General features: G+C 48.9%; 11 protein-coding genes across 20 annotated transcripts; 3 read left to right on the forward strand and 8 right to left on the reverse strand.

Moving 5' to 3' along the window:
* Window positions 1-3150: 3150 nt before the first annotated feature.
* On the reverse strand, window positions 3151-6248 carry use1 (unconventional SNARE in the ER 1 homolog (S. cerevisiae)). 2 transcript variants are annotated; one of them, XM_023818951.2, is made up of 8 exons: window positions 5701-6248; window positions 5441-5490; window positions 5000-5078; window positions 4753-4905; window positions 4541-4556; window positions 4398-4428; window positions 4126-4285; window positions 3151-4028 (listed from the first exon to the last, which is right to left on the reverse strand). In XM_023818951.2, exons 1-8 carry the CDS (start codon window positions 5800-5802, stop codon window positions 3846-3848), a joined length of 774 nt encoding a protein of 257 aa, XP_023674719.1. In that variant the 5' UTR covers window positions 5803-6248; the 3' UTR covers window positions 3151-3845. The 2 variants fall into 2 exon arrangements, with proteins under 2 accessions (XP_023674719.1, XP_023674718.1); XM_023818950.2 differs by having other exon boundaries at window positions 4126-4288; window positions 5701-6247.
* A 2400-nt stretch (window positions 6249-8648) lies between these two features.
* On the reverse strand, window positions 8649-12454 carry LOC111847576 (hippocampus abundant transcript 1 protein-like). Its single transcript, XM_023818894.2, has 12 exons — window positions 12212-12454; window positions 11446-11541; window positions 10975-11037; window positions 10766-10893; window positions 10565-10679; window positions 10264-10482; window positions 9893-10006; window positions 9739-9810; window positions 9451-9563; window positions 9259-9356; window positions 9000-9166; window positions 8649-8915 (listed from the first exon to the last, which is right to left on the reverse strand). The coding sequence occupies exons 1-12, from the start codon at window positions 12293-12295 to the stop codon at window positions 8691-8693; spliced, it is 1494 nt and encodes a 497-aa protein (XP_023674662.1). The 5' UTR covers window positions 12296-12454; the 3' UTR covers window positions 8649-8690.
* Window positions 12455-13577: 1123 nt separating this feature from the next.
* Window positions 13578-32986, reverse strand: myo9b (myosin IXB). 5 transcript variants are annotated; one of them, XM_072704086.1, is made up of 41 exons: window positions 32650-32986; window positions 30561-31343; window positions 27837-27931; window positions 27477-27539; window positions 27288-27387; window positions 27099-27199; window positions 26754-26883; window positions 26577-26666; window positions 26294-26404; window positions 26072-26206; window positions 25772-25893; window positions 25517-25658; window positions 25116-25311; window positions 24958-25033; window positions 24640-24735; window positions 24196-24235; window positions 23933-24055; window positions 23774-23854; window positions 23371-23481; window positions 23125-23247; window positions 22906-23046; window positions 22671-22822; window positions 22060-22524; window positions 21701-21773; window positions 21364-21516; window positions 20422-20543; window positions 20078-20178; window positions 19857-19999; window positions 19646-19750; window positions 18059-18235; window positions 17874-17909; window positions 17519-17630; window positions 17342-17415; window positions 17049-17241; window positions 16819-16947; window positions 16613-16718; window positions 16107-16238; window positions 15886-16009; window positions 15474-15574; window positions 15282-15394; window positions 13578-14067 (listed from the first exon to the last, which is right to left on the reverse strand). In XM_072704086.1, the coding sequence occupies exons 2-41, from the start codon at window positions 31278-31280 to the stop codon at window positions 13817-13819; spliced, it is 5658 nt and encodes a 1885-aa protein (XP_072560187.1). In that variant the 5' UTR covers window positions 31281-31343; window positions 32650-32986; the 3' UTR covers window positions 13578-13816. The 5 variants fall into 5 exon arrangements, with proteins under 5 accessions (XP_072560187.1, XP_023674613.2, XP_072560186.1 ...); XM_023818845.2 differs by having other exon boundaries at window positions 21931-22524; XM_072704085.1 differs by lacking the exon at window positions 32650-32986 and adding an exon at window positions 32383-32622 and having other exon boundaries at window positions 21931-22524.
* Window positions 32987-45358: 12372 nt separating this feature from the next.
* On the reverse strand, window positions 45359-53873 carry LOC111847689 (ceramide synthase 1-like). The gene is made up of 7 exons (XM_072704308.1): window positions 52756-53873; window positions 49290-49449; window positions 48949-49129; window positions 48276-48437; window positions 48046-48193; window positions 47704-47828; window positions 45359-47580 (listed from the first exon to the last, which is right to left on the reverse strand). Exons 1-7 carry the CDS (start codon window positions 53008-53010, stop codon window positions 47538-47540), a joined length of 1074 nt encoding a protein of 357 aa, XP_072560409.1. The 5' UTR covers window positions 53011-53873; the 3' UTR covers window positions 45359-47537.
* Window positions 53874-53963: 90 nt separating this feature from the next.
* cope (COPI coat complex subunit epsilon) lies at window positions 53964-56964 on the reverse strand. Its single transcript, XM_023818941.2, has 10 exons — window positions 56805-56964; window positions 56505-56567; window positions 56176-56276; window positions 55862-56014; window positions 55337-55390; window positions 55051-55132; window positions 54795-54950; window positions 54584-54652; window positions 54263-54337; window positions 53964-54178 (listed from the first exon to the last, which is right to left on the reverse strand). The coding sequence occupies exons 1-10, from the start codon at window positions 56904-56906 to the stop codon at window positions 54131-54133; spliced, it is 903 nt and encodes a 300-aa protein (XP_023674709.2). The 5' UTR covers window positions 56907-56964; the 3' UTR covers window positions 53964-54130.
* A 216-nt stretch (window positions 56965-57180) lies between these two features.
* Window positions 57181-59678, reverse strand: mydgf (myeloid-derived growth factor). The gene is made up of 6 exons (XM_023818961.2): window positions 59477-59678; window positions 59019-59069; window positions 58810-58871; window positions 58236-58317; window positions 58002-58074; window positions 57181-57698 (listed from the first exon to the last, which is right to left on the reverse strand). The coding sequence occupies exons 1-6, from the start codon at window positions 59648-59650 to the stop codon at window positions 57619-57621; spliced, it is 522 nt and encodes a 173-aa protein (XP_023674729.1). The 5' UTR covers window positions 59651-59678; the 3' UTR covers window positions 57181-57618.
* A 5416-nt stretch (window positions 59679-65094) lies between these two features.
* loxl5a (lysyl oxidase-like 5a) lies at window positions 65095-68121 on the reverse strand. Its single transcript, XM_023818915.2, has 7 exons — window positions 67149-68121; window positions 66943-67051; window positions 66577-66714; window positions 66247-66403; window positions 66019-66114; window positions 65814-65929; window positions 65095-65719 (listed from the first exon to the last, which is right to left on the reverse strand). Exons 1-7 carry the CDS (start codon window positions 67969-67971, stop codon window positions 65713-65715), a joined length of 1446 nt encoding a protein of 481 aa, XP_023674683.1. The 5' UTR covers window positions 67972-68121; the 3' UTR covers window positions 65095-65712.
* Window positions 68122-69711: 1590 nt separating this feature from the next.
* On the reverse strand, window positions 69712-76684 carry LOC111847595 (caytaxin-like). The gene is made up of 13 exons (XM_023818934.2): window positions 76012-76684; window positions 74835-74960; window positions 73817-73872; window positions 73419-73655; window positions 73147-73314; window positions 72965-73067; window positions 72143-72274; window positions 71961-72047; window positions 71687-71785; window positions 71224-71259; window positions 71035-71139; window positions 70868-70914; window positions 69712-70601 (listed from the first exon to the last, which is right to left on the reverse strand). Exons 2-12 carry the CDS (start codon window positions 74882-74884, stop codon window positions 70881-70883), a joined length of 1107 nt encoding a protein of 368 aa, XP_023674702.1. The 5' UTR covers window positions 74885-74960; window positions 76012-76684; the 3' UTR covers window positions 69712-70601; window positions 70868-70880.
* Window positions 76685-77924: 1240 nt separating this feature from the next.
* On the forward strand, window positions 77925-89236 carry zfr2 (zinc finger RNA binding protein 2). Of its 2 annotated transcripts, none has more exons than XM_023818857.2 (19): window positions 77925-78055; window positions 79659-79896; window positions 80168-80288; window positions 80365-80541; window positions 80628-80977; window positions 81066-81245; window positions 81465-81705; window positions 81930-82084; window positions 82212-82331; window positions 82757-82896; window positions 82967-83099; window positions 83253-83446; window positions 83561-83729; window positions 84226-84403; window positions 86583-86671; window positions 87154-87249; window positions 87353-87464; window positions 87535-87632; window positions 87724-89236. In XM_023818857.2, exons 1-19 carry the CDS (start codon window positions 78003-78005, stop codon window positions 87925-87927), a joined length of 3048 nt encoding a protein of 1015 aa, XP_023674625.2. In that variant the 5' UTR covers window positions 77925-78002; the 3' UTR covers window positions 87928-89236. The 2 variants fall into 2 exon arrangements, with proteins under 2 accessions (XP_023674625.2, XP_023674627.2); XM_023818859.2 differs by having other exon boundaries at window positions 82970-83099.
* Window positions 89237-90820: 1584 nt separating this feature from the next.
* cplx4c (complexin 4c) lies at window positions 90821-95366 on the forward strand. 4 transcript variants are annotated; one of them, XM_023818966.2, is made up of 4 exons: window positions 90821-90858; window positions 92626-92832; window positions 94387-94474; window positions 94643-95366. In XM_023818966.2, the coding sequence occupies exons 2-4, from the start codon at window positions 92666-92668 to the stop codon at window positions 94865-94867; spliced, it is 480 nt and encodes a 159-aa protein (XP_023674734.2). In that variant the 5' UTR covers window positions 90821-90858; window positions 92626-92665; the 3' UTR covers window positions 94868-95366. The 4 variants fall into 4 exon arrangements, with proteins under 4 accessions (XP_023674734.2, XP_023674732.2, XP_023674736.2 ...); XM_023818964.2 differs by having other exon boundaries at window positions 90841-90909; XM_023818968.2 differs by lacking the exon at window positions 90821-90858 and adding an exon at window positions 90869-90909 and having other exon boundaries at window positions 92684-92832.
* Window positions 95367-98882: 3516 nt separating this feature from the next.
* Window positions 98883-104515, forward strand: LOC111847596 (retinal homeobox protein Rx1-like). Its single transcript, XM_023818935.2, has 4 exons — window positions 98883-99272; window positions 101212-101561; window positions 103325-103566; window positions 103780-104515. The coding sequence occupies exons 2-4, from the start codon at window positions 101270-101272 to the stop codon at window positions 104206-104208; spliced, it is 963 nt and encodes a 320-aa protein (XP_023674703.2). The 5' UTR covers window positions 98883-99272; window positions 101212-101269; the 3' UTR covers window positions 104209-104515.
* The last annotated feature ends 2213 nt before the right edge of the window (window positions 104516-106728 follow it).

Genomic DNA, 106728 nt, shown 5'->3' on the forward strand with positions numbered 1-106728 from the left:
CCTTGCCGCTGTGCTAAACAAACACACAGGTGAGCAAACAATGTTCGTGGGCCAGGTTTGGGAGCTGGAGGCTGGACACGCCCAGCACGGTCGGGCTTGTCGCCACGGTGAATCTGGCCGTGGTGGACGGGGGCGTTTTCACCCACAACACTAAGTGCTTAGCTTCACTTAAAATGAAAAGACAGGCATCTCTTCCCTTAGGTTAATCTGGTGGTTCAGCTTCCTTCCTAAACACCCCACATCCGGGTCACTGGCGGGGGGGGGGGGGGGGATTTCCCGAGCGACAGTATCCCCATACGTGCACAGTGAAAAACTACCGTAGACTAATGGTTGGAGTCCCCCCTTTTTCCAGGATGATAACGAAAGGAAGAGCATGCAAAAATGAAAAGTCATCCTGAGAATCCTTAGGTTACAACAGAATCTAAAACAAAAGTCCGTACAGATGTTACCGATATAATTTTCACTTTTGATTTATAGGCCTACATACATATTTTGTGTCTTGCTTTGGTAAATATCGTTATGCAGCCTGTTGACTTTTGACAAGCTGGTAAAAAACGGATGCTTCTGAAATTCTCCCTGACTCGGTGCTTTCAAATATGAGGCAAAGACTTGTAAATAAGGAGATAAAGAGAGATAGAGAGAGGGACAGAGAGGATCTGGCTGCCGTGCCACAGTGTTTTTGCACAGGGCTGATATTTTTCCTCCCGGTTGGCTGAGTGGGAATCAGACTCTGTACTCGTTGCCCTCGGCAAGGCTTCCTCCTGCCAGTCGGTAGCCATGGAAACCTGACCACATCGATGTGCCACGCCAGTCGGGCAATGGAACCGGCTTGGTATCACACCTTGTGAAGTCCATCTCACATGCCTCCTCACCTTCGTCGAGAGTGTTCCCACCTCGCACATTGCATTCTGCCCTTTCGAGTGCCTCCCGGTGAAATTTTTCCCCTGTGATTTATAATCACTTAATGCTGCAATTAAGTGTCAATTAACAAGGAGACAAACACTGAATGTGAAAGGACATAGATGTGATGAGAGCAAAGTACCTAATTACTCGTTCCAAATTACGCCAAGATGATGTAAACATGTGATTTAGAAATGCTTGATGAAAAGCATCTAATTAGCAAACACAAATAAACCCCTAACTCCAAATGTCACTGCCGTTTGTCAGTCTGGACGTTTTGTGCTTGGACAACTGTTCCTTGTCCAAATACTTTCTACGCCGACAGACGTCCTCAGTAAAGCAGTCCTCACCTGACCCCAGTTCGTGTCAAGGATGCTAATGTACCGCAAACGGATGATCTCAGCGCCAGTCTCTTACAGACACGGCCAGTCTCAGGTCTCTGGACGCCTAGATGCTATTTGGCTGAGCATCCTGATCGGTGAGACCTTCTAGCACAGTGAACTGCGCAGATCACACGCCTGCACAACAGACAGGCACCACCCCGCGCATTTCCGTGGCTTGGCGGTACCTTGGGCGCAGTCAGTCTTTATTTTTAAGCGCTTAAGGGCAACATATTGAAACCATGCTTTAGACATTATGATAGGATGTTCCATGAGAGAATTTTATTGCTCATACCCACCGTATATAAAAACATCTATATGCTTTATCACCTTTGTGGCATTTTCGGTTTCGGTTTTTATGAGGGTGACGTAAACTATTTAATATCAATACCAAATAATGCCGTAAATCTACTAATAAGGGTAAAGTATAGAATGGTTCATGGGTTAGCTCTAAAGTAATTACTTTCAGCGCAGCCTAATGAGACTTCGGCCTAATAAGGATTGTAGATGCCTCTGATTTGGAGTCCAATTAATGCTCGGTGGGTCAGTCCGAGGGGCTGCCCTAAGCCAGCACCAGAGACGGGGCTGCTGGGGCGGAAAGACAGACTTGTTTTGTTCATTTCTTCATAATGAACTCGTTTCCAGTTCCCACTATTGCTAAGGCTTGGTTGTCGACCAGAAAAAAGTTCCTGCTCACTGGTCATTGAAATGATTCCCGGTTTTTCATAAACTGCAGGCTCCCCACATAGTCATTTCAATATGTTTGCGGATTGTGTACTGCGGGAGCATCCGTTGAATCACGCCTGGATATAAGCATAGACATTGACTGTATATCAAATAGCGTTTGAAATGCAGCATCTTGTGTAGTTAACATATTGTTCTGAAAGCAAATATTTCCACAAATTTTATGTGAAATCATAGCTGTTACCTTTTTAGTATATTCTACTGCAACCAACTGTAGCCGTAAAACGGCACTAATTGTTATATGGCGCCATCTGCCGGCCTGCAGCAGAACTACTAGTTACATGTAATTTGTCCCCCAAAATAATTCAGATGTTGCTGATTTGTAAGCAGCGAAGCGGACGGCTGCTCAGTACAGTCGTTCACTTCAGCGTCATGCTGGGCTGCGAGCCAAGGGCTCCTGGCTATAGGGATCAAAATGAAGGAGCCGTCTGGACTTAACGTCAGCATCTTTTGCTTCGTAGAAGTCCCCACTACAGAGAACCTCACTTAGTCCACCGCACCAGGTACCATACTTTTGGTTCTTTACCTTTTCCGGAAATCAATGGAAAAGGTACAGAACCAAAAGTATGGTACCTGGTGCGGTACCAGTACCTAAAATACCAATACCAATCCAGCTGGGGTACTTTTTTGGTAATTCGGTAATTTGGGATGGGACTTGCAAGACTTTTTTTTTAGATTGGTTATGCAAATATTTTGCCTCTAAACACAGCACAACCGCGGTCTTGAAAATAGACACAACAAGATCAGCAGGCACGACAAGAAATTTAAAAAGCATTTAATTTAATATAGGCTACTAAGACTGCACGGTACTGGAAAATTTCAGAACATAGTGATGTGATATTGTTGTAATAAATAATGGAGTATTTATAAAGCAAAAATTAGGAATTTCACACAAACCCAACTAGGAGTAATTTGAACAGCAAAGATGAAAATAATTATGATTGACTCAGAGAACGCAGGCAGTGGTCAAAAAAACACCCTTGGTCACGTGATTAGCTCCATCCCCAACGACCCTCCGATACGTCAGCGTTAAATGTCTGTCTGCGGTCATGTCATGTTTAGTTATTGATTGCTGACACTATGGTGTACAGAAATCACAAAGGTCCAGAAAATGGCACATACAACATGGTCATGAAGTAATTTAATAAAACATGGGATACAGGGCTCCACATTGGGGAGGGGTCTCTTTGTTGTTGAAAAGGGTTTTGGGGGGATGTACATCCAAAGCATCCTTTTAGACAAACCCCTATTTCCCAACAAATACAGACAAATCTGCATATAACAAAACACAAACCGGCTTACATGTGCAACTGTAATATGCAGGACATGTGTTTGTGCAATGAGCCAGCAGACAAACATGTATGACACCTTAGAGAGAGAGACTGCCAGAATTACAGTGTTCTGTCTGCAGGCTTCTGCAGCTCTGACACAGCGGACAGATCAACCCCCCTATAATCACCCATCTCTCATTCAAATCTCCAGCTCAGTTACCATGGGTTTCAGGAACAGCGATTTAGTGTAATGATACCAGGGGGACCGAGGAAGCCATGGCAACAGGAGTAGAGAACCACCCCCCACCACGCTGGTCAATTACAGTCACTGCTGATTAAAGCAGAGCCAACTCACACTTAAATGTGGGGCAAAATGTAGTTAGAACACAGATGAACTGTGCTGAGGACCAAATTTGGCCAGGACCAAATTCAGAGCCAGCTGGGTTATTAGGAGAGATACCAAACCAGACCCAGCTAAGCAGGGGTGGGTCCCAAGTAGCTGAAAGGTACCCTGGAAGTGCGGATGACAAGGCGGGGAAGGGGGAGAGCATCATCTGAGCCTAGGGAAAAGCCTGATGAAGAGGATCATGCTGATGAAGGTGAAACAAACCAGCACCAGCATGAGCCACAGGAACCAGTTGACGGACTTTTTGGCATGCTGCTCCAGGCGCTCAGACTCCGTCTTCAGCTTCTCGAAGTTCAGGTCTGCCTGCTTCATGGACTGTGTGAGTGTCTGGAGGGACGGGGGTGGGAGGGGACAGGATTTGTAACATGAGAGCCTCTCATTTACCCAGCATGCACAGCTCCCTAAGCCCCACCCACAGACTGACCTGGTTGTCCTGCTTGATGATGCTCTGTGCTGCCAGGGTGTTGTTCTTCAGATTACGGGCCAGGCTCAGCATGTCCTCCGCCAGCTTCTCCTGCAAGTTGTGGTGGTGCTGCAGGACGGCGTCCAGCTCAGCTGCTGACTGCCGCTCGTCCAGAGGCAAACTGCTGGGGTGTTATCCACAAAACAGGGTTAGCCTGTTCTGTTCCATTAACTCCCAGGAGGTAAAGTGTGTTGCTGTCTCTGTAGGAAGCATTACAGTTTTAGTATCCTTACCTTCGATGTCTTACTTCTGTTCCAGAAATACCTGCAAATTTGTAGAGAAAAAAAAACTACTTCAAAAACTAAATCTGAAAAATAACACCACTTACCCTTTTGAAACCAGTTCCAAATGCAGTCTGAAGAAAAAAAAAGCTCACCCTTTTTTGTCGTGCCCTGGAACAAGAACAAACAGAACAAAAAAATCAACAAAATGTAAAAACACCGCAATGAAATACCTTTTGTGTGACAGCTGAAAATATCGGTGCTAATGCATCACAGCTTCAAGAATCTGTGTTGTTGCTCTGCCCAGAATGACCAACAGGTGGTGCTGTGGCCGCGTGTTTCCAATAATACCGTTTTAGACACCCACCTCACCCATCAGCTCCCCCCTCATCTCCTCGGTGCAGCGGGCCTTAGCTTGCATGTGCACGGTCTTACTGGCCGGCATCCTCTCGCTGGCTATGGTGGGGTTCCGGCCCGGCGCCAGGAACTGATTGGCCACGGCCTTTTCTGTCGGGGACGCCTGAACACAGGGCGCAGAGAAGATCCATCAAAAGTAGACTTCAGAAAAACATTAATAGCAAATTACACAAAAAAGAGGTGCGTAAGAATCTGACCAGTTTCTCAGCTTCCAGTAGCCCTTTCAGGAAGTCCACTTTCCGACTGTAGTCTGTTAGAACCTCTGTTACAGGTTTGCTGGGAGGTAGAACAGTGACAACTAATTAGGGGTTATCTTTCAGGTTAGTCTCTCATAAACCCGAATAAATCCACCGGCCCCTAACTACGTTAACTACAGGCAATGAAGTCCAACTGTTCTGACCATTATTCAGATGTGCCAACAGATAAAGAATCGCTATACGAAACCTATTACACAGAAATGCATAGCATCAGTTGTATTTATGTTCTTGTTCACTTAATAAATGCCCTTTTCTTAATAACTGCATAAACAACTTTATCTATCGACAATAATATAGGTTTTTATCGCATTTGCCCCAATAACAATTACAATTGACAAATAAACAGTGCCCACAAAAAGGCGTCTGAAGAAGCCGGCTTACCACGAACTTTTCTTTAAGGCGGCCAACATGTCTTCCAGAGCACCGACATACTGCAGGGAAACGCAGACAAAAAGAGCCGATAATGTTTAGTTACATTGGGATCAGTGATCGCTGTGATTAATGGGAGCCTCGGATACTAAGAAACATGTGAATTAATCAGCCTCCATACATCTGACGTGGCTGTCAGCTGCTGATCCATGTATTTACCATTCCATTACACTTTATCTGCACTTTAAATTGATTTAAATCTCGTTTCCAACCTTTTCCAGCCTCCATTCGGTTTCCACCCGCTTCTCCAATGCTATAGATTCACACCGAGATAGAAGTCTAATAAAATTTATTTCCAGACGGGAGGTTGCCATGTTTGAACGTGCACCGGAAGTGCATCAGTCAAAATGGACCAGAGACCGGAAGTAGGGGACGGATTTTCTAGACAGAAGTGTTTGGTCTCATAAGTCTTGGTCCGATAAGTGAGGAGTTCGCTTTGTCTCCAAATCAAGTAATAACCGTACACATAATTTTGTACAAAATTCATGTGAAGGAATAGTCTTTTCGAGGTGCGGTTATGTCGTTAAAAAGAGCATTGCCAAAATCTGGGGTCTAAAGTGGCGCGTCCCGGTAACAAGCACAAAGCGCCCCGCACCCTGCTGCACAGACGATCGGCCGGTCGGTGTTCTGTCGAGTTGAGCTACTTTGTCGAGTTAGGCTACCGTAGTGCTAATCGATAGCCCTAACTCTTACCCTAACCCCCCTAAAACCCTTACTCTAACCTTAACCCCTAAAACCTAACCCTAATCCCAAAACGGTGGAACTGCACATGCGCAGAAAGGCTCGATAGCACATCTCGATGGGTAGCTCAACTCGTCGGAACACCTGCAGTTTTCAGGCAAAGGCGGCGGGGGCTCTTTTAAATTTCTGCGTAGGTCTTCACATTCTTCTTGTAATGAGTGTTTAAATTCCAAACCTCTTGTTTTTAGTCGTAAATTAAATGCTTCTGCCTAGCAGGAGTAATTACCACTCACGTTAATGAAGACGGAAATGGGCGGCATGTTGAACAAAAATATTGGATATTACAATAGAGCAAACTATATAAGTAGGTATTTTAATTAATTTTAGAAGATATCAATATATAAACCGTTTTCTGCACCGTTTTAAATAAGCACACATACTAAAACGACTGAAAGCCCAAAAAAACATTTTCCATTTTGTTGTTTATTATAATTTTCTTGATACATAAAACAATACAGCTTAGTTTTTAAAATGTAAATCATGTCTTTTGTACACGTTGAAAATGTGGAAGGAAATGGTATAAAACGTCTAACATGAAGACAAAAATGTTTAATTTGAATGCAAAACTTAAGAAGCTCCCCCAGTGGTCTGTGGCGCTCCATCTGCACGGAGGTCTCACTCAAACACATAACCCTGACCGTGATACTAGTCATGTCCTCCTGTGTCGACTGTAAACCAGTCCGGGTCTTGGTACCCCTCACTTACACACAAGCCCTTTGTTAGGTATGTGTAATATCTTACAGTACCAAGTTTCCCATGTCACTTATTGACAGTTTATTTACCCAACCTTTGAGCTCGAAGTCACATGTCCATGTTTTTACATTGATACAACTGTATTTATCTCCCACCCTCCACCTGCTGGCAGTACAGCATCCTTATAAAGATGCCCCCCCCCCCCCCAGCAGTCAACCAAATCTGCACCCTGTTCCCCTGTGCAAAACCAGGCACACAGTGGTTTCATAGCTGAACTACTAAACTCGTAAGAAAAGATGGTGCAGATTCAAAACACTGGAAAGGAATAGCTGTTGTACCCTTAAACTTGCACATGAAACCTTTAAAATTCTATACAATGACTTTCAACCATTGAGAGTGTTGAGCTTAATCTTTAGCCCAGAGGATGGTGAAAATAAGCATTCAGTTAGTAGGAGACTTCTTTTCCTTGCAGGAAACTCAGCTGCTGATGCCAATTTTATTTCACAGCTTGTTGACAGTTTAGTCTCTTCACGCAAATGCACATCATGTGTACACACTCCGTGTCCCAGTCTGACTCATGGCCTCGTTAAGGGCCTGGTAGAGGGGCTTTCAGATGACATTACTTCCCCCAACGCACCAGCACCCAACTGTCATGTGCAATGGCCTTTAATAAATAGTGTTAGTTGTTATATGTATGGCACTCCCCAAACATCCTTTACGAAGGTGAAAGCAGACTGGAAGAAGTGACGTCCCACACATCCCTGTCTGAGAGGCGACAGACACACACACACACACACACACACACACACACACAAACATCCCTGTCTGAGAGGCGACAGACAGACACACACACACACACACAAACATCCCTGTCTGAGAGGCGACAGACACACACACACACACACAAACATCCCTGTCTGAGAGGCGACAGACACACACACACACACACACAAACATCCCTGTCTGAGAGGCGACAGACACACACACACATCCCTTTCTGAGAAGCTGTCAACACACACACGCATGCGCACACTCTGATGGGTGGCAAAATCCTGTCCCAGTACATGAAATGCTGAGACACACACAGCAAGGCAGCAGAAAGTGGAACGTAAACAGGCTGATAGGAAAAGGACCGTGGGAAGTGACAGATGTCAGTGACCTGGAGGAGCTGCCCCCATCGGCACAGGAGGGCAGACAGAAAGACAGAGGGATGAACTGAAAGGCTATGGCACAAAAATGCATTTGTACCTGACACAGCTTGTCCTGTCTTGCTGCAGGCTGGCGCCCAGTACGCAGGCGTGGGTCACCTGACCAGCGTAACTTCATGCGGCCAGCGGCCAACTCGGAGCACTTTAGCAAAATGGTACAACCGAAAGGTTAAACCTTCCATACTGACAGGGCCAGAGCCTGGGGCACATGCATCACCTGTGGATTTAGGTCCCAGGGCGGGGGGTACGTGGTCTCCACGGAACACGCCATTGGCACTTCCTGCCAGACTGGCTTAGAAGAGACACCGTCTGACCCACAGCTGCTCCGACAGGAGCGATACGGAAACGGCAAGCACCTGCCCCCCCCCCCTCGCCAGTTATGAGCTGCCGAGGTCCATCTTAGGTCAAGACCAGGAAACAGATCGGGGTCCATTTGGCCACTATAACACAGGGACACATCGAACACAGCAAGTCAGACTCCTCGGGGAAGCCTGAGTGGGGGGCTGGGGGGGGGGGGGGGGATCATTCCCCTGGGATGGGCTGGGGGGGGGTGGGCTCCACTACACATTGCTGTCCTCCAGGAGAGGCTCCTTGCCCTCACCCCCCCCGGCCTGCGGGCTGTGGGCGTGGCTGTGGGCGTGGCCCTGGGCAGTGCCACCGTGCTTCTTGTAGCCAGGGGGCCGGAGGCCGAGGCCGCTGTGCTCGGGTATGAAGAGCGCCACCAGCAGGGAGAGCAGCACAGAGCAGGCCCCAAACAGGAAAGGGGGGCCGGGAATGATGGCACTCTGCGGGGAGGAAGGGAGGGGAAGGGTGAGGGCCGCGCGCGTGTGAGCGTGTGCGTGAGCGAGGGAAGCAGGGGGCGTGGCTACCTCATCGGTGGGGTTGGCCATGTTGGGCTGCGTGTTCTTCTCCGGTGTGCCCTCTGGCTCTATCTCGCTGAGCTCCACATGGAACAGGTAGAACACAAAGCCGTAGAGCGCCGGGCCCAGGCCGTTACAAAGGCCACGGATGCCGGTGATCATGCCCTGGACCACACCTGGGGAGGGGGAGGGGGGTGCAATACCCATAAGGCGGCTTCCTGGGTAACGTACCAGAGCGGCGAAATCGGGGCCTGTGGGGGTCACTCACCCTGCTGGTCAGGGTCGGCATTGCGGGACACGATGGCACTGATGGCCGGGAAAGTGATGCTGGACATGGCGGCCACCGCCCCAGCTGCCCACATCATCCTGAGGAAGGGGGAGGAGACCATCACTGACCCGGACCAGATGAGACCAGACTGGACACAGAATGTCGGGCTGTGGCCCTGAACCCCACACTCACCAGGGCTGAGATCCAAAGCCATACCAGGCCAGCTGCAGTATCTGAAAGCCCAGGCCCAGAAGGATGGTGTTTTTGTTCCCGATGGAGCGCATTAGGACTCCCAGCACCACCGTCTGTTGGGGAGGGGTGGTGACATATAGCTCAAAAAGTGCCCCCCTCCACCAGCTGGGTTTCATTTACATTTCATTTTCATAGTGTATCATTATACAATTTCCTCTAAATTGTTACAAAACACATTCAGTGGCATCTGCTGTCCAGCAGGGCGGCGCCCTAGCCACATCAGCTGACCTGGGCCAGGATGGACAGGATTCCCACCACTGCGATGAAGGCTGCCACCGTCTCTGAGGTAAACCCTATGACCTAGTAGCAGAAGAACAGGTGTCAGCCACCTCAAAACAAGACCCAGTAAAGTCCCTGAACGTGCAGCCCAGTGGCACAGTACCTGTCTGAGATAGAGGAAGAAACTGGAGTATTGGCCAGCCTCGGGAAGGTAGGACAGGAACACCGTAATGCAGATGAGCAGGACCGTGGAGTCCTGGCCCACCTTGCGCAGGGACTGTGGAAGGGTACAGGGTGAGCCGTCAGTTTGTGTCAAGACGGGCAACTGGCAGATTACAAACTGCAGCGCCTGTCCCGTTGCAGGGCGTGTCCCATTCTGGGATATGGATCATTGCCGTAACTGGATAAACGGGTATCGGGAAAAACAAACAAAATCACCAGGCCACAGTGCAGAATTTAACACTTCCCTTAAACCCAGACAGGAAGGTGGCACACGCAGACGGCACATGGCACGGGGCCAGTGGGGGCACTCACGGCGAAGGGGTCGGCCTGCTCCCAGGAGATCGGCGCCCCCCAGGAGGCCGGCCTCATCTTCTCCGGCAGGGACTCCGGCACGGCCACCAGGATGAAGCCCACGTCCAGCAGGGCCACGCCCGTGGCCAGCACCACCACCAGCGTGTCGCCGTAAGTCGCCGACAGGTAGGCGCCGATGGCCGGGCTCGTCACCAGGCTTGCCGCAAAGGTGGCGGACACCTGGGCGGGGGGGGGGGGGGTTAAATGGGTCGGTAAAGTCCCCATTAGGCCCTGCCGTCACGGGGCGACCTGTGTGACTCACCAAGCCGTAGGCCGTGCTTCGCTCGTGCTCCTGCGTGATGTCAGCCACATAGGCGAAGATCACGGAGAAGGTGACGGCGAACACGCCTGACATGGAGATGACCGCGAAGTACCACCTGCGGGAGGGAGGGGCAAACCGTCACAGAAAGATCACAGACTCACTCCCATCTCGAGTCACTATGGAAGCCACGCCCAGACCAACCAGGGGCTGATCTTCATCAGGGGGATGGGAGCACAGGTGAAGAAGACCGTGAGCAGCAGGAAGGATTTGCGACCCCATACGTCGGAGAGCGCCCCGATCAGGGGGGCGCTCAGGAAAGACAGCAGACCCTGGGGACAGAGGGGACCGGTCAGCGGCGTCATGAGACATACAGTGACCTCCCATCATGCTCGATGTGGCTCCCCGCTCACCTTGACGCCATGAATCAGCCCGTTCATCAGGAAGGTGTGCTGTGGGAAGGTCTGGTGTAACACCTGTCAAGTAAACAGGCAGCTGTCACAGCCAATCAGGACAGCCCTTTTAACCAGATGTCAACACCGCAACTTAAGAGAGGTTACAATTACAATGAAGGGGGCGGTGTTAAAACAGCCAGCAAGGTGGGGCTCAGCCAGTTAAATTCAATGTTTGTGGTCAGCAGAGTGGTTTCAGCTTGAGCAGAGCCCCTAACCCCAAATGCTCCAGCAGGTACTGCCCCATAAAGAGATGTACAGCGTAAGGTACAACTAGCCGATCGTCTATTTCTAGCCTCTGAGAAACTTCCCACAGACCAGAATAATCTATCTATTGCTTCACAGACCAACATCAGTTCTGTTCCTTAAAAACCTCATTGTTCATGCTCTAAGTAAACCTTTAAAACATTGTGGGTTTCCTGCCCGGCCCACCGTGAGCATCGGTGTCGTAAGTAGACCCCAGGCGAAGAACTCCAGGAAGATGACCACCACGGCATGGTAGACGCTAGGCTCACCGATGCCCTGAGACTGCGGGGAGGAAGAGAGCCATGTCAGATAATCATGGAGAACCGAATCGCCCAACAGCTGGAGGTAAATCCTTCATGTAAAGGCAGTGGTTCCATACTCTTGGTTAGTTGTCACAATGTATACTCACTGGTACTAGTAATCACACGTGTATACCAACGTCACAAGGCAGTTAACGAAACATTAAATAACACCCTAAATGCAGTTTATAATATACATTTAACAACAACACCCAACACCTGTAACTGGCATCGGCGCAGTTTATTCAATTATTTATACAGTTTTCTAATTTAATCCTATAAAGCAAACCGACCGAGCAGCTGGACCGCACTGGCTAACAGCTCTCCACGGCATTAAGCGGCAGGTGCCAGGGAGGTTAGCTTTCGTGGTCAGCGTCGAGGTACGTGAGCTGCGAGCGGATAAACAAGCCCCTGTGCCCCTTTTACATGGTTATACCTCGATAATACCCCGGGGAGAGCTCGGCCGCTACTTCGGGCTGAGACCCGGGCGGTAACGACCTGGTGCCAGCGCGCCGGCGATTGACACGAGCGCCGATCCGTAAGCTGGGCATCTCCTGCAGAGCCCGAAGGGAGTGGGGTCAGGCCGCCATGTAAGCGGGCCGTCCTGCCACCGAAGTGCCCCAGAAGCTACGGAAAATAAATATTTAACTCACAGTGCCTCCATCTTTAATAATGATTTTCTTGGCGAGAAGAATACTGCGGTTCAGCCGCTTCTTCTTCTTCTTCTCCCCGGTCATCGTTAACTCGCACCCATCCTCGGCAGCCGTACAGTGACGTGCGGATGATCGACGCCGCTTACGGGTAAATATCGCACGATCCGAGGGGTTCTCACGCCTCCGCCTCACGATGGCCCATCTTCCTGAACGGCGGGCGCACCGCCCCCTGCTGCGACGCCGTGCCGCGATTGGCGGGCGCCCAGGACAGGCGGAACACACTCCGCATTCTATTGGCCACAAGGCTACGCTCATCAAGCAGGTCCTGGAATCTCATTCGTTAGAATCATCACGAGTTTCGCGTAATGGGGAGACGGACTCCGCGGCAACGGGGCGTGACCCCGCGAGTCGTTCGGTCGTGAAGTCATATGTGTTCGCTTAAGGGTGTTGCCTCCTTCCATAGGTTGATGACGTCAGCTCCGCATGAGCTTTCCCTGTGCGATATACCCCGCACTCCAGACATATGTATTGCATAGGCACGGTAAAGATGCATGCAGTATGAATATTTCTATAAAGTGGACCCCGAACAGCCCTACGGCGGCAAATGATTGTAGAAGTTTCACTTTCTCGTAATTTCCTTCACTTTCGTTTTATGCATAGAAAGTGACTATTCAATGTAAAAGCATTATCAAATCCCTGCATAACTAAAATAAACTGAATTATGTTGGACTGGCATCCTATCCTGAGTGTTTCGCATCTGTGGGGTAAGCTGTGACTAGTTACCTCCAGGGTAATGGGTGATTGCTGGATGGCAGGGTTGTTTTGACAGGTTATTTGGGTGTGAAGTACCAGTGGTTCACTGGCAGCTATTGTCCAAACACAATCACACTTACAGTAACAACCGCAAGGAAATAGAATCCAGTAAAGTGCAGAGCAAATTTTCAATACTCAGTCCAGTTTTTGTTGTTTCCGAGACCAATGACCTAAAGCAGTGTTTCTCAACCGGGTACTAGGGGACCCCTAAACGGGCTCCGTTTTTGCCCCCAGCTCCTGAGTAATACTGTGGCATGGCTGGGGGCCCCTCAGGACATGTTTGAAAAAACACTGACCGAAAATGAGGCTTCCTCATCATATCTTACAGTAATGGGAACCAAAACTCATTCAGTCCTCATATCATTCAATGAATAACTTTCATTAATTAAATTTCCAAAACTTGATGAAATTTTCTTTAAAAAGCATCCCATGGATGGAGTGAGTTTTGGAAATTTGCTCTCCAATTACAAGAGCTATCATCATGGGTGGAAAAGCTGTATTGTTCTGAAGGCACAGTAATGAGCAGGAGAGGAAAACAATGACAGGCGATTAATCCTTGCTTGGTGAAGGACTCACTCTAACTTGCTTTAATAGACATTTTTTAAAAAATAATACAACCAGAAAATATAGAAGGCTGGCTTGCTGAAATTGTAATCCTGTTTCAATTGCTCTTATTGTACATGTGACTGCAATCTTTCCATAACTAACTGCAGTAAAAGGAAACCTCCAAAGCTTTTACCCTTACTATGGTAGACTCCGCCCCCAATCTCCTCAGTGATTTGCTCCCCTGAACTACAGGTTCTCATCTATGTAGGGAATGTTGAGACCCTTCAAGGGACCTTGGACTGAATTGGATCGCTTGTGGTCCCCAGGAGCTTTGGGGACAGGGGGTTGATCTTGTGTCCTCTCCTCAGGTGTGGTCTTTTTCTGGTGCTTGGGGTCCTTCGGCTGCCTCTTGGACGCCAGAGAAGTGGAAGCCGGGTTTGTCGATGGCTCCACCTCAGACTGGCATGGTGTGGGCGTTGTTATCGGTGCTGTGGCTCCTGGCACAGAGTTCTAAACTGTAATTGGGCACCTCGATCACAGTGTCTCCCTAGCAAGCCCACCTCTGCTAGACCAATCCCTCATCACTGAAAAGACGCATGGACCCAAATTCATAGAATGAATAAACTCTCATTATGGATTAACCCTGCTATTTGCATTGGGACCCGTTTACTGGAAACAGTGCCATTACTGGGGTATATCAAATATTGGGGGCTTTAATAAAGATGAAGTATTCCTATCTTACAAACATCTTATACGACATTATGGTATGGCAAAGAACACTTTCAGAAATATTTACAGATAAGAGAACTCTACAAGTTATCAAATAAGAGGCGATTCATCCAATGTAAAAGAATGATATGGCAAAGGGAACTAGGGGGGGATAATCGCACCAGAAAAGTGGATGCAAATGATAACGTGGTAAATATGTGTGGGAAGCGAGGGGGATGTTTATACAGCACAAAATATTGCACAGGCATTATCAAACTCCACCACGGTTGTTTAGAATGAAACTGATGAATAATAATTTGTGTTGGGAATGCCAGACCGAAGTCGGAACCTTTTTACCCCCCGTGTGAGGACGCACTCGGACTTAACCATTCTGGGCAAAAATGCTAGAAGTCCTGAGCATAACAATTGCTTCCCATATTTATGCCTATTGGGAGGCAGATCACAAACACCAAAAACATCGAAAGAAAAATAGTCATTTACGAAGGTTGGCGTAATTACAGCTTCCAGGGTTATTTTGAGACACTGGAGATCAGCTTTTGCTCTGGCTGTAAGGAAATAGGCAGATGTAATGGTAGAAATAGCATCCTATGAATGTAGGATGGATTTTGGATATTGTGTGTGTGTGTGTATACATATATATACACACACACACACACACACACACACACACACATATATATATACACATACATACATACACACACACACACGAAGTGTTGAAGAGCCTGGTTAGATTTAATCCAATTTCTTTTCTTTCAATTTATTTAAATGTAGTGCTTGCTTCCGTTTCATTTTTATAAATTGTACCTATGCGCCCCTCTTTACCTATTTAACTATTATGTCTATATGTTGGACGTGGAACATGAATGCTCCTTATTATGGCTGGCAATTGCTATGCTTTTCCTGAAAAACAAAAAAATGTAATGGCAATATAAAAACAAGTATATCATGAACAACATACAATAAAAAAAGGCCTACTGACTACTGTCAGGTGCTAAAATCCACACTGATTCTTCCACAGGGGTCTCAGGATCCACGCTGTCCTGGTCCAAAGTGGGTGGTGTCAGCTCAGGCAGTGTGCAGGCTATCTCATCCCTGTGAGGGGAGTAGGGGGGTCAGAGCAGGGCCAATCAGCCTCCACAGCCATTGTGAATGGGGCAGGTACAGGTCTCACTTCTCCTGTTTGATGGACTTGATGCGCAACACCATCTTCTCCATCTCCGGGTCAGAATCGATTGAGTCTCTCCCGTGCTGCTTGTCCACTGGCGGCTTCAGCTGTGTCTCAGAAAACATGAGCGTCCTCAGTCACACGTCTCATGGCGGCCGGATCATGAGGGACATTTTGGTGGCTAACATAACCAACAGAAATGGGGACTGTCTGGCGCAAGGACCTATCTGGTCCTCTAAAACCCACACACAGTCCATGCTTTTGCTCTACCAGGAGCTGGAAGGGAGCAAACACATAGACTGTCTGTGGGTCCCCAAGGAACGGATTGGCAAACCCTCACCTAGTGGATTAGATGGATCCCATTAAATGTCCCACAACAAGCCACATTTTAACAGAGACCTCCGGCTCAGGGACTCACAGTGTTTTGCCTCCTCAGCTTCAGCTGCTTCATGGCCAGGGCTTCAGCAAACTCCAGCTGCTTCAGGTCCTTCAGCTTCTCCTTGTAGAGCCTCATCTGCTCATTGAGGAGGATCTCCAGACACCTGAGTAGGTGGTGAGAGTGGAGAAGCGGTGACATGACGGGGGCGCAATGTGGCTTACGGGCTGGTCCAGGCCTGGAGGGTAAGCGAGGCTTCTCACATGGTGGTCTTGCTCACGTCTGTCATGCTCTCAAGGGGGTTTGAGGTGTCAGGACTGCGCAGGATGCAGGGGGCGAAGATGATGGCCAGCGAGGTCGTCGACATCCGGTTGTGGGCCTCCTCCTTGGCCACCCTGAGGAGGAGAAGACCATCAGCACTTTAAAATGGAGAAGTGTAGTCCAACATTACAAGTCTGTGTGATGGGGTCCAGCGCACTGTCAGCGATACGCAGGAAGTGAGTACGGGGCTTGTGGGAGTTTTACTTACACAAAAATGTTCTGAGGCCAGAACAAAAAAATGATTGGTTAAGAGAGATAACCAATCAGATTGTATAGGAGGTGGGTCCAAGCAATTAGTAGAGGCAGGACCAACTAATCAGATGTCTTGTTGCTGGGACCCACCTCCTATAAAATCTGATTGGTTCTCTCTCTCTCTCTCTTTGTTATGCCCTCAGAACAATTTTGTGTAAGTAAAACTCCCATGAGCGAGCAAGGGCTGCCATCCCACCTGATCATGTGAAATATGAGCCTCTCTAGGGTGTTAAAGTTGGCTGGAGGGAGCCTGTCCAGCACTGTGTAAATGTCTTTCAGTCGTTCAGACATTTCTGGAAGCTCTGGGGGGGGGGTAATGGGAGAGATTGTTTCGTTAAATCCTTGGGTAAGGGTTAGGAAAACAGACCTCTCTGGCATGATTTAGAAGCAGCCAGGTCTTACCTACGGCGTGCAGGAAAGCGCTGTAGTGTGTGAACGTCATGAGGGGTTCGGGCAGCTCCCGGAGCCACTGTTTGATCAGGCCGGTGATGGTGTGGATGGGGTGCTCCTCCAGACTGACCGCCTGGGGGTCTGGAACGTGCACCCCAACGGCATCGTTACGGATACAGACATGAGCAAGTCCAGCTCCGAGAGGGCTTTCCCAGAAGGAGGACCAGTGCCGGCGGGCTCACCATTCTCCAGCTGCCGGTGCAGCTCCCTCATGCGGTTGGCGGCGCCGGACTTGCGGTAGATACCCTCCGTGTAGAGGCCGTTCAGCTCCACGTGCTCCAGCAGCATCGCCAGGATGATGGGCACCGTGTGGGTCGTGTTGGTCAGATAGCGCACATGCACGCCGAAGACATGGGAGCCGCCCGACTCTGCGTCCTGCGACATGACAACAGTCACATTGTAAGACGACGCGGCCTGATTGGTGGATGCCCCGGGACCGCCCATATATGGTGGGCGGAGCTTTGGAAAGGCTCACCTTCCTGGGGGCGTAGGTGGAACAGAACTTGATGATTCTCGACAGGCATTTCTTGTGGCACACCATTTTGCAGGCTGTGAGAAAAAGAGAAACAAATTGGAATCGAAGGGTTAGAAAGCTAAGTGGGCAGAGGAACGGGTGCAAATGGCCAGGTACTGCGCCGTGGGTGAAGCTCACAGCTGCACATGTAGGCCTTCTCCATGCCCCAGATGTAGGAGGTGCACTGGTCACATGACTGCATGATGTTCACCTGATAGGTGCTGAGCATATGGTCCATCCGGTGCTCTGTCTGCACAACAACAATAAAGTCAGGCTCTCTCAGCAGAGTCCCAGGGGCTCCTGGGGGTGTTCCACAAAATAGGATTTCTCAGTTAGCTGGATAATTTAAGCCAGAAGTCATGATAGCTTAGTTAAGAGCATTCCTATGGGACAGTCTTGACTTCTGACTTAAATCATCTGGCTAACTGAGAAATTTTGTGTTGTGGTTCTCATCTCCAGCGAGGACTGAGAGGTTTGGGTGAGAGGTACTCACCAAGAAGTTCTTGTCTCGCCTGTTCTTCTTCTCAGGCTGCAATACATGCGGATGTCAACCATGCAAGTGAAATGTCACACAGGCATGTACACACGCACACGCGCGCGCGCACGCGCACGCGCACACACACACACACACACCTGCTAGGTAACACTGCCCTGCAGATCCTGATAAGGACGGCGTACCTTTTCTGGGTCGGTCTCCTTCCTCTTCATTGCTGCTCGGACAAACCCGTCCAGCACAGACTGGAATAGGTTGACCACCATGTGTACCTCTGTCTTCTGCTTCTGGCCTGCCAAGCTTGTCACCTTGCTCTGGTAGCTTGTCATCAAGTCTTTGTAGCGACAACGAATGCAAGGATTCTGTTGGGGGGATGCAGAAATATTCCCAGCTTCATTGAGCTGCAGAGCAGAGACAGGCCCCCATCCCGTGTCCCCGTGGGCCATGTGGTGGATCCAGTTAGCCCACAGTGAGCCCACTGCAACACACCTCCACATATCACGGAATGAGGATTTGTAAATATTACAGTACCATGCAAAAGCATTAGGCAGCCAAAGAAAATGATGTTTATCTTCATGTTGATATAAAAATATGCCTGTCAAAGTGTGTCAACGCCAGTTCTGCTAAAATCACCCCAGTATTTCCAGCAATCATCCAGCACACCCATGGGTTTTTGACCACTAGCACACCTCATATAGTTAATCAATATATCATTGACTTTTTAATTAAATAAAAGTAATTACAAAAACATTTCTCTCGACTGCTACGACTTTCGCACAGTGCTGTATATGGAAGTGAAGATGTTTCTCACCCACCTTTACATATATGCTGTATATGGAAGTTTCTAAATCTGTTATCTTATTGTACTTCCCGTTACAAGAGGTCTGAGTAATTTTTGTTGCTTTTATAAAAATAGATACATGGTGGGGTGTGACAGACATGGGAGGGAGGGTCATGTGACCATACTGGGCATGCTGATTAACTCCAGCTGTCTCTCTTTCCACTAATTGGGTACAAATAACCATGTTGGCCCCAACCCCCCCCCCATGGTTTTCATTTTACCCCTCCCAGAAAGGGTTGCTTTTGATATTAAACTCTCTCCTTGTTTAGAAAGCGAGTTAAGTTCAAAGGACTAGGGGTACATTTCCCGAAAGCATAGTTGCTAACGACATTAGCAACTTGTATAATTGTAACCAGAAAACTGTACAGTCCCAACTATGCAAGTTGCTAACGGAAGCTTTTGAGAAACATACCCCAGGTCTTTAAGAGAAATGAAAGTAAGTGAAAATCACAGTAAACTAGGCATGACCCCGACTGTACCTCGCGCTGCAAAGGTCACTGGTTGTTCAGATAACTTTCTCGCACAGCTGTGCCAGCATTACTCTTACTCCGGCATGCATTATTGTCAGGTGTACAAAATATGGCTGTAAATGTGCCCATTGATTGGAAATTAAGTTTTCATTACCGTCGTATTTGCGAATGTTAGCTAGCCGAGGTAGTCGCTAAACGAAGAGAGGGTGTAGTTTGTGCCGTTAGCCCCACTCAGCCTGTCCAGTGAAAAGAAGGATCCCTTTCCCTGGCCCATGTCACACTGTTCCGTTCTGAAAGGTATTTTTAGTGTTATATAATTTTCAGTTCCCCTGGAAATTCAGATGTACAGTGCTTTGAGGGGTCTCCTTTCGTGTAAATGTTGGGAATCCTGATTGACTCTAAAAACAAGGCAATAAGAGGCTGTTCCCCGATGGTGACCCACAATGGATTGGTCTGAGTACCTGCAGGGAGTACATGCCCTTGATGTTATCCCGAAACTCCATTGTGGCCTTAATGAAGAGGACTTCCGTTAAGGACATATTCTTCCCACTTGAAAAGTCGTCCACCTACGCAAAGACAAAGATAGATGGTTGATGGGTATGACAAGGTTCATGCCACTTTTGTTCATGTTCATGCCCAATGCTGCGCAAGAAAATGGGAATCCCAAGCCACCTTAGTAGCCAGGAAGTCGTCAAGCTGCCGCAACTCATCACCGCTGGTGATCTCGCGGTCCAGACTGGCATTCCACTGCACAGACACCCTGGTGGCTCGGCTGATATGCACAGAATTCCGGTTGGCTCGTGGACGGGCGTGTTCTAAGCGAAATAAAGGATTCTTAAGCTACGACATTCCCAACTTGAAAAACCCGAGCAGCACCGCCCCTGAATCCTCACCTAGTCTGCTCGGTGGCTGGGTTGGGGTCACCTCCCCTTCATCTGACATCTGGGCTTCTTTATGCGGAAGCTTCTTTAGAATCTTCCTGAAGAACCCGGACCTGTTGAGGGAACCAGTGGAGGATGTTGCCAAACCCATAAATCTGCACTAAGGCTACAGGAGTTACACAGCTTGAACCCATAAATAGTTTAGACAGTTATTAAAAACCATGAGTGATGAAAGTCAAGAAACATCTGCTTGCAGATATTTGTTCCTCCCAAGTGCACTTGACTGAACCTGGTGAGCTGATCAGAACCAGAATCAGTGCTGAACCGGCACAATTTAACAATAAAGGGAGGTGTACTTCTCCGGGGTGGTGGGTGTCTGATGGCCCAGCGCCGTACGACTCGGACTCTCTCTGGTTCCTTGCTTCGGAGTGCTGAATTTTGACGTTTCAGTGGGTCCCTCGGGGATCTCCACAACTGGCTGAAATGAAAACGGGCGCAGGAAGTCATCCCGGCTGACATTTCTATGAATGAGCTCCATATTTTCATGTAAATCCTGGGCAATCCTTATGAAAAATACACGGCAAAAAAATATACCAGAGTACTCCAACATAGCACCAACTTCCCTTCTGGGTTATGACATTCCACATGCAGATTCCCAGCATTCCAGCCAGTCATTTGAATAACCAGACATCCTTCCCAGAAAGACCTCAAGGGAGCCAAAATGGCAGCACACATAACAATCAGATTCTGCTCACAGCACCACCACCAGAGCAACCCTCCCCCATCCACCTGCAAGAAACCTTTTGACCTTTTTTGCAGCTTGCAACTGAGAGCCATCAACAGACGGATATGAACAGTCTCAAGTCTACTCTGGGATGTACAAAGTGGTTATGAACTTCTTCCAGGGACTGGCTGGATGATGACTGTCAAGTGTCACTGCTAATTATGTAAAATAATGAGGAGTGATACAAGGGATTATTTGTTCTCTCTAAAGAGGTCAAGCTACTTCTGGAAGCCTTGGGTTAAGGGTCATGATTAAAATGAGGAGAGAAACCGGACAACCTGGTCTGCAGCTGAAAAATGACACTTTGTAGTTTGCATGCCGAGGACCTGAGATCCAGAGCAAGTCTATGATACGGCCTACAGACATTGTGCCAAAAAAGGTCAGAAACCACAAGGAACAGACTCCAGCCCTGACTCGAGGCTCCGAGATTCAAGGTGTCTGCCTCCTGGGTTTCCCTGCCGATCTCTGGGTCCATGTGCATGCAAGGCCCATGGGTACCAGCTGATACCTTCACCTGATGCTGGGTGTCAGGACTGTCCACCCGGGGGAGCAGGCCGGGGCTCATGGGGGGAAGTGGGAAGCTCCAATACTCCATGTCACCTATGTCCTCATTTTTGAGGGCACTGCGGACGTGGGCTAACCGCCGTTTGTGGTTGTGAAGCCGGACCTAGCCAGAGATTGGCACAGTGAAGACACACACGGCGCGAGAAGCCTTCCTCTACCCGAGGAAGACGAGGGTGTTACCTGGATAAGGGCCGCCGTATCCATTGCTATTGTGCTGTTTAGCTTTGGTGATGCCCCAACACAAAGCAAAAAACATTAAAAAACCCAACTGGTACTCGAACAAATACCTTTTGGATGGAGTCCGTTGCAGAGGGATTGAGGTTGGACACGTCGTCCAGGGAAACAGAGATCCGGCGGCTTCTGAAACAGCAAGAAGATGCATCAGAACACCTGCTGATCAGAAAAATGTTTTGCTGCAAGTTGAGGATGAAGGACACATGACAGAAGGAACCCGAGGAACTGCACGAGCGGAAGGTTTTAGACAGAAGCATGCAATGGCAGGTAGAAAACAGCATACAGGGAGCCCTTGTCCATGTCGAGTATTGGGTTTTGCGGCTGTAGGTCGCCGTTGTCCTGAAGTTTGCTGTCACTCCTGCGTTCTTTCCACTTCTCCGCCTTGTCTTTCAGCAGGGTGTGTTTGCTATACCTCTGCAGTGTGCCAGCAGTGTCCAGGTACAGGGAGTTGGGCCGTTCTTGCACACAGGGTGACCGCTTGATCTCCTCCTTTCTTCCTGCTTCCTCCTTTCCAGTAAGAAACGTGGAGGGTGGCTCATCCGGCTGCACACCTCCGATGCTCACCCCCGATGCTGTGCTGGTATCCTGGTTCCCTTGCTGACCCCGGTCCAGGCCTGACTGACCCCTTTTACTCTGTACGTCCTGGGTGCCAGATAATGGGATTTTCGTAATGTTCCTTCCCCCAGAAGCTGTACCTAGGTCAGCCTCCTGCTTCTGTCCCCCAGGAGAAACCTCTGACCCGCCTCTCCTCAGAAATTCTCTGGTCTCCAGCCTTTTCTCGCTTAACCTCCTCTCTGTGGAGTCCTGTTCACCCTCCCTGGACTGTAGGGCTTGTCCTTCTTCTAGATTCTTGTCCTTGCTTTGCTGATGCTGGAACCTGAGAACCACAGTTTAGTCAAACATCTCCTAGACTCTCGTAATGTCCAACCCTACAACACTAGCCACACGTTCTAAACTCACATCACGGCCTTCACGATGACAGCAGGGTGAACGGCTGTAGGCATGAGTGTAGCGCTGACCTACCTCTGTTGTCTACCCTTGGCCAGCATCTGCAAGTTCCGGAAGCTTTCCAGCTTTCGCAGGTACTGCTTCCTTTGGGTGGAACCCCTCCATAGCGCCTGGATCATGATAGCTGCCCTGTAGCGCTTCTCCTCCTGGTACCTACGCCAACAGCGCTGCAGCAGAGAGAAGTGGGTCATCGTCATTGCGTCAGGAGAAGTCTTCTCAGAGACCCCTGGCCATCGCTCTCTGTCCTTACCTGGATCGCAATAGCCGCCGCTTGTCTCTGCCTTCTCTCTTGTTGGGTGCGGAAGAAGTGCTGTACATAAATGATCTTGTCCAGAACCTTGTGGTTAAGAGCATCCTGAAGTTTCTGGCGTTCCGGCTCCTTCATGAATACCTAGAACAAAGGCGGCCTCGGTCAGGCTGAGACAGCCCCACGCAGGACCATTGCAAGTGACACGGATGGGGGCCAGACCTTGGTTCTCCCAATCTGATAGGTGCTGGGATTCAGGCCCATCTTCTGCAGCAGGTTGGCGATGTCCCTCTGCGGCGACGTCATGGTCTTCGGGAGCAGCAGCCGGAAATATCTGGCAAATTCCTTTTGCAGGGGAGCCAAAAATATCACATCAGGATAGATTGTCTTCTGTTCATTGTAACATTAAGATATTGGAGTGCGTGCCCCCCCCCCCTCCGCCGAAGCAGGCCAGCTGGCTCCGCCTACCTGGAAGGTATACTTGGCACTATATCCAGAGCGCTGGATTCGCACCGTCTCCAGCATGCCCGTGTAGCGTAGCTGCCGAAGCACCAACGTGTTGTCAAAGCACATCTCCTTCTGGAAGGACCAAGCAAGAGCTGGTGGTCAGGAGGACTCCACAAAGACATGCAGGGCACGGGCATAGCTACAGGGCTGAGCCCGTAGACCGGAAAGGATTAGCAGGTTTAACCTACAGAGGAGCCGCTGGGTATACTACAGCGAGGGATCCTAACATGGACTGCTGCACTGTTACTTCCAGGTAGATTAAACAAGTCAACTACTAAGGTCAGTCTAGCGCAAATAATTACACTGATTAAACGAGTAAAACAGTAGTAAACAGGAGCAGTGAGAACACCACTGAACCACCCACCATGCTGCCGTTGGAGCGGATGCAGCTGATGAAGAAAGGCTCGGCCTTCCCCAGTGACTCCATCAGCTTATTTAAGGAGGCCTGCAGAACAGAAGGCAGAGCTGAAGGGTTAAAAAGTCACATTGTGGGGGCAGGAGGGCATGACGGGCCCAGGGATACCTGGAACTGAGCCCCGATGCTGGGGGGCTTCTTTTTCTTGTTCTGGTGGAGGAGAGCCCAGGTGGAGCGGTCATGTAGAGTGAGGCTGACAATCATTTTCAATGAGGAGGAGGTAAGCAGGTTCTGGGGGGGGGGGGCAGAGAGGAACAGAGGGGCCGTCACACACGCACACAGAGCATTGGGTAAGCTTTGAGCAGCCTGAAGCCCTCAGACACACTCAGTACCCCCCCCCCACCCCCACCCACCCCAGGTGGCTTGGTTACCTTGGGGATGATCTGCTTATGACGAGCGGTCTTGCTGTTCCTGCGGGGAGGGGGACAGGGCGCAGTGAGGCAAAGCTGAGCAAGTGAGTTGAGGGTGTCTGTGTGTGTGTGTGTGTGTGTGTGTGTGTGTGTGTGTGTGTGTGTGTGTGTATCATGCATGCTGCTGTTTTTGCTGTTATAGTGAGGAATGGATTCCATGTGATAAGCTCTCCAGCCTGCCTGGGTCAGGGTGGCTGGACCTGGAGACTAGGGGGCTGGTGCCGTCCACACTGGTGCACATGCTATATCAGCTGCCTATCCTTGCCTATTTTAAGCATGTGGCATTACTGCAACAACCCCAGGCAGGAGTGGCTCCAGTAGCTGTGAGCATGCCGAGAGGGGTGTGGGCAGGCCTTAACTCAGTCACCGCCCCTCTCCCGCAGCACCACCCAGTGGATCACTTACTTCCTGCTCTCAAAGCTGGCGAAGATGTCTTCAAACACCTCAAGAGGGTGCTCCATCGAGCGATCGAAGGAGAACTCAACCAACGGGGTTTGGATACTGAGGAGGTAGAAAGGGAAAGTGTCATACGGTTAGCCGGCCACAGCAAGCCAAAGCTCAGACAGACGTGACATAACTTCCCGTGGAAGAAACGTAAACTGCACGTCCCTGTGCCTAAAGTTGGCTTGTGGTGTTGAGTCACCTGACCTCAGAAAAGCAGAAGCTACAGAAGGGAGTCTTCCAGGGTTCTGTTAACATGCGCTGCCCTGAATGTTTTCTCACCTGTATAACCTCTCCAGGGGGGTCATTGGAGAACGGATCTCCCCGAGCTTGGTGCGAGAGTTTCGCCGGAACAACTCTGATGGACGGCAGACACGAGAATCATTAGGGGGGTGGAAAAGGATCAGCTCAGGGCAGCTCAGCACAGGGACCCGACATACCTGCCGTCTTGGCGGCCCGACGGCGGGCAGCGTTGTTGAAGACGGCTAGACTGTAGACAGCGGCACGCAGGACCCCCCAGCGGAACACAGCGGCCGGGGAGGCGGCTATCAGCTGGCGAACGTAGGCGCGGTCGCTGCTGCGCAGGAGCGACATGATGTCTGCCCTCATGTGGTCCATGTTCTTCTCCCGGAAGTCCTGGGGAGCAGCCGGTGGGGGGGCACAAGGCAGAGGCCGAGCAGAACAGTCAACAGTCAGACAGTGGTCAAAAGCATGGTCACAAAACAGCCAGAACATGGTCAGAACACAGCTGAAGCACAGGTGCTCCACACCTTCCAAGCCCTGACAGTAACCAAGAGTAAAGAGTTTTTTCTCTAGTATCCCGCGCCCCCACCATCCCAACCTTCAGCTGGTATTTGACATTCCCGGCGAAGTGCCGAACGACAAAGGCAGGCTCCAGCACAGGCGTGGGGATGAAGTAGGGGTTGCCTTGATGCTGCTGTTTGAACTTGGCCAGCAGCGTTTTGTCAGTGGCGTGAGAGAAGCTGAAGACCAGAGAGGGCAAGATCATTATGGATCATCAGAGGCTCAAGGGTACAACAGCAGACACCCTTGCTGAGCCAGGTTCTGCAAGTGGAAGGCTGGCCCCGAGACTCACTTGCTCTCTTCGTCCAGCAGATGGAAGAGGCCAGTGGGCTTCTTGCTAATCAGATTGATGCACCCCACATTGTCAGTGTAGTCAATGTTGCTCCAGGAAATTCTCTCTGCTTGATACTCTTCCTGCAGGCATACATAGCCAATGGCCGAAACATTAAACCTTCATTACAGGGTAAAGCAAACGATCACCAGATGGAGCTCCAGGAGCGCTATCACCTCTTTGGCAGGCCAAACCAAACAATATCCATGTGATGCCCCAGGAGAACCATCACCTCCCTGACAGGCCAAACCAAAAGATCACCTGCTCCAGTTTGAAGAGGTGTTGGGTGAAGTAGTATTGAAGCTGCTCATTTGCGTAGTTTATGCAGAACTGCTCAAAACTGTTGTTCTCGAAGTCCTCAAATCCAAATATATCCAAGATTCCAACTGACAAGTGCTGCAAGAAAAAGGAAAGTATTCTCATAAAAGTGAAGTTACCATATGGACTGCAAGAAACCTGGTTTGGCCCACTGCAGCTCCTTACAGACTCTTCCAGATCCTTCTTGTTGAGTAGTGCGTGATTGATGCGTAAGACTATCCAGTCAAACAAGGCGCTGTACAAGGACTTGGCCATGGAGTCCCGGGCGGTGATGGCCTGAAAGGGGAGTGAGAACCACACCAGGCCTCAGTGCTATATCGTTAGCCACCGTTAGCCATGCCCAGTCACACTCGGTTAGCCGTAGCTAGCCACATCCGTCAGTCAAGGAACACAAGCCAGGACTCCTGGGCCTAGTGCCTAGTTCCAGGTGCAGGTGGTGGTTACGCACCTCAGCAATGCTGTAGGGCAGGATCAGTGTGTCGTTGGCCGTCACAGATTTCCTCTGGGTGAGGGCCTTCACCAGTAGGTCCTGCTTCACCTGTAGGAAGGGTACAGCAGCTCTGCTCAGCTCGACACTGTGCCCCCTTATCCCATTAAGGTAGCACGGAGGTCACCTAGCACCCACCTGGAGGAGGTTGGACAGGATCTCGAGCACTTCGGGGGGGCCTACTTCCAATCCCTCATCTCGCTCTGCTCCCTTCCGCTGGTAGGTCACATTTCCCAGGTACAGGATGGCAGAGAGCATTGCGAAGATTCTACGGTCGTAAAAACAGCCTCACATATACAGACCCATACATGTATTCTGAGTTCACATTCCAGGCTGTTTCTCCAGCTCGTCCCATGGCTCTGAGGCCAGCCACTGAGAGCCTTAAGGAAGACTGCCCTCCCCCACATTTCCCAGGAGTCTTTGACCCCTTCCCCCTGTGGACAGTGGCCACGGCGGAGCCCAAGCGAGGAGCCAGACACTCACTGCCTCTTGGTGGGGGGCAGGAACCCCACCATCTCCATTGCCTGCTGCAGCCTCCTGAACTCGTTACGGAGGTCCACCTCATCCTCCGCAAACATGCTCTCCTGCGGGGGAAACGCAGAGAGACCGTGACGCCCTGAGCTCACGCCGGGACCGGCTTGCGCTCCAGAACCTCCCTCGGGACTTGGGTACCTGCTTGAGGTAGACGTAGTCTTTGGGGTTCAGGAGTTTGAAGTTCCGCCGTTTCTCTTCAGATGCCCCGGCCAGGAGGTAGTAGAACACATGGTAGTTCCTATTGGCAGGGGTGCGGGGGGGGACTGGTTTGGTTTAAAGGCCTCACAGCCATGCTCCATACAGCCTGGCCTACTCACTGCTCCTTACCTCTCGTTCTTCTCCCTGGACACGAGTCGAGACTTCTCCAGAAGGTACTTCTGGACCACCGCCCTAGAAGAAAATTACATACAGCTATACCTGCAATTCAGGAACCCTAAGAAAAACAAAACCACTGAAAACTGACAGAAGGTGGATACACAAAACACACATCCCCACACAAATGATGAAACGTATCATTCCCATAATGCAATGCTTCCTCATCCCAGGCTCAGTGCTTGTGCAATCTGCCCAAAGATGGCGGTTCCTGTTGTGATTATAAATGCAGAGCCAAAACAGACATCTGTCTATCTCTCTATCTGCTCTGCAGCTGCTCCCCCCCCCCACCCTCCCCCACCCTGTGGCACTTACCCTCGCATTACACCGCTCTCCAGATAGTTCAGCTGAATGTACTTGCCAAAGCGGCTGGAGTTGTTGTTGTAAGCGGTCCTCGCGTTGCCGAACGCCTGTTGACGCGGTGAGGGAGAGATGCCTTGTGGTTATTCGCCATTTAACGACGGATGGAGATGGAGCCCACATTTCATTTCAGAGCTCAATCAGGACGCCATCCTGAGAGCAACGAGCACAGAGCTTCTCCTCGTTGCAGCCGGTGTGAGTTTCATCAAAAATTCTAATTACATAATTTACTGGTTTACTTTCAGGCCGGTAAAACCAAAACACCTATGAATAATATATTACCAGTACAGGGTGCAGTGTCAGGAGTGAACACACAGAATAAACGATAATCCTTAGCACTACTACTAGTGTTTCTTTGAACGCATTGCAATGGCAAGCAGCTGATCAGTGACCACTGAGCTCAAGCTTATTGGTAAGGCATCAGGACACCCCCCCCGGGGAGCCACACTGCAGCAGTGGTGTATCCAAGGGCGCCCCCAGGATGAGGCACGCAGGCACACTGAAGTTGTGACATCAGACTCAAAGATGTCATCAGGTGTCACAGCAGATAAAAAGCCCTGCCAAGGTGCTGTGGGCGGAGTGGTGGCTCTGAGTAGAGATCTGTACCAGCAACTGGAAGGTTACTGGTTCAAATCCCGTGAACGCCCAGACTAATTTTACTCCATTGGGCCCTTGAGCAAAGCCCTTAACCTACAATTCCTTCATCCTGGCTATGATGTTAATCTACATCCAGCCCTGGGAACAGGTCCTCCAATGTACAGTGAAAATTTGGAGGTGAGCAGGATTGCCACTCCACCTGCTCCATTTTGGACTAGCGTGGTGCTGAGGTATCGCCCCCCCGCATGGCCGCACTCAGGTTTTCATTCCTGAGGTGGTTTGTCGTGTGTTGGGTGTGGCAACGCACTGTAATCAGTGCACGCCCATTACCTCAAGGTGCTGCCCCACCTACCACTGCAATGACCCTCACTCACAGAGAGGAGGAAGCCCTCATTCCCAGATAAGAGGACGAGACCCTCTCTTCCAGAGTGTTATGCGGTGCACATAGTGATCCTATCTCTGTTCCTCACCCCAAAAGTGTTCCAGCTTGCACATGAAAGATGCCGGCATGCAGTCACAGGCCAAGACACGCTGGCATGCAGACATTCCCGCTTGTTGTGATAAGGCCCCCACGGCACCACGCTTCACCCATAATGCCTTGTGTACGGCTGCGTTGGTATGACTGGGCTCCCAGACCACCAGCACCCAGCTAATCATGTTCTGACATTGCACCTTTGGGTTTGGGAAAATCCTCGGGTTCCCACAGATCCTCTTCCCTGAACCTCGAGGGCCCCAGGCCCCCACATGCACATCCTGACAGTAAAATACCAGAGGACCTGCCAAACCTGCTCTATCGCTTTCCTTATTCAAGCCCAATAGGACACTGTGGGGTGGGCCCATCCTCTGTGCCAGCCAATGGGAAAGGCCGCCCGGGGCATGTGACCACACCCTGCAGCCACACATGCACACAAAAGGCAGCTCATGAACACAGCAGCACTGGAGTATAGAGGAGCGTTAAAGCAGGGGAACAGGGTACTGTGCTGGAAAATGGCAGCTGCATTTCCCCTCCTGGAGACAGGCAGTGTTTCATTTCTATGATAGACACACACTGGAGTCCCATCTGTGGCTCAAACAAGATCCTCATAACATGCCCATTATCAGGAAAAAGAGACCAGACAGGATTTTTGAGCAGACAGCCTTGTCAAAAGTAGCTACAGGCGACTACAGTTCCCATGAGCCCCAAGACACACACAAGCCCCATCCACATAGTACACTTACTATGTGGCTGTATACCTGCTTCCTATCCTCTCAAGCATCTCTGAAGTCCCCGCCCCTTGGGCCAGTCCTGTGCGGAGTATCACTTCTTTAAAAGCGAGCCTGCCTGCCATTACCACATGACCGACCCAGTGGGTGCATTGGCAGACACTATGGGGCCACACGGCGGACCCCTGCCCCTCTGCTATTCATTCTATTTAAGGCGGTTCTGCATCACACTGGCATTCCAAACAAGCCACTGCTTTGATTTCACCTTAAACAACTGGTGCAGGTCACCTGACCTGCATGCTGTTCTGACTAAGCTGCATTTTAAGTATGAAACAGAAACATTCTCCCAAGGTCCTCATGTGTGCAGAGTATGTCTGATTGTCATTTTACAGCAGACACTGGTGAGGCTCCCACCTCACAGCTGAGGCTGTAGAGATTTTGTGCAAACTCTTTCAAGTTTCCTGTTTTACTTATTCCCACCTTAGGATGGTCCCTCGCCAGTTCGGGAGCGCAGTCACAGACGGCCTGCGACGCTGCTTCCCCGAGCTCGTACGAGTCACACATCCTGCCTTTGCTTTCACTTCGGCTTTCTGTGCGAGTGACGTCAGAGCATCGCTACCATGGACGCAAATGTCATGTGACTGGCCCTACAGAGACCCGAGTGACCCCGTTCCTCCATTCCTTCCACACTGCCTCAGTCCTTCCCCTGGCTGACCCCCCCCCCCAGTCCCTGAGGTTTACCCCATTTTTTATATTACTGCTTTTATACATTTTATCACTTTTTTCTTTGTATTAACATTGTTGCTCCTTAACCTGTAGGAGGCGCTAAATCAAACAAAAAAAACAAAAAAAACAAAAAAAAAAAAACAGGAGCAGTACCTCCAGCACTGGCCCCGCCCCCAGGATGGTCTGCACCATCTGGCTGAGAGCACCCCTCTGGCTGAGCGCAGTCAAGCAGTGGATCAAGAAATTGGTGCTCTGCGTCTTGCCCGAGCCGCTCTCGCCGGAGATGAGCACACACTGGTTGTGGTGCCGCTGGAGCATGGCCCGGTAAGCCACATCGGCCACAGCGAACACGTGGGGCTCCAGCTCGCCCAGCGGTCGGCCCTCATACTCCTTCACGGACTTGGGGTTGTAGATGGGCAGGAACTTGAAAGGGTTGACAGCCACCAGCATGCTGCCAGCATAAGTGTAAATCTTCTGCTGACGGAAACGCATGCGCAACGCCGCCAGGATAGTGGTCTCTGACAGCACCGGCAGGTCGCACAGGTCGTCTACATCGTCACACTTCCAGAGCGCAAAGTAGTAGCCTTCAGCCTGCAGGTGACGCTCTTGCACCCTCTCTGGCCATAGCCGGACCCTCTCAGCTGGTGAGTCAGCGGGCTCCAGCAGCGACTCCACCCCTCCGACGTGCTGCACCTCTGCTAGCTGGTACCTTTCAGAGGGGTCAGCCCCCAGCTTCTCCAACACACGACGTACCACCACCTGCGCCGTGATCTGCCGGGAAATCCGCATAGTGCAGCAGGAGCCCCCCGCTTCCTCCAGGCTGGGGTAGACCTGGAGGAAGAAGGTCCTCTCATCCCCATTGGTGACGTTCATGGTGGCCTGCGGGTACGTCCCTCAGCATAACGTGTATCCCAGACGGGGTTCAGCACGAGCCACCTGGACAGAGAAGGGGACAGGTGAGAGAGGTCCATGCAGGGGGGACTGGAAGTCACCTACCTTGGCAAGGTGGTCTATGCCTCGGGGAGCTACAGAACAGACAAGTCTACAGAGCACACAGTCCCCTGCCCCCACGGGCAGACAGCCCCTCGCCAGAGGGATGGGAGCATCCGTGAAGCTTAACTCATGCCCATTTTAGGCATGAAGTCATCCTGCAAGCTCTCCACGTCTTAGGAAGGACGACTGCTTTCATTTGTTTCATGTCAGGCTTGGTGCCTAAACCCAGATCCCTGTGCCATTTCCAAAAGGTTGAATTGTCAGAATGATTCAGGTGACAGTATCTCTCAGGCAGAGCTGGGGGGGGGGGAAGCGTACACTACAAATGGATGGGTGATAATTTGCTTATGAAGTCAATTATTATTATATTACACATTACGACCAAATGTCAGCTGAGAATTCCACATGAGCAGTCGCTGGCTGGCTGTTCAATCCCGCCCTAAACACACACACACACACACACACACACACACACACACACACACAAAGTGTTTTCTCAAAAAGCCTCACCCAGGCAAGTCACACTACAGAAGACGAGCGCATTCCCAGTGACACGCACAGTTTCTGGTACATCATACGTGAAAGAAAGAAAGAAAGAAAGAAAGAAAGAAAATCATTTGACAGAAAAATCTGATCAATATCTGTTAGCAAATCTGAACAACTCAAACCGAACAGAAACCATATTCACACACTCCCCAACCCCAACCAGCCCAAACCAGAATTCCTCCAAACAGGAGGTGCGTGGGGAATCCAGCAACCTGCTGGGCAAGCCTCCACCTGCCCTGCTAACATGGAGGACAACACCTCCACCTGGATATCCATAGAAAACATTGAGAAAGAATCTGCGTCGGGGCACGGCCAAGAAGACGCGGCTCTCTCCTTCCATTAATCTACATACTGTCCTTACCTACATGTATTAACTCCGGAATAAGAAGCTATAAAGACCAATGCCTAATAAATAAAATATTTACGAACTGCTCACCTGCGCAGTGGTGCAATTGGTGACTAAGAAACTGCGAGACGCGACTTGATACCGCGGCGGGGAAATTGCTGCTTTCGGAATGGTTCCCAAGGGGCGGGTGGTCCCGACCCACACCCCTCAGCGGTAATCCCCCGGGAAGTGGCACTGCAGCCTGCGTATCATGCGCGGCGCAGCGCCTCCTGTCACTAACTGAACCTGCCTGAGACGCCACCGGACTTCCTGATCACGTCCCCGTCACTCAGCTTCAGCAGCTCTCCTTCTCATTACCTTGCCAGGTCTTCATGCGAAGTCGACGCGGAACAGGACTCAGCTCCGTCACCGTCCCCCGGGTTCGGGCGCCCCCTCGCCCTAGTGACACCGGCCCTGACCGCAGGCTGCGCGCCTCCGCCTGACAGCTTATTAACGTGCACTCCGCCGTTCGTGAACGTGACGAGCTCCAAAGGCACAGCAGTCAAAATGTAAATCTTTCAGTCGCTTTCAGGGCGCATCTGGATCGCCACCCGTCCTGGTCCGTCTCTAATTACTTCCTTTCTGGTTTTCTCGCCGATGGGGATGGGCAGGGTTAAGTCGCGTCGTACAGAGAAAAAGTTTCCTCTCCGAGGCGAAAGCGCCTTCAATCATAATTGGCAAATATACGTCACCTGTTTACTATTGACCAATCAGAACGGCGTGCGTGTAATATACGAAGAGAAAAGCAACACTCGATAAACTAACAATCGATTATAGGCTACTAGCGCCCCCAATAGCATGATGAGCGCATCGCGCCAGAATCGATAGCATGGAGTGGACAAACGAATTTACCTGAGACTACCGTATATCTTAGTGATGCATATATTTCCACGCTAGGCAGATGGGAGATTGATGGATACTAAATTTCCTTGTATTTTCATTTTATGTTCTTTCTAAAATTATCTAAATAACATCACCAGTAACTAATTTTCTATGCCTTTTTTCTGTCATTAGGAGTCTGACATCTCGGTATTTAAATGTTGCTTTTGCTTGCCTGCTGATTTGACTATAAGGTGATGATTTATGTAGTTATCTGTACCATTTGAGGCGTACAATGACGTGCACCATTATCTATAGAGATACGAGTATAAAATTTGCAAAAAAAAACAAAACAAAAAAAGCATGAGTTAATTACTTGCAGAAATTTTAATTATGCTACACACATTAAAAATGTCTTGTAAATAAATTATAGAACAAATGGTAAATCGGGTAATTACGACGACTACGTAAACCTTGGGGTTTTCCCGCCAGCTTAAATGAACTGCACTGAGTTGCCACAAGGGGGAGCCGCTGTTCGTGCCATTGAATAGGTAGACCTACTCAATACACCTTCAATGGGCGCTCACTGTTTAATCATCAAGCAAAATATAATTACTGTATTTAAAGTTTATTTTGAAGAGTCTGCGGTGCCACACCAATTGTGTGTGTTTGTGTATGACTGCGTACTATGATTTTGCCATATATGGTAATTTTCTACATTCTGAGTGTGCTAAGCTTCAAGTCCTTAAAGCAGTGGTTTCTGATCCTCTCTGATCTTTTTCGGTCTCTCTCTAGATGCACATGTCCTCCCCAGAAACCTGCATCATTTAAGACTGTAAATTTCAGGAACACGCTAAGCCAAACATTGCATGCTCTCCATGCATCCTGTTCACTCCTGCCATCCAATCAGCTTATCCAAATCAGGGTCATGGAAGGTCCAGAGCCTATCCCGGAGGTGCAAAGCATTGAACAACCTATGATGGGGTGCCAACCCATCACAGGACACACTCACACACCAATCACTCAAACCTATGAGCAGTTTGGCAACTCCAATTAGCCTCAGCATGTTTTTGGACTGTGGGGGGAAACTGGAGCACCCAGAGGAAACCCCACGATGACACGGGGAGAACATGCAAACTCTACACAGACGGAGCCACAGCAAGTCCTAGAGGTGTCAAGCTAGGGCCACAGGGGAGATTTTTGAAGTAGGAGGGACCAAACAGTGGGCAAAATGTCTCAACTCATAAGCTTACCCAGCCATGATTGTTGAGCCATTCGGTGTGATTTTATATACTAAACATTTTGATTGACACTGGCCAGTTAATAATAATGCGTGCATTTTAATCTACCTACCTCTAAAAGCAGACAGTGAGAGCGCGTGGGTACAGGCACGGGGATGTGTGAGGGGCCTCCTACCTGCAGCAAACACATGCTATGGGTCAAATCAGAGATCAAAGATATTTTATTGTCAATTCACATTTTATGTGCAAGACATACATGAGAACCGAAATGCCGTTTCTCGCTCACTGGTGCGCGTACCCTCCAATTACAAAATTATAGACATTCTGTACAAAAAGACAGATAACAAGGTACAGGACAAACTGACAAGGCCAGAGACATATCGACAAAGTGCAAATGGTGACAGTTTAAAAGGCAGCTGTGCAAATGGTAGCAATCATACAAGTCAAAATCAAATTAGCAGCAGAAAGGTATGAATGTAAACAGTTCTTGAGGTAGTCAGTGAATATATTACTGTCCAGGGGCAGGAGGCAGAGTGTGGAGGTAATGGACATATTTCAGCCTGGTGGATAAAGCTGTTTATGAGTCTTGTGGAGCCCAGAGGGTCCGGTACCTTCTCCCTGAAGGCAGGAGGCTGAAGTGGGAGTGTAAGGGGTGGGAGGAGTCTCCAGCAATGCTGATGGCTCTGCGGGTGAGGAGGGTATGGAAAGTGTCCGTGAGGAGGGGCAGGGAGGTGCCGATGATCTTGCTGGCTGTGTTCACTACCCGTTGCAGAGCCTTACGGCAGGAGCCAGAGCTTCCGAACCACACAGCCATACAGCCAGTGATGATGCTCTCAACAGTGCCTCTGTGAAAAGAGAGCATGATGAATGGTGGAATTTTTGCCCTTCTTAGTTTGCGGAGGAAGTAGAGGCGTGTTTGTGCCTTCATGGTCAGTGATGCGGTGTTATTGATCCAGCAGAGACCCTCAGAGATATGCACCCTCAGAAATTCGGTTGTTGTCGCCCTCTCCACAGCAACGCCGTCGATGGTCAGTGAGGCATGCTGAGGAGGTCTCCTGAAATCTATCACCATTTCTTTGGTCTTCCTCACATTGAGGAAGAGTGTTCGCCTTACACCATTGGACCAGTTGGTTCACCTCCCTTCTGTAGTTGGTTTCCTCGTTGTTGTTTATGAGGCCCACTACAGTTATGTCGTCCGCGTACTTGACGAAGTGGTTTGTGCTGTAGGTTGGCACACAGTCGTGTGTCAGTAGTGTAAAGAGTAGTGGGCTTAGCACACACCCCTGTGGAACCCCTGTGCTGAGCATCCTGGTCCTGGAGGTGTTGCTGCCGACCCATACTTTTTGTGTCCTCCCTGATAGTTAGTCCAACACCCAGTTACAGACGGATGTTTTGAGTCCCAATTGTCCAAGTTAATGAGTAAGCTGCTGGGGAATGATAGTATTGAATGCTGAACTGAAGTCGAGGAACAGCATTCGTATATATGAGTTCTTTGAGTCGAGGTGTGTGAGGGCTGGATATAAAGCATCGGGGACGACATCATCTCTGGATCTGTATGCAAACTGCATCGGGTCATGGGAGGAGGAGAGGATGGACTTGATGTTTTTCATGACCAGCTGCTCGAAGCACTTCATGATGGTGGATGTCAGTGCAACAGGCTGATAATCAACAAAGCTGGATGGGTGGGGCTTCTTCGGAATCGGTATTATTGTGGAGGCTTTGAAACATGTGGGAACAGTCGCTTGGCTGAGGGAGATGTTAAAGATGTCTGTGAGGACATCCTTGAGCTCCTCTGCATAGGCCTTTAGGACACGACCATGAATGTTATCTGGTCCAGCTGCCTTGTGTAGGTTTATTCCGTGTGTTTATTTATGTGATGGTCGACACAATTTGATTATTTCAAACATCACGGTATCCAAACCTATTTAGGGATGCTATTTATCAAAGTTTTGTTATGTTTCCCCTCAAAAGTGTTTGTGTGTGTGTGTGTGGGGGGGGGGGGGGGATGGGAGATCAGGTAACCACTGTACCACCAGATCGGCCAGCACTCCCCATTTCCCCGAGTTTCTCCTGATTTTCTAACCCTCTTCCTTCTGCCCTACTGATTTACGATTTCTCCTGAAAAACTCCCACTTGTCCACATTCAGAATCGACCCCCCCCTCCTTTCCAGTTATTGGCAGCCATTTGTTGTAAGCGCTTTACACCGGTCTGGCTGTTGTTTTGGGCTAGCTTAGGCTCCAGTTTTCCACCAGGTACATTTCAGCGTACATATATACTGACATACCTAAGAAGGTCATTGAAAAGTGCATTGTGAGGTAAGAGCCTCACAGGCTCTCCTAACTCATTTAGTTTAAAAGAGGTTTTGTTCATGGTCGCTGACCTGAGAGAGATGGCCACGCTCAGATGTGATAACCTGCACAAAATAACTATGAATCAGCCAGTGGGAATATATGTGCGCTAGTTTGTTTTCCATCCAGCAGGGGTCCTCACAGCGCACTGCATCATTTGCTTAGCAAGAAAGCAAGAAATCACAGCCCACTCCCCCACAAACAGTGTAATCGTGTTCCTGCATCAAACACAGGTTGGCTCTCCTAGCTCAATGTGTGTGGGGGGGTCATCGTGGCTCCTTTGGGACCCCCTTGGCCAGCTGTGATCCCACAGACACATGCTAGCTCTTCCAACGAGTCCAAGTGCTTCCTCTGTCCTGCTCCAGTACCAGCTGAGATCCCCCGCCTCCCCCACATATACAGCCATGACCTGGCAACCCTGAGGTTACAGAAACAGGGCAGATTCAGTCCCTTAACCTGCATGATTCCCATCAGAGTTCTAGAGGAATGTTTGCCAACCTTCTTTCTGCCACGATACACCTTCCATAAGGCAGGAGGATTCCTGATGGTCTGCAATGACGTCACGTACAGTGTGCATCAACCATGACGTGTGTATGTGTGCACAAGCAATATTTTTATTTATTTACAGAATTAACAGTTATCAAGTGTTACTATTCACATATAGGAACACACTGGTTTAAACTTAGAAAGACCAGGGTGGCTTGCTGCGTGCTGATTGGACAGTGGATGGCTGACGTCACAGACAGGAGCTCCACTCACGTTCCTGCTGAACTGAGCCAGTACTTCACAGGCACACTGATACCAGTTCAGTAGGCACACGAGGTCACAGCCCCGAGCAGCACGTCACCTCCATCCCACATGAGCATCCAGGCAAGGGATGAGGAGGCGGGAGGGTTGCAGATTCACTGAAGTACTGAACTTAGCCACTGTGAACACCATGTGTACGGGAACAGTGCTCGCCAATTAGCTAAGCTCTGTGCCTCCGGCGACCAGCAGGTGGCGCTACCCTGCAGGTAGGTGCCTGGCTTCAGAGGGAGGGACCCGTGAGGCACCTTAGACCTGGAATCAGAGGCTGGGGAGGTCAGTGATGTCAGGCACGTGGCGGTGACTGACCTTCGTTCTGCAGATCCTACCTCCCGCGTGGCTTTTAGTCACATCCGCCATTTCATCAAACCGCGGGAACTGGGACAAACCCAATTAAGAGAGCGTTTACTTCATGAAGAGCTGCGCGGTGATTAGACTAAAGCGGATCCTACGAAGCGGGAACAGAGAAACACAAAGGTTATGTGTCTTTGTGACCCCCCCCCCCACAGGCTGCGGGAGCGTCAAAGTCAGAGATCGGTCTGCTGAGACCCCAGTTCAGGCCTGACGGGGGCTGTGAGGGGCGGCGGCCAAGCGGAAATCCCTGGCAATGTGATTTTTGTTAGTCTTCGTATCAAATCACCGTGCCAGGAACCCTCCTCGCCGCAGCCAGGATGGTAGCTCCCCCCCTCTTCCAGATGTTCTCCAGCTGCGACCTCCGACGGCTCGACCCTGCAAGAGAGGAGAGAGAGAGAGAGAGAGAGAGAGAGAGACTGACTCAGACCGCTGGTGACAGGCGTTTCACACACGCTAATTACTGGCAACATGTCTGGGTCGACGCCTCCCTCCCGTGAGCCTGGCGTCCGCAGGACACCCTGACACACCCAGCTGCTCTATACAGCTTTATCTCTGCTAACAAACACATTCTCACCCGTATTCAGCAGCACAAACAGCTCCAGGCCTTAACTGTTTAAATCATTCTCCCTAAAGTAAGTCTTTTCATCCAGGTGCCTGAGTGATCATATGTGGTCACACCCACTGGGCCGGGAGGTGGGCGGAGCACCTGTGGGGGCGTGAGGTACCCCTCAGGGTTGGACTCCTGTTTCCCACGCCGGCTCATCTCCCTCCCTCGCCCCTATAGGTGCGGCTCTTCTGCTTCCAAGACAGAGTTTCTCTCCTAAACAAAGCTGGTGTTCACTTTTCACGCGGGAATGGGGGTCTGCAGAAGGGTTCCTCAGTGCTCTGGAGGCATCCATACCCCACTGATCTACTGACAGGCTTTTGGCCTCGTCCCTCAACTGTGCCATTCATCCTCCTGGACTTTGTGGCGCCCAGAACCCAGTGCCAGTGTCGTTTAGGTTTTCAGCTTCGCATCACTGTGGCCAGGAGTGACATCTACACACTCACCAAGGCCGCTTAGGTAGGACTCTGACACTACTGGATGCAAATATACAGATACATTTATACTGTTTTTGTATTTTTGCTACTCTCTACCTCACATTTTATTTATTGATTATATATTACGCTGTTGAAAGGTGCTCCTGTGTCTCACTGCCTTACACCAGAGTTTCCCAATCCAATCCTTGGGAACTGGGATATGGGAGGGAGCAAAACTGTGGTCTGTAGGTCCCTGAGGACTAGATGGGGAAACACTGTTCTACACGATGACAATAACAATTCTTGATTCTTGACTGTAGACTTAGCTACTCACTCACAAAATGGCATGAAAGTAGGGGCAGAAGTGCGAGAGCGGTAGTGGGTGCGAGGCAGTGCCCGACAGGGGGCAGGTTTATGACCCTCGGAAGCTGCCTGCCCTACCCCCCCCCCCCCCATCCCATCCCATCAGCCAAAGCAAAAACTCCCCCACACTCCAGTAATCCTTTATATCAAAGAGCCGCATCCACCAGTTAAAAAACTGGGGGCGTGAACCCAAACCCCCCCGGCCACAAGCCCCTTTCCTTATGTGGGGGGGGGCTTTTGAATTTGAGAGCCCCCATCAAGGACTGATTGCAGTAAAAACAACGGAGAAATCACTCTGCCATTAACCCACGGCTGGTACATGGTGTTCACTCACCCACTGACAAACACCCTAATCTAGTCACCTTTACGTCAAACAAAACCGTACATAAAATATATCAGCCCATATTATCTGGATTCCCAAATAGTATTTTTTGTTCTCATGTTAACTGCCTGGTATAACATTAACTTCCGAAGCATAACTCAATTACTGTTAATACAAAAAAAGTACTAGATATCACTAGAACTCCGTCCTGCGTGTCTTGTGAGGGCTCAGCGTAAAAGCGGATGAAGCAGCCCACAGTCTGTACACATCTGTTGTAAAACTTCACTTACTTGCTACCAAATCTCATTACGTCATTTTCTCCCCACCCTCGCAGAGACAAGTGGAAACAGCTGCGGGCTTTAAGATGCCGTCTCTCTGCGGAGGAGCGCGGCGCGTCCCGGGCTCCTCGCCCCGCCCGGCCGCACCAAGCTGACGAGAGCGCCACACATCTTGCTGGCAAAATGCACCGACGCCATGTACAGTATAAATCTATTTGATTTTTTTGGATTGTCCTGTCTGCGTTTCAGACACCCTCAATTAAAGCCGAACATATTTAAAAATCATATTGCTAAAAACTGAAACGAATTCATAGTTTTTGGTCTGTAAAAAAGCAGACTGCCCTGTCTCATTGTATTGGTAGGCCTATTCAAAAACAGGTGATTAACTCCCCACGAGTTTCTAATAGTTACTCATATAAACGTAATGGTCACATAACGTAGGTTAAATACGATGCACTCGGAAGTAAACTGGCAGTGCAAGCATGACACGTGGGATATTTTTAATCGCCTTAATCAAAGCGCCTCCTAGCGGTAACCCTGCCCGCAACAGTCTTGCGTGACTGCGCCTGGGTGTTCTTACAGTGCTGCAGCACAGACTGTAAAGCATTTTACTACTTAGGTCAATCGTGAACGACAAGAACGAACTAATTGCTCCCCTTCAGTAATATTTTACTTCTCGACAGCCTAGCCTAGCGTGGTTACGGCTTGGGGGGCGGGGGCAAGCTCGCAGCCCTCCGGCCATCCGGTAAGACCCACCTGCTGTCTTTCCAGTCCGGCCGCAAACGGAGGCGCTCTTGCGCAGAACCAAAGCGCACTGACGACCCCACCCTGGTTCGGTAACCCCGCTTCATGTTACGAATACACCCAATAATAATAATAATAATAATAATAATAATAATAATAATAATAATTAACCCCACCATTAAAGTCTTTTAAAAGCTATGATTATAATCAGCTGTAACCAGCGTCACATTTCAGAAGATTTATACTTGCAAGGGTAGGTGGCAGTGGGGGTCACCTGTTTTTCACCATAAAAACATCTTTAAACAACAACAGACAAGGGTGAAATTCTTCAGCTGCCCCCCTCCCTCCGGATCCTCTAGGGCATTTTTATGAGATCGTGGGTCGTAGGAGCTCCATCAGGAAAGGAGCCACCCTCCGGCATGGTGGGACATTAGAGTACCAGGTGCAGACATTGTGCCAAAACACATTAGTACTTTTTAAAAAAAATGTATCTGAGGAGCGGTGCGTGCCTGGCATGTTTTTCATATTTGCAGAAGTCCTACTATCCGCGACCGTCAGCGCTCACGCTTCTGAGGAGAAGGTGCCGGCGCAGATCCATTTGCAGCCGAACCCTCACGGGACGGGTGGATGCCCAGGAGACTTTTTAGTCCGTTTCGCCTGCTTGTAGCCACCAACCAGCCGGGCAGTAAACGGACTCTTTCTTTCATCCGCTATTTTGCGCGTTTCATCCGCAATTTGCAGAGTTGGAACATTTCAATAAATTCCGCTATGCAGTAACTATCTAAAAGTGTCAGAGAATCGAGATTGGAAATTGAAAGACGAGATATTGGATTAAAAAAACAGCGACTATAGTCCTACTTACCCGATTCTGAACTGGGACCGGAGGAGGGTTTACGAGCCAAGCCGGGGAGTTTCAAACAAGCGCCGGCGCTGCGCCCGGGTACCGCAGCCGTGCGCTCCTGGAGTTTACCTCCTCAGCAGGGCGAGTCAGCCCCGCAGTGCGCCCCGGCGATCCGTAAACAGAGGGAGAGGGGGAGGGAAGGAAAGAAAGAAAGAAAGAGAGAGGGAGGAGATGGAGGAGGGGGAGAGGAGACTTTTAGCTGGTAGTCCCAGGGGAATCACTGTCCATAGGAAGTACTGCGATTACTGGACGCGGCGCTGCTTTCTCTCTCATTTACTCTCTCTGTTTTTTTCTGTCTCATATACTCCGCTGAGACTTTTTTCAAAACAGCAATTGCATTAGCTCTCAGTCAGAGAGCAATGGCTCTAATGCATACCCCCCGCCCCCATGCACGCAACCATACAGGATATTATTTATTTACCTGCTTAAAACACTTGTATCTAAAACAGCACATGCCAGTAGGCTTATGCATTCATAAAAACGTGTCTTAATTTGTCTAAGTAAGTAATGCGTGAGTAATTGCACCGGATCCCCGAAAAGAAGTGATGTCAGTACGCACCACTGCGCCCTGCAGGTTAAATGGCACGTGTTTAACAAATTCCCCTCTGGCCCGATAGCCTCACAAGGAAAGTGACGGATCTGCCAATGCCGCACACGAAGCGGAGAGTATTGTGAAGCTGCGCGCATCTGTAGGGCGCCCATGGTTAAAAGTCTAAAAGACCCGGACTGTCTCAGAAATCCAGTCTAAATTCATCACATTATCCACCGTTTCAACGTCTCTGATGGGTTTCAATCCAAGCAAAGTGTTTGTTGGACGTTTACTTATCTTTGTCACCATGTTTTTTTTTGTTTTTTTTCGCTTGTGGCATCGCTTCGAAATTGTAGATAACATGCTGGCCATATAAGTAAATCACAGTCCCTCTTACAATAATTTAAATGTCATAATAATTGCATTATTACTCATTTGAATTGTCCACTATTCACTGTTATTTCACTATGGTTTATCCAGGATTACACTCACATGATTTGATGGATTATTTTATAAATGTATTACAAATCATCTGCATTTTCATTCATGGTCACGCTGCAACACAGAAGGAGAAATTGACACATTTTCCCAGCAGTCCCCGGGTAGGCGTCCTCTCTTGTGTGCAGGCAGTGCGTCTCTTATCCTTAATGAAGGAAATGACATTATCTCTGTTGTTGATTTGGTAACTGCGCAGGCGCCCCCCCCCCCCAACCCGATGGAGCACTGGAAGATCAAAACCAGGTCTGGTAGGAACCAGATCAGTATGGAGTGAAAATGGCCCAGTTGTCATCTCCCTGCTTCACCCCGAGCTTTCAGAGCACAATCGAATTCCTCGTGGTGTTTTCCGTTCCCCTTTGACTCTGTGGTCCAGTTTGCAGTCTGTATTTAAGTGAATATAGTCTCCTGGGGTCGGTGAGAGCACCCAGAGCCTCCAGGTCCTCAGTGACTCCTGTGGATTACATCAGTTTACGGATACTGGATACAGTTCAGCACAAGCTGTTTCTAGGGCCTCCTGAAAGGGCTGGGGTCCACGTTTGAGCAGGTGGGGGTGGTGTTGGATGAGCACCAGCTGCTCCCCATATCTTCTGCTGATGAATCCCTTGAATATCCTCACATGTTGAAGATAAAGTATGCAAGGTTCTCATTGTAGTCATACACATTCCTCCAAATATGGGGGGGGGGGGAGGCAGTGGTTGGTCTTCTGCAGTGCCCCAGGGGTTGGGGGCTCCCACCCACACTACTGGTGATGTGGCTTTTCGGTACTTCAACTTCTGACCTTGTGTTCCCCACTGCTGTCTGTGCTGTGGGACCTGGGGTTAGGGGTGGGGGATTGAACCAAACCAAATCAGAGAAGAGAAGTGGCAGACCAGTTATGGGGTCTTGCTTCTTCTGGCTGCGACATGTTGCTATGGCCGTAGATGGCAACAAAGCTTATAGGATGACCTGGATCAAACACTCAAGACCACAACACTGAGACTATGATCAAGATCGCATGACTGACACTGTATGATCCAGACTGTATGACCGAGACTGTGTAATCAAGACCATGTGAGTAACACTGTACAATCAAGAATTTATGTCAAAATACCATATGATCATGACTTTATGACCGAGAATATACAATCAAGACCTTACGAGCAAGACTGCGTGATCAAAACATATGAGCAAGACTGTACGATCATGACTGTATAACTGAGACTGTATAATCAAGACTGTATGATTGACACTGTACAATCAAGATCAAGAGCGTATGACAGAGACTATATGATAAAGAACATATGACTGAAACTGACTGTATGATCATGATTATATAAGATCATACAATCAAGGCCCTGGTTAACTAAAGCCAGTCAAGCAGCTTCATCCTGTTTTGTGTTGTTTAAGTTTGGATAGACTGTTCTGCTGGGGCCCTGTGCTTCCCTAGGCTGAAGCTCAGCAAACCTCGGAGAACATCTTGGCAAACGGGTCTCTAAACGAACTCAGACAATGGACATTAATGCGTTCACTCAGCCACCCCAGACCGCAGCATCAGCCTAATGCATCTGCCTGGCTGGAGACATGCAGCAGAGAGACGCCGGGACTCCCGGGAAAACGGCCGTCCTCACTGAGGTGGGGGGGGGTGGGGTTTCTATGGCGGCGCACTGAGCCTGTAACGTTGAGTCCTGGTGCAAGTTAGCCCATGGATTTTGTTGCCAGTAAACTCGTTTGCGCTGTCATTTGATCGGAGGGGTTTGTACTCGGCGTCAGGAAATGAGATTACCATAGATACACAAGACGGGAACATCGAGACGCAGGGGCCGCAAAGTGGCGTTAAGGGTAACCGTGGTCCCTATGCCCCTCCACCTCCAGCAGGTGTCTACATGATGCCCCCTGGTGGCCCAGTGCTGAAATGTGACAGGATGTGATGAGGGGAGCGCCAGCCTCCCAGACACATTAACTCGGCTTTAATGGGACATCGGCTTTGCGTGCCCCCACCCTCCCATTAAGGCCCATCAACATCCACACATCCGCTGCACCACCCCTAGCCAATCACAGGCCTACACACACCACCTGTATTTCCTGCACGTGACTCCTGTCCAGTCTCAAGTGTTTACTTTACCCCTGTAAACCTGCAGCTCAAGACTCAGTAACACCCCCCCCAGCCCCCCCCCCGCACCCCGTCACTTCATAGCTGTGTTTGTTGGCTGGGTCTGAAGATGAAACAAACAGCATGTCTGGTCTGTTAAGGCGGGCTAGTCTCTGACTGTTCCGGAGGCGATTAGGGCTGCACTTTGATGGACCCCAGGGCTACGTCATAATGACATTAAAATGTATAACCCCCTCCATCCGCTGTCATTAGGGTCTCTTTATCTCTTTACTGGTCAGATTATGGACATTTACCTAAATGCATGAGGTTGTATATCCATGACAGTGTTGTAAGAACCACACGGTTCCTTATTATGACCATACTCACTCATCTGTTGTAGGGATTACTTCCGATTACTGTCATCTTAACTGAATAAGCCACCAAGCCTCCATGGGTAATTAATAAAATCTGCAATAACGTCATTATAGAATTATTGAAATTGTGTGCCAAGTTGAATTTCTGGCAATTGTGTAACATCTGTGCCCCCTTCAGCTTTAAAATGGAACTGCAGCACATGGGAACTTGTATGGAGGGACTGTTATTTGCTGTAGTGCTGTGAGCTTGTTAACATTGTACTGAATTCCTGACAGGCTTGGCCACGAGTCTATGGACATCATGGTGTGAGTTAGAGGCTTACAGTTTTCTACACAATGGAGATAACTACACAACACACTTGGTGCATGTTAAAATCGTTTTATTACAAAAAATATTTTAGTACCTGGTAATTTTCACCAAACAAGGAGGGTAGAAAGGTTGAGGGTAGATGATCCAGCTCCCTGTAGGAAAACACCCTACTATTCTATTCAGATCTGCTCTCCCAGTGCATTATGGGGGAATATGGGTTTTGGCACAAGCCTGATACTGAAATATAACACTGTTAGAAAATACGATTTACCCTTCGGTAGACGACCCTGAAATGTGGGCTTTCTGAGCTTGGCACAGTCACCCCATATGGATCAGCCCCCAAAAAAAGCGTCATGTGTGCAGGACACTGGGAATTACGTCGAACTGGGCCGAGGAGTTTGCAGACCTTAGACACGGGAAACGTGCCATGCGCAAGGCATGCGGCCACGTCCAGCCGGAAACTCCAAGACCAACGAAAGCAGAGAACACAAGTCAATGTCCAACAGACACCTAAGCCATACCTGGGCAAACCGCATGTGAACAAACGTGAAACGCAAACCAACCACGATGCGGACGTGATGCCACGCTCTGGGTTAGATGGTCTGGAGGGGACATCCAAGAAGAAGTGGAAGCTGGGCAGGAGACCTGCCCCTCTTTACTTCTAACGCTGATTTCTGATTTCATCATGACACACATCAGACCCCCACCTCATTTAAACCTGTGTGCCCCTGGTTGGAATATAGTCTTCACTCCTACAATAAGTCACTGGACTGAGTTAGAAGATTCTTGCACAAAACCAAAACAGTAAAACACGTTTATAAAACCTCAGTACCTATAAATTTATCTAAGTGCTTATGGTTATCCCTGACTCTCCACAATCTTCAGTAATACTATTAAAACAAGCAAATCCAGGCCAGATTTTTCTGTAAAATCCCCAGCTGTACTGATCATGGATCAGTCCTTATTACCAACATCTGCTTCCCATTAACAAACCTGTTAAATGACATTTAAATCCGTATACACCTGATAATCAAATAAAAATTAAATACAATGAATCCAATGAATAACTTCAAAACAAACTACTTCAGTCTGACATGCATCCAGTCCTGTCCAAACAGGTGTGTCGATGTGACATCATTTCCTGTCTATGTGCACCCTCCGGCAAATAAGAGCGGCAGACAGAGGCTGTTTCACAAAATGTGTATCTAACCGTACTTGTGTTCTCGCGTAAGCGTTTTACGTCACCTTCCACTGTCGAAGACCAGTTCCAGTACTAAGAACAGAAGTACAGAGGATGGTAAAAATCTCAGGACAAGACCAATCCCATGATTCATTGCACACCAAGTTCATTCTTGGAAGGCAAGCTAGTAAGATCACTCTTGCCAAGACCAAGACCAAATACGACGTTTGCATTCTTGGTATTGAGAAACACCCAGAGGATCTCTGGGTGCCATGGGAGAGGGCGGGGCCAGCTGGCAAGTCTCTCTCACGGAGGGCACAGCTGTTACTTGATTCACTTAGAGGGCATGTTCGTCTGCCAGTTACCTGTCGTGCCATGGTGAATGGTACGCTGACTTTACAGTTCCCTTTAACAGAAGGTATGGTCTTATGTTTCTCTTGGCCGCTGCTCTGTCCATTGTCTCCCCGACAGTGCAGCCTGTCTGTGCTTCTCTCTGATGGACATTATGGCCGTCTAACTGTTGCTGGCTGTCAGTCCAAGGCTCAGAATCGCTCTATGACCACATAACTTCCTTGAGATAAAAAGCCATCTGAAATACCACACAGCCCTTAATACTCCCCTTAACTACTGATTCAGGATCAAGTTAAGGTCATCCCCATGACAGTCACTATCACAGCTGTACAGTCCAGGTCCAGAAAGCAAAAATCCAGACCAAGATTTTGTTCTAACCAACCAACTGAGTACTCTGTTACTGTGACTCTTTATACTGGTTGCTTGAAACAAAATCTTGGTACGGATTATTACTTTCTGGACTTGAACTATCCACCTTTGGTCACTATGATCCCTTATCAGTCCCTATGGGCATAATTTACTTAAAACCACATTCACAGTGCTAGTAAATACAATTAAGTAAAATAATTATGCAAATGTTTCATAGCCTAACATTTTTTTTTTGCAAATCCAGCTACTAATAGTGCCTGTTACGAATGATTTCCACCAAGCTGCCATCTTGCAGTTACAGCTAAGTGCAACAGGAGGCGATAGCGATGCTCTCAGAGATTCTTGTCCTTCGCCGCACCGTTCTGCATATACTTCCTGTAAAACATGTATGGAAACAAGTCAGCCGACAAGCTGTAAGAGAAGCAATCAAAGAAACAGCTCGATGTTTTGGGTCAGGCTGTACCCTTCATGTGCGATTACCCACAATGCAGCACTCACCCATTTGCGTCCGGCTCGCTGACAAACGGCGCCTTCCTCGGCTCGCCCTCCTCCTCGTACTCCCTCACATCGCTGAGCTCCTGCATCTTTCCTGTGAGCACCTTCGCCACAAACAGCAGGATGAACTGCAAAGGGGTGCAGAGAGGGGGTGAGGAGGGCTGGGGGAAGCAAGTTACAGGGCTGCCCAACGTAAGACACACCCACCGCTTGGGGAGAGGAGGCTCTATGAGGGGTTCTGAGGCTGTATCTGATGTTTCAGTCTCAGTGCACTGGTGGTGGGCTCATTCACCCATCATCTGCCCATCATCCACCCATGAGCTATGGAGTTGCAGACCAACTCACCAGGAACCAGTAGATGTTCATTAGAAGCAGCAGGAATAGGAGGAAGTTGAAGAAGAAGTACAAAGGGATGTTGGGGACAGCTTCCAAGCTGGTGATACAGGTGGCGTAGAGCACTTTGAGCGGGAACCAGTAAAGACGAAACCAGAACCTGTCGGGAGACGTGTCAGGGGGGTGAGCCTTGGTGGCGACACCAGGGGGCGCCAACCACACCGGACGGGCTGGGGCCTCACCAGCTGAAGCTGAAGCTGACGCAGCCCAGGTTGGAGACAACCTCGTTGATGAGGTGGCGCCCCCCACCGCGGCTCTTGAAGTAGACATTGAGCTTGGTGAGCTCCAGCTGCACGTCGCTGATGTCATGGAGGAAGAGGACCAGGACACCCACGTTGTGGTACCTGTGGGGCAGGGGGTAAAGGTCGTCAAGCCGAACGCAGGCCCGGGCTGCCTCGTGCCCGTTCAGGGGGCGTCGGCTCTGGTTACAGCCCCGTTCCCGAGCTCAAGACCATTTGTGGTGAACATCAGCACTGTGACTTAGCTGCTGACCCCCCCAGCGCCCCCCCCCCTAGACAAGTCTGGACAACTAACACCTTAAATCACCCTAACAAGAGCCTGGAGCTACATGGGTAACCTGGGATCTGGAACCTGGTTACTGGACGATCAGTGAGATAAATCGGATTGGCATGAGCAGATAGTTGAGGTCCAGAAAGTAAAAATCCAAATCAAGATTTTGTTTCAACCAACCAGCTAGGTACTCTGTGATTGTGTCTCTTTACACTCAAATGATTGGTTGAAACAAAATCTTGATCTGGATTTTTATTTTCTGGACCTGAAATATCCACCTCTGTGGATCAGTAGATTTTTTGCAAGCCTAACCCCTGGGGTTTTAGAGGGTGAGAGCGCCCCCACCTGAAGGCATAGGAGAATGCGATGAGTGCCAGCGTGATGAGGTGATGGGCCAGCATGACGATGGAGTCCCGCCTCCAGGCATCCATGTACAAGGTGGCATATACCGAGTGGCCATAGAAACTGCCCTGGATCAGGTAGGCGATGGCAATGTCACGGGGCACCGGTATGCCGCTCTGCCAGCCTAGCCAGAACAAGCAAGCCACCAGGGGGCGCAGTCAACAAGGACCTCAACCGTATTACACCCACAGTAACAGGAATACTCTTATGTAGGTGCTTGACATGAACTTTGTCATTGAATGGTGCATTGTACCAAGGGGGGTATTTGGAGGGTTCTTTCATACCACGGAAGGCAGACCCGGGGTCCTGGAAGAAGGAGTATCCAGCGAAGAACAGCAGGTAGGCGCTGTAGGACCAGGCCAGTGTGTAGAAGGTCAGCTTCCAGGCACTCTCTGGCATCTTGGTCGCATCTTTGGGTTGCAGGCGAGACCAGCGAGCGAGAGGCTGAATGGGGAAGAAAGAGGGCAACGATGGTCAGAGACACAGTCAGACAGACAGTCGGACAGACAGGCAGTCAGATAGACAGAGATATGGTCAGACAGATGGTCAGGAACTCAGTCGAAGACTGTCAGACAGACAGTCAGAGACATGGTCAGACATACAGTTAGACAGTCAGACAAACAGTCAGGCAGGCAGTCAGACAGACAGTCAGAGACATGGTCAGACATACAGTTAGACAAACAGTCAGGCAGGCAGTCAGACAGACAGGCAGTCAGTCAGATGGTGAGGGACACAGATAGACAGTCAGACAGGCAGTCAGTCAGATGGTGAGGGACACAGACAGACAGTCAGTCAGATGGTGAGGGACACAGACAGACAGTCAGTCAGATGGTGAGGGACACAGACAGACAGTCAGTCAGGCAGTCAGACAATCACACACAGCTGTCCAGGAGCTCTGTGTTTCCCAGTATGACCTGGACAGGCACAACGGACAGAGGAAATGGTGTCCAGTCCCCAACACATCCTCATATTACTCAAGAGCAGTCCGCTCATTGTGGGCCAGCCGATCACAAATGGCCACGTCTGCCCCGTGTATCACTTTCACCCTAAAAGAATGATCCGGAAGTTTGTGGCTGACGGCCCAGCAGGCACAACAGACTCCTCGTAAATTCTTATTTTTCCAAAGGTCTCCATGGTAACAGCAGCCTGCGTCGCCATGGTGAGTGTGAGGCATTCTTTCCATGTTTGCTGGCTGCACTTGTTCGCTCCTCAGCTTCAGATCATATCCTGTCCCCCCATCTCACCCCTGTGTCTCGCGCAATATTTTATAAGGAGGCAGAGTGAAAAAAATACACAAACAGACCACAGACCAAATAAGTGCAAAATAAAGCCAATGTAGTGATTTAAATTAAAATCCAGTGCAGGGTCACTGTATTAATACAGGTAAATATATCTGTCTGCAGGGGTACAGACATGGCCACCCAACCCCACCCCTGAGTACCACCCCCCAGGTGTGTCAACAGGAACCATGGCAGAGGATGTCTTAATGGTGGGACCCTGGTCCCTCGTCCAGTCTGAGCGTATTCCTGCTCAGTAGTTTTTCCCACAATAGCCAAGATGTCCTGTGATTCTACCTTGTATCTCTTCAGCCATTCACTGGAACATAGGAAGAATTTCAGCTTAACCTTCCATCCAGCTCGTCGTGGTGTTTGCTGCACCATTGGAGGATCTCTGGGTGGCTCAGAGGGATTTAAGGGGGGAAGCAGACAGGGCCAGCCTGTCAGCGGCAAAGGGCACGGCCGAATCCCAGCTCACAGCGTGGTCACACGGGCACCAGTGTCCGGAGGAGGAGGGACACAAATCCGGCAGCCGGGAATCATGGGGAACATCAACTGGGACAGATGGCAGCTTGTGATTGATGGTATATCCTGTGGCGATGTTGTCAACCTTCCCCCCAGGTTTCATACAATGGTCTGCTTGTCCTCTGGGCTGAGCCATGGATCGGGTGGGGGGTCGACCCAAGTGGAGATGGAGCTAACTAAGCCCCCGCAATTATTATTACCTGCACCACCACTGTCGTTCTGGTCCTTTGCCCCTTTTGGCTGCCCGGAAATTTAGCCGACCATTTTGTTTTGTGCAGTTATTTTGTGTATGTTCCCCAGCTTCCCCGTGCGGCTGAAAATCCAGCCACCAAGAGTCCAGGGACAAAGAAGAGGAGGGACATCATGAACGCCCACAGAGGCACAGTAACCCTGTCAGGAGGAGCCCTTCTATTGCTAAATTGAAGGGGAATCGGTCTGGATTAAACTGTATTTTGGTCCGGACATGAAAATACAGGAGAAATCGAATCTCTTATTGGTTTAAAATAGGACACAGCATTTTATTTTTCAACACTGAAAGATCCTGTAAAATATGGGTGGCAACTCTATGTTTAATTTTTTATTAAGCAAGGTTAGCTGAATCCCCCGGGTTTTAGCCTGAGTAAGCACATGCATGAAAGTGCCCCAGGACAGCCATAAACCACGGAGCCCCCCCCCCTGGACGACAGCGAAACGCCCTTCCTCCAACCCAGATGGATCTGTGAAAGGAGTAATGTAGGTCGGGGGCTCTCGTTGGGACGTCCTGCTTCCTTTGCCCCTGAGCTGGCAGTGTGGAGTCCATTACATAACCAGGCAGGTCCAAAAAGAAGTGTATTCAAAAGCCAGCCACATCAGAGCCAGCAACCCCCAGAGAAAATGCCAGAAAACCCAAGTCCACAGGGGCTTATGTGTGGCTGCTGAACTCTGACGAGGATCCTTAGCTTGCTGTCCATCACCATCACTCTGGTATTGAGACGTGTGACCCCTGGAGTGTAGGGGGGGGCAGGGGGGGGGGGTGACCCTGATAATAGGAAGGCAGAGGTAGAAGAAATTCCCACATGGTGGGTAGCATGTGCCTGAGTGGGCTAAGCCTGTGTGCCTGTAATCAGAAGATCACTAGGTCAAACCCAACCTCAGCACTTCTGCAGGTCCTTGAGCAAGGTCCCTAACCCCCGCCCCCCCCCCCCCCTCCCCGCTCCCTGGGTGCCACAACAGGTGGCTGCCCTTCACAGCCAGCTTATTCTACAAAGAGCAAGTTAGGGGAGGCATAAAGACAATTTCCCAACAGGGATCAATGAAGCATCTATTATTGTTATGATATTCTCACACACAGCTTGTCACTGGACTCATTTTCCCATGATCCTCTAAGCTATGGATGCTTAGCTGTGACTGGCCCTAAGACTGTATACAGAGTGCATACATATGGCTCCTAGGGAGGGGAAACAAGATTAAAAAAAAATCAAGACTGTCCTCATATGTAGTGATAAACACTGACGACCTGGGGAACTGAGGGAAGAGAACAGATTTAATGGCAATGAGAATGCAGACACACGATAACATGACATCTAACTGAGCAGCCTAACCCATCCGGGACGTCTGCCAGTGACTGTAACCATGCGTCTCGTCTGCAGAATCTTTTCGGGTTACCAGAGACCTGGTTGGAAGCCAGAATTATTGATTGGAATAACGATCCCTAGGAGGGGTAACGGGTCCCACCCTGAAAACTAGGATTGGGGATGATGACATTGTTGGCAAAGACAGGAAATCTAGAACAATAAAAAAAGAAAGAAAATCAGAAAGAAAAAATAATCAGTAAACCAGTCGATTTTGAAAAAGTTAAAAGTTAGACTTTAAAAAGGACAAAAGAAGCTGGGACATAGTCAGCCCCGAGCCTCTCTCTCTCTCTCTCTCTCTCTCTCTCTCACACACACAGACACAAACACCGATGTACCTGAAATACGTAAGCTGTCATCCCCCTGCGCATCGCCGTCCAGAACACGGTGCACAGAAGAAAGAGAGCCAGCTCAGCCCAGGTGATGTGGGCATTGGTCATGAGCGTCTTCCGGGACAACTGCCACCCGCACTCAGTGCAGTCCTTCAGGGCGGCCAGCATGACGGCGTATCCGCGGCTAATGAGCTCCGCGTATCCTGGCATAGGCTCCCCCTCACTTAGGAGGATGCGGCCGTCCTCGTTATGGCGCTCCATCACGGCTCCGACGCGTTTCTTCAAACGTCCAGTTTACCACTGTCCTTATTATTATTACTACTACAGTGATTATAACGCTGGCTAATACTAGATCCCTCCCGATCAGAGCCGCCTGTCAGTCTCTTTAAACCTTCAATCTTTGTCCAAGAGACACCGATTTGTCATCCACGCGCTCCAGCAGCGTCCGCAGGGAAGATGCACCATCAGACGCGTTTCCGGATAAAATGCACGCAAGGAAAATCCGCACGAGTCATGACCAGGGACGAAAGCAATGCGCCGGTAGACGGTCAGTTCGGATACACCCGCGGCCAGATGCCTCGCTTCTCATCTCGCTTTTTGCGCTCCCCGTTGTCACACACAAGTCTCCGGGTTTGCGCCTTAAAATGCGCACCGCCTGCTCCCCCCTCTGGGCCCGATCAGCGCCCCCCTGGTGTTATATAATATCCACGACAAGGATCCATAGGGGGTAACGCGCTTGGATCGGGGGGAGCGGATTGGGGGGCGGGGGACCTGAAATGAAAAACCCGGCGGACGCGTGTTTCTGAGCGTCACGTATCCTCGGTCAGCAGCCGGAGAGCGCAAGCATGGCGCCGCATCGCCTGTGGGGTTTATGAAAATGGTCTTCGCGAAAAACGAGCCGTTTATCGGGGTCCTGGAGACGCCTGATCGTCTATCAGGGTGAAGCGAAGACAATCTGGTCGGGGTGACGTCCGCATGGTCTTATTTTTGAGCTGCTTCCATTTAAAGGGCCAGTCCCGCACTATTGGCGCTTCTCTATATAGCGTCTTTCCTGCCCTAGCGCTTTAATCTCAATTTTCTTCCATCAAATCCCATGTCACCCAGCCTGCTATCGCATTAATACGCGTAGAAGATGTGTGTGTGCGAAAAAAGAAGAAACGTCACAGGTCCCAATCGACACCTTTTATAAAGAAACACGACACAGCAGCGCCACCTACAGGAGATGAGATTTTATTTATGCCAAACTGGAATGCTTTACATTATCTACATGACATATAGGGGACCGTAAGGAAAGACATGAAGTGAAAATAGATCTAAGTTATAAACTGCAGCGTGTCGTGTTTGCCGGGTATGAAGACTTTTTCCGGGCTGAGCCAGCGTCCTAAACGCCGGGGGCATACTGCATGGCCAGACGGTCAAACTCATTCTCCTGAAAGAGAGACAGATGGAGCATTTAACTGAGGACGTGGTGAGAAATGCAGGAGGCCTGGAAACAGGATACTGAATATCGCACCTTGATGAAATAGTCCTTAATGAAAGGGTGTGTCCTGTGTGCGTCCTTCATCTGAGACAAGTAGCGGTTTGTAACCTACACAAAGAAATCAGTCATCATCATCATCATCATCATCATCATCATCTTCAGCACACAGTAAGAAAATATTTTTTGGAAACAAAATATAACAAACTTTGAACATTTTGAAATGTTAAGCCTATAAACAAATTACAATATCATTGTTTATAGAAAGATTAAAGGGGGGGGGGGGACTGTATTGAGACCATGATGGATACAAGGCTCAGAGAGACCAGAACAGGAGCCGACAGAAGCTGGTCTCACCTCTGGAACCTTTCCCAGGTGCTGCGTCAAAACGATGAGGTTAATCAGTGTCTCAGGATGGCTGCTGTCCTGTTATAGCACAGAGGTGACACACACTGAAGGTCAGGACCCCCAGAGCTGGACGGGTAAGGTCACCAATCAAACGCCAGGGTGTGCTGCATAATGCAATGGGCATTTACCGCCCATTTGTGTTAGTCCCCAGTGGCCTCACCTTGTCCAGCGCCTCCTGCAGCACCCCCTCGGCCTCCTCCCACTTGTTCTGTGCCATGTGACAAGCTGCCTGACCGTTCAGCAGGAGCAGCGTCGCCGAGTATTTGTCTGACATTTCTTGGAAGATGTAGTAGGCGTCCTGCAGTTTCTCGCCACCCTATTCCACAGGGAACACAATTTTAAAAGACGTATGTCTCCCGGCAAACGAGCGGGCTTCCCGTACACAAGAGGATGCTGGGAGTGTGAGCGACACTCACCATGGCCAGGTTGACCCAGGCGGTGGCCAGCTGCGTCAGTGTGGCATCCTCATCCCGCTCCTGCATCTTCTTCAGCTCTTTCCTGCGCAAGAACCCGGCAAAAGAAAAGAAAAATATCAGGGGCCGCTGCTATGCCCCCTGATGACCAGCAGGGGTCTCCAGATGTCAAAATCACAGGATGCAGAACGACATAATTCCCAGAGAAGCAGGGCCTTAAACACTTGACTCTTTACGGCTCGTTCACCTAGTTGCTACATACGCCTTTAATAAGGTTTAGGAACCATACCTGGCCAGATCCAGTCGATCCAGCTTCAGCAGGACCTGAATAGTCATGCCCATACTGTGGAGGAGGAAAGAAAGTGTTATGTACCTGGGGGCTATATCACGAAGCTAGATTATTGGGTTAGCAACATAATGTCAGATTTAAGGTAGTAGGAGCTAAATGTAAGTGAACAAAGATAATGTCCATTGTATTTGGGGGACCTTAAATCTGACAAGTTATCTTGCTTTGTAATACATGCCCCTGATCTCAAGTAAAAGCCACCGATTGTAGATAAAACAGTCTCTTCTGTGACCTGGGGGGTGTTCCACAAAGCAGGATTTCTTTCTTAGCCAGATAACTTGTTGGATTTAAGGTAGTTTGGGCTAAATGAACTTCATACGTGTTCACATAAGTTTAGCCCAAACTACCTTAAATCCGAAAAGTTATCCGGCAAAGCAAGAAATCCTGCTTTGTGGAAGACCCCCGTAACCTCACCTCCCACTGCTGCAGACCCGCCCCCCACAGCCTGGCTCCGCCCCCAGCTCCTACCACTCCAAGCTGTCGCCCTGGTGCAGGGTGCGCAGTGCCATGTCAGTGTTCATCTCCTGGAAGTATATGGAAGCGGCCATGAGCAGGAAGGTTGTGTTTGCCGCATCCACGCTCTTGGCCATCTTCTTGTCGAGATCGACCACAATGGCGTCCCTTTAGAAAGACACGGACACGGTTTTGTTACCAAGGCACTGCACTTTGAGCTGCACCGTACACCACCACGCCACCTGCTGCTCAGTCTGAACTTTCAACACTAAGAGCTCATGATCCACATTAACCTGCCCACACATATTACGTTAAATATACCCGCTGACCTCTTGCCCTCGGCAGACAAGTATTCAGCATACATCCGGACAGCCTGCAGCTCGACGGGGGAGCTCAGCTTCACATCTTCCAGAACAACGCCATACTTCCTCTGAAAAAGAATGAGCTTGATCACAGGGACCTGGAGAAATCCTGACACATTTATAAAAACACTGACCCGTTCAACTACCCAATTATTGTTTTATTTTTGCACACCCCCCACACACGGGTCCTTTCACAGCTAATGATGGACAAGCCAGCCCTTAGCAACACTGATACGCAGACAAATGTTAGAAAAAGGGGACTTAGGTAAGCGGTTAACATAGACGGGTTAACTTGCCTGGGCTATATAAGCTCGGTACAGAAACGTGTCTCTTTCGATCTCCTTCTCTGGGCTCGACGGCTAAAAAGAGGTAAGATACGGTATTGTTTACATTTTCACATCGCGACTATTGACGCCGGATCGACAGTCAACATCAGTCACAGCGGACAGAGACCGTGATCTAAACCGTAAATCAGATGTAAAATGCATAAAATGCGAAATATTAAAGAAAAAAATATTGTATGCGATGAACATGACTGAGATTACAGCATATTCATAGTCTCTTGAAATCAGATCGCCGTTCTTATGATTGTATACCTTAACTTTCTGCGCTTCATTGATGCATTGCTGATAGCTTCCGATATAATAAGCATTTTTCACGTCGAATAGCTCGTCTACTTCTCCCTGCTGCGACGCCATGTTGACAGAATTCACCGTCTTCCTGACCACGTAGCGTATGTTTCATCACTTCCGAGCATGCGCATTTACGGGACAGCATCTGCGCACATGCAGCATGGGACTTCGGTTGTGTTGCGGGAAATTGCAGTGTTGTATTAATTGAATTTGTTTCAAGTCCAATTAATTGTAATTTGCGGTAATTATATGCGTAAATCATAATGAAACCGTTTGCATTCGTATTAATAAAACACACGGGAGCGTAGTTATTATAAAGAAATTCAGAATCACACCTCTGTCAATCATTTTCGTCGTTTATTGGTATATCTGTTCGTAGTAAAATTGAAAGAGAATATAAACAGTTCCCCTATTATACAATTTCTAGTATAGTGTGCAGCACTCCTCATGGTTGGCGTTTGAATTGTCGTCCATATGCTGTGAGGAAATGGGAGATAAATGCCCCAAGTTCACAGCTCCACTTGCTGTTGAAACACCCAACCTTCTAAACTTACTTGGAATGATTGGGATGAGAAATGTAACACACATCTACTCTGCCAGTAACCGTTTAATCATCAATAGTGGTTGGCAGGGTTTCAGTGAACAAGACTGCATTTTCTCCCAAACCCACCCCCCCCACCCCCAATGCAGATTAGCAGCTACAGTCCTAGGAAATCTGCAGCACATTCCCTCCACCACAATAATTCTGGTCACTCCAAGTTACACTTGTCCCACAGGATCAGAGCTCGTCGTGTTGTGTTCGGGCGATGATGATCAGTTTGGAGAGCTCAGCACGAAACTTCCCATCCTTTTGGGTCACTGGAGGGTTATGAGAAGAATATTGTATTTACACAACTCTGCAAATATGTGGATTGGCATACAGTCAATTAGTAAACAGGAGAACAATGTCCACACTACAAATCTTGCTTATTCTTGTAAGTGATTTAATCCTGGACCCGTTTACGTTTTGCATTGCAGAGTAACATCATAATGCATCGATCCACATAGGCATGCACTTAATGCTCAGTAAGTTACCCTATAGGTTTTGTCACACAATAGACTCCCATCTGTAGAAATGAGAAAGAAGCATCGCATCTGGTATTACGAGCAATGCTGACGTACCTGCCGACTCTCCAGTCACATACTCCTCCTCTTTCAAAGGTACATCTTTTTGTCCTCCAACACCTGCCTGAGACTTTAAAGGGAGATAATGTTTATAAATGCGCCATAAAACAGGATCAGAAGAAAAAGCCGGGAAGCAGAATATAAGCAAAGTGACTGGATTGCGTGGAACTGCAGAGAATTTGCCTCTTAACTGGCATAAAAAGCATAATGAGACAAAAACACAATACTCACAAATGCACTGGCATACTCGATCTTGGCTCCTTTAACCTCAGCCTTAAATTGGGTGAAAAACAGGTAGGACTTCCCCTGCGGTCTATCAAGACAAGTAAGAGAAACAACTGACATAATCTGAAAGAAACTGCTGTTTCAACTATTATTACTGTTATTATTACTACTCTTAACACTTTTATTGATCCCTGCAGGCAAATTCTCTTTTTACCTACCCTATCTTGTTCTCCATGACACACAGACACACATGCAGCCGAGTGCAGCCACCTACAGCAGCGCTCATGCAGCGAGGGTATTAAGGGCCTTGCTAAAGGGCCTAAGGACATGTGACTATTTTGCTGAAGCCAGGCTTGAACCTGCAACCTTCTGATCACAGGCGCAGAATCTTAGCCCACTGAGCTGCATGCTGCAGTCACACTGTGTTTTTTCCCCTCCACAGTTTATGCACAAATCATAAAGTGACATTCCATACATTTATAACAATTTATTTTGCTGAGTGTGTCCACAACAATTTATTTTGCTGAGTGTGTCCACAACTGGGCCCAAGATGTAGGAGACAGAACGTACCAGCACATACCTCCACACAGAGCAGGAAAACAGCTTGTCATCATCACTGAGTCCCACGCTCATTTGCCATTGCTGTAAATAAAATTTAAACAAATTCATTCAAGCGAGGCGTTAACGTCATAGCGGAACGCCGCGTCCAATGGCTGCCCTCATCAGGCCGTCCACTGAGCGTTGACAGCGCGTTAGATTCTGATTGGCTGAAGCCAGAAACGCACCCACCTCATTGGTTCCACCCTGCGACGCATAGGTGAAAGAACACTCGTAGTCTCTCTGCGAAAAAAGATGCACAAAGCAGGGTTATGGGGCACAGCTTACAAGGTCTTCATTCATGAAAGTACTGACGTGTCAGTTATATAGGTTAAAAAGCGATAAATACAGACAGTTCACTATGCATTGAATGCTGCTCCTTTACGGATTTTACTTTACAGCTCTCGATCTTCCTTACGCTACTGGGCATTTTAAACACAGTTCCTAGATGGTTAGATAGTTAGGAACATATAGCTACACTACACTGATCGCCCAATTCCGCATGCAAGACCTACCTAAGCTTTTCTGTGCACGTCACATTGTGCCGGTACATAGGTACAAGCAAGCGTGGTTAAATACATCGATTTATAATTTATTATAACTATTATATTCATTTGCTAATTGCTCGTCTCGCCTCCACCGTTACTCACTATTTTTTCCGAGAACGTGTGCACAACTCCTCCCGGTTTTACGTTGAAATCCGCTGTTTTAGTTCTTTCCTTAGAAGAAGAGACCAGCACGGCCGTGGACAAGCATATCAGCAAAACTTTAATAGCCGGAAAGCAGGACAGAGAACCAAAGCCGTGGCTGTTGGAAGTAGCCATATTGGAAAGGCGGAACCGCTTGCGAGGGGCGTTCCGTATTTGCCATAATACGAGCTACCGGAAATTATCGGTCCTGACCAAAGAAAATTTCTGGCCATCGCCAGAGTTTACGGTTTTCACGATTTCTCTTTTTTATCGGTCACAGAATGCAAAAAAATATAAAATCCATCTCTGGAATATCTGAGTTTGACCGAAAGATATATTTTTTTTGGAAAAATTATAGAAAACATGGCACATAAAAATATTAAAATTTCCAAAATACTATAATTTAGATTATTTACATATTACATATTTAGCACACACTGTTGTCCAACGCGACGTACAAGTGAGGCAAATTACCAACATACGCCTGGCAAGGAGTCGACTAGGTATAAATGTATCTATAGGCTGAGTTTCCAGTGAAATCCTAGGTACAGGTGTTAGCAGTATTGGAGCAGGAGCTTAAAAGCTTCCCTTAAATAAAAAATAATACAATTTTAAAAACCATTTAAGTTCGTTGTTCCGACGATAGATAGTATAAGCAAACATAAGCAAATGTTTTACTAGCCAGAAATATCCGAATAGAATAACTATAATTTCTGAATTGTTCATAATGTGTGTGCTGTGATGCACTGGAATCCCACCCAGGGTGCCCTTGCCGTGTGTCTGTTTCTTGGGGTAGTTTTACTGTGACTCTGTACGTATTGCATGGATAAGTGGTTATAAATGGAGTGGATGCATGGACCGACATGTTTTCAGAAAATTTTACGTATGCACTGTTGAATTTATGTTCACTAAAATAACAGCGCCGTACGTGGATAATTATTCTTAACGAGGCGCGCTGGTGTTTCCAGTGATTTTCTAGGATGAATTGAACAGCCACCTTAAGTTGAATAAAATATATGTACGATTAAATCATTAGTTTGCATTCCGTGACACATTCACATGATGCGTTTTTCTGAAGAGAACAGAATAGTTTAATTTGGCAGGACTGAAACGGTGTCGATAAGAATGCCTTCAGTCTCTTCAGCCAAACGATCTCGTATGAATTAATGTCCTTAATGATTTCAGCGTCTTTCAAGACCGCATATCGATAATTTATTTTAACACAAATCATTTCAATAAAATAAAAACATTTGCGTGAGACGGGAGAGAGCATATGGACGTCCCGGGGATACTGTAGGTGAAGTCAGGCGAGGGACCTTAATACACCTGTCGTCCATTATTAAGGCTCCTTCGCCAACAGCAGTTTTGTTTCGTGTCCCTGTATTGCTGTACAGAACAGTCACCGCTTATCCCAGTTTCTCCGGCTTTCTTTGGTATCCAAGAACATAACTTTGGTTTGAACATGAGGGGCTGAGGTCTCCACTCATTGAAGGGAGTCCAGGGGATTGTACTAGCTGGTTTAATTGTTTACAACCCCCCCGAAAAAAAAGGTACCCCCTCCATCCTCCCATCTGGGTAACGGGCATCTGCTCACGTTCAGTCCGATGCAAGCCTCACAATAGAAAATAATAGCTTTTTTATTCTTATTTTTGCTTTTAAACGTATTTCGAGGTCGGAAAACCATGGTTTGCCAAGTATGTCTCGGGAAAGCTGTCTTTATTTAATGTAACATTCTCCGGACCTGGCGGGAGGTTGTCTGTCTCTGTTTGTTTAAGACTTGTCTGACATTTTTATCACTTCAGCCATACAGACGCTCTTGTTACCACACATATACACCATTGTGTGACTCTCCCGTGGGTTCAGCCTCTCGTCATTCCTCAATATGCTCCAAACTGTGCTTATCGGCCCGGTGTCCGGGTTCATCTGTAGTTTTGCTATAGTCTTAGGGATATTTTTTTTTTCATGTAACACTGCAGTCTTGCGAAATCCTTCAGATAAACGTGAACTTGTATTTCTTATTAGCAGGCATTTGGAATGAGCCATTGTGCCGACATGCGTACATCAGCGTATCCGACACAGAAGGGATGCTGGCTGATGCTTCCACAGGCTCCAGAAGCAACAAGCACCAGTCTAGCGAGTGTCTCTTTCTAATCGCACCCGAAACAGTAAAATAACAGGATCCGACTTGACTATTAAAGTATCCAGGGACTTAAGAGACTCCGGGCGGCGCAGTGATCGCCGTTAAGCGAAAGCGCCGCACCGCTTTTGGAAGCACAAGGCTACCCTTTCAAAGCGGGATTTCCGAGCGCAAACAGGCTAAGCACCACTTTTGTTCTGCCCGAGTAAATATTTCTCTCTTTTCTATAAAAAACATGGGCGACGACAGCAAAATATTGAAAAAGATAATAGGAAATAAAGAGCAGTGTTTAAAACAAGTTGCCTGATTAATCATATTTTTGGTTAGCGACATTTGGAGTTACCGGGGAAAAGTCCACACTGCATGGCCATAAGCGCTAATAATTCAGCATGAAACAGTGCGACTCTTTCACCACAGTTTTTGCTGTGTACCTGCAAAGTAATGAGTCACAAATGGTTTTCCGACTCCAAAGCCACAAACACAAACAGCTGATGGAGATGGGGATGTTTGCAATCTGAAGTAACCTATTTTACGCACTTCACAGAGTGGAACTATTAAATGTCAGATGAACACAAATTTCACGGTTGATTGGAAAGTAAATGAACCCCATACAAGTTCCATATTTGCTCTATATAATTTACCGTATTAATTGACAGAATGTGGAGAACCATAAGCCTTCTTTTATAGAGGCAAGGATGATTTAAGTTAATATAAATACGACATTTCCATAGTGCTGGTGTTTATTCAAAGTGAGATGCCCCCGGTCTCTGGAGGAGGCCCTTGGGTGTATATACATGCCCCGGGGGTGCTGTGGGTTAAGCTGGGGGCCCATGTGCTGAGGTCAGCTCTGTTTCGCTTCCCTGACTAACAGGCGAGCTGTGGAATTTCGCTGCTCCCTGTCATCGCAGCGGGGCCACTGTGTCGCGCGTTCAGCCCCCAGAGCAAACACCTAGGGCCGAGCCCAAGGTTGACGGCTTTGCTGCAGGTCCGTCTTACACGGGGGAGATGCGGGGAGGGGTCGCTGTGGCTCTTAGACAAGGCGTGTTATCATTCACCAAGCTGACAGCTGAAACCTTGGATGAACACAGCTGGTATCCAAACGGTTATGGAGGGTGAGCCGTTACCAGCTCACCCTGGGGCTCCCTGAGACCCAAGCTGCCCACTACCTCTCATTACTTTGTCGTAAAAGTGAGCAGCTAAATTGCACCCATTTTGAATAATTTGTACCGGCAACAGAAGCTCCATTATGTTTAAATGAAAAGGCATTAAACTACTTTGGCATAGTGAGACTTGTGGTGAAACGAGCTGATTGTTAGCTTGAGGAGCCGGAGTCTGGCTGGTTTGGGACACCATCAGGATGGGGGGTGGGCGGGGGGGACTGAACCTGATTTTAGGTCAGGGTTCCGTTGCTGGGATCCACTGGTGATGGCATCCCGCCCATCGGTGAGAGACGGGAACGGCCAGTGTTCAGCACAGCTGAGCAAACAGCTGGTCTGACCCATCTGCCATTACGTAGTAGAAATTGCCGGAATAGCCAAAGTTCCTCAGTGTGGCTCTGGCTCTAAGACACGTCCCTTTTGACTTCTACCTTCATGTTATACGTGCATCAAGTGTGCAGGGGCAGTGGAGGATTGGGGATAGCCATTCTGATGACGCGTCTCTCTGGCCAGTGGGCCCGTGGAATTAGAGAAAGTCGCTAGACTAGATTCCAAATAAACACCTGTAAGTCTTAACTTTGTTTTAGCAGGTAAACAAGGGCTGAGATTCCTAGACGGACCGGAATGGGGGTGCCCAGGAGATGGGAGGTGGGGGCTTTTTCCAGACGGCTTCAATAACACAACTGAAGTTAATCTGGCAAACTAGAACCTTCTCGAGGTCCAGAGTAAACCACTGGAAATAAAGAATCCGTTGGTTACAGAAATGCCGGCCCCTGGCATTTGTGGAGAGGGTGTGGGCGCTCGATGTTGTGATAACAGTTACAGTCCAGAACCTCCTTGCTGGACTTTATCCCAAAGGTCATGTACTTAAAGCATATATTTAAAGACAGAATAGGCTTGATGACTTACAGAAATCCTATTGGTTTCACTGTAATTAAAAAGAAATGTCCGTTTGCTGGTGATTTAAAGAGTGGCGCCAGCTGGAGCATCGTGATACAGTAGCCAAAGACTACTAACCCTAACCCTAACCCTAAACCACCCTAACCCTAACCCTAACCCTAACCCCCCATTAGCGACCGGTGTTTACAGGCGACCGAGAAGGTACACATTCATGTGTGCTGGGGTTTACGGGGCCTGGGCAAACACAACAAACCTTCTTTATGTCCTGAAGCTCCAAATTCACATGTCCGTACAGCTAACAAAGAAGGGAAGTGGAAGGCAAGGGGACAGTTTGGGTGGAAGCCGTCATCTACTGGCAACTAACACTAAGTGGTTTCCCAGCCTAAAAAAGTACCTGAAAACCATCTTATGCTGGTACCTAGTTTTGGCTGGTCTAAGATGGTCTTAGATCAGAGGTCTCCAACTCCAGTCCTGGAGAGCTACTATCCAGTAGGTTTTCTATCCTACTTGACTTCTGATGAGCCACACCTGCTCCTGGTATTTAACCTGAGAACAGGTGTGGCTCATCAAGATCCTGGTAGGATAGAAAACCTACTGGATAGTAGCTCTCCAGGACCGGAGTTGGAGACCCTGGTCTTAGATGGTCATGTCCCAGCACTTGCTGCTTTTTGATGGTTTAGCTGGTGGGGTAAGCTAACATTCATTGGTAGCTAGGGCTGGATGGAAGCTAACGCTAAGTGGAAGCTGACATTCATTGGTAGCTACGGCTGGATGGAAGCTAACGCTAAGTGGAAGCTGACATTCATTGGTAGCTAGGGCTGGATGGAAGCTAACGCTAAGTGGAAGCTGACATTCATTGGTAGATGGCTAAGTGGAAGCTAAAGCTGAATGGAAGCTAACACTTCATAAAGGCTAAATTTGCCTAGGCACTGCCACTGAGTGGGAGATTCATAATGGAGGCTATGGTAGCAGCTGGGCCAGCAGCTACTTCGGCCATTTATGACAGACAATCTCCCGCCACATCCGGAGACAAGTGTAGAGCAGATGAAGGCAGTTGATCAGCAGCCCGTTGGTGTTCAGGCTGGGTGCCTGTTAACGGGTCCCAATGTTTGGCTAATAGCTTCAGTTAAGCTCACTGTCTGTTCATGGGCCAGGAACAGCTGAGCTGCTTAAATGGGGACCACATTCCCAAAGGCCTCCTGCTTATTTAAGATCATCTTTGGAGCAACATCAGTCCATGAGCCGTGATAAGCAGCTCTGGGTAAAGTCTGTCCTCCATTAAACTAGCATTCCTGTCTCACTGAGTTCTCTTTTCATTCTACCAGCTGTTGAGCTGAACTATTCAGATTGGTGGTGTTTACAAAAAAAACACATAACACAAGATATGATTTCAGTTTTATATTGAATATAAGAAGACAATTAAGATTTGCACATTTTCCCATTATTTTGAATGTTTACGTAAAGAAATAAAATGGTGAGATAAAACACAGGCTAAATCCCACATCAGGCCGGGAAAGGGATCCTTCTGACAGTGTGATTTCAAGTTCTTAAAGGGTAGAGTGTGATAATCCATAAATAAAGACAAACAGTCGTGCATACAGAACAGGCAGATCAAAAACAGGGAGGAAGGCTTCACTGAAATGTCTCACGGTCAAAGAGTGGTTTATTGATAGGGAACAAAACAAAACACATATAACCTACATAATTTCAGGTCCAAAATGCCATGCACAGAAAACACAATAAATAAGCCATATAATTATAAACGTTCTTTCTCTGTGTCCTTAATGTGAAATCCCGTGGCCGACCCAATCCTGACACGACTCAAAAGGCTGGCAAGAACTCTCACGCCGGGCTCTTAGCACACTGGAAAGGTTTCTTATACAGTACTAAAGTATGAAATAACATTTAAAAACTGCTGTATTTATCCATGAGGACCTTCGTTCAGCCATCTTTCTCGGTGCCCATCCTTGTGAAAATATGACTGGAAAATCATAACAGTCCTTTTAACTCCTGTTGGAAAACATGAAAGATTAATGAAGAGAAAATGATGAGTATTTAATGGTCAGGAATAACACGCCCCCCTCCTCCGCTGAGTGGTTCTTACCCTGTTATCCTGCAGTTGTGGGTCTGGACGTAGGAGCCTGTATAGATGATGTCACACCGTACCACGTTGTTGGAGAAATCTGACTCCGGGACTTGGAAGGTGGGGTTGACGGTCACCTAGCGGGAGACGGCCAGCAGGTCAGTGAGGGGGGAGGCAAGCAGAGAATGAACTCCTCTCTCTGCCCTGAACGGTAACGCTGGGTTACCTTCAGGATGTAATTCCCAGGGGGGACGTCGGTGATGTCTATCCACTGGCAGTCGATGTTGGCATTGTAGGTGTCATAGCAACCGGGACTCAGTCCCTGTGCCAATAAAGATGTAGGTGGGTAAAGCTCAACTGCATCAAAATGACCACCGGTCTCCTCTTTTAACCAACTGTGAACATTTTTCAGAGGTAATGAACAAGGTTGGTATAGCTGTTCTGGTCGCCCTACCTGCGTGTGGGCTGTGCAGGCGTAGCGACGTCGGGTGCCGGGGTCACAGGATGTGTCCTCCAGACAAAAGCTGGCTTTGTGTCCCTCTGCCACCTTACGTCCAGTGGAGACTTCCAGCAAGTCATAGTTACTGAAGGCATCCATGCTGTGGTAGTGCCTGGGGGGGGGGTCACAGAATTGGAGAAAAATGGGGTGTGTCTCACAGTACCCCCCCCCCCCCCCCAACGGCATCAGGTGACCCAGGTGCAGTGGAATCATGGCGATCCGCGCCTTACCGAGTCCTGTAAAAGAGAGTAGTGTGAGGTCACACCCTGTCCAGTGCATACTCACTGGTGACAGCTGTGCCACTCCCACTGGTGCCTGGGTTTGAAGGGCAGGAAGTCAGCCGTGCCCTGGTTCTTCACCCTCTGAGGGAACCGCAGCAGCACCCTCTGGCTGATGTCACTCACGCCAGGTCTGTAAGCCGACCTTGGAGGAGGAAAATACGAAAAAGCATCCGTTTGTTTCGCCCAACATGCAGCTTCATTTAAAGCTATTAAAGATTCAGCGATGGCTGTGGAGATTACCAGAGAGGGTTTGTATAAAAGCAAACTTATGAAGCGCTCCTTCCCCAGCTAGTATAGGAGCCTGGCGTTCAGAAGCACAAGCACCTTGAAACTTTTAAGTCGTGAAGTTAATGCAGCGGTTCTTCGTTACCTGGCCAGGCAGTTCTCCTCTGCGGCACAGCGCAGCGCGTACATCTGCATGCGCTGCACGTAGGTGGACGCCTGTATGTAATAAGGGTCCGGGACGAGGTCCGGGAGTCCTGCAAGGCAGAGCGCACTCGGGTCACCATGTGAGCCGCAGGTACGCAGATCGCAGCCATCAATCGGAAGCTGGTTCAGCGTCGCGTCGCCCCTCACCGTGGTGAAAATACCTGGTACCGTAGCCGGAGCCTTGAGGACGCCGTCTGCGGGTCACAGATCTGCCGTTGGACGGGTAGACGTTATAGAAAACTGTGTTTCGGTGGATTTTGAGCGGATTCCGCGGGTCGTCGCTGGTCATGACCTCCAGGCTTCTCGCTTCCTCGTATTCCGAGTCTTCTGCGTTGTTTCGTGCGGGACTCCAAGTGGCCGTGTCCCCTTCTCCCTGGCTGACTAATCCGCTCCCCGACTGCGGGGCGGCAACGCTGCGGTGAAGGGTGGCGTTACTCCCTCCTCTGGGTACTCCGCTTCCAGAGAATTCAGGGTAAACCCCCGAAGGAGACGTGTTGGCTGTGCCAGGGGCGCCCGATGGAGAGCGCCGAGCGCCGGGATAACCGACAGCTCCAGATCGAGGAGGGGGTACCTGCTGGTATCTGGCACCAGAAAGGCGTTCACCGGGGGAAATATAGCGCTCACCGTCCCCTCCAAAGCCCTCGGGCTCTGGTGAATTTGCTCGTACCTGGTTGCGCCCCGGTGCGCCGTATTCAATTGCTCTGGCGGTAGCCGATCGAATCTGATGCTGTCCGATCGGAGGACGGCCGGCACCTTCCCTTACGGTGCTCAGGTACACCTGAGACCCCCTACGGCTCTGTTCCGGCGTATGGTACTCGGACCCGGTGCTCACCAGACTGTACACCTGGCCGTTATTCTCCCACTGAATCCTCTGCGTCCACGGTCCCGTACGGCCGCGCAACTGGTGCTGTGCGCCGATAAAGTGAACCAAACTTTGCACCACGTAGAATAACAGTTTAGTACTAGCCATCGCAACAAAATGAGTAATAAATATATCACCGACGAATAAATGGGTGGTTATTCTGCAAGGCGCCGTTGGGAGGGAATGGAAAGTGCGGAGCTGCTCCTGCAATCACGCAGCATGTCCTCATCCAGCACCCGGCAGTGCGTACGGGGCACCCATGACGGCCACTTTTATTATAACCAGTTTGCCCACGCATGCACACAAGGGGGCTGGGTCGGGGGACTCAGGCCGGATTAACCCCGTCGCAGCTATTGGGCGAGTTACGCCCATCGATTTGTTCGCGTTTGCCTAGTGCGTTCCGGTGCGCGTGTCACCAAATTTTAATACATTTTACAATTTAATTTAGGTTTAGAGTATTGTGTTTAAATACACTGAAGATGGATATTGACAAACACGGACAAATTTACTTTAAAAGTATGATCCTAATTATCAATATTAAAACATAAAAGTATTATTGGAAGCTCAAGAACTGAGCTTAAATTCACAGACCACAGCAGCGTAAAGATATAGAGTATCAAACATATAAATGTCGCAGTTTACCCTTGATCCCACTTACCCAATATCTACCCGAATCCTTTTCATGCAGTTTAAAGCTTCCATAATGAATTTATACAGGCCTAACAAATTTCTAATATAAGTGGACATAAGGAATTCTATAACTGATTAAAAATGTAATCTTTTTTTAAACGATTTATTGGCGTACCTAGAAATTATAGCCCCCCTGACAAAATGTCACCGTGGGCAATTTCACATATAATTTTATGCATTCAAGCCCCCCTGTCAAGTAGTAGCCCCCCTGAACCTGCCAGGGCGTCCTTACCTCAACGACGCCCCTAGATACAAGTGCAAATTCGCCTATTAAATAAATCCAGGTAATATCATTATTTGTCCACATGATGGCAGCACAAACCAATACGCGCTGGCCCAATACGAATCCTCCGCTTGTTATTTTCTGAATGTCCGAGCAACACCAAGAGCGGGAGCCCAGCTAGGTCACAGGGTGAGATGGCATGGGCCACTTGTGAAGGACAGTGGCTGTTTACCATGGTACAGAACACAGCGTCCCCCCACACACACTCGGTGTAAGGATTACTCACAGCCCATCAATGTCCGCAATGCCTGTGGTCCAGACGTGGTTCTCAAATAGCGTGGGGAGCACTGTCTACTGTCTGTCTATATACTGTGTTTATTTTAAAGATGGGAGGCAGATGTGAGTTGAAATCTAAGTTCACCTGCCCCAAGGGTGTCTTACACATCTGTATTCCAAGCAGCAGTTGCACCTAAGCTGGCTCCTTGACAGCTGTATGCTTGCGATGTGCTCTCTGCCTCGCTTGTGGAAACGCAGTTAGCTTGAGGAAACAAGGTCGTCACTTTCATCTCGCAGTAGGGAAAATCATCAACACACATTAAATTCACAGAGGGGCGGAAATTCCCACCGTGCATTCGTTGGTTTGTGCATTTTGTGCTCTCGTGCTCCAGTACAGATTGAGGTGCACAACATACCCAACCCAAAGGCGATTTATAGCCGTCTGGTTGACAAGCAGATGGAATCTGATGAGAAAGACAGCATCTCTGTGTGTCTCGGTTACCAAACTGATGGCTCTCTGGGAATCTGCAAGGCCAACTGCCAGATCCATTGTCATGCACAGATTTCAGCAAGAAAAAAATTAGTGAACAGTGCTGTGACTGAACTGAAAGACCCCAGGGAGCGTTTTTCACACAGATATTCTGATTCACAGACCACCGTGGGAGGTGTCCTCAAGTTTATTCCCACAGAAAAACATGACGCACAAATAGAAACACCCTCTACAGTAGGAGGCATTCATTTAACACGGTTAAAAAAGATTTTGTTGAGAAATATCAGCTAGCTAACCATTATTTACAAAAGGTTAATAAGCAGCGATGTTGATATTGCAGTATACATTGACACTGGAGTCACACACAGCTATTATCTATACCAGAAAAAAACACTTACGAACGCATTCATTCTATATTACCAAATATACAGACATTTATTTTTTGGAAGTCCTTATCGGTAACGAATACCCCCACCCCAATGTTTACTAACTTCACAGCATTTTACAAGGATGACGGAGGCGTATGTCCAGATTTATCAGTTACGTTGAGCTACAGCAGGAGACATTTACGGCTAGTTTAAACCACATGACCCGAGCGATGACATCGCCTCCGGTTCTGGTTCCACACGAGCCGTGAACGGGCCGCAGACTCCATGGGATGCTTGTCATTACTAAACCTTAAAGATGTCAGTTATCACAATTGCTTACTATTACAATGGAGAGGACTAAGAACCCACCACAAACCTTTGTAAGGATAAGCTGAAGAATGGCAGTCTACGTAGCTGGAAGACAGTAATCTACAGAAAACGTGACTTTAAAAATAAAAAAAACACTTTGCTTTCTCTGGTCATTTGTCCTGAAGCGTCACTGAGGTTCTGTCGGAGTGCTCCTTGGGGTGCTGGGGGCGGGAGGGGGGCTCTAGGCTGTAAGAGTATCTCAAAACCTGAGCCATAATGACTGATGAAGTCTTACACCCTCAACCTGATAGTTTTTCAAGCACAACTGATTTTTCCTTTGCAGAGCTGAACCGCCTCCCTCTTTCTGTGCCCAGGCTTCACCCTGCAATAAATAAATTATATAAACAAGAAAAATAACAACAATAAACATCTGTTTTATCGAGTATTAGGATCTAGGCATGTTCTACTGTTTCAAGTTTGATGCCTCAGCCAATCAACTGTGTTCAGTTTGATGCCCCAGCTAATCAGCTGTGTCCAGTTTGATGCCCCAGCCAATCAGCTGTGTCCAGTTTGATGCCCCAGCCAATCAGCTGTGTCCAGTTTGATGCCCCAGCCAATCAGCTGTGTCCACCCTGACAGAGCTCTTACCTAATGCTCAGCATCACTGGCCTGGCTCCTCGACTATCGGCGCAGGCCTGAAAACACATCACATTTTATCAGTCATGGTCTGAGCTTGTCCAAAGCTAATCAAGCAGCCTTATCTGTTAGCTGTACAGAATGGGAATACAGCCCCCATAGGCATCATAGACTGTCACCTGTGTGGGTGCTCTGAGGGCCCTGGCTGGGGCTGAACCGCTCCATCCTGCTCTTGCAGCCGCTCCTGTTCCTGCTCCTGAACTCGGTCCTGTTCCTGCTCCATCCTGAAAGCAGAAAAAATTACTTTGTGAGATATTACAAACACAATACCCTTTATCCATTAATCACTGCAGGACACTGTCGCTTACCTTTCCATTTGTGCTTTAAGCCTCTCCTCCTCGTACCTGGGGCAAAATGTGTCAGCAGTGAGAATGTGGCATCTGACCGACCTCACCTTCAAAAATTACTGTGGACACTGTAACAATATTTGCGATTTTATTCATTTTTATGGATCCAGAGTCCACTTTTCTTCTTAAAATACAGCTACAGTTATGTAATCCTTAATTCCCCTAAAGCAGGGGTGTCAAACTGCAGTCCTGGAGGGCCGGAGCCCTGTGTAGCTTAGTTCTTTCGCTGTTCCACCACAAATCATTTAGCTCAAGAGCTGTGTGGTAATTAGCACAAGTAGGTATGCTAAATGAGGGGAAACCCAAAAATGTGCAGGGCTCCGGCCCTGTAGGACTGCAGTCTGAAATCCGAGCCCTAAAGGAAAACGTAGTTTCTTCAGCGTACATAATCCAACAGCGGCCTCTAGTGGTGATGTACACTTACTGCACCACGCACTCCGGGACGTTCACGTGTTCCATTGGTACGATCTGGGCCAGCTCCTCCAAACTGTTTACGTAGCGGATTTTCTCCATGAATTTCACACTGTCCAAAACACAATTGGTGTCAAGTGGCCATGCACACTCATATTTCCTCCTCCTATCTTACATAAAGGCTTATTTTAAAATCAGGACCCTTTAAATTAATGTTCTATATATAGTTACTAATCAGTGAGCAGGTCTATAAATACACATCTGTAAAGATGACATCCCGTCCTCACCTAATGAATGGCCTGGAGATGGCCAGTACAGTGCGAATAAACCAAGAAGGGTGGGCAATTATCAACGATTTCAGATTCTTCCTCAACCTGCACAAAAATAAACAGTAAACAAAAATGAATGGATGAAAGACCACCCCAGTGCAAACAGTCAGTAGATATTTCAGCCAGTCATAAGTTCGTACCTCCTGTCAATCATCTGATAGCATTTCTTCAGCCACCCAATGCCTGGCATTTTCCTTCTGGGCGTGGCTCCGTTCATGTAGATAATCATGTAGTCCTCAGCCACCAGCAGCTCCAGGCTGCTTACCACATATCTGGCGTGGGGGGGGGGGGTTACGGTTGCTTATCAGGGACAGCTGAGTTCAGTATTCAGCTTTCAGTATTCAGCTTTCAGTGTTCAGCATTCAGTGTTCAGCATTCAGTATTCAGCATTCAGTATTCAGTATTCAGCTTTCAGTATTCAGCTTTCAGTATTCAGCATTCAGTATTCAGCTTTCAGTATTCAGTATTCAGCTTTCAGTATTCAGCATTCAGTATTCAGCATTCAGCATTCAGTATTCAGCATTCAGTATTCAGCTTTCAGTATTCAGCATTCAGTATTCAGCATTCAGTATTCAGTATTCAGCTTTCAGTATTCAGCATTCAGTATTCAGCATTCAGCATTCAGTATTCAGCATTCAGTATTCAGCATTCAGTATTCAGTATTCAGTATTCAGCTTTCAGTATTCAGCTTTCAGTATTCAGCATTCAGTATTCAGCTTTCAGTATTCAGTATTCAGCTTTCAGTATTCAGCATTCAGTATTCAGCATTCAGCATTCAGTATTCAGCATTCAGTATTCAGCTTTCAGTATTCAGCTTTCAGTATTCAGCATTCAGTATTCAGCATTCAGCATTCAGTATTCAGCATTCAGCATTCAGTATTCAGCATTCAGCATTCAGTATTCAGTATTCAGCATTCAGTATTCAGCTTTTATGCTGTTTCAGATGTTGCACAGTCACTCACAGGAAGAGGTTTTCCATGATGTACTGGTAGTTCGGGCAGCTGCTGTCTGGCAGGTAGCAGGCTGCAAACACGATGATGGCGTTCAGCCCCTCGCCGTAGTAACCTGTGAGTAGGAGCAGCCCCGCGTAAGGTGATGCGGAGTCAGGAGGCTGGGCCAGTGAGATGAGGGATGGGGGACTCACCGCCGTGCGTCACCACGCGCAGATACGGCCGGATGACCTGCATGTCGATCCGGTGCTCCTGTTCGCCAATGATCACCGTCCGCCACAGGCGCCCGTCAGCTCCGCCCTCACCGCCTGGCCCCGCCCCCTCACAGGGTGTAGCCTTGGCACTGGCCACTGGGGTGTCATCTAGGACATGTGACATCACGCTCCTCATGAGGGAACCGTATTTCCTGTCAGGAGCTCTTAGTGAAGCTTTTTAGGCCCCTCCCCTTAACCCCACGACCTCTGACCTTCCCACTCCAGCTCGTTGCCGCTGGTAACGAACTCGAGGGAGTCTGTCTCATCTGGAGTCTCGATGTCATCCACGTTGATGTCAAGGTCATCGGGCGTACCCAGGAAGTCATCGGACGGCGGTGAGCCCTCTCCTCGATCTAGCGACAGGCTCATTTCGGGGGCCGCCAACGTGCGGCGTTTCCGATTGGCTGCCGCCCCGGCATCCCCGCCCACATTCAGGAAAGCAGGTGGAGCTAAAGGGGAAAACTGACCAGGTTAAGCAGGAAGTTTGCAGACATAAACTGGGTGTCACTTAGCCAAATCCCAGGTGCTGTGCGCGATAAGCCGCTCAATAGATAACGTCACTGTAAGGATGGACTCCTATTGGCTCAGGAGGGGGTGTGGCACTACTCACATGTTCTCTGCTCGGAGAGCCCATAGGAACAGTCCTCACCATCCTCAGGAAGAGGCCTGCAGGACAGAACAGTTATATACTGCACTCAGCACTCAGTAACTGGCCCTGGATCAGTTTCACCATTCAGACTTGCATAAGCTATACAAAGCTACGGAGTCCATTAACGTGTCCAGACCAGTTTCTCGGACAGTGAGCTGGCGTGAAAGGGGGGCCCGGCTTCTGTGTAAACCTCCAATAATGCTGTGTTATGCAGAGGGTCACATGACTGCTTCATTACCATAAGTGAAGTGATGCTGTGTTACGGATTGCGTTACATGACTGCTTCAGTGCCATAAGAGAGGCTGTGTTGTGGAATGGGTCATATGACACTTCGTTTGCACAGTGCTTCCTTCCCTCACTGACAGATTAAAAGCTCTGTTTATCCCTCTTTTTTCATCAACTGCTGAACATTGGAAAAACTTGTGCTCTTGTCCTTTCATTGTCTGGCCTGTTTTTAATGACCTTTCATGGCCTGCGGTGCATTATGGGAAACAAAGCATGTTTAATAGCTCCAAAGACAAACACAAATGCACTGACAGGGCAGAAACACAACACAGCTACACAAACACAGCGCACTCACACCAACATGGCACAAATACACTCATGGGAGTTTTACTTACACAGAAATGTTCTGAGGGCAGAACAAAAAAAATGATTGGTTCAGAGAGATAAGCAATCAGACTGTACAGGAGGTGGGTCCAAGCAAATAGAGGAGGGGGGGAGAGACCAATCAGATGTCTTGGTCCCGCCTCTTCTAGTTGCTTGGACCCACCTCCTTTCAAATCTGATTGGTTATCTCACTCAACCCATTTTTTTTTTTTGTTCTGCCCTCAGCACATTTCTGTGTAACTCCCACAAGCCACAAATACACTGGTAAGAAAACTACACACCGCCGAAACACAAACACCCTAACACCCCCAGTAGGGGGCACACTCCAGGACGCCACATGTCTCGTACTACATGCTGCCCATGGATGTACCTTGGAAAGTCTTCGTCCTGCCACTCGTCCTTCACCTCCATGTTTTCCATATGTAGTCTTCACGGTGTCTCCCCCACCCCAGGGGAGAGAGTGGGAACCAAGGCAAGACACGCGCACAAATGCCCCCTTTGAAAGGAGAAAGGCAGCCTTTATGCAAACGACCGATTACTTCACCACAATATTTATCCATCCAAAATGACTCGTGCAGCCAAAATATTACCACACTGTCCCTATGGTTTTTCATGGTATAGGGTCAGCATCACATGCGGTTACTGGCAGAGGGGTCATGAGATTCTTTGTAGAGTTTATAAGTAAAAATTTAAAAACAATCAGCGAAATCTTGCCAGGGGACCCTTGCGCTGTTATTTTGGGGGTTGTAGTTTGGGAACCCGTGCTCAAAGGTACAAAGAAGCCTCACTCAGAAGTACAACAACCATTCAACAGAATATTGTTGCTGCTCATCCTTAGCTGTCACGCCCCCTGGTGTCCCGAAAGATTTTCAAGCAAGGACAATTTTAAAAGGAGTTTGCGAATTCAGGTCAGATGTGGCGACATCCGTCACCAGCCAATCAGCATGTGGGAATCTTCTGCAAAACCTCCCAGTCTAATTTGAGAGGCCGTGAGTTAATTGTCAGGCGAGACGGTGCGTTATATTTGCAGGACTGCTTCTCAGAAGCTATGTCCTTTTTCGGGTCTTCGTCAAGGTGACTGAGCGCATAATGCGTTTATTTGAACCTCTGAACCGGAGCGCAGTCACTGTCCCTTCACACCTCGCATCTGAGGTTTGAGAGCCGTTCGTATACTCGCATTTTACGCCCGCTGTATCCATGTCATGCCAGAATCACACGTACCACCTACTCTCAGTAACGTATTTAGTGTACTTTCAGGTGCATCTACTTTTAAACGGCACAAAATACAACTGCCCTCCTTCCGCTGACTTCACGAAACAAAGCAGTGTCCGAAATTATTCTGCACCCCGTGAGATGGCAACAGTCCGGCTTTCCGTCTTTAATCCCTGGGCGGAGACGCTTAACTGGATACGAAATGTTACCTAATCTGTACTACGCGCAATAAGTGTGTCACTGCTTTAGCGCCCGGGGAGGACGTTCAGATGGTGGAGGTGCTGTTCCCTAACGTAGCCTTAACTCGGAGAGTTAAAGGGGGACATGGCACTCACCCACGGACCGCTGTATCCTCCCCTGATCGTACCTCTCCTACCGGCTCGGTGGTCTTCAGTGTGCGTGGGACAAAAGATTCATGTCTTGCGTTGCCCGATCCGGGGTAGGTGTATCCACGGGCTGACAGGTAAACAAAGGCGCCCCTCCTCCCCACCGATGTCGATGATACCGCGTCCCGCTGCTGCCTGCTAGACCCCCATTTCAGTCCCGCCGCTGCTACGGGACCTGGTCTCCATCAGACATCAGGACTGCGCTTCTCCGTCTGCGGTCCACGCAGATCTCGCGTCAAATCCCGCCTCCCGGTCCATCGACGACAGCTTTCAGAAACCCCAGTCCAGTGAGCCCAGTCGTCCCGCTTAAACCTCGCGGCTTTTTTTGTTTTTTATCAGCGTCGTGGGTGTAGATCATACCCTTCTCCCCTTAAAGGGGGAGGCGACATTGCATCCAGTACAAACGTTCCGATCAACCCGTTTTTTTTTGCGCAGAGACTCCTGCGCATGTGCTGTTTTCCTGCATACACGCGTTTCTTGGTCGTTTCTGTTCCCTGGCAACAGCATCCCAACCTCTCTCACTCGCTCTCGATCCCCCCATTTCCCTGTCTCTGGTGACATCATGCCGACACTCCCTTAAACAGTTGGACTTGGTCTTTGGTTTCGAACAAGCGCAGATGTAGAGCAGCAGTATCCTTCCCTCTGCCCTTTCTATCCTCTTGAACGCCGACCCACAGAGCGGGATCATCCGGCCATACGTTCCCACTATACGGCAATAGTCCGGATTTAATCCTCATACCTCCTGTTGCCCTAACCTACGGCGGCGATGTTCCCACAGTTATTTTTGGAACATCTGACTTAGGAATCTAGTGATGTCTCCACATGGCTCTTGCATTAGTTGGAGCGAGAGTTTCTCCGATGAGATTATATTCCTCTGTCATATGCATAACATACCGGAGAAAAACTAAACCGTAGCAAATTCATTCATTCGCCTCCTACACTGGTCAGTCAGCGTGGTGTTCTGCGGATGACTTTGGTGTTTTTTTAGGAATACGCGAGCAGAACACGGAACCAGGTGGCCGTAGGCTACAAGTAAAATAGAGATAGAAAATATGAAGGTGTGCAAATAAATATACAGACATATAAAGGACAGACAACACGATGTAGGGTACAAGCAGCTTTGGGGTATGTGCAATTAAGCTTTCAAGTTCCAGCGAGCTTCTTGATTCTCATGGATCTTTATTTAGGAGGGCAATAGCATTTGCTAAATAAAGACGCATGAGAAGCACGCTGGAACTTATAACCTATACGTTTCATTGCATATACCCCAAAAATGTTTTGCTAACCTTTACTTATATGTGTACATGTTTGTTTATTATTTGCACGCCTTTATGTAAACCTTCGTTTCACTTTTTGATATAGTTTTTGTCTCGATTCTACATTTCATGCCGTCACCTGCACCAAAACAAATCCCTTGCGCTTTTCTGATTCTGTTTCAGAGCTGAGTTTAAACGAGACACTGCAGGTTACCCGAGTTAATATGCTTTTCGCATATTGCAGTAGTTTCGTGCCGAGTAAAATAAAAGCATATTTTCTCAAAGCGGCTAGCTGTCTCCAAATTCCAATGTCTTTTAAAAGTTCTGACAGATTCATAATATATATACATATGATTGTTAAACAAAATGCAAAAGAAATCCAGCATTTCCAACCGTTAACCCAGCAACATATGCACACTAAACAATGAATGTTAAACGTTAATGTTAAATTACAATAAAATAAACTAATTATAACGGGGAGAAGGTTGCATTAAATTTCGTGTTTTGTGAAACATCTGCATACAAATAGGAGTTTTCCAAAGGATTTTGGAGACACAGGAGCGAAGCCAGATTATAGAACCCGAGCGAACTCGCGGCACATGAGCCGGCGACGCTTGATCACGTGACAATGCGTCCGCCGCCGCCGCCCCCCTCCTCGCTCGCGCTCGCCCAGCAGACGTCAAGATGGCGGCGAGCAACTACTACGGGTTCGCGCATGGCGCCGGTCCGCAGTACAGGTAAAGGACGCCGCTGCCGCTCGGTTGTGCAGCCTGCCCGGGGGATGCACGGCCCTGGTCCGCACAGGACGGCTGGGGGCGTAGCCAGATCGCGGCCATTGTCGGGCTCCGGGCGGCCGCAGGGCGCAGGGTGGGCTGCGTGTAGAGGCCATTCTGGGGCACGGTTATCAATAATAATAATAATAATAATTATTATGATTGAAATGTCAGAGTTGTCTGCATAGCCCGGGGGCGATGGCAGGTCATCGTGCCTGCATGTGCCAACTGCGATACGGCACCATCCTGAAATACCGAGCGGAGAAGTGCAGACCCGTCTGACGGGGTAGCCGGCACCCCGAGATCCGGTCTCCTTGGTTTAAAATCATGCTTGATCTCCTCCGCCGCCTCGCTTCCAGCTCTCCTGGTTAATTTAGCACACTGTACGGTAATGATGAAGGCAGGTGGGCTTGCGGGTTTTGCGCATCTGTAGCGGCGGCGTCCCCGCTGCATATGCGGTGTTTTCAGGTGGGAGGGGTTGCCCATTTTAACACTGAAACTTTTCCTGCCGAGCAGCGAACCGGCCGTAGAATAAGCGCCCTTCCCCGGTGGGGCGACTGGCAAAATGGCGGTGATAGGGTACCCCCCCCCCTTCCGCCCCCCGTGGATGTGACTCGTCGTGTCACCCACAAACTTTATTTACTTACAGCTCTTTCCTGGAATGAACCTTATTCACATGCATGTAATGATCCTTTACTGCTCATCCATGCTCCACTCAGATACCATTTAACCTGTGGGCAAGTTTTAACATGCCTCCACTAAAGAGGTATATATTCAGCCAGCAGGGGGCATGGTGATTAAGGTCCCCTTCCTGTCACTTTAGACCAATAAAAACAAACAGATCTGTTTGCATTCCTGGCGATGTCGTACAGGCTAGCACAGGCCACAGGTGTCACACACGGACTTCAGAGGAACCTGGATAGAGGAGAGTCTTGTCACAGCCTTTAATCCCGCCCCCCCCAGGGGACGCCCGCCACGGCCGAGCCGGAAGGGCGCTCTTCCGGACACTTTAGACACAGACATATGCCGGGCTGGCTTGGCTAAATTTAGCATCTGGAGAGTGTTTATCCCAGGAATTCCGGAGATTTACAGCCTATCAAAGCTTCCCTGTTTGTTCAACAGTGTGAGGAAAAGGGTTCGTCTGCTCAGGTTAAGTGTCAAAATAAAGAGTCAGAGTGTGAAGGTCCAGCCTGTACCGTTCATGGGCTGGCAGGGTGATCAGGGCCCCCCGCACACATCCCCTGCGCTCTATTTATAACCCCCCCCCCGCTTCTCTGACTGCCCCTTGCCTGCCTAATTAAGCACTTCACGTGATGATCTAAAGCCCTTAATAAAAATTCACGCAGGGGTAACCCCGGGCTGCCGGCTGTCCCCTCGTCACGCTGTCATTGCTCGCGCCTGGCTGGTGTCCTCGCCCTCCCCATGGCATTCCCGGGCCGCCCTGTGCAGCAGTCCTGGGAGCCGTTCGCTCCACCTGGCATCTCGCTCTCTTCCGCGCTGGTGTTGGAATCGTTTGCGGGAATGCCGTTGGGTGACGTCGCCCCCGATCTCGTCCTTCCTGCCTCAGTGCCCAGCCTCCCGCAGCCTATTCTCATCCCACTACGGGCAGCTACGCCATCCAGCCCGGCCCCAGCGTGGCCCATGCCGTAACCGCCTCTTACGCCCCGGCCACCGTCCAGACCGGGCGGCCTATCGGCTCGGCGGCGTATCCTGGATACCAGATACACCCTGCCCCCGATTACGGCTACGGGGCCCGGCAGCCGGAGTCAGCCTCCCAGCCCACGACAGCGCCACAGACATACCAGGTAATATGTACACTGGCCACCAGGTGGCAGAGTGATTAAGGTGCTGTACTGAACACCAGATGGTGGGATGATACTAGTACAGTACTTCTTAGAAGTCAATAAATCGGGATTTTAGTTTTAAGTGTTTTCAGTTTATTTTTATTTTATTTTAATTTTTATTCATACCACCCACCCTTAACTGATTTCCAGTCCTGTTTCATTGTCAGCTTTATCAAATGGATTGATATAGAATAATGATGAGTAACACTGAGGAATGTGTATCAAACTCCAGGACAGCTACAGCTATGGCCGAGCGGCATCAGCGGGAGCCTATGAGAGCAAGCAGTACTACCAGGCGAGCGCCGGCCCGGCACCCGTCCAGCGCACCGCTGCTGACACCTACTACCAGACAGGTGATCCATCCCTTCGGACTGTTTGTGGGCGTGTCCCTCTGCACGCTTGCCCCTGATTGGCTGTCTCTGCCCCCAGTGGCGAAGAGTGCGTACAGCCAGCCTGCCCCCCAGAGGCAGGTGACGGCACTGAAGCCGGTGGCCCCTGCCAGCTCCGTGGCCGTCAGCTACGGCGTCTACCCCGCCTCCAGCAGCTCCATCTGCTCCTACGCTCCCAGCTCATCCTATAGCTCCAGCGCAGCGCCGGCCTACTCAGGTGAGCCTCGGGGCTGCTGTGGGAAAGGCGCTATATGCTCTGGGGGGGGCGGAGCCAGTGACGCGGAGCTCTGTTCTGTCCTGCAGCCGTCAGCTACTCCAGCTACGACCCCAGCTGCTATGCAGCCAGCCCGTCTTACTTCCAGGCCTCGCAGCAGCCGCAGCCCGCCCAGCCTCCGCAGCCGCCCCCGCAGCCCCAGCTGCAGCCCCAGCCCCAGCAGCAACAGCAGCCCCCGGCCCCCAAGCTGCTGAGCGGCTCGTCTTGGAGCGGTGCGGCCGGTGCCATGGCGACAGCCCCCGCCTCCACGAGCAACGCCACCGGCGGCTACAAGAAGCCGACGTTCCACCAGAGCAAGCCGGCCCGGCCGAAGGGCCCCCCCAAACAGCCGCAGCTGCACTACTGCGAGATCTGCAAGATCAGCTGTGCGGGGCCGCAGGTCAGTGCCCGGCTGCGTCCGTGGCCCCCCGCCCCGACAGCTGTCCGTGCCTGTGGCCCCCCGCCCTGACAGCTACATCCTATCGCAGACGTACCGGGAGCACCTGGAGGGCCAGAAGCACAAGAAGAAGGAGTCGGCCCAGCGGGGGGGTCAGCCGAGTGGTGGCCCCCGTGGGGTGCAGACCCAGCTGCTATGCGAGCTCTGTGACATCTCCTGCACCGGGGCCGACGCCTACGCTGCCCACATTCGAGGAGCCAAACATCAGAAGGTCCCGCCTCTCCCCCACTCCCTAAATCATATTGCATCCCCCTCATTGGCTCTCAGCTGTAGCCACACCTCTATAGGCCACGCCCACCAAGTTACTGCCAATTAGAGCCTTCTCTTATTCGTGCCGTGTGATGTCACAGCTCTGCTTCCCAGGACACCGATCACTGTGAAGCTCGGGATTCGAGTGGTGAGCTCACATCTGATGTTCCGTCTCCTACAGGTGGTCAAACTCTACAACAAGCTCGGGAAACCCATTCCATCGACAGAGCCTGTGCTTGTGAACTCTGCCCCCACCGTAACCACGACAACGTCAGGTAAACCCACGACCCCCACTGTCACTCCCGCCTCCTCAGCATCGCCTGCGACGACGATAGCTCCGCCCCCTAAAGCCACGTCGGTGAACTCCAACAGGACCCTGCCCACCGCCAGGAAGCCGGCTGCTCCCAAAATAACGTTCGTCTGTGAGTCCACGCGCCTCGCCTCCCGTTGTCATGGCGACGGGTCCCGTGTGTGAAGTGGGGACGGATTAGACATCCCTAGAAAAGGGTGGCCTTTATGGTCCACAATGAGGTGCTTTTCTGAGTTAAATGTTTTAATTACAACTTTTGGATATGAAAACAGCCAGACAGGTGATTGGTTAACGAGGTGCCAATAATGTCTGAAATGCTTGTGTGATTCGTCCAAGCCAACGAGCCCGCCCCTGCCGCACCGGTGGCCAAGGGACTGGAAACCAAGACCACGGTGGCACCCAGGCCTGACCCACCAAGCGAGGATGAGGAGGGTGATGGGGCGGGGCCTCCAGGAGACGTACAGCCTGTGGGGCATGACTACGTGGAGGAGGTTAGGGATGCTGTTTATTGCTGTCATCGGTTTACCATGCTGAGGGTCAGCTGGTGGTGCCCGTTATTGAAGGTGTTTTTTGACATTAACATAGCTGGTTAATAGTCCGTGGCCCCCTCCCCCCCAGGTCCGCAATGAGGATGGCAAAGTGATCCGCTTCCACTGCAAGCTGTGTGAGTGCAGCTTCAACGATCCCAATGCTAAGGACATGCACCTGAAGGGCCGCCGACATCGGCTGCAGTACAAGGTGGGCTTCCTCCCAGAATCCCATACGGTGGGTTGTCAGCAAGTTCGCTAACTGCTAATGGTATCCATGTATGCTAACTGCTAATGGTAGCCACGAGTGCTAACCACTAACAGTGACTGTGAATGCTAACTGCTCATGGTAACAGCGAATGCTAACTTCTAATGGTGACCGTGAATGCTAATGCTAATGGTAACAGCGAATGCTAACTTCTAATGGTGACCGTGAATGCTAATGCTAATGGTAACAGCGAATGCTAACTTCTAATGGTGACCGTGAATGCTAATGCTAATGGGGAATACTAACTGCTAACAGTTACAGTGAATCCTAGCAGCTAACGGTGACCGCTAATGCTAACCACTAACAGTGACCACTAATGCTAACTGCTAACAGTAACTACTCATGCTGACCGCTAACACTGCCCACAGAAAAAAGTGAATCCTGAGCTGCCCGTCGACATCAAGCCAAGCAACCGGGCACGGAAGCTTCTGGAAGGAAAGCTGAGGAAACAGAAGGCGGCCCTGAAGAGGCAGCATGATGAGGAGCAGCGGTGGCACATGGAGATGAGGTGAGAGCTCGTTGCCAGCCTGCTGCGGCTCATCCTGGTCTGCTGAGCTGACGGGCACCTTTTCCCACAGCAGGAGGTATGAGGAGGACGTCTACTGGAGGAGAATGGAGGAGGAGCAGCTCTACTGGGAGGAGCAGAGACGTAGGATGGCCCCCCTCCCCCCACTTATGGGACGACCTTGTATGCCTGTACCCCCCCTCCTGGTAAGTACCACTCCTTGATGCCTGGGGCCTGATAGGGGACTGGTTGACCTCAGATACCCCCTTTGGCATGGGAGGTGTGTGTGTGTGTGTGTGTGTGTGGGGGGGGGGGGGGGGGGCTTAGTGCATACTGAACTATGAACCTCACTCCTCCAGGTGTTTTCGAACAAGCCAGCGCGCCGACCAGACTCCCCCGACGACCGGCACGTCATGGCCAAGCACTCCAGCATCTACCCGGTTGAGGAAGAGCTGCAGGCCGTGCAGAAGATCGTCTCGCACTCTGAGCGCGCCCTCAAGCTGGTCTCCGATTTGCTGATGGAGGCTGAGCCCCAGCTGGACGGCGAGAAGGCGTAAGGGTACTCCCTCGAACGGCCAGCAGGTGGCGGAGCGGTTAGAAACCAAGAAGCTTGGTTTAAATTGTTGTTTAAACGGCTGAGCATTGCTGTCCCCCCTGCGTCCTTCAGGTCGGAGCCCCCTGTGCGCACGCTGAAGGGGGTGATGCGGGTGGGCACCCTGGCCAAAGGCCTGCTGCTACGCGGCGACCGCGATGTGGAGCTCATCCTGCTATCGGCCCACAAGCCCACTGAGAGCCTCCTGAACAAGATTGCCCAGCAGCTCCCCAAGGCGCTGAAAGTGAGCCACGTGCGACCCGGGCATCCTCCGTCTGTGCCGCGGGGCGGGGGGAAGCGAGTGGGGCGGGGGGGAGCATGCGGGGTGGGGGGAGTGAGCGGGGCAGGCTGCTACAACTCTGGGTGGAGTATGTTTTCCCAGTACAGCTCTGAACCCATCTGGGAGCAACATTTTAGCCACACTTGATTGATACTGGAAATACTGGTGTGGTTGGGTTTCCCCTCCCCAAATCTGCACTGGTTTAATTCCTCTCTTTCTCCAGAGGGTCCCAAGACTGAGGCTTCAGGCTGAGGCTGCACCGTCTGTTTTTATCCCCCATTTGACACTAAACGTTTGCTTGTTTCACATGATCTCTATAAGATAGTAACTATGTACCGGATCCCAGAATGCATTGCAGTGTTTTTGGGTCTGCCCGTTTCAGTGGGCCGCCCCGTTTACCGGCGACAAGCCCCTCCCCCGCCCAGCAGGCAGTAACATGCGGTGTCCTTTCAACCGGCAGACGTTTTGCGAGGAAGTGTATGAGGTGCGGGCTCTCCCCGAGGAAGCCAGCGTGGTGGTTTGTTCCAGCAAGGAGCCCAAAATGCAGGCCACCGTATCGCTCACCTCGCCGCTGATGAGGGAGGAGCTCGCCCCGGCCCCAGCCCCGGCCCCGGGCGCGGACCAACAGGCGCAGAAAGGTTAGAGAAACCAGCACGCAGCACCCCGCCCTCAGGGTCTGTCCCACTAAATGCCCCACGCCCCCCCCCCCCCCCACCGTGAGATGAATTGGCTTCTTCCAGCGTTTCCCGGAAGCTCGGGTTCTAGCTGGTCCCATTCACACGCCGTATAGTTTTCCTATCAGGCATTTGCTGTGTCCTGAAGCGGTGATCTCTGACCTTTCCGTGCCATGGCGACCCGTGTCGCTGGACCGACGCACATCCCCCACCCCCTCCCACCCACAGCCGGTACCTGGTGGCGGTGACCGTCTTAAAGGGGCGGTTTTGCAATACTCTGTGCCAGTCAGCGCTGCGGCCTATCACCTGATGGCTGTTTGCGGCACAACATCTGTCTCATCGATTAACCCGTTTATGTTTAAAGGGACCAGACTCAGGTTCCGATTCTTCCAGTAGATGTGCTCTCTGCTCCTGTCCTTGCTGTGTAAATCTGAAACACTTAAAGGGATTTTTTGAGGCTTTTATTGAAGGTGAAAAGGCCTCTTGAAAGTGTCCCTGTGGTTCTCCTGAAGGCGGGGGCTGGGGCCTCTCTCCCACACGCCCTACGTCGGGTTTAACTCTCAGCCCCAAACTTTCGGCCAGTGCGTCTTCCAGTTCTGGGGGAGGGGGGTTGTTTAACCCCTTGGGACCGGCCATCCCGCCGGCGGGATCTGACAGAAATTTCACAAAACCGTTTAAATAACTCCGCGAGTTTTTGTCATATACACATTTTAAAAATACTCTCAGAAACCTTGGACGGTCTACTTTTCAAATATATATAGGTAGAAACTAAATATATTTTTACAGCTTCGTGATACGAATTGAAAGAACAAGAGTGACTGACTGAAGCGTCTGCGTCTCGAAGCGGCTCTGATCGCCCACCCACTTGCAAATCGCGCTATTCGCATGATAATAACATGATAATCCGACAGTTAGTATTGGGTAAAGAAATATGTGAATACGCCCATTGTGACCGAAATAAACAAGAGCACATGTCTGGGTAGTGTTTACACTGATCGGCTACAATATAGCACACGGATACGTCTCTGCCGCTGAAGCTTTGCGCCAGTGTTGCCACTTTCAGCAGCGAAGCTCATACCTGTGTTCATAGCTCAGTGGGCTAAGCCTGTGTGCCTGCAATCACGTGGTCGCCGATTCAAACGCAGCGTATTTAGAACGTGAATAGCGATCTTCCGCTGAGAGCGGTCCCAAACGCTCCCGACGCAAGTAAAACCAAGAAAGGTGACACGATTTGCTTTTTTGCCTATTTAACCTAATTTTAAAAACTTTAATACTTCTGACAATGGAAGTTTTGAAAAGAAGACAGATAACGGATTTAGTCAGTGTTTTTTTCATGATTCTACATAATGATTTCAGCGAGATATAAACTGAAATACACGAGAAAGATACGCGGTCGATGATGCCCTCGTCCCCAGAGCGTCAATAATAGTCACTGCATCATATTTATCGCTTTCTATATTTATATAGTCACAGTTTTTCATTTTTCATTCCATCTATCAATAAACTGTGAAAGGGATTTTATTGTTGCTACTTTTCTTGCGTTTCAAACTGCCTTTCCAAAGTGATGGGTGTGGGGTGCAGTGACATTCCAGACTGATGGGCCATTGACAGTATGCAAACTACTACAGGTGTGAGGACACCTATCTCATCAATATTCATTGTGAAGACCACTGACTTTGAGAAAAAGAGTGTCACTCCAAAGTTCTAACACTTTAGTAATCAAACCATATAAAATTTCTGAATGTCACTTTCACCTATGTGTAGCCAACCCCTGTGTCTATAAGCTTCAGAGCTCAAAAGTCTTACCTAGAAATGTCTATAATGTGATTTTTTACAATTTCTCAGCATGTCTGAAAATAGGTTTTTGAAAAGTATATGTTTAAAGTTGATTTTAACAAAAAATAGAATAATAACATTTTAAGAGGTCTCAGATTATTGGTGCTGAGTTTGTGCTGAATAAAAGCAAATGTATCACTTTGGGATAAATGTTTTTTAGATAGGTGAAATATTTTAAAATGTCAAGGCATGTCAGACTACCTCGAAAGTGGAAAAAAGGCCTCAGGGCCCAGGGGGTTAAAAATAGAGTGTCACTCTTGGAGGGGGGGCAGCTTTAGTATGGCTCCTCTCTGTTCCTGCCTCCCAGGTGTGACGGAGCCGGACCCCCAGGACATCCTGGACAGGAGGAGGTGTCTGGAGGGGCTGGCCACTCTTCGTCACGCCAAGTGGTTCCAGGTAAGGGATGCCTGGATGAAGGGGGGGGGGAGTCCTTGGTATGAGTTCCTGGCCACGTTCTTGTTTGCTTCTGACAGGCCTGTGGTGGTAAATTCACTCCTCGTGAGAGTAGAATGTAGGCCCCTGAATGTCCCCCCCCATGTTTTCTCCCCTAATCCCTCCCATTGACTCCTCCTCTTCCCTTCCAGACCCCTCCCCTGTCTTTCCCCCAATCCCTCCATTTGAGCGCTTCAGTAACTCCTCCCCAATCCCTCCCACCGACTCCTCCCCCAACCCCTCCCACCGACTCCTCCCCCAACCCCTCCCACCGACTCCTCCCCCAACCCCTCCCACCGACTCCTCCCCCAACCCCTCACACTGACTCCTCCTCCAGTCGCTCCCACTGATTCCTCCCCCAGTCACTCCCACTGACTCCTCTCCTGGCCCATCTTCCAGTCCCTCGCCCTGACGCCTCCCCATGACCCGTCCTCGCTGTATTCCAGGCCCGTGCTAACGGCCTGCAGTCTTGTGTGATCGTCATCAGAGTGCTGCAGGACCTCTGTCGGCGTGTGCCAACATGGGGAAAGATGCCCAGCTGGGTAAGATCCCCCCCCCCCCATACAGTGTTTGTAGCACTTCTGGATCATTCTGGATCTTTGCTGGGGTGATGCTGATGCCCCCCGCCCCCCATCCCCCTCATAGGCATTGGAGCTCCTGGTAGAGAAAGCCATCAGCAGTGCCCCTGGACCCCTGAGCCCTGGCGAGGCCCTGCGGAGAGTTCTAGAGTGCATGGCGACGGGGATCCTGCTTCCAGGTGCGTGCTCAGTCCGTCCCTTGGCCTCGAGTGTCGGCCGGGTTAGTAAACCGCCGCGCCACCTTTCCAGATGGCCCGGGCCTGCTCGACCCCTGTGAGAAGGACCAGACGGATGTGCTGGAGGGCATGACCAACCAGGCCAGGGAGGACATCACGGCCAGCGCCCAGGTACGCCCCCCTCTGCCCCGCCGGGTCCATCCTCGGTTCCTGCGCGTGGTGCTCGGCGCTCGGCTGACGATGCCTGCTCTGTGTGCGGCAGCACGCCCTGCGTCTGCTCGCCTTCCGGCAGATCCACAAGGTGCTGGGGATGGAGTGTCTGCCGGCCAGCAAGGCGCGGCCCGGGGGCCACACGCGCAAGCGCCGTCTGGACGGCGGCGAGAGCGGCGAGGGTGAGGGCGAGGGCAAGAAGGACAAGAAGGAGGAGGAGGAGGACGAGGAGGACGAGGAGGAGGAGGACTCCTGATGGACACCCTTTGGGACGCCCTCGCTTTCATGAATATCCACCTGTATCGACTCATCGCCGTTTAGCCACGTTAGCATCTCGTAGGGAGGGGGCATAAAGGCCCAGCAGGGGGGGCTTCATAACCTCTGCTCCCTTCCTACAGTAACATAATATAGATTCAATGCAGATACTGAGGCTAGCACTGGTTTAGACCTCCCTAAACATCAAGGATGGAGTCATTCCACAGTCGCCATGAATACCGGGGTGCCCTTGCCTGGCAGGTTCTGCCTGCCGCCGCCCCCCCCCAACAATAGGCCCCCCCCGAACCAAGCTTGCGTGCGTCTCTTCTCCGGGGGGGAGGGGGGGGAATTCATGTGTTTAAGACCAGTCCAAATGTGTAGCCATCTGACAGCTGCAGACACTTTGTGTTTTTATTTTTATTTTTTAAGCTATGAAGGGGGGGTGGACTGTTCAGGGACGCCCCCCCCTTCCCACAGGCCACTGAATGGTGGATTTGCTTATTTGTTTTTATTTTGAAGAAGAAATAAGTAGGACGTGGATAACGAATCCTAAAAATAATTGTCAAGGAGGGGGGGGGGGTGTAAGAAGGTGTGTATCTTCCCTCTTTCTAATGAAGAAATTGGACGGCACCCTTATCCCCCCCCGACACAGTTCCGCCCGTGACAGTCAAGTGAAGCTAAGAGGAGGTCGGTGATGTTAACCTGTTGAGTTAAGGTAGTGTCCCTTGTAAAACAGACACTGTGAGAGGTGTGTGTGTGTGGCTGGGGGGGGGGGTAGTGTGTGACAGTTTTCACGTGCTCGTGCACACACACACGCACACGCACCATGCTGCTGTTCGAGGCGAAGGCTTCCCGTTTGCGAGGGTCCAGGTGTGGTGCTTTAACGCCCCCCTGCCGGCTCGCACCCCCCGCTGCTGGGGCCCTGTTCTGCAGCTGCCCCCCCCCCTGTTCAGAGTGTTACTTTTCACTTTTAACCTCTTGTGGCCAGAGGGTAGGAGGTCAGCTGTCTTGCTGAGGCCGGGAGCGACTTAATGAACTTGTTTCAGCTGCTTTTGTACAAGTCCACCTAATTCTCTCCATTTGGGGGGGGGGGGGGCAGATTAATCCTCACACGTGAAATTATCTGGAGGTTTAAGCATTTAGCAGTTTCCCTGTGCCTGTAATGTGATTTTTTTTTAGATGTGTATTCAATGGTCAGTTATTTTCTTCCTTTGGGTACGGAAAGTGTGAATCAACATTTTTGCAAAGTGCTGTATGTCAGTACCAGACATGGAAGACAGTTAATAAACTGGAAAGTTGGACTAAACTCACCAACCTTAATGTCATCCTTTTTTAGTGCATGGTGCAGCTTTTGATGCACCTCTTTGCTTTATCCAGTAGGGGGTGCTGAAGATGCCTTTAGGAAAATAGGGCGGGTGTGTATTATATATTAATTTTTTAAATTTTAATTTCCTGCCCCTGTGAAGTAAACATTTTCTTATATTTAACGTAGTTCAATATACACTGCTCAAAAAAAAATTCATCTCCATGGGAAAAAAATCATGCTGGATATCTACACTGATATGGACTGGGTGATGTGTTAGGAATGAAAGGATGCCACATCGTTTGATGGGAATGAAAATGATCAACCTACAGAGGCTGAATTCAAAGACACCCCGAAAATCAGAGTGAAAAAAATGATGCGGCAGGGTAGTCCATTTTGCCGAAATTTCATTGCAGCAACTCAAAATTATATTCATTAGTTTGTATGGCCCCCACGTGCTTGTATGCATGCCTGACAACATTGGGGCATGCTCCTAATGAGACGACGGCTGATGTCCCGGGGGATCTCCTCCCAGATTTGGACCAGGGCATCACTGAGCTCCTGGACAGACTGAGATACAACCTGGCGGCGTCGGATGAACCCGAAACATAATGTCCCAGAGCGTGGGGGCCAGTCAATAGTGTCAATTCCTTCATCATCCAGGAACTGCCTGCATACTCTCACCATAACCCAGGACCCACTGCACCAGCATAGGGTCTGACAGTGGGTCCAAGGATTTTATCACGATACCTAATGACACTCAAGGTGCCGTTGTCTAGCCTGAAGAGGTCTGTGTGTCCCTCCATGGATATGCCTCCCCAGACCATCACTGACCCACCACCACAGGCAGCAACATTCTCAACGGCTTCTCCAGACCCTTTCACGTCTGTCACATGTGCTCAAGGTGAACCTGCTCTCATCTGTGAAAAGCACAGGGAGCCAATGGCGGACCTGCCAATTCTGGTATTCTACGGCAAATGCTAGTCTAGCTCCATGGTTCTGGGCAGAGAGCACAGGACCCACTAGAGGTTTTCGGGCCCTCAGGCCATCCTCATGAAGTCTGTTTCTGATTGTTTGGTCTGAGACATTCACAAGAGAGGCCTGCTGGAGGTCATTTTGTAGGGCTCTGGCAGTGCTCATCCTGTTCCTCCTTGCACAAAGGAAATAAAGTGGGATTATGGGCTGGTGGCTCTCGTATCTATAGCAACGTCCCTATGAGCACTGATTCCGGGGTAGGACGGATTACTGCGCCTTAAGCCGCTTGTCACCCTGCACTGCCACCTGGGACACCGTGGGCTCTATTCTCCGGTGGAGGAAAGCATATGTCGCTCATAGTGCTGTACTGCGTGTTCGTTAAATAAGTGATACTCATTTAAAGTCTGGTTAATCGAATCCCATTTCAGCTCGAGTCTGTTCTATATAAGAGGGTGGGAAATCAAAATGATTGGTTCAGAGAGATAACCAATCAGAATGCAGAGGAGGTGGGCTAAAGCAACTAGAGTTGGTGGGACCAAGACATCTGATTGGTTAGTCCCGCCTCCTCTAGCTGTTTTAATCAACCTCTTCTACAATCTATTGGTTATCTCTCTGAACCAATCATTTTTTCTTCTGCCCTGAAAACACTTTTGTGTAAGTAAAAGTCCAACGAGCGAAATGTTGTTATGCGGCGCATAACTGCAGGTAGATTTTAATGTTTCCATCATAAAATTAAAAACTTTGTGTGACTATTTGTCGAAAAAAAACATTCTCAAGTTGAAAGGGGATACATATTATGCTTTGTTACAAAGATAGGAGCAAATGAATTGAGTGCCTCAATACCATAGTTTTCACGTAGGTCTACTTAATTTTTGGGGATTCCTATGTTGGGCGGGACTGATTAGCAGAGTGAGGGAGATTACGTGTATTTATGTGTGTGTGTGTATGTGGGTGGGTGGAATAGTTAATCCGGGATTACAAATGGAATAACAGATATCCTATCGCTCCGAACGCTAATTACTCCGCTACGTCTAAAGGGTCAAGGGACTTAAACCGGGAATATTGAATGTCATGGCCGCTGTAAGTAAGGAATTACTGCGCTACTTCACACACTGCGTTTCCCATACGGAGTTTAGTTTTTAATTCATCTGAAGGCTTGATTCATTATACTTCACTATTTGTTTGGATTTTACTCAATTCCTTAAAACTCCTACCTGGATAACCAGCGATATTAAAGAGAATAATGATATTTGAAAAATAAAGATGTTGGACATATTAAATAATCAGGGGACTCGTCTTATTGACAGCGAATATTACACAGCAGCCTTCCCAAACTGTATTTGAACCACTTTGAAAGCACAAAAATGTCTTCCAAAGATCGAAATACGATTAGAAGCCCATTCATGTTATTTGTGATTTGCATGTAAAATCTCAATTCTCAATATCTTGTTAAAGTCTGATTATTCAGAGGTGTGATTGTATACAGAGGTTGTGATGGTGCCTCGGTCCTCCAGGGTGGATGGAGTTTTTAATGTCCCCGTATCCATCTGACACCTTGGCTGTGCTGCCGGAAGTGACCTTATTCCCCTTGAATAAAGTTAACGGCTATTTCCCAACAGATAAGCAGACATTATCACACGGGGTCTTAAAAGGCTTGTTAGTTGCTTATCATTGCTTATCTTGTGATATGTTTGTCTAATTGACTTAGTAAAAGAAATAAAGCTAAACAAAATGTCTCATAAAATCGACACATTATGCTTTTGAGTATGACTTACCATTCAGAAGTAAATTTGTGGTTACATTTCATCATTTATCTGATAGTTTTATCCAAAGCAACTCATACTATTGGAAGTGTAACAATTTATCCATGTTTGTTGGGATTTGAACCCACAACCTTTGCACCGGCAGCACAATCTCTTGGAGCTGTACTTTAGGCCAGGGGTATTCAAATCACGGTCCTCAGGGTTCAAGTACTGCCGATTTTCCAAACTTTCCTTTGCCTGTGAGTCAGGTGTGAAGCCTTTGGCCAATCAGAATCAGTAAATATTAAACTAACTACGAGGGATAACTGAAAACACGGCCTGGATTTGGAATCAAGGTCCAGATTTGAAGAGCCCTGCTTTAGGCCATCTTGTAGTGCCATCAGAAGCCCCGCCCCTGTGGCCATGGCGACCCCTAAGTGACACCTTCCTGGGGCCCCTGTGCGCTTGGGCCAAGGTGAGGGCAGCCGGCTGCATCAGTGTAGCCACTAATGAGTTAAGCTTCTGATCCATTCTTACTGCCCGTGCACTAACACCAATACCCACATCGTCTCACCTCACTGGACGGCGGTGACAGGACCCCCCTCCCCCCCCCCCCCGGGCACTTGCGGATACAAGGCTCTCCGCTCCCCCTTTATTCTCTCCTCACGTACCTCTCCAGCGCTCCCCCAACACGCACAGCGCCCGTTGCCTGACCCGCCATGGCATTCTTCATGAAGCAGATGTTGGGAGACAAGCTGAAGAACATGGGCGCCGGCAGCTGCGACGACGAGCCCAAGGGGAGCTCCGACGGCAAGGAGACGCCGCAGTCCAAGGGCATGTCCCGCGAGGAGTTTGAGGAGTACCAGAGGCAGCTGGTGGAGGAGAAGTGAGTCTGGGGCTCCGTTAGCATGGTGGGTGGTGTGGGGGGGGGGGGGGTTGACCAGAGGGGGCTAACCACAGGTCCTTTGAAAAATCTTTCCATCCTGGTCGGATATATTTTGGGAGTTCAGGGTGTCGGTGTTCAGTCCTCAGTGTTCAGTCTTTTAGGTGAAGCCGTCACTCTTGTCAGGTGATGCGTGCTCGTCGTTTCTTTTCAACATGCCTTTTCTCACTGAGTTGACCTTTGACCCTGCATCCGGGTCACATGACAAAGGCAGGGGCGATCTAGGGAAGGAAATCCTGTTTATAGTCAAAAGAAACTTTTTGTTTAACTGCGGAGGCCCACAAGCTCCGCCTTTCGCACCTGCCAACGGTCCATGGCGAGATTTGCGTCACCGGGTTTCACTGCGTCTGGGCTGGGTTTGACACGCCCCCCCCAATGCTTAAACCTCAGGACCCCAATGAAGGACAACACAAGGTTAAAGGAGGGTGTGGGTCGAGGGCCAGGTGCTGTAACAGGATTACCAAGGGACGCCCCCCCCCAAGGTCAGCTGATCAGGAGCTTCAGCAGGAGGAGACCCAGGGCTCACTGTATCACCTACTTACATAACCCCCAGTGAGGGAATTAGGTGAGGATTGGGGTCAGGACCAAGCACTGGGATCTGTGGATAAGCCACACCCCCACATCCCGGCTAATGGCTACTCACTGCACCTCAGAGCCCCTGCATCCTAATTCTCCCTCCCTCCTCCCCTCCCACTCAAACGGAGCCCATAGAGCTCCTGTCTCTTATGTTATCCGCCCCAGCAAGGCGCTATATAAAGAACAGGCTGAACTCAACCCAAAATTCCGTGTCTTCCAAATAAGGGCACATCTTTAATATTACTGACAGTGGGTAATTTTCAGTCGTCCAGTCATTTATTTCTTACTAAACACGGGGCCAGATTTTGTAGTCTTGAGTCAGGATGTGAGTGAAGACAGAAACTGAATGTGTGTAACTCCAGGGGGATGCAGAGCCTTGGCTGGCTGTTAGATATATTGCAGTTTTCATGACGTCTTTGTATAACATGGCTCTGTAACATTCTGGTGTATTTTGACACTTCCCTGGTCCACATGTGTCTTTTCCAGTTCTGTAAACAGAGTTGGAACTTAAGAAAAACTGGACAAGTTTACTACTGTAACTATGAGGTAATCAGGGGCATGTGTTCTGCTGTTGAATTGATATTTCTAGCAGGTGATGATCATGTATGATTTTAATGCTCCCAGTGCATCCAGGTATGTTCTTACCTCTGATACCCACTGGGCCAAGTGTTTGCATTTTCACCGTCTCCTTATTTACTGTCCTCACAAAAATGGAGTGTAGTGTGTATGAGTGATGCGGGCACTGATGACATCAGCATGGAGGAGGATGATGATTGGAGCCCCATGAGAAGGCCAACCCACTTTGGGGTTAGTGCCTGGCTCCTGCCACAAACCCTGATGCCTGTGTGCCATTTATAAGTTCAGGTCCGGGTTTTACTGAAGCTCGACGGGGGGGGGTAAGATAACCTGTCTGTTCTGCAGGATCCAGCGCGATAAGGATTTTGCCATGAAGAAGGCGGAGAGAGCCAACCTGCGTGTCCAGTTGAGGGACAAATATCGGCTTCCCGAAGTATGCAGCCCTGCCCCTTGACCTCTGACCTCCTCACCCCCTAGCCTCCCCTTCCTGTCACTGGCTTTACTAAATGACTAAAAGCGGTTGGGTGTCACCTGATGACCCTACCTGTGTAATCTCTGTGTCTGAGTGACTGACGTCTCCCTCGCTGTTACACACCGCCAGAGCGCACAAGACGACGCCACCATCCAGATGGCTGGAGGAGAGGTCTACCTCCCCGAAGAGCTGGCAAAGATGGTGGAGGAGGATGAGGAGCAAGAGGAGGCCAGCGACTCCCTGCTGGGAAAGATCCAGAACCTGGATCTGGACTTTGAAGCCATCAAGAGCAAAGCCCAGACGACCATAACGGAAGTGAAGCAGGCCGCGGAGGAGAAATGTGCCCTCATGTGAACCACGGCAGTCTGTGGCCACATCACTTCCTTTGTCACTAATGTATAACCCACCGTTTTTACCCATGATGCATATCTTGTAAAATGGACCCTAGTAACTGAATGCACCGCGACCCTGCCTGCAGTTCTGTAAAACGACCCTCTCCACAAAAAAGTGTTGGTCTGTGGATGTCCTGGCAGGACTGACCCCATATTAAAAAGTATCTGCACAATGAAAAGCTAGACCCTTAGAAAGGGGCTATTGAATTACGGCTGAATGCTTAATTAATTAAAATAAGTTTCATTACCTTTAGTTTTCAATTAAAGAGATGCAAAACAAATGACCAGAGCAGAGGGAGAATGAAGACCCAGTCAGGTATGGCTGTACATATGTGTATATGTAAATAAATTCCTACACTAGATTTATATTTCAAAAATGTTGTTTAGGCATCGCTGTATGAGTGTATCAGGTTTGGTGTAGCTTTGAAGGTTTGATGCATTAAAGGGAAGCTATTTAGAGATCCAACGTCTCTGGACTCTGGATGTATTCTGATGGAGACAGGAATGCGGTCCACTTCCCTCTGTCCCCCTCCAACAGCGGGGATGAAGTCGGATGGTCCCAAGAGGATCTCCCTGTTTTGTTCATTTGGGGGGGGGGGGCTTAGGGCAAAGACTCGTCAGTTGTGAGTTTGATCCCAGTGAAGTCCTTCTGGAACATTTCCCTGTTAATCGTTCCAGGCTGTTCTGTAATTCAGTTCGAGAAATTAAAGAAAGTCTTCAGCCGGGGGGAGGTGGTGGTGGTGGTGAGGGGAGTGTGAGGTATGGATCTGTGACCATGTGGTCCCTGGAGTTTACTCCCTGGAGGTTACTCTCTGGAGGTTACTCCCTGGAGGTTACTCTCTGGAGGTTACTCTCTGGAGGTTACTCCATGGAGGTTACTCCCTGTGCGGCTGAGCTGAGTGCTCCTTCTGCTCCTCATGAGGGAACTGCAGTATCTTTACCTGGATAGAGATGCACGTATCTGACTAACACTCCATTCATTGAAAGCTTTCTTATGCTGGAGTCTTAAATTATTCTGAAATCAGTGGCAGAGAAATAACAGAAATGCATCTAAAAGAGTTGTGCCCTGCTCATAAGCTCCGCCTCTTCTTATGGTGTCTCGGCCAATCAGCACAGCCGTAACATTTCTATAGTGAAGGTTACCTTATTACTATGGCCTCAAATAATAGGCAACAGAGGAGTGAATTGGAGGGTACATGAAGGCTGGGAAGGGCGGGTCATATCACAGAGAGGGGATTGGCTGGCGGAGGTTTGATTAATAGGAACGGCTACTAATCAGCTGATTAGGTGTCAAAATACGTTATCAGTTCCTAGGAATTCATCTTCTTTAATGAAGTTAAGAGCATGTGGTTAAGTGTTAAGGGAAAATCCATTTCGCATTTCTGAGGGAGGACAAAACTGACATGGAAAATTTCTTTATTTTTCCATGTCTTTTGTAGGACAGGACAACTTGAATCCCGGAGCAGTAAAAACAAAATCTTCACGCTTCACTCCTGTGGAGGTACAACTACCAAAATGTGATTTACACTCATATGCTGTTATGGCTTGAATTTCATAATCAAGGTTGAGGGCCGAAATCTTGTGAGCTCACAGCTGGGAAAGGGCACATCGTACGTCACGAGGAAGACCACCATATTATCAGGAAGACCACCATAAACTAGGAGGACCACAATATACCAGGAAGACCACCATATTATCAAGAAGACCACCAAGGTGTAGACAGGTTACTCTTACTTTTCAGGAAGGAACATAATGCCTGATGATACAGACCTCAGACCCCGTTGGGTGACTGTGTTTTTCTGCATGGCTAGTCGGAGCTTAGCGGTACATACTGCTTGGTGCATACTGCATACTGCATACTGCCATGTGTCCTTAGCACCGCTCACTGAAAATGAATGTGCTATGATTTCTCATGTCCAGCAGATGGCGGTGTGGTTAAGGAGCTGAAATGCAGTTTTATGAAGTATGGAGAGGAAACATTAGCAAGCAAGCCTGTCTTCAGGGTGCAGGTGACAGAGTGGTCACATGGGGGGGTCAGCTGCTTCGCTACTCCTTCATGCCCCCCCACAGCAGTCACCGTGCCTTGAAGCTCTGTCAGCCTCGTTCCTGGTGGGATCTAAGGGAGTTTAACTGTCATCTTATAAATATAATCAGCTTGTCTACACTGTACCTGCTTAACCAATTACTATTCAATTAAGCTAATGAGCAAAGAGGCAGCCTTAATATATTAACGTGATAAAATGATTACCCCCCCCCCCACACACACACACAAACACACACGCTTTGCGATCACGGCTTGGAAGAAATCAATTTGCCAGATTTCACAGGTTGATACTTCAGGTGAGTTGTTCAGAGTCATTTTATTTAAACACCTTTATATAGAGATGAGATCAGAAACCCTAAATACCTTCAGGAGGTAGTTAATGTATGTGTGTGCAGTTTGGTCTGGCAAATAGTGTCACATTAAATACTGCAATAACGGTAATATTAAATACAATACAAAAGTTTTAAACAATTCACATTTCATTAGGTTTTGTTATTCAGCACTTAAATGCAACAAACAACCATACATTTAAGTTCATATCCATACTGAAGCATATTTAGCAATTTCAGAAATTGTCTTACTTGATCTCACCATATTTAAAAAAAATGGAGTTGGGGCAAATGATTAAAAATTGATTATAAAACTCCTGAAATAGTGATTAATTTAAGAAAAGCAGAAAGTAACAACCAAGCCATCTTCTGAAACCTCCTCTGATGTTCAGGGCTGCAGGAGCATATGAACACAAGGCAGGGACCGACCCAGGAGGGGGCACCAACACACACAGACAACTTCAATTAGTCTCAGCATGTTTTTGAACTGCGGGGGGGGGAACCAGAGCACTCCACACACACAGCACCCTGGCGGAGACGCAAACCCATGCCCTAGTGGTGTGTGACTCCAGTGCTAACCACTGCGCCACCATGAAGTAACATCCCTCTTAGGTTATTTTTCTCTTGTAATGTTTTACCTCTAAAAATGATTTATATGGATATAAGTGGCTAATGGTGAGGCATGGTGGTGCAGCGGTTAACGTTGTTGCCTCACACTTCTGGGACCTGTGTTCAAGTCTCTGGGGATTCTGTGGTTGACGTCTCTCCCTTATGTCAGTGAGGGGTTTCCTATGAGTATTCTGGTTTCTCCCCACTGTCACCAACACACTGAAGCTCACTGGAGTTACCAAATTGCCCTGTATTGGGTTGGAAGCCTGTCCTCGGTTGTTCCCTGCCTTACACCCATAGGCTCCAGTCCCCCTGAGATCCTGAGCAGGATAAGTGGTTTCAGGAAGTGGATGATCAATTAGACCTGATACACTTCTTCAGTGCATAAATTATGTAGGTCTACAGATTTTTCTAATACAAAGACCTGTTTGGATTTTCTGTAAAGATTTAAAGTATTTTAATATAGAAGTTTAAAATGACTGCTGTCAGAGTCACAATTAATTTGATGCATTATCCAATTAAAGCTGGTTTCAAAATTGGCACTGCACATTAAAATGCAAGACTGCCAGCTGTACATTTTTGAATATCATTTGCTAAAAAACTAAAGTTTCGTAGATTAGGCCTAACCTTTTATTTTCCCGTTTATATCTGTCATTTATGTCACAAACCATTTTCCACAAACTTTAAATATGATAATATAAATTAAGTCAGTTTCAGATATTGGATTAATAATAATTTTACATACAAACGGGTTCTTCCTCCATTTTTTTTTTATATATTTTCATAAAAGTTTCTTCCCCCTAACAAGGGTAATGAGAGGATTAACAAAATACTCCAGAAGAACTTCTTTGTTTTTAAGACAATGGATGTTTTGAAAGAGTCCGCGAGCCGCCTCATTAGATGCGCCCCCCTCGGCGGAGACCGTCGGCTTCTTGTAGAGCAATTACTGACCCCGACAACAGCCGTCAGTCATCCTTAGGGGGGAGGACTCCCACTAATGAAGCGGTCTAATCCTTCCCGTTTATTTACATCCCAAACCACGTCCCTGCCGTCTGCACAGCTAGCAAAGCAACTTAAAGAAGAAATTAAATCACGCGATGACTTTTTCCTGACATTATCGTTGGCTTTTTTTTTTATTGTTATGCAACTTTGCAACAGATTTTTAAATAGCCAAGCCCTGGTGAGTGGTGACATGGAATAGGAGAACCGTGCGGGACTTTAACCGATACATCAGTGAGACTTGTGGCACATCGTCTTAAAGAAGACGACCTGATCGGATGGGAATTTCAGAAAGAGGGTCCTATGGGAAGGTATTTTCGGGATAGCGTTTTAGGAGGGCATCCTAAGGGAACAGGTGGCACGTTCACTGTCACTCACGCATAAAGGTACGTATAGGCCTACGCTGTTTTGTTGTACGTTCTCTCTGTTTCGCGAAAATATGGGTTATGGGATAGCAAAATTAAAGTTAAATCGCATTGAATCCGCTGTAGAAATGACACACAATATCTGTGTTGAAGGTGTTACGATTTCCAGACCGTTTCTGTGATGCGTGACCCTGTTCTTTTACTGCCAAATTAGCGGTGGTACCCAAGAGCCAGCATGTGCTTTTTCCCTAAATGAAAGAAAACTATTAATAAATGTCACCAAATAAAAAAATCGCCCAAGAAAAATATTTAAGCAATCGAAAAAAAAATGAGAAATAATTCAGCATAATTTGCAATTCATAGCCTATATAAGTATATATGAATAATATATAGGCCTATGTAAAGTTTAATATATAAAAGCCCTAATACTTTTATTGTGTGTTTCATTAAAACGACGAACCAAATAAGGCATGTGGAAACAAAATTGAGCAACGGAACTGGAAGATGTATCCATTTGTTCTTAACGATTAGTGATAAAGTTCCTCAGAGTCTGTACCTTAAAAGGTACATTTACCAGCAGCTATAGGGCACAATTGGCAGACCCTTGGCATTTACATTGGCAGACCCTTGAGGGTGGAGCCCCTTAAGGAGGCCTACAGTAGGTACAAACTGATACTTTTTTTTCTGACATTGAGACATTACTACCTTCCCCCTCCGTTAGTGGAGTCGGCTCTCATCTTCCCTCTGCAGGGTCTCCCCCCGTATCTCGAGTTTTCCTCGGGTTCTCCGCTCCAGTAAGAGGCTGCAGGCCGGCCTGACCACGATATAGGTGTTTGGTAGATGGTGTTGTAACATTACAAAATCTTATAACGTCCATTAATTTACCAGGATGAAAGTAGTCTTAAGTTTAACTTAATTTTTCTTTTTTGCATTTTGTAAAATCAAGCTTAAAATCAAAATCAACTAGAGTGGTTGAAATGAAGTAAAATCCTGTTTGGTCACTTGAAGAGGGATTTAACCAATTAGCCGTGCAAACAGTCAGATTACGAGTCTTTAATGATCTTACCAGGTTTTTATATCCAGTAATACATTTTTAGTAGAAAATTGTTTAGACTGGTATTTTAGGAGTATATTAAAATAAGCAAATCTCTTTTGAATAAAGTAATGAAATAAACGAAAAATAGAATTAAGGCACATGCCAGCAAGCCGAACGGAAAACAACAAATCTTATTGTTTCACCGTAATTTTACAAATGAGAAACATTGAAATATGTTATTGTTTGTTGTGAGAAGCGTTTTCCTTTTTCGGCGTCGTTTGTCCCTTCAGTAGCTATTGTAATAATGATAAACCTACGAATATTCCCGCATGTACAGTACGTGTGATAAATAGCAGCAGTTCAAGAATGGCCAGCTAGATATTCCAGTATTTTAAAACTATTTTAAAAAAATTCAAAAAGTTTTGCTGGAAAATTGGCACGGGCCGAAGTCGAAGGGGAATTCGTCTACATAACCTGGGGAATCAGACTGAAATTTGCATTAATGCCATCTGCCATTGCAGCGAAAAACGAGGAATCCCCCAAACGATCGATTTCCGCGTGTTTCCGGCGTTTTTCCGCGCATCTCTCCCGCTGTCCTCCCACTTACCACTAGTCCCGATAAACTCCCGATTTACCGCATCCGGACAATTTTTTGCCACTGTTTTTGACAACCTATATGTCGACCGGTATGAATTTACCGTATGGAAACCAACTGTGTTTACACACGTTGCGCAAGTTATATGAGAAATTACGCCAGTAATGGCAGCAATAATCTTGTATTACGGTGAATGTTTTCGTAAGGGCCCATTGCAAAGAAAAACGATATGTTATGTACTCTTTTATATTTAATTTGACATGCTAGTTCAATGTGTTTTCCATTAAGGAACCGACACTACGGTGAAGTACATAGTCTGTTTTTTTCAGTTCCTCCACAAGGATCCCTGTAGCTGCCGGAACATAAACTATACCGACGATCATTTGCATGTTTTTGTCACCGGACACCATGAGCGTGGTGGACGACAGCTATCTCTCGCCGGACGCCGTCCACGAGATGGCCAAAGGAGGGGTGCTGGCTGGAGGGAGCCACGTCCACAGCATCAATGTCATCCTGGGCTTCAATAAAGAGCAGGACTCAGTTGTCCACCCGACCAGCTCCACTGTACCCCACAAAATGGAGCGGGAGAGCTTAGTTTGTCCAGGGAAGCAGGGACACCTCCACGCGTATGAACACCTGTCCATGCTGGACGGCAGCTTGGAACAGCTGTCGCTCCCCGGTGAGTCTCGCTTCTGCCTGTTTTAAATGCCTGTGACTTAAGAGCTTGTATCAGGTTATACAGAACTTTCTGAGGTTCACAAGTATAGGTGACAGAAGTGAGACAGGAGCTGTGGACAGACTGATTAGAAGGTGAAAATGCACAGGAACATGGGCAAAATAATGGGGGTATGGTTGGTGGCTGGAGGGTTGTAACCCAATAATCAAAACCAGCCAATACAACCCTCTGGACCCCCATAAATGGATGGAGACACCAAACCCTCCCCCCACAATGTTCAACCCAAAGTTATGCTCTTGTATAGGGATGGTCTCTTTGAAGCATACACCTTGCCCTTGTACAACTGTGCCCTCATGCCCTCATGGGTACCAGTTAAGAATCTGGACCAATGAGAGCAAACATAAAGGGTCAAATCCCCAATATGATTCTGAAATGCTGATTAACCTGATCCTAGAAGACTTTCAGACTGTTTGCTGGGGGTGGATTTAAATATTGACCAGCTGAGTAATAGGGGTTAAAGATACAAGTCTGACCTGATGGTTGTTGGTTCAAGTCCCAAGAAGGGCTCTACCGTTGGACCCTAGAGGGGGGAAGCTGAGTGCATTTAGCCCATCGTACCAAGGGCGATCAGGCACGGTTACTGAGCAACAGATATGGGATTCTAACTGCTAAGGTGTTTAAACATCACTCCTTAAAACAAATAACTTAGTCATATAAATACTCAAATCCTTACAGTACTCATTGATTTTAAGTCATTTGGTGTATTCGGAGTGAAATCCCATGTGGTAATGTAATATTAAGTGATACACTGGTAGAGATTGAATGTCAGAGCTCTTTGGCTTGGGAGGAAAATGGCTGTACAGACCCAGTTCCCTTGCCAAAGGACCAGAATGTTTTCAAACAAAGAGACCAGCGCCAGCCTGTCCAAGGCTCCCTGGAGTGTCTTGGCCCCTTAGCGGATAGACACTGACCCGGCCTGACCTCTGTCTTAGTGCTGATGTCACAGCGGTCACGGCGACGCGTCAGACTGGCTCCGTTAATCAGAGGGGTGAGTCCTCCGGATCCATTCAGGCTGGTACTGTCAGCTTACTGGATTAGCTGGGAAATGGCCCTTGGTCTGAGGATGGACCTACAGCTGAGCCATCGGAACAGCTTTGCCATAGTTATTTGTCAGGCTCTGTGTTCTGCTTCAGCTGGTGTCTGACTGACAACCACCCCGCAGCCAGCAGAGACGCATCGGGCCCCAGACTTCATTATGTCTGAATTGGCTCATAAAGTTATCAGCTCCTGCTCTGATTCCACTCGGTCGTGACGTGAAGGAGATGCTGCTTTAAGTTGATAGTGTTTCTCTGTCCCTCAGAGGCAGAGCCCCCCTGTTGGTGTGCTGAGGTGTTTCTGGGGGCCCACTCAAATATCACCCCCCCCCCAGATGTTTCAAAGATTAAATAGCTATCAAGTCCGAATATCTGCTGGTTAGCGGAACGTGCTGCTTCAGCATCTCCTAAATGAGTAAAGTATTATTTTATATTTAATGTAGTGACTATTTGTGACCAGCAGGGGGCCCCCAAACCTCAGGGGCCTCACAAAAATGTGTGGTTTGAGTGCTGATAAACACCGCCGCTGTTGGTGTGGTTCTTTATAAACGTTCATAGCTACTGTGAACCAGGAGATCCTGCATGATATCTTGGCAGATCCTTCTAGACTTCACTGTTTGGCTTCACGCCACCTCCGTTATGGCCCCATGATGCCTCTGATCGCCCCCCCAGATGGAGGACCGTTCCCCAGCAAGGCTGTGACCGAGACGGGCGGGGGGGAGGCGAGCGACGGGAAGTCCCCGGGGCCGGCGGAGGATGAGAAGCCCAAGAAGAAGCACCGGAGGAACCGCACCACCTTCAGCACCTACCAGCTGCACGAGCTGGAGAGGGCCTTCGAGAGGTCCCACTATCCCGACGTCTACAGCCGCGAGGAGCTGGCCATGAAGGTCAGCCTGCCGGAAGTGCGCGTGCAGGTGGGTCTCAGCCGCGCACCAGCAGGCCTTTGCCAGCTTTATCACAGCTCTGCAAGAGCTCCTGCCTCCTTATGGGGATCTGGGCTGGTGACCTTTAGAGTGAGTTTGCAGTGGACACGGTTCTTTGAGTGAACCTTAACAAGACAGATGAAGGTGGGTGTAGTTTCCCGTCTCACCAGAAGGGGGTGACGTGGTGCCACCTCTCTTTCCCAGGTGTGGTTCCAGAACCGACGAGCCAAGTGGAGGCGTCAAGAGAAGATGGACGCCGGCTTGGTGAAGCTGGCCGACACGCCTGTTCTGTCCTTCAGCCGCCCCCCCATGGCCCCTTCCTCCCTGCCCATGGACCCCTGGCTGAGTTCGCCCCTTTCGGGGGGGTCCACGATACACACCATTCCCGGGATGGTGGGCCATCCCCAGGACCTGCAGCTGACCCACCCCACTCACGGATTCCTGGGCAGCCCCCCACCAACTATGGGGCAGGGCCTGCAGGCCGGGGCCCCGCCCCCTTACCAGTGTGCTGGGGCCTTCGGAGACAGGCTCCCCCTAGAGGACACAGAGCAGTGGAGCTCCAGCGTCGCCTCGCTGCGGATGAAGGCCCTAGAGCACATCCAGTCCATGGACAAAAGCTGGCAGCCCATGTGACCATCGGAGTCCAATCCAGCCGCGAATGTCCCCATGGTGGAACGAGGCACGTTCACGAGCTGATCGTGCTGTTCCCAGCTTGTCACACAGTTGTAGATGAGTGACATTGGGTCGGTTATGTGTTTGGTGACAGGGGACACTAAATGTAGCAGGTCACTTCTGACTGGGATGTTTGTTTAGAACGTTATGACTGTTTTTCTACAGCTACTCGTTTTGGCTTTTTTGGGTGACTGGAGATTTTAAATGAGTACTTTTCAATGTATTTCGCAAGACTTGTTCTGTTTAAATATAAACATATTGTGGAAGTTAAAAGGCATGAGTGATAAACCTGAGGTTCTGCTTCTTTATTAATCAATACTTTGGTCATCGGGGATCACAGTCAGTCAGTCAGTCACCAGACGTCTCCCGAAAAGGGAGGGGCCCCGAATGTACAAACAAACACTTAGACGGCTTTTGCTGCTTCAGCCAGGTAGCTCTTTCAGAATCTTTTCAGAATCCTTCCTGGTTGTTTTGACTTAATTTCTACTGACTATTCCGACACTCTTTGCATGTGAAGGTAACGTTCTAACTTTCTCATTGCCTTCCTCTTGTTTTTGATTATCTTAAGGCAACCTTAAGCACAAATGAAGGTAAAACGTACATTTCATATTACAAATCACAGACTAAAGGCATATAAAACATATAAGCATATAAAGCATACACTGATTAACAACAGGATACATTTCCTTTATAAGATTAAGCTTTTAAGTTTTGTTCAAACGAGGTGCACACCACCTTTGGGGGGGGGGGGGGGGGGGGCTGCTCTCACACGTGCATATTTACAATGTGATTTTAAAAACAGTACTATGCAAAAATCTTAGGCAGTTAAAGATAATATCTAATGCTATATATCTGGGTAGTAAATGCATATTTGTTCAGAAAAAAACCCACAATATTAGAAGATATGCAAATTAACAGTAACTAATAAAAACTAACAAGAATTTCTTCTGTTCTCCAAACAGTTACTGACATCTTGGATGGCAAAACAAACACCACTGCAGTTCCCAAACCTCTCCTCAGGGGGACCCGAACTATCCCATGTATTTATTTAATTTCACCACCATCACTTAATTAATTAGCTTAATTAACTAAATATCTCAGTGTGGTATTGATTAGCCAATTGGTCCAAGTGTCTTGCATGGTTACTGCAAATGCTGCGGTGACATTAGGAGAGGTTCTGAAACGGCTAAGCTGGTAAGTTTGACAGACATAATATAGTTATACACCAAGATCAACATCATTTAAACATCATATTCATTGCCTAAGACTTTTGCGCAGTACTGTACATACATAACTGCTTTTATTACTTACACATTTGCACGTGCAAAGATGTGTCACCGGAATTATTCATGTCACCTTTAATCGGAAGTGGCTTTAATGAAGAACTGTGGTCATCGTCATCTTCAGCGGGGGACACTGACAATCAGAATAATGCATCTTAAAAGATTTTAACCCCCCCCCCCCCTTCTCTTGGCCAAGACCAGCTGGGACTAAAGATACTATTGCAGTAATCACAGTGGTCTTGGGGGTGGGGTCACGTTCCACAGTGTATTTTACTAAACGTACAAATTCTTAAAAATATATTACTGTAGTTTTGCTGTCCCTCTGATCTGCCAAACAATCCAAAAATGCACCTGGATGCATCTAATCCTGTGAGCCGAGTCACCAGGACACCAGGATGCCGTCCCGTCTGCCGGCTGCTAATTTGGGTGGAAGCGCTCACATCTTAACCCGCCAAGACGAGATTAGCCCCAAACCCTAAAGTGTTTGACTGACAGTCGTCCTGGGATTCCCTGAGTGCCTTTCAGGTCAACTCCCCACAGACAAGCAGGTCCGGGCTTTAACAGCACCCCTTTCCGGTTGGGGAGGAGGAGCATCCTGGGGCCTCAGCACAGCGGGTTAAGGAACGGGTTGTGGGTTTGAGCACCTGAAGGCATGGCAACAAAATTCCTTTATTAGGTATTTTGAGAGAGTGTGTTTAATGACAGGTACACATGTGGACAGGAACACAGAAGGACACAAAGAAAGTGGTATGCAAAGATGGAAGACTATTCAAGGTAATAAAACTGTTACATACATGTAAATGTGTGTACAGACTTGTCTCAAAATTAAAATCTCATGCCAACCAGCTGACCAGAGTTGACAACCCTGCATAACCCTGTCCCAGAATTCCATGAGAAACACACTTAACAGGGACTCTTGCACATGTAGAATATAAAATGTGTAAGTGTGAATCATGTAAAAGTCTGAATGTGCTCCCTGCCTTCACTCTAAGGTAGAAAAGCCATATACCTTGATTAAGTCCTTCATATAATGTGAGGAAATGGATTACTAATTATGCTCTAATTGTAAAATATTTTTGTTACCCACGTCCCCCCTCGATAATCCTAGCGGGGCCCAGGTTGGAGTTAACAAACTGAAGAGGAAGGCTTTTAATGGTGGGCATAATAAGGGGAAGGAGCCTTAATTGGGTTTGATTAA

This window comes from Paramormyrops kingsleyae, chromosome 21 (genome assembly GCF_048594095.1).
Source record: "Paramormyrops kingsleyae isolate MSU_618 chromosome 21, PKINGS_0.4, whole genome shotgun sequence".
Classification (NCBI taxonomy): domain Eukaryota; kingdom Metazoa; phylum Chordata; class Actinopteri; order Osteoglossiformes; family Mormyridae; genus Paramormyrops; species Paramormyrops kingsleyae.

Excerpts from the sequence above, each read along its gene's own strand:
- use1 (XM_023818950.2), bottom strand. The coding sequence starts at position 5,802 with ATGGCAACCTCCCGTCTGGAAATAAATTTTATTAGACTTCTATCTCGG. Across the intron at positions 5,491-5,700 it reads CCGAATGGAGGCTGGAAAAG|TATGTCGGTGCTCTGGAAGA; the intron begins GTTGGAAACGAG and ends GTTTCCCTGCAG. Across the intron at positions 4,029-4,125 it reads TCATCAAGCAGGACAACCAG|ACACTCACACAGTCCATGAA; the intron begins GTCAGTCTGTGG and ends CCGTCCCTCCAG.
- LOC111847576 (XM_023818894.2), bottom strand. The coding sequence starts at position 12,295 with ATGACCGGGGAGAAGAAGAAGAAGAAGCGGCTGAACCGCAGTATTCTT. Across the intron at positions 9,564-9,738 it reads TCCTGTCCATCCTGGCCCAG|ACGGTGGTGCTGGGAGTCCT; the intron begins GTCAGCTGATGT and ends CCTCCCCAACAG. Across the intron at positions 8,916-8,999 it reads TGGCCAACCCCACCGATGAG|AGTGCCATCATTCCCGGCCC; the intron begins GTAGCCACGCCC and ends TCCTCCCCGCAG.
- myo9b (XM_023818845.2), bottom strand. The coding sequence starts at position 31,280 with ATGAACGTCACCAATGGGGATGAGAGGACCTTCTTCCTCCAGGTCTAC. Across the intron at positions 23,855-23,932 it reads GCATCGGGGCTCAGTTCCAG|GCCTCCTTAAATAAGCTGAT; the intron begins GTATCCCTGGGC and ends TCTGTTCTGCAG. Across the intron at positions 20,544-21,363 it reads GTCCTGACACCCAGCATCAG|CCAGTTGTGGAGATCCCCGA; the intron begins GTGAAGGTATCA and ends TTTTCATTTCAG.
- LOC111847689 (XM_072704308.1), bottom strand. The coding sequence starts at position 53,010 with ATGGAGCGCCATAACGAGGACGGCCGCATCCTCCTAAGTGAGGGGGAG. Across the intron at positions 47,829-48,045 it reads TGAACATCTACTGGTTCCTG|TTCATCCTGCTGTTTGTGGC; the intron begins GTGAGTTGGTCT and ends ACCCCTTTGCAG. Across the intron at positions 47,581-47,703 it reads AGCGAGCCGGACGCAAATGG|GAAGTATATGCAGAACGGTG; the intron begins GTGAGTGCTGCA and ends CATGTTTTACAG.
- cope (XM_023818941.2), bottom strand. The coding sequence starts at position 56,906 with ATGGCGTCGCAGCAGGGAGAAGTAGACGAGCTATTCGACGTGAAAAAT. Across the intron at positions 55,391-55,861 it reads CAGGGCGACAGCTTGGAGTG|TATGGGCATGACTATTCAGG; the intron begins GTAGGAGCTGGG and ends CCTCCTCCACAG. Across the intron at positions 55,133-55,336 it reads GATCGACTGGATCTGGCCAG|GAAAGAGCTGAAGAAGATGC; the intron begins GTATGGTTCCTA and ends GTTCTTGCGCAG.
- mydgf (XM_023818961.2), bottom strand. The coding sequence starts at position 59,650 with ATGGCTACTTCCAACAGCCACGGCTTTGGTTCTCTGTCCTGCTTTCCG. Across the intron at positions 58,872-59,018 it reads CGCAGGGTGGAACCAATGAG|CAATGGCAAATGAGCGTGGG; the intron begins GTGGGTGCGTTT and ends TTTTATTTACAG. Across the intron at positions 58,075-58,235 it reads TCGAGTATGCCAGTGCATTT|TCTCAGGCAGGTGTTGGAGG; the intron begins GTGAGTATTGTG and ends CTCCCTTTAAAG.
- loxl5a (XM_023818915.2), bottom strand. The coding sequence starts at position 67,971 with ATGGCTAGTACTAAACTGTTATTCTACGTGGTGCAAAGTTTGGTTCAC. Across the intron at positions 66,115-66,246 it reads CCTGCACAGCCCACACGCAG|GGACTGAGTCCCGGTTGCTA; the intron begins GTAGGGCGACCA and ends TTATTGGCACAG. Across the intron at positions 65,930-66,018 it reads CTGGGAATTACATCCTGAAG|GTGACCGTCAACCCCACCTT; the intron begins GTAACCCAGCGT and ends GTCTCCCGCTAG.
- LOC111847595 (XM_023818934.2), bottom strand. The coding sequence starts at position 74,884 with ATGGAAAACATGGAGGTGAAGGACGAGTGGCAGGACGAAGACTTTCCA. Across the intron at positions 71,786-71,960 it reads ATCTCCAGGCCATTCATTAG|TGTGAAATTCATGGAGAAAA; the intron begins GTGAGGACGGGA and ends TGTTTTGGACAG. Across the intron at positions 70,915-71,034 it reads CCCTCAGAGCACCCACACAG|GCCTGCGCCGATAGTCGAGG; the intron begins GTGACAGTCTAT and ends ATGTGTTTTCAG.
- zfr2 (XM_023818857.2), top strand. The coding sequence starts at position 78,003 with ATGGCGGCGAGCAACTACTACGGGTTCGCGCATGGCGCCGGTCCGCAG. Across the intron at positions 82,085-82,211 it reads GGCATGACTACGTGGAGGAG|GTCCGCAATGAGGATGGCAA; the intron begins GTTAGGGATGCT and ends CCTCCCCCCCAG. Across the intron at positions 83,100-83,252 it reads TGCCTGTACCCCCCCTCCTG|GTGTTTTCGAACAAGCCAGC; the intron begins GTAAGTACCACT and ends TCACTCCTCCAG.
- cplx4c (XM_023818966.2), top strand. The coding sequence starts at position 92,666 with ATGGCATTCTTCATGAAGCAGATGTTGGGAGACAAGCTGAAGAACATG. Across the intron at positions 92,833-94,386 it reads AGGCAGCTGGTGGAGGAGAA|GATCCAGCGCGATAAGGATT; the intron begins GTGAGTCTGGGG and ends TCTGTTCTGCAG. Across the intron at positions 94,475-94,642 it reads ACAAATATCGGCTTCCCGAA|AGCGCACAAGACGACGCCAC; the intron begins GTATGCAGCCCT and ends ACACACCGCCAG.
- LOC111847596 (XM_023818935.2), top strand. The coding sequence starts at position 101,270 with ATGTTTTTGTCACCGGACACCATGAGCGTGGTGGACGACAGCTATCTC. Across the intron at positions 101,562-103,324 it reads GGAACAGCTGTCGCTCCCCG|ATGGAGGACCGTTCCCCAGC; the intron begins GTGAGTCTCGCT and ends TCGCCCCCCCAG. Across the intron at positions 103,567-103,779 it reads TGCCGGAAGTGCGCGTGCAG|GTGTGGTTCCAGAACCGACG; the intron begins GTGGGTCTCAGC and ends TCTCTTTCCCAG.